Source organism: Meles meles, chromosome 18 (genome assembly GCF_922984935.1).
Source record: "Meles meles chromosome 18, mMelMel3.1 paternal haplotype, whole genome shotgun sequence".
NCBI lineage: Eukaryota > Metazoa > Chordata > Mammalia > Carnivora > Mustelidae > Meles > Meles meles.
The window spans coordinates 52,485,943-52,608,368 of NC_060083.1; the positions used below are offsets into that span (position 1 = coordinate 52,485,943).

The following is a 122,426-nucleotide window of genomic DNA, read 5'->3' on the forward strand; positions in this document are numbered from 1 at the left end:
TTCCAAAGAAAAGAAGGATATTTATTTCTCCCCGTGTTCTCAACCCCACACCCAGAGCCGGAGACTTTGAAGGAACTTAGTCAATATTGCCCAAATGAAGATCAAATTCCCTTTGGAGTCCCCATATGCTCCTCTTTCCCTACAAACCCTTCATACCTCCCTTATGAGTAACTTCTTAGCTACCCCTGGCTACTCAGGATGGCACCCTGAAAAGACAAATGGGTGAATTCTACTATTTCTATTCACATACATTCAATATCATCACTCAAAATTAATATGGACTGTGGAAAACTGTATGTCAATAAGCATGAACAAACTTAACATAGACTCCAGAGATAAATCTCGTAAATATACTGTATGACCCATTTATATGATGTTCAGAAAATTCAAACTACAGGCAAAACTAATCTCGGGTGTTAAATATCCGGGTGGTTGTTTATGGAGGGGAGAAGTAGCTGGCAGAGGGCACAAGGGGGGGGGAACTTCTGGGGTTCTTGAAATGCTTGTTTCTTGATCTGGTTGCTGGCCACATGGGCATGCTTGCTTTGAGAAAATGCATCAAGCTCTATACCGACCGGGTCTCTGTGTGAGCTTCTCTATTTATGTCAAACTTCAATGAGAACGTACCTTAAAAAAATACTGCCTGGTTCAGAAATTACCCTGAGCAGATCAATGTTGATGCAATTCCTGTGCCTTTGTCTTTTAATAACAGTTCAATTCTTTCAAAAACGATTCTTTCATTGTTACATCAATATAATTCATCATGGCAAGTTTTCCTTTCACACTGCACGGACAGCTGTGTCCTCGGGCCCCATGCCGGCCAGCCCTTTGTACGGACTCTTCTGTTTATTGGCAAGGCCCGCTCTGCTCAGCACCTGTGCTCCCTTGGAGTCCCTAAACCCATCCCAGATGCTTTGGCTAATTTCATGTTTAGCAGAAAAAGTTCCCCTGATAGACGACGGGGCATGGTGGAAAGAGCACAAGACTTGGAACCAGACACTGTTAGCACTTTTCTGCCTGTGAGGTCAGTTGCTTAACTTCTTGGAGCCTCAAACGTCTCATCTGTGAAATGTGCTCACCACGGTACCTATCCTGGAGGGCGGGGGTGGGGAATGAACGGGATAATGTAGGTGGCCAGCCCACTTGTCGCGGTGACCGTTTCTCTCTCCGTACAGATGTCGAATCGTTGTGTTGTATACCTGAAACTCATGCAAGGTCGTATATGAGTCTGACGTCAATAAAAAATGAAACAAAATACTAAAGGCTTCCTTAAAAGGGAAAAATGTGCTGAAAGCCCAGCATGTTGAGTTTCCATCCTTAGTAAACGTGAGCTATTGTTGTCATGGAAGGATCTGCAATCTCTTCTCCACCCCCTCCAATTTCAAAACGAATGAATGAATGTTCTATTGAAAATACACACACACACACACACACACATCCCATAGGAAATCACCAAGAAAAAGCAGAAATCACTCAGCAATAACCACTGAATCATAATTTTGAGGTACGCTCCTCAAATCCTTTCCTGTGCCTTAGTGAGCTTCAGGTGGGCAAGAAATCAATCTTTATTTCCTCTAGCTCCACTTGATTTCTGTTATGAGCCCACACTGCTCTGCAGGCGGGAACGCAATCTCGCTAGGTCAGCCCCTCTCCTTTCCCTGGGGTTTTCTCTAAATTGCCATGGCGGGTGGAGGGGGCGAGAAGGACAACTGAGCCGAAGGAGGCAGGGGCAACAGGGTCTGGTCCATGGATCTGGGCATCCGTGTAGATGGTTTGCTGCCTGGAGCCCCTCACTTCCTTCTGCAGGCCCCACAGGTCCTGTGACTCTGCCATGTGGGTCCCCTGGAGTGCGGGGACAAGCCAGGGTGTGTTGCAGAAGGTGAGCTGAGGTCTCATCACCGGACCCTCTCCCCACAGTGTTCCCTCTTAGGGGTCAAAATCCGCTCAGGATTTGGCGTCAGGTCCCCTCGGTTCTTGGAGCCTTTGAAGTATCCTTGACCTCTGGGCAGCTTCCAGCATCCCAGCCAAGGGAGAGACAAGGCCCCAGACTGTTTTCTCAGGAACTCCCTAGCGTCTAAGCTCTCAGCAGTTCTCCTCCCGCCCCAACATATTCCCTCCCTCTTCTCCCTTTTGCCCCAGCCCTACCGCCCACCCCTGTCCACCCCAGAGGGTCTTTCCTGGGGTGGAACGGGACAGGGGGGTGGCAGGGGGGTTTATCCGCCCTGACTTCTGTTGCTGAAACCCCTGTTGACTTTCCTTTTCTGCTGCTTTCTATTCACATCCCTTCCCTGAGGCAGCAAGCACCAAAGAGCTGAACTTCAAGACCAAGGAGAGTGGGTAGGGACGAGGTTCAGCAAAGGATAAAAGGAAATTCAGATACAAAAGTATCCCTTAATGTTTCAAAAATACTGTAGTCACACGCGCGCGCACACTCACACATGCACACGCCAGTATGATGCTGCTTTGTGACCTAGCTTTTCCACTTAACAATGCATTAGGGACCCATCCCTGCGTCCTTATGGCATTTTGATTGGCTGCATACTATGCCACAGTATGGAGGTATAATTATTCCCCTTCCTGCTCCCAGGGTTGGAGAACTACATTATTTCCAAATCCTTAGTACTCTAAGTAATATTACAATGAACATCCCAGGGGCACATCCCTCTGGGCAGGCAAGGGTAAAAACCTCTCCGAGCCCCGTCATCCTGATGTGAAATCACCGGCAACACCTCACAGAATCATTGAAAGACTTGAAGGAGATAAGATACGTAGGGCGCTCAGTGAGCTCGTGTTCAAGGATGATGAAGGCAATGGTGTAAGTAGCACAGGTTCTTAGAAAGCCATATTTTCCTCGGGATTCAAACCAAGACACTAAACTGCTAGATGAATGATGTGTACATCTTCTAAAGCCATCTGACCGTGAACTTGACTTACCCTCCATATACCCTGCCCAGGGCCTCTTTGCCGGGCTGCTACACCTGCCTCCCAGCTGTGGTCCATCTTGACAGCAGAGGGCTCACCGCTGCACCGTTACCTGGGGAGTTGCCCTTCGCCAATGGGAGCCGCATCCCCGGGAAGAACCTAGAATGTTGGGTTGCCCCCATCAGCCAATGGCCGATGGGTACAGGGTACAAAGGCCAGCCCCTCGCCTCAAGGTGGGACAACCTGTGGAGTCATTCAAGCCCCTTAGTGCCCCGAGGGACGAGCTAAGACCGGGCTTCAGCTGAGCTACGTCTTTGTTGGGCTTCTTCCTCTGTCTTGTCTCTTTATTCCTCAAAGGTCCTTCTCCAAGAACCTCCTTCCACAAATGCACCACCTACAAGAGTAGCCCTTATGTCGAATCCATCCTAAGAGACTCTTCCAATAATGCATATGGAGGTGTCCTGCGGGGGAGGGCTTAGGTTCTACACGGAATGTTGCTCTTTAAAACTACCTCCAACAGAGCCAGGTAGGATGAGGATGTGGGCTGGTGGAATGCGGTTCTCAGTCCCAGAAAGCCCCTACTCCAAATGGTTTCATCTCCCCAAATATATGTGCACAGGATGCCTGCCCCACCCTCAGCCAGCCCGTGGGGTCCTGGAGGCAAAGTGGGAGCCAGCAAGCTGTTCAAGGACCTGCAAGCCAGCAAGAGAGGGAGACAGGCTTCCCCGCCCTTTACAAAGATGGACCACAGAAGCCAAGAAACAGCACTGGGGAACCAGGAAGGGGCGAAAAGGATAGATAGGGAGGCTGACGGTGAACACGAAGGTAGCAGAGACAAAGTTCAGAATGGGGCCAAGGTGAAACAGGAAAAGAGTCTGCCCCGGGTCATGTACAACCATTTAACAAGGACACTCATTGATAAGCCAACTACCTGATGCTCGCATACTAGAAAAAATAATAATAAAACACCTGGTACTGCCTTTGGGTTGATAAAGCCAATATCTTTCATCTTTCTCTTTCTTTCTCTCTCTCTCTCTCTTTTTTTCTTGATGACTGAAGTACCCACTCTGTGCGGCCTTCTGCTCAATCCACACTGGTAATAGTGACAAGACTTTGATGTCCTCCTCATTCAACAGAATGTTGTTTAGTTCAAAGTGAAGAACAGAGGCAATTCTTTGCTTTTAAATTATTAGCTCCCTAAGTCTTCTGTAATGATATAGTTTGACTGAAGTGTGCAGTTTATTAACTACATAAAGACGACATTATCAGAGCGGAGAAAGGCCGCTGTGAGTTTTGCCTTTCAGCCTAGCAGCGGGGGTTCTAGGTACTTTGATCTCAATCAATGCTAAATGTCTTTGTGAGATAGAGAGAGGGCTGAGATTATCTTTGGCATGGCTGCTGCATCAATTATTCAAGCCCTTTTCCTTATGAATTAAAGTGTTCTTCAACTTCCACCCCACTTGTGGGTTTGGGTTTTTTTTTTTTTCTTTTTTTCTTTTATTGTTGTTTTTCCAGTCAGGAAAGGGCCTTGGAATAAATCTCCAAGTGTTCACGAACCATACTTGAGCTGACCTTTGAAAACCACATCCACCCCTCCTCCCCCTCTTTCCTCATTGCTCTCCCCACCCTCACTCCCAGCTCTGGTCTTCCCTGAGGTGACCCAAAGGACAATTTAGAGAAAAGGGAGACATTGTTTCTGTTTGGATGCATGCCAGGATGGTCAGCAGAGGCCAGTGATGTAACCCTTGACAGAAGCATTGGTTTGAAATCTGATGAAAAGGAGACATCCACAGATTGTGAGAAGTCCCCCCAAGCTGACGTCAGCTGCTCACTGTCCCCCCAAGGAAGAGTTCGACTATCATATTGCCCTTATGACCAAGACCTAGGTGTTCACAGGCCCACTGTCTGGGATGGTGGTTTTCAGATTGCAGGCTGAGACCCATGAGTGGGTCATCAAGTCACTTCAGTGGATTGTGTCTAGCAGAAGAGAAAGGAAAAGAAAATATCAGAGGCATTCCATAGATTGAACTAAGTATTGTTTCTTGAAACTTCTGTTTCAGAGATGAGCATACCAGATCACAATGTATCATCACCACCTCATTGCGTCCAAAGAGAGCCTAAGACAAGGCTTTGAGATAAGTAGTTTATTTGGGGGTGGGGAGGATGATTCCAGAAAGTACTGCTAGGTAGTGAAGTAAATGAGATAGGAAAGGAGGAAAGCCGGTGAAACATGCATTAATGACTGAGCTACCACTACGAGCCACTGCAGCTCATCCCTCTGGGGACCCTTTAAGGCACCCTGTGGAAATGCATCACAGTTGTCCTCCTGGAGGTATGGAAGCTGGAGCATTGGTCCACAAACATCCATCATCCACCGGTTAGGGTCTCACCTGGGCATTAGCTCCCTAGCACTTCTAAGATGTCCCACACATAGACCAAGTAAGTCCTCATGGCCAGAGAACACCTTTGGGCTGAGAGACAGAGTGACTGTCAGAATGCAGAGGAACTGTCTGTGATGACCTTGGAATAGACCAAGGGAATCTAGATGAAGCATCAACAGTGTCTGCTCTGTAATGGAAAATGTATTTCTTATCACGAATGGCAGTCACCGTGCTCGGTGCTTTCGGGAATAGGGCCCTTACAGTGCTGATGATCTGACTGGAAGATAAATACAAGCAAAAAGTGCTGGCTAGAAAACAGCACGCAACCAGTCAACCACCAAGTCAGAAACGAGAACTTGTCCTAGTGTGATGGTTAGTTTAATCTGTCAACTCATCTGAGCCATGATGCCTAGATATTTGGTAAGTTAATCTCCATGTTTCTGTGAAGATGTTTTTTGGATGAAATTAACATTTAAATTGGTGGACTTTGACAAAACGTACAGAAAGGTGGAAGTGCCTGGAAGATTATACAGAAAGAAACATGAAATGCTGTGAGGCATGGCTAACATTTCAGAATTCCCCCAAGAAAAGATACTGAAGTTACTCTGCATTCTTCTGAAATCCACCCTTACTTGGCTTCTGCCCCTTCCCTGTCCTACTTTCCCCACTGCTTGGCTAGTTTTATTAGAAGCACTTCCATAAATAATCAAGATTAGAGCAGAGATCAATGAGGTAGAAACCAGAGATACAGTAGAACGTATCAATGAAACTAGAAGCTGGTTTTTTGAAAGAATCAATAAGATTGATAAACCATTGGACACACCAATCCAAAAGAAAAGAGAGAAAGCCCAAATTAATAAAATTATGAATGAAAAGGGAGAGATCACAACTAACACCAAGGAAATAGAAACAATCATCAGAAATTATTACCAACAGTTATATGCCAATAAGCTAAGCAACCTAGATGAAATGGATGCATTCCTGGAAAACTATAAACTCCCAAAATTGAACCAGGAAGAAATTGACAACCTGAATAGACCGATATCTAGTAATGAGATTGAAGCAGTGATCAAAAACCTCCCAAAAAACAAGAGCCCAGGACCTGACAGATTCCCTGGGGAATTCTACCAAAATTTCAAAGAAGAAATAACACCAATTCTCCTGAAGCTGTTCCAAAAAATTGAAACAGAAGGAAAACTTCCAGACTCTTTTTATGAAGCCAGCATTACCCTGATCCCCAAACCAGGCAAAGACCCTACCAAAAAGGAGAATTTCAGACCAATATCACTGATGAATATGGATGCAAAGATTCTTAACAAGATCCTAGCAAACAGGATCCAGCAGCACATTAAAAAGATTATCCACCATGACCAGGTGGGATTCGTCCCTGGGTTACAAGGTTGGTTCAACATTCACAAATCAATAAATGTGATAGAACAAATCAATAAGAGAAGAGAGAAGAACCACATGGTCCTCTCAATTGATGCAGAAAAAGCATTTGACAAAATCCAGCATCCGTTCCTGATGAAAACGCTTCAAAGTATAGGGATAGAGGGAACATTCCTGAACTTCATAAAATCTATCTATGAAAAACCCACAGCAAATATCATCCTCAATGGGAAAAAGCTGGCAGCCTTCCCGTTAAGATCAGGAACACGACAAGGATGCCCACTCTCACCACTCTTGTTCAACATAGTATTAGAAGTCCTAGCAATGGCAATCAGACAACAAAGAGAAATAAAAGTTATCCAAATTGGCAAGGAAGAAGTCAAACTCTCTCTCTTCGCAGATGACATGATTCTTTATATGGAAAACCCCAAAGACTCCACCCCCAAACTACTAGAACTTATACAACAATTCAGTAACATGGCAGGATACAAAGTCAATGTACAGAAACCAGTGGCTTTCTTATACACTAACAATGAAAATACAGAAAGGGAAATTAGAGAATCGATTCCATTTACTATAGCACCAAGAACCATAAGATACCTGGGAATAAACCTAACCAAAGAGGTAAAGGACCTGTACTCGAGGAACTACAGAACACTCATGAAAGAAATTGAAAAAGACACAAAAAGATGGAAGACCATTCCATGCTCTTGGATTGGAAGAATAAACATTGTTAAAATGTCTATACTGCCTAGAGCAATCTATACTTTTAACGCCATTCCAATCAAAATTCCACCGGTATTTTTCAAAGAGCTGGAGCAAATAATTCTAAAATTTGTATGGAATCAGAAGAGACCTCGAATTGCTAAGGAAATGTTGAAAAACAAAAACAAAACTGGCGGCATCACGTTACCCGATTTCAAGCTTTACTACAAAGCTGTGATCACCAAGACAGCATGGTACTGGCATAAAAACAGACACATTGACCAGTGGAACAGAGTGGAGAGCCCAGATATGGACCCTCAACTCTATGGTCAAATAATCTTTGACAAAACAGGAAAAAATATACAATGGAAAAAAGACAGTCTCTTCAATAAATGGTGCTGGGAAAACTGGACAGCGATATGTAGAAGAATGAAACTCGACCATTCTCTTACACTGTACACAAAGATAAACTCAAAATGGATAAAAGACCTCAACGTGAGACAGGAATCCATCAGAATCCTAGAGGAGAACATAGGCAGTAACCTCTTCAATATCAGCCACAGCAACTTCTTTCAAGATATGTCTCCAAAGGCAAAGGGAACAAAAGTGAAAATGAACTTCTGGGACTTCATCAAGATCAAAAGCTTCTGCACAGCAAAGGAAACAGTCAACAAAACAAAGAGGCAACCCACAGAATGGGAGAGGATATTTGCAAATGACAGTACAGACAAAAGGTTGATATCCAGGATCTATAAAGAACTTCTCAAACTCAACACACACAAAACAGATAATCATATCAAAAAATGGGCAGAAGATATGAACAGACACTTCTCCAATGAAGACATACAAATGGCTATCAGACACATGAAAAAATGTTCATCATCACTAGCCATCAGGGAGATTCAAATTAAAACTACATTGAGATACCACCTGACACCAGTTAGAATGGCCAAAATTAGCAAGACAGAAAACAACGTGTGTTGGAGAGGATGTGGAGAAAGGAGAACCCTCTTACACTGTTGGTGGGAATGCAAGTTGGTGCAGCCACTTTGGAGAACAGTGTGGAGATTCCTCAAGAAATTAAGAATAGAGCTTCCCTATGACCCTGCAATTGCACTTCTGGGTATTTACCCCAAAGATACAGATGTAGTGAAAAGAAGAGCCATCTGTACCCCGATGTTTATTGCAGCAATGGCCACGGTCGCCAAACTGTGGAAAGAACCAAGATGCCCTTCAACGGACGAATGGATAAGGAAGATGTGGTACATATACACAATGGAGTATTATGCCTCCATCAGAAAGGATGAATACCCAACTTTTGTAGCAACATGGATGGGACTGGAAGAGATTATGCTGAGTGAAATAAGTCAAGCAGAGAGAGTCAAATATCATATGGTCTCACTTATTTGTGGAGCATAACAAAGAACACGGTGGACATGGGGAGATGGAGAGGAGAGGGAGTTGAGGGAAACTGGAAGGGGAGATGAACCATGAGAGACTATGGACTCTGAAAAACAACCAGATGGTTTTGAAGTGGTGGGGGAGGGGGTGGGAGGTTGAGGAACCAGGTGGTGGGTAATAGGGAGGGCACGTACTGCATGGAGCACTGGGTGTGGTGCAAAAACAGTGAACACTGTTACGCTGAAAATAAAGAAATAAAAAAATATATGAGGTACTGGGGGGTGCCTGGGTGGCTCAGTAGGTCAAGCATCTGCCTTCGGCTCAGGTCATGATCCTGGCGTCCCAGGATCAAGCCCTACATTGGGCTCCCTGCTCAGCAGGAGTCTGCTTCTCCCTCTCCCTCTGCTCCTTCCTGGCCCGTGCTCACTCTCTCTCACTCTCTCAAATAAATAAAAATCTTCTTTAAAAAAAAAAAAAAGAAGCACTTCCATAATAAATCACTTGCACGTGGGTCCTCATCTCAGGATCTGCTTTTAGGAAACCCACCTACAACATTGCTGTTGATACTTTACTGCATCTTCTTCCATTCTTTTTCAATACATACAATGTATATCATATGGTTTGGACACATTGTACTTTATGAAAGGTTTGACTCTGATCTTCCCAGAAGGCAGCACTCTCAGAGCCTGATTGGTCTTATGACTCATGGCATCTATGAGCTTTAAAAAAAGTCATGACCAGGGAGAAGAAGAAGTATTTTCTGGCATTAAGCGCAGAGAACATTTTTTCCTGTGGATTGTAGAGAACCACATCCTCAATGGCTTCTTGCAAAGATGATAATAACGAATTCCATAAGCTGATGGCAAGGAGCCCAAGTGGTGTGGTTGAGGGAAATAGCTTTTGATGCTCTGACAAAATCCAAGGATTAAATTCAGTGTGTAATAAGGGATTGCACAAGCAAACGCCTACAGGGGCAACGTGGGTAATGTGTAATGTAAATGAGGTACCGTGTAAGAAAAAAATCATGGGAAAACTGAGAGAGCCGCTACTCAGATCTCATTGGGAGCGACCATGGGAGAACATTGATTCCAGATCTTCAAGAGGAACTGGCGTTTTCAAGAAAGACATGGAAACCAGAATTTACATGTAAAATAGCTCAACTTTAAAATATTGAAGATGAATTTTATTTTTAAAACACTGTGCCAGATATGATTGTAGACCAAATTCAACCCCCTGACTGACAATTTGCTACCACTGTTCTAAAGGGGAAAATATGCCTGCTTTTCAGATAAGTCATCAAAACAACCACCTCACACACAATTTAGTTTTTAACTGCATTTTTCTATTGCTAAAAGCATACTGTATAGTCAGTTTTATATTCTGCTATTTTCTTTATTATAGTATAAGCATTTTCATACATCATTAAATGCCATCCATAACAACAATTTTAATGGCTGCAATGTTGAAGTGCGATGATTCACTTAACCATTTTCCATGTTTGATAACTTAGAGGGCTTGGGGTGCTGTAGTGCATATTGTGTTTCAGATACTTGACTTGCAAACATGTATTTCACACCTTATGGCTACAGTTTGTCTTGTCTTGTCTAGAATTAGTTGACATGACTGGGATCCAGGCTTTGTTTGGGTTCTGGTCCTCATTCCTGGACATGCTCCAAAAGAGCTGGGTTCATCTGGGATATGCTCTTCTCAAACTGGAGGGCAGAAGGTCCAAGAGATCTTGTTGGAAACTTCTTGTGCTTCTTAGGACCTCAGCCAGTAGTTGGCACATTGTCATTTTCTCTCCCACTCCCATTGGTCAAAGCAAATCACATGGTTCGCAGGGAGGGAAGTCATTGCAAGAATGGGGAAGGAAAGAAAATTTTTATACAAATAGTAAATCTACCACACTAGTAAACTAGAAAATCACTGAATTTTGAATTATTGTCTTTAATCCTCTTACTAAATTCTTAACTGATTTAAGTAAGTTTAGGTGATTCTTTTGAGTTTTCTGTAGTTATGATTGTATTATTTACAAATAATATTTTTCTTCTCCTTTTCCAACTCCAGTCTCAACTTTTATTTCATTATTAGCAAAAATAATAGAGATACCTGGGTGGCTCAGTCAGGCTGACTCTTGATTTTAGCTCAGGTCATGATCTCAGGGTCCTGAGATTGAGCCCTGCATTGGGCTCAGCACTCAGCAAGGAGTCTGCTTGAGATTCTCTCTCCCTCTGCCCCTCCCTCAGCTTGTGCTCTCTCTCTTGCTATCTCTTTCTTTCAAAAATAAATTTAAAAATCTTTTTTTTTAAAGGAGAGAATGATTAAGATGGTATAAAACTATTATAAAGAGTAAAATATCATGATGTGAGTGTAGGGACAGCAGAAATACTTAGCAAAATTTATGAGAAAGTATTATATGTGCAACAAATTGAACTTGAGGGAAGTATACAAAAATGAACTTTGTATATTTTGTTACTAGGATAGATTATAATGACATTTATTTATATGTCTGAATATATTGAATATATAATGACATTTATTTATATGTCTTCCTAAGGAGACATTCAGTTTCTCAGGGGAAGGGACAGTTTCCTATATATCTAATGTCCAATCAATGTTTATGGCATTGATATTTGAATGAATGACTTTATACCCTGGCTAATATATGTCCCTGAACACATATATTCCTTCTAGCATATAGTGCTGTGCCTCTGTGTAGACTGCTTCTTTTGAAATCCATGTGACCTTACTTTGCCACATTCCCAACCTCAATTCAGTTCCACTAAACACTGTCTTCTTATCCTTGACCCTCACTTTCCTGTATCCCAATGGTCCCCCAAGTTCTGTTGATTCTACGACCTACACAGCTCTCAACTCTTTGTTTTTCTCCATCCTCATTGCCACTTCCTTAGTTCAGTTCATCCATTTGCCCCCCACATCACTGTTAGAGAGAAATTTCAAACATGCACATTGTACCCTATCCTTACTGATTTGAAATCTTTTGATTCCTTTCCACTGTATTCATAGAAAACTCTCATAATTAGAATGCATTCATGATCTGGCTTACCCCTCTAGCTTTATCCCCAGTCCTTCCACCTCTCACACCAATTTCCAGCATGTGAGAATCCTTGCAGCAACCTGAAAATATCAGAAGAGCTGAGGATCAGAAGGGCTCATTGGGAGCTACATAATTTTTAATTAATAAAATGGGAAAATGCTTAAGAAACACCCTTTCTAAACGCCTTCCAAATCTGGTAAATGTGGGTGGAATGGGGTATAAAACAGTCTTTAGTGGGGTGGTTAAGGAACCACTGAGATACAGATGGAACATAAATGATCATAAATATGTATGAGGGAAGGAAAACTAATATTATCACTTGTATGTCCATCATCACATGTGATGGGTGGAGGAAGTGGGGAGAAATGCACAAGAAAAAGTTTTTCAAGGATAAAGCATGTTTTCCTACATACTATATAGGAGTGATGTCACCAGAAAGTTACAACTATGTCTTGGGAAAAAAGGAGAAGGCATTGAAAGTCACCAAAAATGTGACTTTGTGAGGTCAAATGTGTAGAGCTGGCCTACGGGGAGAACGGACTGAAGGACATGTTTGGACATGTAAGTTAGTAGCAGAGCTGAGGCATCTGCCTGTGGAACTCTGACATGGAGCAGCTACACCACTCCCAACTGTCCTGGGCACCCTTGGTGGACAGTGAGGTTCTTCAGCCACCAGTGGGTTCTCAGTGCCGCCAGGCAACCCTGCCTCTTGCCATTCTCACCCCCACTCCTCTAGGTTCTGCTTTTACATCTTTTGTCTTCTTCCCCTCTACTCTGTCCCTCAACACTCCCATCGATTCCCAGGCCTTCTGTATTTTCATTATGCCCATAAGGGAACCCACAAAATTGACTTCTCCCTCCCTGTCTCCTATCCCGGGAACCCATTCGACATTTTCAAATGTCATGAGTTTATCTTCCTGCCGGATTTCCTGGTCCCTTCCCATGGCCACTCCTCTCTCTAGTGCCCTGGGTTCCATATGTCATATGTTCTCTCCCCAAAGTCACGCTCCAGGTCGGTTCAGCTCCTTGGACTGTTCTCTCCAGCCTCATTGCTGTCACCAGAGTGCAGTCCCCTTCCTGCTGCAGTCCTGGGGAGATCTGAAAAACTTACCTCTCAGCCCATTGGATCCCTGCCCCCAGACTGATTGTTGAAAAATGCATTTCCAGTCAGCCATCTCCAGGCCCAAAAGCTCCCCATGGCTCCCCATTGCCTATCAACTGAAGTGTCTCCTGAACTCAGCCCTGGGACCAACCTAAGTTTAAAACATTCTTTCTCATGCCCCTTTAATAAAATGGAATCCTTACTATTCTCAAGCACATCCCCCCTCCGTCCCCTTGCCACACCATCGTCCTCATGGTCCCCTCCAACAAGAGTGCTTTCCTTTTCCTCTCCTTGTCATGTAAGGTTCAACCTAAACTCACCTATGAAAACCCCGATAGCACCAGTGGTGTGATTCTCCCCACTTTGAATCTCTGTATTCTCTAAGCCATTGACCACATCCTGCTTTGTACTATTTTAATGCATGTTTTAGTGCCCTCATAGCTTGGAAAGTTCTTGAGGGTGGAAGCCATGTGAGCCATCCTTGTATCCCCCAGTGACAACCACACAGTAAGTCCTCCTAATGGGTGTTGAATGAATCCTTAAAATGTCGGTGTTGCTGAGACTTCCCTGAGCCAGGCCACATCTACCTCTTCCTCTGCTCAGCTATGAAAAACACAAGCACATCATCACGTTTGTGCTTTCCTCTCAAGTCAAGGAGGGCATGTGCATCCCCTCAGTACAGACCCATCCAACTGCTCTCTCTTCAGACCAGAGATCTCTTGCCCTGAGGGTTTCAAGCCAACTCCCCAGACCAGAATCTCCGTCTCAGAGCTTAGTCGACTTCTGAGAGCCTCGTTCTCTGTCTTTCTGTCCCCAGCTTTCTGCTTCTGGGACAATCCCCAGGCCCAGGAACAAACCAATGTTTGACCCCAAGGCAGTGTCCCCTCGGAACCAGCTTAAGAGCAAAAAAGAAACTCTGCCTTCCCTGAGATCAAAGCTCTGTGCAGCCGGATCACCCGTGGCCTAACGCCATGCTGCTATGGCAACGTGAATTTTAAGCAGTCATCTGCAGAACCTGCTCTTCTAGTTCCCCAAGCCTGGAGCCAGCCTCTCCAGGACCAGACTCCCCACAATGAGGGTCCAGAATGCACCTGAGGGACCTGAGTCATGGGGGGGGAGGGGCGTGGCGTCAGGACAGTCCCAGCCAGTAGCTGACATCCTGACACCTGTTATGGGGAGGGAAGGGGGTGGTCACATTTATGTCTCCACAAATAGAGTACATTGCTGGGGAAGCCATGGGGGGCACCGGCAGCCTCAAGGACACAAGCCTAACACGGAAGCTCTATATAGACAGCTCCTTGCTTCTCTCCCTTCCAAGAACCCATGCTCCTCTCTGCCTTTTGCATCCACACAAAGATGACTGAAGTACTACCCAATCCTGAAGACGTCACCATCTCTCGGGAAGGTAAATCACATACTGAAACAACAAAAAGTGTATTGCAACTGAGGTCATCACAAAGATTCCCTCACTTCCCATAAAGCTGCATACCAGACACGAATCCATCATGGGGGCACCAAACAGACAGCCAAAGCCCTGGCAAGGCTGGGACATCCCAGAGGACAGGCAGGGGGGCTGTGGTTGTCCCTATTGTCCAGTCCTTGCAGGGAGCCTCTGACATTCTCAGCCTCAAACACTGGCTCTAGAAGAATGTGTTTGACTCCCTGTGGCCTCACGGCCAACCGAGTAAACACCAGCACAGACAGGATCACAGTGCCAATATCAGCTCTCTCAGGAAATGATTGCCCTCATACAGTCATGTTGGTAGAAGTCTAAAGGCATATAGGCTTCTAAAGCAGCAATCTGGCATGGTGGATTGGTCTGTGACATAAGCACGCTTTTTAACTCAGCGATTGCCTCTTATTCACTTTTGTCCCAGGAATGCACCTGGTGTTCATGACAACATTATTGTCATGAAAAATTGGAAGCAACTTAATATTCACTTACAGAATAATCAAGGCATGTTGTGTCATGTATTAGCTTCCCAGAGCTCCTATAACAAAGGGCCCCGAACTGGGTGGCTTAAAAGAACAGGAATGTATTTTCTCCCACTTCAGGGAGCCAGAAGTCCAAGGTGTGGTGGGGACGAGCCCCCTCTGAAGGATCTAGGGATGGCTCCTTCCATGCCCCTCCCAGCTTCTGATGGCCCCAGCAACTCTCAGCAATCCCGGGCTTACAGCCACACCGGTCCCATCTGTGCCTGTCTTCACACGGCAGCATGTGTCCCCATGCGTCATCTCCTCTTATTAGAAGGATTCCAGCCATTGGATTCAGGGTCCACCCTAATCCAGTATGACTAATATTTCAGTAAAGTTACCAGTAGGGATATTTTTGGGGGAAAAAAAAAAGACACTAAAAATCTCAGGCCAGTAACTCCCATGAAGTCATTGACTTTTCATCCTATTTCAACAAAAATACTAGAGATGTAAAAAAAAAAAAGAAAGAAAGTAGTAAAAAGGCCACTGATTCACAATATTAGCCTTAATTTACAAAGTGATATGTATGTGAGCATTTGCTGAATAATCAGGAGATATTTATCTTAATAGATGATCCAACATCTTCAACATTCCACACCCCAGACTGAGTTAGACACTGCCTTGGGCTCTGGACAAAGATGAGGCTGTGGCTATGACTCCTGCCTTTTAGAGTTCCTATTGTTGACATTTATTAGGATGAGAGAAATGAGCCATATAAATAAAATTCAATGACAACCATGACATAGTGACAGAGGCATGCCCTCCAGTAATCTAAAGGCTTGGCCAAAAATCCCAGGAGTGCCATGTTACTACAATGCTTCAAAATCTCCTTGCCTTGAAGCCAAAGGAGAATGAGAAAGCATTGAGGACTGGCGCAGGGAAGGACCAGAGCTGGGGGTCTATAGGAAAGCAGAGAACTCAGCAATCTAGGTTGTTCTGATGTCTAAGTAACACACAAAATGGAAGTTACTGATGTGGGTTGGGTGCTTGGACCCAAATAGATACAAAGCTCGTTGTCCTCTTGGGGTGCATAGCCATGTTTCCCTGCTGGTTGAAATACACTCTGCTCCTTCCTTGCTCCTTGGGTCTCCAGGAACTGGATCCCAGAAGATATTTTGTGTCGGCTTCTTACTGAGGTGGATGTCTCCTTCATTCTGCACCCTCTTATTTCAAATGGATAACGTCTCACCATGTTCTGTTGCATTTAATTGAAGGTGAGTGTTCCGAGATTATTTTTGTATATTCCTGGCCTTTCCTACTACATGTTCCTCACGGGAACTAAAACTTTCCATACACTAGCCCAACACACACACAGAGCCACATTCTGGGGCCAACAAGACTTTCTAGAGGTTCTTTTTTGCTTCAGTACCACCTCATATATAAAAATAGCAAATATTCATCAAGCACCGATCTGAGCTTTTTACACAAATTAGCTCATAATCTTCACACCCTTGTACAAGGCAGGTATTACCCTGATTTAAATTTTATGTGAGAGAACTGAGGTTTGGAGGGCTTTAATAAAATGCTTAGGTCACTCAGCTAGGAGAGAGTGGGACCTGGATCTTTCCTGCAGAAGAGGAGAGCAGTACACCCCAGGCAATGTGCTGCTAGCTGGCATGCTCTTACAACCCTGCCAATGCAGTGTACTCCAACTCTTAACTTCAAAGGATGCTTTCCAACTCAACTATGAATCCTTGAGAACAGGACCGAACTTCAGTCATGAGAGCATACAAAGTATCTAGTAGGCACTCGATAAAACTTGGATGGATGGTTGGATGGATAGATGGTTGGATGGAAGGAAGGATGGAAGGATAGAAGGAAGGATGGATAGAAATGTTAGGAGAAGAAAAAGTTTTTCCCTCTACCAACTTCTGTTCAGGGATTGAAGGGGGTCTGAAAATTAACTGACAAAAGAAAGACTAATCAGACTAACAGAGATTAATCCTCAGATTAACAGAGAAAGGACAAAGTTTATTAATATGCATGAAAGCACACAAAGAAATGGCTCCTGGGGCACCTGGGTGGCTCAGTTGGTTAAGTGGCCAACTCTTAACTTCTGCTTAGGTCATGATCTCAGGATGATGGTGAGGTTGAGCCCTGCGTTGGGCTCTGCACTCAGTGGGGAGTCTGCTTCTCTCCTTCTCTTTCACTCTCTGTCCCTCCCCCCAACCCTGGCTCCTGTGTTCTCTCTCTCTCTCTTAAAATAAATAAATAAATCTTTAAAAAAAAGAGAAAAGGAAATGTCTCCTCAAAGAGCTAAAGTTAAGGATTTATATATCATCCTAATAGGAAGAGAAGTTAGCATTTCAAGGAAAAGCAAATGGTGGGAGATAATGAGAAACAAGTAGGGAAAAACCAGCAAAAAGAATGAAAGGCATAGAAAATTTTGGTGAGGTTTTGTTACGTAATTTCTCATCCAGGTACAAGAGGTCCATCTCTTCTCTAACTGTAAACCTCCCGGAGAGGGGATTTATGGAGGGCGTATTTTTGAGAAGCATTGTTTAAGTCAGGAAGAAAGAAGTTTAGATATTTTTCCTTGGTGTCTGCTGTTTGTTTAGATGTTTTCTAAGTTGAGCTTCGTACCACATCAGCTGTCCAAATGGATCCCATCAGTTGGATGGATGATTGGAGGCATGGGTGGATGGATGGATGGATGGAAGGATGGGTGAATAGATGAATGGATGGAATGTTGAAGGCAGATAGTATAGACTCATTTGCGTATTTATATGGAAAGTGAAGAAGCATTTCATGGCAGAGTCACAACCAGAGTCAACCTCATAAGACATTCACTGACTGTAAATCTCCGTGCCCCTAAATTATTTCCACAGCATGTTTGGGGCCTACCATCCAAAGTTTGGAGATACATTTCCTTGAACCAGAGGTCCCTGTTAAAATGGTGCTGCAAGGAAGAGGGAAATACACACACACATACACACACATATATGAAATATATGAATATAATAATAGGAGAGAGAGAGAGAGAGAGATGGCTGTGTGGCTGTGTTGTGGTAAAAAGAAAGTTCCTGTGTGGACTTCTAGTCCCAGCAAGAGGACAGCTGAGCTAACGTGGACTCCCCTCTGTTATAAAATGTGGAAAACATATTGAATGAAGGTAGAAATGACAAAGGCCCTGAAGGAGAGCAGTAGGGGGCTGCTGGGGACCCAGAGACTTAGATGACTTGACCTAAAACTGCTTCTTCAAACTGGGATACCAGAAGGGCTGCTCAAGCCAGGAAAAGGGGACTCAGAAAAAAGGAGGGACTTCTGTCCAAGGTATAACAAACATATAATAGGAGCTGCCAAAAGAGAACCAGAGAGAATGGAGAGGAAGGAGAAACATTCAAACAGACAATGGGTGAGAATTTTGAGACTGAAAACCAGACCTGAGTCCTCAGACCAAGGAAGAACCACCCGAGCAGGATACCCACGAGCACATCCATTCCTAGACGTGCTGCAGGAGAACTACAAATGCTCAAGACAAAGACCAATGCTCAGAAAGTAGAAAAGGAAATCTATAAAATGACAGCAATTGGATGTCTCATCAGCAGCAAGGCTGGGCAACAGATGATGACATAATTTCTGAAGGGCAGAGGGGAAATTACTCTTAACCACTCATCCTTTTTAAAAAACAACAACAACAAGTTCTACGCCGAGTGTGGGGCTTGAACTCACAACCCGGAGACCAAGAATCACGTGATCCACTGACTGAGCCAGCCAGGTGCCCCTTAACCTATCCTTCTTTATTCAGGCAACCCATCATTTAATGGTAATGAGAAAGATAAGAATAGGGCACATTTTCAAGCAGAAAACTCAGTTTGCTTCTCCAAGCCATCAATGAAAGAATCACTAAAGATGCACCTCAGTACAAAGAAAACAGGACTTGAAAGGAAAAAGTAGGGTGTGAGGGGCAGAAGTGAGCAAAGAGCGGGGTGCACGTAGAGCTGAAGCTAAGTAAGCACTGACTGCAAAACACAATGGTAACAATCACAATGACTCATTTTCAAAAAACCATAATGAAACACACAACATAGAACAAAGGTTGGCAAGCTTTGACCCTTGAGCTAAATCTGGTCAGCAGCCCGTTTTCCTATGGCCCTCGTGGTAGGAGCACTGGTTATATTTTTTTATTGTGGTAAAATGCGCACGACATAAACATTACCACTTTAACCATTCGCAAGTGTACGGTTCGGAGGCGGAAAGTACATCCTCATTGTTACGCACCTGTTACCACCACCCGTCTCCGTGGCTTTCTCAGCTTCCCAAACTGAAGCTCTGTTAAACAATGATTGTTTAATAATGGGAGGTGAGGAAGCAATAACTTCCCATCCCCTCCTCCCCCAGCCGCTGGCGAACCTCCATTCTACTTTCCGTTTTTGTGACTCTGACTACTCTAGGGACCTCTCATATAAGTGGAATCTTATGGTATTTTTTTTCTTGCTGGATCATAGGGTGATTCTGGTTTTAACTTTTTGTGGAACCACCATCCTGTTTTCCACGGTGGCTGTACCATTTTTTAAAAAAAGATTTTAAAAGTTTATTTGGCACAGAGAGCAAGCGAGAGCATGTGCACAAGCAAGGGAGAGGAAGAAGCAGACTCCCCGCTGAGCAGGTATCCTGATGCGGGGCTCGATCCCCTGACCTTGAGATCATGACCTGAGCTGAAGGTAGATGCTTAACCCACTGAGCCACCCAGGCGCCCGGTGGCTGTGCTATTTTATGCTCCCCAGCAGCACACATGGGCTCCAGCTTCTCCACGTCTTGCCAACACTTGTGGTTCGGGGATTATCTGATAGTAGCTACCCTAACTGATATGAAGTAGTAAATCACTGTGGTCTTAATTTGCACTCACCGACAGATTTGTGATATTAAGGCATCTTTTCATATCTTCAGTGTATATTTGCATATCTTCTTCGGAGAAATACTTATGCAAATCCTTCACTCATTTTTTCATTGGGTTGTAGGCATTTCTGTTGTTGAGCTGTAGGAGTTCTTCATATATTCTGGATATTGAGCCCTTGTCAGGTATAGGAAGGTTTTACTTTTTTTTTTAAGTAGGCTCCATACCCAGTGTGGAGCCCAATGCAGGGCCTGAACTCATGACACGGAAATCGAGGCCTGAGCTGAGATCAAAAGTCAGACACGCGACCAACTGAGCCATCCAGGTGTCCCAAGATTTTATTTTATTTATTTATTTTTTTTCTAAAAGAAGACTATGTGACAGAAATTAACTATAACTTGCAAGGTCTAAAATATTTGATGACTGAAATATTCACTGGAAAAAAAGTGCTGACTGATGCCGTGATTTTTTAAAACATCACAAGTAATTAGGGCAAAATGTAGGCATGAGTTAATTCTAGGCGTATTTTTAATTCCAAAGTTTAACTATAATGCACACACACAGAAAATCAAGTGCACCAGGCTTCCGTGGTAACGTTCCTACCAGCTGTAAGCGGGAATCACATCTTCAAATGAGGACAGTGGTGCTGTCCCCCAGTGGTGCTGTAGTGAGGATTGAATTCAAGCAGGAACTCATGGGACGAGTCTTTAATGTCACCTGTGAACCAGGGCCATCCAGATCCCTAACTCCCTTAGAGAGCTTCGGGACGGGAGAGCTGGGTGGCTTCCTCTGGGCTGAGAAGGAGGAACAGGGGTTACCAAAGCTGGCTGGGAGATGGACAAAGAAGGAGGATTTCTTTCTGAAGGTTCCAAGAAGAGATCTACTGTACATGTGCTGGGACCAGCCCGGAGCATGGCCTTGACCCCGTCCGTTGAACCTCACTGCATCCCAAGCCCCCTCGTCTAACACACTGTGTCCACCTCCCCCTGAATGTTTGGGTCAGAGAGACAGAGGCGTTCTCCATAAACATGCAGCTTCTCAAGAATATTCCTAGGGTGCTCTCCATGTGTGCCATGGTCTCCAAGTTCACCGCCAAGTGACTGTGGTGCTGGGTGTGCACAGTGTGGTGTCTGCAGCCGGCGCCAGCCCCCCACCCACGGCATGCCCTGTGTGCCCCACACAGATCCTCCGTGCACCACGGCCACAGTAGACGCACGTGATCCCACCCGTGTGAACACACACACCTCTCTGCACGTGGCAGGACTCCACCCCTCCTTGGACATGGATGGATTCTGATACCCCCACGGCTAATCCCTACTACGCCCCTCCTACCCACAGGGACCTTTGACTACCCTTGTTCGACTGGGTGAGAAGCAAATGAACCTGTTCCTCCCTCGGTCCCCTGTCATATGGCCACACACAGTTCACTCCCATCAGCAGAGAGGTTGAAAAGCTTGTTTTCTGATAACCATGTATTTGCCCTAAATACCTCCATGCTCCAGCCCCTCTGGCTGTCCTAGACCTCCAGCCTCACCTGCTTCACAGAGGGGCTGATGGATCACTGGGGCCGGGAAGTGGACCCTGAATGAGGCCCTGTCAGCTCCCAGTCCTAGGGGACAGAAATTTGCGCAGAGGAAGCCCTCAAAAAGTAGAATTCTAGCACCGATCTGTGAGCGGAGGAGAGAGGCTCTGTGGGACTTTTTTGCAGAATCACAACCCTCACCCAAGTCCAGTAGGAACAGAGCATCAGCCCCTCGTCCCCACCAGAGCACAGCAGCCAGGAGAACCTTGCCTGGTGGGGAGTGGAGGTAGGTTCACAGCCAAGAGCAATGAGCAAGAAGCTTTTCTGGCAAAGTCCCCGCCTCCGCCAGTTCCAGGGGCTCTGGCGCCGGGGACAGGAAAACAAAACTCAGAGGGGAGGCCCGGCCCCTCTCGCTGGCCCCCAGCACCCCCTCCCAATCTGCACCTCTCTCTAAGTCCCCTCCAAGCTTCCAGAGCTGGGCTCTGAATTCCTACGGGGAAATCCTAGCCTCCTCTCTTTGGGGATCTGTGAGCTGTGGACTCCCCCTTCTGGTGAAGCGTGAGGAGACGATGCCCTGAGCAGCGGGCAGGGCCTCTGAGGCAGACCGGAGTGGAGACCCCGTGTCCCCTCCCCCTCCCGGCTCACCTTCTCCACACCCAGGAACCCTGCAGTATTTGGCCGGCACAGTCTCCTTAAAGATATTTCTTCTTTTCTTTCCTGGCAGAGAAGCAAGGGACAGCACTGTTTCCTCTCACGTTCAACGAATTCACAGCTTCAAATAAGCCATCAAGAATCCCCTCCCCAGAAGGCAAAGGCACAACCACCTTAGCACTCCCAAAGACATTGATCTGCTCATAGTTTTTCAAGAGAAAGAAAATGAGCGCCCTCGTGCCACCGTGACACACATTAGGGAATGTTAAAACAGGAGTTATTCGGTCTCCATTTCTGCTGTGGCCACAGAGGCCGAGAAGAAAACAGTAGGTGCCAAGCGCTGGCCAACCAGGTCGAAACACGTGGGCATGACTAGCACAGGGGGTGGTTCAAGGTCATTCTTGCAATCCCTTTCGCTGGGAAGAGGGTACTTGCCTCTCTCTTAAGCTAGGAAAGGAGTTTTAGGAGTCACTCAGAGGACTTACTTGTGTAGTCAGAGTGAGAGGGAGGGAACCAGAAGCTGAGCTCAGGTAAAGCCATACAGCAGAGAGGGGAAAAATAGGGCAGGGCTGCCCAGCAGAGCGAAGGACGCCAGGGTCTGAAGGATCTGGACAGCAGGAAGCTGATGCATAGACATTTGACTCTTGCGCCAGCATCCAGGGGTGTGATCACAACCGAGATATGGACCGTGGGATGAATTCCTCAGGCAGCCAGCTGAAGGAGACTCGCGGTCGCTTCTGACCAAGGAGACTGAGACCAGAAGATCCTAAGAATCCAGGGAAACCCCAGCTAAGGAAGAGCCCGAAGGGGGTCCCAGCAACCATCATGACCGATGATGCTTTTGTGACCAACAACTAAGAACTTTCTGGCTGACCAGCCCACCCCCACGGGCTACATGGTGAGTGGGGAAGGAGGAAAGCGGAGCGACACAGGAAAGAGAGAAGAAGCTGACTGCCTTCCCCAATCAGGCTCAGTTCAAGCTGGAGGAGGGAAGGAGCTTTACCTTTGGATGAAGTTCTGAGTTTGCTCATGACGCGAGTATCTGAATGGCACGCGGACAGAGCTACATTGTCACTGACGATGCTTGGAGGATTTATTAACTGAAAGCGACCAGGAAAGTTATGGGACTCGCCAGAGCTTTCGTGCAAGGGCTGGAAAACCAAACTCAATCAACAGTGTAGGTTTACAGGGAGAGGTGGGTGGGGAGGGGTGGTGGATAAAATTGTTCCTTCTTGCACCCTATAAAGTTCTGAACAGGCAAAAAGTTTTATATGTATCATTGCATTTTGTGACTTCAAATAACCCTATAAAGACGGTCCAGTGAGCAGCCCCCAGCTTGCAGATCAAGGAATCACAGAGCTGTCCCACGCTGGGAAGGGGCGGGCAGGACTCGAGTATCCCGTAGTCCCTGCATCTACGGCGACCCGTGGGTCTGACTTCCCAGACTTGCCTCTGAGCAATAAGAGAGCCCCTTGAGAGAATCAGCTGTGCTCCTCGCCCCTCCCCTGGTGTTTGGTTTTCATCTGGATGAAGGCAGAGCCGCCCAGCCGCGGAAGAGAGCAGGGCTGCATTTTGTAGATATTGAACAAAGATTTGGCCAAACGCAAACGAATCAGCTACTCCTGGTTTCTCTTACCCCACCTCCTAATTTCTCCCTTTTCCACCACCTACTTTCCATTCCCTCCACCAAACCCGTGTAATCGTTTCGGTGGGGGAAGGACTGAGCTCCCCCAATATCCATCCTATCCATCTTCCTCCCTACTGTTGGAACCTGCAGAAGGTTAGCCAGTGACAAGCCGACCTAGCCGGAGACTACATTTCCCAGCATCCTTTCGGCGAGGTGGGGCCGTGCGAACAAGCACAGACCAGCGGGAGGCCAGTGGGAATGGCAGCTGTACTTCTAGGTTGTGAACTCGAGGCCCCTCTACTTTCTCCTTTCCTGCTGTCTCTCTGAGCGTGAACATGGATGTGGGGGCGGGGAACCAGCTTCAATCACTACCCCGGGCTGGTGGTTCTCGAGCTTGTCTGGACATGGGAATCATCTGGGAAAGTGTCTTCAAAAATCCTCATGCCAGGGCTCCACCTCCAGAGACCCTGACTTGATTGGACTGGGTGTGGCCTGAGCATCGAGATCTTTCAAGGTTCCAGCAGATTCTAATATCCAGACTAGGTGGAGAATGATCGTGCCACTGACTAGGGGATGGTTGGAGCCCTTACATCTCCTCTCTTCCCTGGAATCCAACTCACCATTGTCTGCCTCCCCGCTTTGGGCAATGATGTCACAGAGTCAAAAACTCCTTCATGTTCAAATCCCTTCCTTCCTACCTTCTGGGTCTCTCGGTTACTGCACTTGAGTCTGGACCTCACCTAATCCGACCAGCAAATGCTGCAGCCTTCAGTATTTGATGCTGAAGATTCGCGTGGGCTTGGTTTCTCTTTAGGTCCCTGGGGGCTTAGGAGCAGAGCCCCATAGCTGTAGGGTGCGAGTCTGGGCATGCTGGCCGCTGGTAGGTGAAGGGTCTGGATTGTTTTGCCTGTGATCTCGTGTTGGACCAGCTTTGCAAATAGAGACACCAAATGATCGACCTACTCGCCTTCCAAGAAAGATCCAGCCCAGTCTCTGTACTCTCTGGAGGAAGTTTCCTTATGCCTGCATGAGAGACTCTCAAGCCTCCAGGAGTGGATTCCATAGAATGGAAAATGAGATGCTCCCTCCGAACGAAATCATCTGTGTTTCCCTGCATGGTTGGCAAGCCCAGGTGTGGGCCGTTCACCTCGTCACCATTCAGGCTCCGTATCAGGACGGGTGACTCAGTAGCCCCAGGGTGCATGGGCTCGATAAGGTAAGTTGTCCAACATTTAAAGTAAGTGAGGGGCTCTCGTCTACTGATCAAAATCTGATGAAGCCAAGAACTAAGGGGAGGGGCACAAGGAGCGGTTTGGCAACACACTTGAATTTTTTCCCCTGTGACAACTTTCCGTGCAACTTTTAAGAGATGTTTTCTGGTTTTGGTTTTGTTTTGTTTTGTTTTGTTTTGTTTTATTGTGTAGCCATTAACCTCAGCCCACTGTTTAATCCCATCAGAATCCAGCAGGACCCCTTCAGGTAACACGTCAGGGCTTTGGGCAGAAACCAGAGACAAGAAGCGCTTGGCCAGCAGCCCCAGATGTAACCTGTAACCTCCGTTCTAGGAGTCCTCAGCAAGGCCACTTCGTGTACTGGACAAGATCACCTTCTCTAGTGACCGGGTAGGACACTCACCCGTGCTCTGTAGAATCTCAGCTGCACCCTGCCCTCTACCCCTGGATGCCAGTAGCATTCCTTGCACCCAAAAACATCTCGAGACACTCCTCAGGGTCTGCTAGAGGCAAAGCTGTCCCTGTTGGGAACCACCGCTCTAGATGAATTCCAGAAGGCAAGGAGTCTTACCCACAGCTGCATGCCTAGGACCTAGCATGGTGCCTGGCACATAGGAAGGGCTCAATAAATACTTGTTGAGTAAACGACCTGGAGAAAAGGGTGGGGCACCACCTCCAGGGTGCCTACCAGATTGCATGCATCGGACAGGAACATGCTTGCTCAGATCTCCTGCCACAGGGAGCATATGGACCGATGGCCACCAGTGTGTCCTTGCCGGGGCCGGGCTTCCCCCAAGGTGTCAACAGCCAACGACCTTGCATGTGGAAGTCTTAAGGCAGAACCATTCCTGCCAGACAGAGGACACCCCCAATGGTGACTTTGCCTCAGGGACACCCCAGCAACGTGGCCAAAACTTTCTGGGAGCTGCACTGCCATCTGAGACTCTCCCTGCCGGCTTCCCCAGAGGCCAGCCCCACACACGCTCTGAAGACCCTCACCCCCTTCTCCGGCTTCCATGCTTCATGCTCCACAGGTGTTTCCCCCAATACATCCCTTACCCATCTAATCCCATCTTGTTTCTACTTCTTGGTGGATCTGAAACAGCACACCTGGCATTCTAGAAAGATGCCTTTCCCCAGCACCCCCTTTCCTGCATGGTGTCACACTCTGGGGAGTTCCGCTGATAAGAGCGTCACGCACAAACCCATGTAGACAGGGAAGGAGTTCCTGACAGTGACTCAATGTCCCTTTGTCCCTAAAACCAAAGCAAAAATGAGTTTAGCACATAAACTCATAAGTAGTATCTCCTAACTAACTAATAAAACCAGACACACACTAACATTCCAATCCAAAAGACCCTTACAAGTTAACCTTTTATCGGTTTTAAGGCAGCAAGTAAAGTCGTCTGATCCACGTGCCTTTCTTCTGCCCAGGGGAGGGAAAGTCAGGAAGAAGGGTAGGAATTGGCCATCGGGACCCCAACCAGTGCACATGTCCCCATCACTCAACCCATCTTGTCTCTCTGGCCCCCAAATGTGATCGCAATGCACTTCGGTTCGAGGGCAAGCATGCCCATGGTCCCATCTGGCGGGGTCTGCCGGGAGCATCTTCTTGGTTCGGGGCCCCTGGCTCAGCTGGCTTTCCCCTGGGCCAGGCTCTCCCAGGGGCAGATGACCTCCTTCTCTATGGCCTGGTCACCCGAGTCTCCTGTCGCGCCATCCTCCGGGTCCATCAGGCAGGCCCTGCTCCGTGCAGGCACGTCCACTTTGATCTGGAAAAAGCTTCAGGCACAAAAAGAAAGCAAGTGCATAGGGGACAGGAAGGACACCAAATCCTTGCTTCGCTCACATCCCCGGAGAAGGGTGACACGCAGGTGTATTTGCCAAAAGCTTTGGGTGCAGCAAATGGCTCAAGGGGTCTCTTTTACTGGCGGAGGCAAGGGACTCCTATTTTCCTGCTGAATTAAGGCTGAGTCAAAAGATGCTTTAGCTTCTGTTTTGAGGGCCTTGAATTCTTGTGATTTTGGGGAGTTCAGGAGGTCCCCGGAGGGCATGCCTGCACGGAATCCTCAGTCTAGCTAGACTGGTGGTGACACCTGAGCAAAGAGCCCCTTAAAAGCCCCAAGTCCGTGTGGGCGGCATGGCAGTGGCCGCAAAGCTAGAATATTCCCTGAGCGGGGTTAATTGGGAAGAATCGATGGACGGGCTCACCCTCGACCCTCACCCCCCCTCCCGCCTGCCTGGACTGACAGAGGCAGCAGAGAGACAATCACCTCTGTCCCCTGCGGGTCCCCCACGCATGCTTCGAGGCAGGGGCCGGGGACGCAACCCGAGACCTCTGCAGGGAGCTTTCCTTTCCCACGCCAGGCAAGGCCAAACACAGGAGCAGGTTGCTTGGGTGCAGGGATGCCCCTGACTGTCTCCCCCAAACCAAATAAAGGTGGGGGCTGATTCTCAGTTTTGCATGGTCTGCACTTTCCTTTCTGCCACTGGTCCGGGAGCTATCGGGCACCCCTCAGAGAGTTCTGCACCCCGTAAGGTGCCTCAGCACACGTGGGGTTCTTGGAGATCAGGAGATCTCGGAAACGGAGTAGAGAGGGGTCACCTGTCAGAAGAGACTGGGCACAGCGGTTTTCACAGGAATGACTGCGGAAGCAGGGATCCCTGCCCGCCCCTCCGGGAGCCTGCAGGGGGACACAGCGAGGCGAGGGCACCTCGGACAGGGAGGGGACTGGAGTCCCTACCCCCTGTGGTTCCCACAGCCGCCACTGACCCTCCCTGCCCTTTAAAGGTGCGATGGGTTCATTAGGTTAACCAGGTGATGGGGCAGGGTGTGGGCAGCCCAGAAGGGGGAACAAGATGGAAAGGAAAGACACCTGTTCCTTTTCTTTCTCAGGAAGCAGGGAAGACAATGCTGAGTTTCTGGAAACTATCCAGAGGCCAAACAGCCTGCTCTCGTGTCTGCTTGCTTCGCATCCTCGTTACTCAACCCACCAGCCCCCAGTTCCAGACCATGGTCAAGCCACAGTGCCCCCAGCACCCACCACAGACATGCATGCATGCCCGCCGACAGATGTGCACACACGCACGTGCTCACACAGGCAAATGTGGAAACGTACCCACGTGCACAGACACATGTGGAAGCTTACACGCAGGCAAGTGTGCACACGTGCACCCTCACACACACAAATGTGCGTGCACACCCACAGACGTGCACACATGCATACATAGAGACGTGTGTGCACACACGCACGCGCACACACGCAGCACGATCCCTTCTGGTTCTTACTTCGCTACTCTCCTGGATTTCAGCCGTGGCAGCTGCTGGCCCACATCCCCCAGGGGCTGCACCTTCCCGTGGGACACAGCGGGGCACTTGGGAGAGAGCCTGGCAAAGACGGGGGAAGCTAAACAGCCCCGTCTCAGAAACCTGCTGAAGGACAGAGCCACGCGGGCCTTGGGCGGGGCCTTGGGCTGGGGCCGGGGCCAGGGATTCTCCACGGCGCAGGCCTCGCTCATGTCAGTGTCGGAGGGCCCCGGGCAGGCAATGGACCCGCTGGCCTCCCCCTTCTGCTCCGAGCTCTCCAAGGCCACCCTGATGGGTGAGGGGCAGATGGCGCTGCTGGGCCTCCTGATGAAGCGGCTGGGTGAGGGGAAGGGCCTCCTGGGGGAGCGGCAGGCCGGGGAGAAGGGACTGGAAGGAGAGGGGGGCACGCAGGTCCCGGTGTACACGGCCAGGTGAGGGCTGGGAGCAGTGTGCTGGCCCGGCTGCAGGGAAGGAGAGAGAGAGCTCAGAGTGAGTGGTGTTGGCTGATGGACGGGGCCCTCTGCCAACTTAGCCCCTTGGTACCCTGAGCACAGCCACTGTGTCTGCTCACTGGGGAGCTGGGAAGGGGGCCCAAAGCCACCTGAGACATGCCAAGGGGCCTGCCCTTCCCCTAGCGCTGGCCATGGTGCTTAGAACTGGGCAGTCACATCCCGTGCTGGTCTTCCTCCGCACGGGTGCTGGGGTGGGCCCAGGCTAGGATTTCCAATTGCCCCTCAACTCCCGCTCCCCAGTGAACGATGTTCAGTACCCGGCACACGCCGGGCCATCCCGCTTCTACCCTGGGGCCCAGCCTGAGGACTGGAGGCACCTAGACATGGGCAACAGAGCATGGCGGTGAGACCAGAAGGCCCTGATGACTCTGCCAGGCCTGAGACCACCCACCTGGTCCTGAGTCCCGGCCCACGTCCCACTGGCCGTCCTTTGGGGACGTCCTTTGCCCAGCCCCAGCACCAGCCCGTGCCTCCCGCAGCACTGTAGGGTGGCCAGAAAAAAAGGCCGATGTGGAGCCTGGACATGATCAGAGAAGGGGAGACTCTCAAATTCCCTGGGCTCCCGCGGCCCTGGAGTCAAGGGGCAAGGGGACGGGAGTGCCAGACCAGGCAGGTTTCCGGCAAAGACACCCGAGGGAGATTTGAGCTGACGAAGTTAAAAATGGGATTTTTCAGGGAGGCTGTCTGCTGTCCCCTCTCTTTCCTCCACAGATGGGCCTCCAAGGTCCCATCAGCCCGGTTGGCCAGGCCCCCTCCTAAAGGCCGGCTGTGGCCTCACACCACACCGAAGCCCAGCTAGAGGGTGTGCTGGTCCTGATGGGGAAGGGGGACCCTCTGGGACAGTCGGGCAGACACTGCCCCTGACTTCAGTGAACAGCAAACCCTCTTGGAAGCTGGCATGGCCACCCAGACGCCCAGCATAGAGAAGCCTGCCTGCCCGCGGGGCCTGGGCACTGCCTTGGGCACTGGGCCACAAGAGGGCAGCTCTGGGCGCTGAGCTGGAGGCTGCTGGCTTCCTTGCGGTGTGGCCTGATTTCCAGGTCACCTGAGTGAGCTGATCCCAACCTGAAGAGGAAAGGGCAGGCACAGCCAAGGACAGATTTTGGAGGAAAAGAAGGGCCAGGAGGCCACAGAAGGCTTTGCCACGGGGGCCAGGGGGATGGTCTCCATTCTCCCCCACCAGCTCCCGAAACCCCAGCTCCATTCCATCCTGAAACAGCAGCTGGGAGTCGCTGATTCCGTTCCTCTGCTCCGACACCCACAGGCAACAAACCAGAGTCAAGGCCCAGACCTGTGGTCCCTGGGCAGACAGACTCATTATAAACGGCATTGTTCATATGCAGTGAGAACTGGCAAATACGAGGTTCTGGGCTGAGCCCTTTCCATGGATCATTGCACTTTCTTCCGGGGCCACTTGGTGAGGTGCCCAACTCTCATTATGCCCATTTTACAGATAAGAAAACTAATGCTTCGAAAAGCAAGCCCCAAGGACAGGTCACTGGGGATGGTGGGGCGGGCTTGGAAACCAGGCTTGTGGGCTGTGGAGTTCACGGTGTAGTTCACAGCGAGTTGCACGTCCCAAGGGGCGGGGGCCTGCTTATCAGTCCACCTCAGGATCACCCCGGGGGTCTGCTGCAAGTACAGATCCCAGCCCCAGCTAGATCCACCGAAGGAGACTCTCCGTGGGTGCCATCGAGGGAAAGCGTCTTCTACTAGACACCCAAGGTCACACTTTTGTTATCATGCCCAGTGAGTTTGAGGAGCCCTGCCCTGTGCTTCCAACACTGTCCTTCTATGGGACAAGGGTCTCCACTTGGGACACAGTCTGCAGACAAGAACGTCCAAGTCCTGGTTTCAGCTCAGTTGTGATCTCAGGGTCCTAGGATCGAGTCCCGCATTGGGCTCTCTGCACTGCGGGAAGCCTGCTTCTCCCTCTCCCTCTGCCCCTCTCCCTACTCACATGCTCTCTTGCCCGCTCTCTCTCTAAAGTAAGTAAATAAGTAAAATATTTTGTGAAAAAAGGAATAACAACAAAGGGGAAAGCTTGCCCTAATGAAGGGTTCAGGAGACAAGAGTTTGGGGGAAAGAGTATGACCCTATCACTTATCACGCATCTACTATATGCAAGGTAATCTATGTATCTGTCACTCCCCCATTTTAGAGAACAGATATTTGAGGCCCAGAAGGGTTCATCGCCCTCCCGAGCCTCCCACAGCCACCAGGGACCGTGGCAGGTGGACTGCTACGTGGGCCCTACATTCTGGCCCTGTCTGCCAGGGTGGGTGTGAGCTGTAAAGGTCACATGACAGTCCCACTCCCCGGCCAGGCCACGGGCTATGACAGGTGACATCAACAAAGGATCATCTGAGCGAGGCTGACCTCATCACATGAACTTCAGATCTGAGTTGAGGGGCCAGAGACAGACGTCAGAGGGGTGGAAGCATGACAGGAATTCAATGAAGGAGAAGTTCTCCATTATTGGCTTAGAAGGTGGAAGAGGGAAACGCGGAGGGGGGGGTTGGGGCAGCTTCTAGGAGCTGAGTACAGCCGTCAGCTAACGGTCAGCAAAAACAAAAACAAAAACAAAAACCCACCCCAAAACTGGGGCCTTCAATCCTATAATGAGACACTGAAATCTCACCAACAATCTAAATGAACTTGGAACAGGCTCTACCCAAGAGCCCCCCGATAGGAACACCGGAGCCTGGTGTGATCGTGGGTGTGAGACCATGAGCAGAGCACCCAACCCGCCTCACTTGGCCAACTGTGAGCTGATAAACAGCGGTGCCCATGCGACTTTGTTACACAGCAGTGGGCAATTAACAGGGCAACTAAATGAGAATTCAACCCCAGGAGTGTGTAACTCCAGAGCCCCTGCTCTTTCTACTTATCCATATGTCATCCCCTGCGTGTGGGGCTCAGATAGGACCTGAGGTCCTGCAGAGTGGGCTGGAACACCAAAGTGGGGGAAATGGGCTTTTGGCAAGAGAGAGAAAGAGAGGCACCAAACTCTCCCCCTTCAATAAACTTAGGACATCCCACCTCCTGTTCATTACCTTGACTCCCACTTGCTCAGAATCTGTGATGAACTCATATCAGCCCCACTTTACAGATAAGAAAATAAGAAAACTGAGGCTCGTGGAGATGACTACTTGACCAAGATCATACAGCTTATGACAGGATGGGCCATTCCATTTGCCTCCCTCTACCCCAATTCTGTGCCCTCCTCCTCATCCCACACTTTTCTTTTCCAGGCTGAATGACAGGACAGGTGAGGATGTGAGGATGTAGCCATGTCCTGCTTGACTTACCTGGCCCAAGAAGGTCCTTTCTTCTGGGCAGATGGCCATAGCCCCATTGGCCCTGGACCCCTTTTTTAGCCTATCCCCCCAGGACTCTGGCCCCTCCCACAGAGACCTAGCCCCGCCCCTCCAGCCCATGCCACACCCACCGCGGGTGCGAGGTAGGGAAGCAGCGGCATGCAAGGCACGTAGCAAAGAAATGTGACACGCAGAGACACAGTGAAGCTCTGAGAGCTCGCTTTGTTTCATCTTGTGCTGCTGTTTTATTATGCAGGGAGCCAACAGAAGGGGGAGAGGAGCATGAAATGGAGTGGGTACGTTGACACGAGAACACAATCACAGGCTTTTCAATGGAAGGCAAAGCAGGCGGTGCAAAGAGATGAAATTCGTTTTCTGCCTAGAAACCAGCTGAGAATTTGCGGGAGACCTCAGAGCCACCTGGAGGCCCACATCCCATGAGCCACACTCGGGTTCAACATGCAGTGTACATGGCGCCCCCTCCGGTCCCTCCTTGCTCTCCTTTCTCCCACTGCCTCCAAAAGCCAATAAGCAAAGTGGGCTCCGTGGAGAAAATTCCACAAGGGTGAACACATTATTCCTCCTACCTACCACCTCATCTGGCACAGTCCAGCCCAAGACCGCCCCCTTACCGTCGTGGTGAAGATTGGGACCAAAAGACGGACAAGTCACTGCACTGTTGCTAGTCAGTCCTTCATAGACAGAGGACATGACCTCAGTGCCCACTCTCCTCCCTTCAAATATATCCTAATGGCCGCTGGAGAGCAGGGAGGGCCACACTGCCAGACTCTGAGAGAGTAGAGAAGCACGAAGGTTCAGGGAAACAAAGCTGTAAACACACCTTAGGAAATGCCCTAAATAATAAAACTAATGAATCACGGTATGGCATTGCACTGACAGATGCGAGAAAGCCCAAGCTTACCCTGAGACCAGATGCTACTAGGGATGGTGGTGGTGATGGTGCTGATGGTGATGGTGGTGACAGTGATGATGGTGATGGTGATGGTGGTAGTGACGGTGGTGATGGTGACGGTGACGGTGGTGACGGTGGCAGTGATGATGATGGTGGTGATGGTGATGATGGCGGTGATGTAGTGATGGTGGTGATTTTGATGGGGATGGTGGAGACAGTGGTGGTGATGGTGACAATGGTGGCGATGATGGTTATGGTGGTGGTGATGGTGGTAGGGACGATGGTGATGGTGATGATGGCGGTGGTGATGATGCTGGTTATTGTGATGGTGGTAATGATGATGGTGATGGTGATGGCGGTGATGATGGTGGTGATGTTGGTGGTGATGGTGGTGGTGACGGTGGTGATGGTGACGGTGGTGATGATGGCGGTGATGGTGATGGTGATGGTGGAGACAGTGGTGGTGGTGGCGACGATGGTGGCGATGATGGCGGCAGTGGTGGGGGCGATGGTGCTGATGGTGGTGTTCACAGCAGCGGTGATGACCGTGTTGTGAAGAGGAGGACGGTGGGGATGAGGATGACAGTGAAGACTGTAACACTGGTAAGAGCAGCCAGCATTTATTGAGCACTTACCAGATGCCGCCCGTTATCCGATGTATCTACCTATTGTCTCTAGCCCTCGTATTACCCCAAACCTCACCAGAACAGTCCTCGCTCTAAAAAGTAAACTTGAGGATGAAATGCTACAGAGGAAATCCTGGTACTTTACCCCAGAGTCTAGAGTCCAGCATTAGATAGAAACCGCCATGGGTAGAGAAACTCAAGCTATTTAAAATACACCATTAAGGAATTGAGACGGCACCTAAGTCCACAGATGACAGAGACCATCATAATCACTTAAATACATCAGTACTAGTGTCCAAACAAGGGCTGCTTTCAAAGCTATCTAGATTCCAACAGACTTCATGGGGCTATGTTACATCTGTCTCCCAGAAACAAGGCCAGCAGGGACAGCTGCCACCTGCTGGGACCCAGCAGCAGACACCCCAAAACTGGGCCAGAACCTGTGGCTCCTTGTCTAGCAAACAAGAGAACTTCCCAGTGGAGCCCCTTTCGGTCCTCCAGGCCAGACGACCCTCTCCTGCCTCTGCGTGCCCCCGGGGTGTTGTGCACCACCCCATTCAGTTCCCCTTCTATTTCACGTGGCAGCCGTTTGCATCCACACACTCTTGTCAGCCCCTCAAGGGCGGAGAACCTCGCCTACATTTTTGTATTTGCCGTAACACCCTTCACTGGTCCTCACCTAGAGCGTAGTCCTCCCAAGGTCGGAGCTAGAACTGCCCTCCTCCGCCACCCTGACCACAGGGCTGACCCAGGCTACAGCTATACAGGACGGAAGCACCAACAGCTCGAAAAAGATCCGGGGGAGTATCCTCTTTGACCCTAACTCGTCTTGAAAATGTCCAGTTATCTATCTGCCCTCTCCCTTCCCACGAATGAAGACACCAGCGCCTTTCCTTTATCCAAACCATGCTCAGCAGAAGGCCATTTTCCTTTGACTGCTCTGGAGGCTTCTGGCCCCAAGTCCTTCATCCCTACCAGCTACATATTCCCCTAGCAGGTATCGGGGTGTGGAGAGACAAAAGGGAAGGACCCTCTGTAACTCTTTCCGGGAACAAGCTGACCAGCCCTGTCTCAGCAGGGCCTCTCTGCGAAGAGGCAACATGTCCAGGGGACGTGCCTCTCTAGGGGACCCTGCGGCTAGTGCCTTGGAGGGATCTCAGACTGCTTCAGAAGCAGCGTCTTGACTGGAGAAGTGGGGTAAGGAGCTTCATGAAGCTGTGTGAAATGGATGTACCTGAAAGAAAGATGCCTGGAGGGAGGAGGGAGGCTTTCTCGTTCATTCTCCAAAGCAAATGTGGGACACAGAGCAGCCCGTTTTCTCTATGCTCCTGCTACAAGAAGCCCCTCAGGGAGACAGGCAGTCACACAGCAACTGAGTCAGGCGACCTCCCCGCACCCCTGCCGACCCTGTCCCTTGGTGAGCTGGAGTGGGAGGATGAGCTCTAGTTGCCCAGGTCCTGGGAAGGCCCCCGGGAAGGTGTTCAGGGGACTCTGGGGTGACCCTGGCCGTTCTAGTGCCCCACTAGCGCGGAATGGCATCCTCTAGACTCCGACCGACCCCGGGCCTCTTTGCTGGCCTCCCGCAGGTGCAGCGCCCCCCCCCCGCCCCCGGCAGCCACGGATTTATTTCGGAGGTGGCTCTTTTTTGAGTTGGCTCCTACGGTCCAGCTTGCTCATGACCTGGGTGATGTCCACCGTGTTGGCTGCTTCTCGAGCCTTGGCTTCTTCTTCCAGCTGTCTCAGGATCACGGGGCTCGGGCTGGAGCGCAGGTGGCGCCGCATGAAAGGGAGGCCGGAGCTGGAAGGCAGGACGGGGCTGCGGTTGGGGGAAAGCCACCCAGCTGACCCAGCAGGGATGCGGCCACCCCAATGGGAGACAGAGCTGCAGGACCAGAACCTGGGCTTGTTCCCCCATTGTCCCAGTGAGCCCCCAGGTGGGGGGACCTCAGGGGCGTGTTCAACCTTAGCTCTTTCTCCCCCTTAGGAGGAGGAGCCGGTGAGTACCAGCTGCCATCAGGTTTCTGGCTAGGCCCAAGAAGGACTGCCTACGGTGGCGAGAACATACCTTCTAGAATGTTTGGAAATCAATGTGCCAGCTTAACCTCCCGTGGGCTCTTCCTAAACGCAGGGGGCAAGAGGAGTTTGACACTGGAAGCCCAAGGGTTCTGGCCTCAGGGGGAACTGGAGCATTTGTTTTCAAAGGCCAAAGATCTGGGAAGGAGGGAGAGCGCTGGGCTGTCCAAGAGGATGAGGCGGGCCCGCAGAGAAAAAGGGAGAGGCCTGGAGAGGGGGTGCTGGCGGTACTGGGTGCAAACATGGGGTGAGTCAGAACCTTGACCGAAGGCACACATGGGTTCTTGGGATCCAACTCTGCCCACCACAGCCTTGGGCACAGGACAAAGCTCCAGGTGTCTGAGTGAGGCAGGAAATGGGGAGCAGCTGAGCCACCCACATGCCCCCAAAACAGGCCTTTCAGCAGCAACAGTGGATTTAAAACCGAGGAGGTCCCCAAAGCTCCGGAGCACAAAAGCCCAGAGAATTCTTGGATCTGCCCTAGGGAGGAAGGTGAGGACCCCCTTACTAGTAAATCAGGACCGAAACTGGGTCTCCCACCAGCCCCACCAAGGGGAAGCCTGGAGCTCAATTTAACTTCTTCTAGAGAAATTAAGGTTCATACATTGCCTGACACCCTCGAACCTTGGGACAAATGCACCCAGCGCAATCCCCACATTTACGGGCTGAGCGCCCCTCGGGACGAGAACATCCACCCGTGTCTTCTCACTCACAGGGACATTCTCAGACCACAGTTCCCCACCCCAAAGCCACATGGTGCGGCTGGGGCCTCCCGCCATCCCCAGCACCCCAGCACCCGGGGCGCTCCAGAAAAGAGCCCAGCTGATTCGTCAGGTCTGCCCCAACTGATAAAATGTCTGGAGAGAGAAATACGAGACTCTCCTTCCTTTCCCTCCACTTTCTGGCAGAATTTCGAGAGCGATTACCCCCCTCCCCCTTTCTTGTGGCTTAAAGGAGACACTTTCAAGCCCCCAGGGATGCTAAACTCCCCCCCCCTCCCCGGTAAACCTAGAAGAATGGCACCACAGAGACCTCCTTTCTCTCCTTTTTATAACAGGGCCATTATCCTCAAGAATGAAACCAAGTTGGTTTGTTTTTTTTCAAAGCTCCTTTAATAAAGGCTCCGGTCCAACCACCCCTCTTTTGAATTGACCAGCGACACTGGAAAAGAGCCCAGCGTGGGCTGAGCCGGCAAACAGGGGAACGTTTACTAACCACGGGGGGGACAAGCCACGCGCTGGCGCCGGGAAAACCTCCCCCAAAGTCCCATGTCTTTGTTCAAGCTGTCATCTCGTTCCTCTTTGGAATCCTCAGTCCCTACAGAGTTTTCTTTTTTCCTCCAAAAAAGAGTTCCAGCTGGCCCTCAGAACATGTCCTCCTTTGCCCACAGGTTCGGCCAGATGAGACGATCCACATCTCCAATGAGGAAGATGAGCACAAACCAGTTAGCGGGGGGACTTGCCAAAAGGCGGTCGCCGGGGTCAACAAGGTTGCTCACAATGTCAGTGCTCATCTCCCCCAGGAGCCTTGCCCTTTTTTCCTCGCGGGTGGAGTCTGCTTTGCTAAGGTCTTAGGACTTCCCAAGGATACTAGGATGTGGCTAAGCTACTTCCCACAAATCAGTTCCAAGGTGGGGAAGTGTAGCAATTAGCAAACCAACAAGATGCTTCCCTTTGCACTGGGGCAGTGATCACTGGGATAATCTGCCCTTTTTCCAACCGACTCAGGAGCAGGAATTACTATGGAAATCTTGCTAGACTCCCATGAAGCCAACAGGGCCATCCTACCCCTAAGAAATCCTTCCCGGTCCCCAAAATTTTCACCAAGTGAATTATCTCCATTGTGGCCACTTGGCTGAAAAGAAGACCCTCCCCTCCCTGTAAACAAAACGGCAGGCAACCGGCAAATTGCCGGAGTCTCCACTTGCCTTCTCTTGGTGGTTCCCTGGGGTTCAATAGCTTTGGCCAGCATTTCCTTATAGATGGGAGATTTTAAATAGCGGGCGTAAGAATCCTAGGGGGAAAAAGAGAAAAACAGTGATTAAGAGAGGAGAAGTGTCAAATCAACGGACTATTTTTGCTGTTTTCAAGCCCTCCCTGAGCACCAAGATGGCAAAGTTCAGGGAATCTGTGTCCTGGTGGGAAAGGCATTCAGATGAGGATCTAAAGCAGAGTGGTTCTCCAGTGCGGTCCCAGACCGGCAGCGTCAAGTTCACTGGCAAATTGCCAGAAGCGCACATCTTCAGGCCCACACAGTCCCCTGAAATCAGGAATTCCCGGGATGGGGCCGTGGGAGTCTTCACAAGCCTTCTGTGGGTTCTTTCATATTTCGGCGGCTCCGTGGTCTCTAATCCCCCACATGAACATCAGCGTTGGTGGGGGAGGGTTTTCCATGAGGCTCGTATAAGATGACAGGACATCTGTATCCCACCACTCCCCTCCAGTACCTCCTTTCCCCAAAAAATGAGCTGCCATGAGCTTGGAACCCACCTCAAAGCCAACAAACATCCTTTTCTGCCCTGAATTGGGGTATAAAAGCAAGAGAATTAAAAAAACAAAAACAAAAACAAAAAACACCAAGAGTCAGATTTCTCTTGTGTGGCTCTTTCCTGGGACATTGGGCAGGCTCCAAGAAGTGGCTTCATGAATGCTAGTCTCTCCAAGTCAACTCAAAACTCTCGTTCTAACAAATATGGGACAGTGTCCACAGTGACAACCCAGGGACTGAGAGTTGTTTAAGTTTATCAAAAGAGTCCCATTCTAAAGACTGGGCGGTGGCTAAAAGTTATGAAAACCACGACACTCTGGGAGTGGGGATTATGGATCATCGGGTCACACTGAGTTTACTGGCACAGGACACAGCCTCTAATGACACACAGTCCGCTAAGCGTATACAATGATCTCAAGTTACCCACCACGCCATTTCGTTCTGCCTAGTATCTGGCTTCCCTGCATGTCTCTGTGAGAGGTTGTATAAAACCACATTTTTAAGAATCAAAATGTATGTGAAAATAACCCAAAGGAAGACCATTAGTAAGGGCACCTTCCTGTGAATCTCCTCACAGGACAAACAGAGAAACCCCACTGATGGGAAGCAAGTGGAGAAGGCAATGTGGCTTGGTGAAAATTCTAAACTATTACATATCTTAGAAGCAAAGTAAAAGTGTTTCTTTCTAACAAATATACATCAAAGACTAAATATAATAATTAAGGGATGCTAATAAAAATTTACCACTCAGTCATCACATAATGAAAATTTCTAGAGATACTCTATCATAAGAGGAATAACTATAGTACTGTGCAATTAAAGCAACTGTAGAAAGTCTTATTTGTTTTAAGATGTATTTATTTAGGGGAACCTGGGTGGCTCAGTGGGTTAAGCCTCTCCCTTCAGCTCAGGTCATGATCTCAGGGTCCTGGGATCGAGCCCCGCATCGGGCTCTCTGCACAGCAGGGAGCCTGCTTCCCCTTCTCTCTCTGCCTGCCTCTCTGCCTACTTGTGATCTCTCACTCTCTGTTACATAAAGAAATAAAAAAATCTTAAAAAAAAAAAAAAGATGTATTTATTTATTTATTTGACAGGGAGTTAGAGAGAGAGAGAGAGAGGGAAAGCAGCGGGGAGGGCCAGAAGGAGAGGGAGAGAGAGAATCTCGAACAGACTCATCCTGAGCACAGAGCGGGGCTCGATCCCACGACCCTGAGGTCATGACCTGAGCCAAAATCAAGAGTCAGCTGCCCAACCTACTGAGCCACCCAGGGGCCCCTGAACAAAGTCTTATTATGACACCAATTAAGAACCCAACTGGACAACCTCTCTTAGGCCAATGCTGAGCCCCAAATTCTAATTTCTTAAGAAAGGAAGTGACTGACTTCTGTCTCAGCCTTCCCTTTCTTTTTTTTTTTTTTCAACAGTTTCCTAAAACTTCCCACCATGTTCACTTTTATTAATAACCCAGAAGGGCTACCTGAATTCCCACTGGGTTTTACCATCCTCACACCGAATTTGTCTCTTTCCCATACTAAATTGCCCCCAACCCCAACCCATGATACGTGCTTCGGGCTGGGGCCACCAGAACGGCCACTATCCCCTGGTAGAGACTAAGGTCAGCCTTGGGAGGCAGGCGGACACAGTTTGACTCCCGACTCCACCTCCAAGGAGACCCTGGACAAACCAGACTCTGGAGATGCAAGTCCTGCCTCATGGGTGGTCCCCGATACAAAGTCCCATGCTTTGCACCGTGACTGCTGCTCCCGAGTCCTCGGTAAATAAGACCTATTCCAGCAACGTCCTCACCACCCATGGCATGCGTGCCCAGACCACTGTCGCAGACTGACAGCCCATAAGGACACACACAGCATCTGCCAGTGGTCCCCCCTGTCCCCCAGATGCCAAGACTGGAAGCCCAGGGACGTTCCGGACCAATGGATGGGGGCAACAAGGCCATTGACCATCCTGCACCCCAACACCAGCCAAGCAGAAGCCACACGGTATCTTCCCCTGTTCCCATCTCCAAAGACTCTCCCAGGTGCCCGAGAAGGGAGGGGCCGCCCAGCCCCCCATGACCGTCCACGCAGAGCCCACCTACCTTCTTCATGAGCATGTAGATGTGAGTCTGCGCCGCATCTAACACATAGCGGTGAGGGTGTCTCAGCCCCTTGACGGTGATGTCCATGGTTTTGCCATCTATGTTTATCCACCGTCTTGCCCCTGGGGCCAAGAAGAGCCTGGAGCAGGGAGGAAGATGTTAGCTGGCAGCTCGACCGAGCTGGCAAATGAAAAGTTCACGGCTGCCTGGGCAGGAGGGAGGACCGTGACTCGGATCACCCGAAGGAAGCGGGTCACTGGCAATGAAAGCAGGCCAACACCAGCCATTAGAATAAAGAACCCAGTTTCCAACTTAACGCCTTTTGCCTTGTTGACAAGGATTTGGGGCCCACAGGGAACTAGGCCGTTCCAAGCAGGTGTTCCAGACCCTCTGCTCTCCCTTGGTTCAGCCTAAATGTATTCAGATTTATTTTTTTTTTAAGTAATCTCTGCGCCCAACGTGGAGCTGGAACTTGCTGGCCCCAGACCAAGAGCGGTATGTTCCGCTGAGCCAGCCAGGCGCTCTAGAGGTATTTAGAGCTGAACCTCACAGGCTGAGTTAGGAGGCAGCGCACAGTCCCAGCACCCGGAGGCTGGGTGGCCGGGGTGCCCTTGCCGACGGCCCCAGTGAGAACCCAAACTCAGCTGCACGGCTCTCCAACGTTTCCCATTCTGATTTGTTCGGCGTTAGAAATCCGGGAGTGATTTCCCACCCTCCGAAGCTGCACATTAAAATTTTGGAATTCAGATGACGATGACGTCATGGGGAAGCCTGGGGAGAAGCTGATAGAAAGGCGGAGGCTGCAAGGTGTTTTCTAGCGGACTTCTGTGTGTGTGGTGGTGGGCGAGGCCGTCAGGAACCACTGTTGGGAGCGTGGCTGTCCCAGGACCTTCCTGGAAGGACAGTCCCGCCGGCACCCCCACTTCTCCCTGGGGGCGGAGCCAGGGACATTCCTAAGAAAGGGCAAGAGCCTCCAAGTATGAGGAGCGAAACCTCAGCTCTTCCCTTCGGTGTTATCGGCGCCTTCCCAGAAGGTGCTGTGGTCCCTTCTGAGTCGGTCAGAAGGACAGACAGACACCAGAGGTCCAAAGTGGCAAGTGCTCAGAGGGGAAGGGCCCTCTGGCCTGCTGCCCGGAGCTCGATGCCACGGTCTGGGGGCTGCCAAGGGCCCTGCCCAGCCCAGCTCAGCGCTCGGGCTTTGAGAAACACGGTTACGTGTGTGGGTGTGAACTGAAGATGCTGGGCCCTTGGGGCCCAAGTCTGGCGTCCACCAGGACCGGTGCAGAGCAAAGGGCGTCCACTAGGACCAGTGCAGAGCGAAGGGCTGGCAGGGAGGCTCCCACAGCAAGACAAGGCCCACCCGGCTCAGCTCGGGAAGAGGGAGGGCACGCATCTCAACAGCCGGGCACTCAGCAGTGCGGGGGTCTCTGCCCCCCTCTTCTTCCTCCCCACCGGGCCATAAGAAGCAGGCCTGGCCTTGTGAACTGAAACCTCAGGTTCTTGGGTAACATGGAAGGCAATTTTGGGAAGAAGCAGGCCTGGAGCAGAACAGACTCACTGCTACACGGAGCTGTGGGGTCTAGAGCCATTCCATGCAAAATAAGAGAGGACCCACATTTGTACCCCAAGCTGGTGCACTGGGTACAGAGACTTGGGGAAGCTCCCTCCCGTTATGGTCTTCATTTCCCTAGATGGCTGGGGACGGGGGCGGGGGGTTCCCTACGCCACCTGTTCTCTCTCTCTCTCAAACATGCACGCATGCACCCCTCTCGGGACAAAGAAGGGGGGCTACTCAAAAACAAAGCATCACACAATAACTCGGGGCAGCCAGCTTGAACTCTTGAGCACAGTCCCCTTGGAGAGGGCAGTGACCTCACGCTCCTCCCAGACTTTCTTCCAAGGAGCCCCAAGCCTTAGTGGGGAGGTATCTATGGACAGCACGGCGGGTGGATTGGTCCCCCCCCAATTCCCTCTCAACCTCTAGCACAGCGGGGTGGCCCACGGGGATGCTCTCCCAACCATCCGATGAGTCCTCACTTGTAAATCTCCTCTGCTTTCTCCTTGACCTTGGATTGATCTCCGTACTTCAGATCTTCACAGGCTTCCCAGAATCCCAGATTCTCCCCTGCGTGGGGAGGAGGGGTCACGCAGAGGAAAGGCAGGCAGGAAACACGGCAGGAGAGGAGAAGAGTGAAGAAGAGAGCTGGGTCAGCGGAGGCCAAGTCAGTCCCCGCCGCCCAGGGAGCCTCTCCCGTCTGCAAAACTGGCCGGAGCAGGCTGTGAGGCTGGGCAGGACAGCCCTCAAGAGAAGGAGCCAGGTCTTACTTCCAGGGCCCAGGAGAACGTTGTTAACCCACAACCGCCCCACAGGTGGTCTCTGCAGTGAAGCAGACTGGAGTGCACAACTTGTGCAGCCGTACGCGGCGACCGTGCCCACTGGCCTTTCCCAGGCGACGCACAGGTCGGAGCTCACAGCAGCCCCCTTGGACTGCCCCAGCCTTTCCTGCCCTGGAGTTTGGCTGGAGCAAAGCCTGCTTGAACCAGTGAGCCTGGGACCCGCTTGTGAACAAGTCCCGAGAGGCTTTCTTCATAAAGGCTACTGTTCACTGTGCCCACGTTCAGCGACTGCACGGGACGGCTGCCCACTTTGTGGGCATAGACCACCCCACCTGGCAGCCCCCCACAGGGCAGAGTCCAGCCAGAGGTCCTCAGAGAGAGGACCTCAGGGAAGGACTTCACAGAGGGTCACCTGAGCCACAGAGACTCAGCTCCTCAGGGCCCAGGAGGCAACCCAGTCTCCTCCTGAGCCCTCCCTTCCTTTCAACTTCCAACTCCCTACTCAGCTCTCCAGGCACCCACAGGGGGTGTGAGCACTGGGGTACGATCATCCCAGGTGGTCGTTTTTGCCTGAGAAAGTAAAGACAATCATACCAGTAGGAGAGCAAGTGGCTGTGTGTGTGTGAGTGTGTGTGTGTGTGTGTGCAATTATGTACTGTGTGCATGTGTGTTTTGTACATGCGTGTGCCCGCATGTATATTGTGGCACGCTGTGGGGATCCCCCGCCACTTTTCATAGCATTTGCCAGAAAGCTCCCAGGTGTGTCAGAATGGAAAAAGCAGCACAATTCTCAACTAGTGGACGTCTGTCCCACAACTCTAGAGAGGTCCTTCCTCTTCAACATGAGCTTCGGGGTGTTCCTAGGCCTGAGGTCACGGGCATAACAAGACAAGCCAGCGATGCTTTTAAAATGACGTCCAGTCAGTGTCATGTCAAGTGCTGCGTAGACCTCCTTATCCAGGCAAAAGACAAGCTGTTGCTTAAGGTTAAAATGAAACGAGCAGCTATTCACGGCAGCCAAAGGTGGAAGCAAAAATGTCCATCGGTCAATGAACGGATGAACGCGGCACAGACGTACAGGGCCATACGATTCAGCCTTAAACGGGAATAAAATGCGAACGCAGGCGACGATATAGATGAACCTTGAAGGCGTTACGCTAGGAGAAATAAGCCAGTCCAAAGGGACAAAACGACATATGATATATGATACGATTCCCCTTCTGCAAGGTACCAAACATAGAGAAATTCATGGAGACAGAAAGGAGAATGGTGGTCGCTGGGAGCTGGTGGGGGCGGGGGGAGAGGGAATGGGGGAAATTAGTGCTTCACGGCGACAGAGTTTCCTTCAGGGAAGAGAAAAGGTTCTGGAGATGGACGGTGGTGATCGGAGCGCAACAACGTCAGTGTACCGACTGCCACCGAACCACACATTTAAAAAACGGCTAAAATGATACATTTTATGTGATGACTCTTTATTGCCATAAAATAAACGAGCACACAAAAAGGTGTGCGTGAATGTGCAAAGCAGCGTTAGTCATTCTAGCCCTTCTAAACCCAGAAGGCCACCGAAGGATGAATGGATCAACGAAACGTGGTCTACCCATACAATGGGATATTATTTGGTCATAAAAAGGAAGGAAACACTCTTAAGAGGGATGAACCCTGGAACACTATGTTGTGTGAAAGAAGACAAAAAGCCACACATCGCATGATTCCATGTATGTGAAATGTCCAGAATGGGCATATCCATGAAGACAGACAATAAATTATTCGTGGTCACCCAGGTGGGGGAGAGGGAGGTGGGGGGAGGGGCAGACAGAGGAAGAGTGTGGAAGAGGGAATGACTTTTAATGGGTAAGGGGTTTCTTTGTGAGGTGGTAAAAATGTTCTGCAATTATACAGTGATGACGGTTGTGCAGCTTTGTGAATATACGAAAAACCCCGGAACTGCAGCCTTTGAAAGGATTACGGCGTGGGAATTACATGGTACATGTGTTTATGGTATGAGTAGATCTCCGTGTTTTTTTAATGTCATTTAAATGAGAAAACTCATGATTCATCTCCCCTGCTTACCCCTGAGGCCTCGGGAATCTCTCCCAGAGATCACTATAAATGCTATTTTAATAACACAGGGATTTCTTTTCAAAGGATTCTCACTGTTAACCAAGAACGGGGTTGGTTGTGGGGGGCGGAAAATAAGCCCACGGTGCACTTTGTCATGTTGCCACTAGATGGCACCCTATCCCCTTCCTCTGGAGTTGCTTCCGGGGCCCCGGGGCCCCAGCTAAAAGCACTTGCCTTTCCCATCATCTATTCTGGGTTTTATCCTATCATGGCAATTAGGCTTGATTAGAGAGAAGGATTGTCAGGAATCCGTATTATGATGTAATGCGCTGCATCAGGCAGTCGAACAGGCGAATGGCACGTCCCCTGGGATTAGTTCCAGGCGCAGCCCATAGACAAATGGGTCTTGGGAGCAAGCAGCTGAGAATGGAGATTAAATATGATGATACCCAGCAGGCTGGGGAGTCAGTAAGCAAGTGATCAAACCCCATAAAAACACACCTTCCAGCAGAGGGTCTTGATCTTCCCAGGTGGTTCTCAGGTAGTGTATTTAAGAGGTTACGGGTGCCTCCCTACCATGCTGAGACACCCCGAGATGGAGTATAAAACGGGGCCCTGCCTGTCCCCCGAGACCGGCCCCCGTACATGGGCAGCAGAGCGGGGGCTGAGACCGTGGTTCTCAATCACAGCCACGTGGGAGAATCACCTGGGGAGTTCTCAGACCTGTGGGTATCCCAACCCAAACCAATGTAAAAGGAGCATCTGGAGAAGGGATCCGGCAGGTGTGTTTTTAAAACTCCCCCAGGTGAATCGAACGTACAGCCTGGGCAGAGAAGCAGGGAGCTGAAGGAAACCAGGCCGCCAGACAAAAAGGGAAATCTCGCTTTTCCGCTTCCCTTCTGGCCAGGGTCCCCCCACGAGCTGCGCTTAGCGGCAGGGGATGCGGGGACTCTTGGACCGGTGACCCCAGAATCAGCGCGAGGAGGTGGGAACAGCAAGAGGGGACGGAGCCCTCGCGTTTGGGAGGCGCGCTGCGTGGATTTCGTCAGCAGCGTCAATCCCCCCCCCTCGGCTGGGGGGCCCTCTTGGAACGGATGGAAAGGACACGTCCAAGAAGGGTGCACAGCAGCAGAGCTGGGAACACATCGACTGAGAAATCCTCGAAACCCTACGCCAGATGTGACGGGAGTGTTCCTAAAAGTAAAAAAAACGGCATTAAAAAAATCAAAAGACCCACCACTGAATTCTTTCTTGAGAAAGTACTGGAAGCTCTGCCGGCCCTTGGGGTCTCGGATCAGCTCACTGAAGTTGAAAGCCCATCTTTCCACTCGCATCTTGGTTGGGATTTCCACCCTGCAAGGATGATGGTTTGTAAGTGCACCAGAGGCACTTACAGGAGTGAGGCAGGGCCCCCACCAAGCTCACACAACCCAGGGCTCAGCCCGATCCTTCCCCCCTCAACCCCCGCACAAACCACAATCCAAGTAACCAGGCGCTAAGAACATGCAGCCTCACAGGAGCCCCCTGGAGCTCCTGTGGGAAGCTGGTACCCAGAGGAGAGAAGGATGCCCACAGCGCCAGCCTCACACTCCCGCCCGCTCCCTTCTTCAGGGCAAAGGAACACAGATGCCCCCTCTGAGCCCCGTGGAGACTGGCCAGCAGCGGGTCAGTCAGGCTGCCACACCAGACCAGAAGATTCCAGAACGGCCCCGGTGATAGGTGCTGTGGCTACTGCCTCCCCACCCCATGCCCCTTCACCACGGAGCACAGGGGCATCTAGAAGGAGTCGATGATTCTTCCCATACCTGCCCTCAGGCCCCAAGCCCCAGGCAGACCCTTCTGGCACCCATGCACCCTCCCCCAGAGCCCCCGCCTAGATGCAAGTCCCATACCACTTCCATGTTTGGGAAGGTCTCGCTGCTCCCAGCTAGGACATTGGAAACAGCTGGCTGAGGTCTAACATTCCAGAAAATGAGGAAGCCTTGGCTTTTCTCCTGTTCCTTAGGAAACTCTCCAGAGCCTAACACAGCGCCTTGGAAACAAAGGTTTCCAAGTCTACGACACCACCCGTCCCATCGAGGTAGCCGCTAGAACCGTGACCAGCTGCCATTCACGGCATCCCAATCAGCCAAGCAGGTTCGTGCTTCCTCCGACAGCAGCGTGAAAACAGTAACAACACTGTCCTAACATTAAGAGTCACCATTCACAGAGGGCCACCTCCTGGGAGGCCCCGCGCTCTACACACACATCCTCAGGTCAGAACGCTGTGAGCCGCCAGTTGTCATCCCCGTGTTCCCGCTGAGAAGACCGAGTTTCACCCGAGAAGCGGACCCAACAACGAAACAAAGACAAACAGTGGTGTGCCAACTTCAGCACGAGTCAGAATGGCCTGGGAGATTCATAAAAGCACAGGCTGCCGGGAGCTATCCCTTGAGTTTCAGGTTCACAGGGGTCGGTAGGGCCCAGGGATTTGCATTTCTAGCAAGCTCCCCGTGATGCTGCCACTGCTGGTCCAGGGACCACCCTGGGCGCCGCTGTGGCCAACCGGTGTTAGGAATCCCAGCTGTTCGTTAAGGTCCATGGGAACTTTGGAAAACCACTGCTGCGGACCAGAAGGCAGCCCAGGCCAGTTAAGAGGCTCTGGGGGTCAGGACTAGACATTGATAATTTGTTTGGTTTTTGCTTTTAAGGCTCCCAGGTGGTTTTAACACAGCTTTAAGGTCTCAGCCATTCAGAACAAGGCTTCCTGTTTCCAGGGGGGCGCTTGGCTTCACCCTGTAGCACCCTCTGACAGACGGTTCCTACACAAAACATCGCCCCCGTTCTTCTCCCCAGCAAATCTCTGCCTCACCCCTCAATACCATATTCTCCCTTTCATTTAAAACTGGGCAGTTCTCCACATCTCCGTCCCAAGTCCTCCCGGGACAACACTTTTCCCAGTGAGGCGGCTCTGCCTTCTCCTCCACGGAGAGCCAAATTCTGCACAAGGAGATTTGGGTCACTCCTCTGCCCTGACACGCTGGGAGGCTGGCGTAGGCTCCAGAACACCACCCTCAAAACTAGAGCCCCCAGAGCGGGAGGGAAGCCTCTCTAGAAGGTGGTTCTCAAGTCTCCGGCTCCGTAGGGGACACTAGTAGAGAGGTGACCCCAAACTCTAGATGAGAGCCCTCCTTAACCACCAGCGGCCCATAGCAGGCCAAGAGGAATGGGTAGAAGGGTTCCCCAAGCTATGGGGAAACTAGGCCTCTTGACTTGGCCGGATCTTTGCTACCTGCATGTTCCTCATGCCTTCATGGCAACGACCTTGGTGGTGACCTATACTGTGGTACACACCTGATGCTCTCGATCTTTCCCATCACCCCACCTGTCTTCTCCGCTTCTACCGGCCCCTTCCCTCCTCCCCTCCTCCTCTATCTTTCCCTCAGATGTGACTGTACTTCTCTTCTTCCTTCATTGGCTTACGCTCTACCCTTCTGCATTTCTGCCTTTGTCAGGAGCCATAACGGTTTAGAATTCACAAACAGAGCAAAGGCGCGAGTGGTACAGTCAACAAGGCAGGTGTGGAGCCCTGCCCTCCAGGCACTTATTTTTTCTCTAGTTAGAGATTAAAAATGCAAAGCCATAGGGGTGCCTGGGTGGGTCAGTTGGTGAAGCGTCTGCCTTCGGTTAAGGTCATTACCCCAGGGTCCTGGGATGGAGCCCTGCATCAGGCTCCCTGCTCAGTGGGAAGCCTGCTTCTCCCTCTCCCACTCCCCCTGCTTGTGTTCCCTCTCTCGCTGTCTCTCTCTCTCTCAAATAAATAAATAAATAATCTTTAAAAAAAAAAAAAGTAAAGCCATAAACATGATTGTTTTTCTTTTCAGAACCAATATATTGTTATTATAAAGTTTCCACCTAGTCCATATTTTCCACTATCAGGTACACACCCAAGAGAAATGGACACATATGTCCACATAGAAACCTGGACACAAATGTTCACAGCAGCATTATTCATGACAGCTAAAAGACAGACAACCCAAATGTCCATTAACTGATGAATGGATTTAAAAAAAAAAGCCTATCTCCTTACAGTGACTATCACTCAGCCATAAATAAGGAGGGAGTACTAAACCAGTACCCCACACAGATGAGCCCCGAGAGCATTATGCTCAGTGGAAAAAAGCTAATCACAAAAGACCACACAGTATATGAATCCATTTATACGAAATGGCCAAGGTCAGCAAAGGCACAGAGACAGGAAGTAGTTTTGGGGTTGCCTAGGACTGGTGGGGTTTGGAGTGGGGGAGGGGTTCTTATTTAGGTGAAATGTTTTAAAATTAACTGTGGCAATGGTTGCACGACCCCAGGAATATAGTAGAAACCACGGAATCGCACACTTCAACTGGGTGAGTTGTACGGCACGTGAATTATAACTCAAAAAGCCATTTTTTTAAAAACACCAATATATCTGATACATACAATTTGGCATTTAAGTCCCAGAACTGGGTGTCATCTGTTATCCAAGGATTGCTGGGGAGGCAGCCTGACATGATGGCGTCATTGGACAGAAACTGCTCACTGTATTTGACGATCCTGAAAAGCAAATGGAAAATGATTTCCTAGAAGTTCAACACCCAGGAGACGAAATCAATACTCAGGTTGATTGACCGGTCTGTCCTCTTTTCTCTTGATCGATTTTGTTACATATTTATTATTGCCTTCTTAGAAAAAGGCTCGAATAGCCCTCGGGATTGGCAGGTGTTTGACGGGACCTGTCCCTGTTCTACTTGTGACATGAAAGATCGTCTTCCCAGCCAATCCCTTTGCAATTTCTCTACTGCACCTATTCCATTAAAATAAGCCCTCCTTTAAAAAAAAAAAAAAAAAAGAAAGAAAGAAAGAAAAAAAAAAGCCCTCCTTATATATTGGATCAGGAGTCCATTAAAATAAGCCCTCTTTTTATATGGGATCAGGAGTCTTCCAAATTCAAAGCCAACTCCATTTGCATGGCGCCATCTTGGAAGCACGAGGTCTTCTGAGATTCTGTTGTCACATTCCACCCTTTGTCAGGAGATCGCCCAAATCTGGGAACTTAGATTCGTCCTTCAGAGCCTGTGGTCTCACTGAGGTGTATTCACACATTCACAAATGTGAGCAAGAGCTAAAGCCTTCTTCATGAGGTAGACCTTCCCAGACAGCACATTTCCTGGTGTGTGGGCAGTCTGGAAAACCTGCTGTGCCTTCACTTCTTCGGTGGGCCCTGCATCCATGGTGTACCTGTGAGACACCTGCTACGACGTCTGCCCACAGCCAGGAGATTTTGATAGAACAGAACCCGTGCCCCAGAGATGTCCCAGAGCATTAGGTTTTTAGTTCTGTGCAAAACTCAAGCCCCTTGGCTTCATTTCTCCCAAGACCCTCTCCTTTCTCAGCAAGACATTTACAGGGGAGCAACTGAAGGGAAGAAAAAAAGAAAACTGGTCCACCGGTCCAACCACAAGTGATGTCGAATTCTGGTAATGAAGCACTAAAACAGATAAAAATTGGAAACCAGGTATAAGGAGTATCCGATAGCCTTTGAGTCTCCTTCAACGCGCTTTCTGGTTGGTTTCATTAAATTGGGTTTCTGGAACATCATGGCAGGTGGTTTTTACTTTATCATATAGCAATGATTATCGTTATGACCTAAAGCTGAGTGTCCACTGGGTATGTGGTTACAGTCTCCTTTGTGACCAACGGAGCCCAGCAGGTGCAGACAGAAGTGGTTGAAAAATGTGGGGGAGGTCAGGGCACGTTTTCTCGGGTGGTATGTTTGCAGACAAGGGATTTGGAAAAATGTAAAAAAGGTATCTGAAGATTTTTATAGGAGCCTAACCCTTAGCCCTACCAGAAGAAAGGCACTGGGCAAAATACAACATCTTCCATCTTGATCAGCACCATGACTCGAGTCTCAGTCACGATAAATGATTAGTCAGGCTGTGCTCCTCCAGAAACAAGCCAAGTCCATTTTCGCGTGTGCAGGAAAAGCTTAGAGTTAGCAAGGTGGTCCTAAAATGAATTCCACCCTTTAAAAAGATAACTGCTTACATGGGGGGGGCTCTAAATCCTTTTGGGTCTCCCCAGTAATATCATATGGGGGACTAGCACAAGGTACCTTCAATGTTCAAGAAGTCAAATGTGAATTTCCAATTTATCGTAACTGGATTTTAAATCAAAGATTAACATTGGACATTCAATAGTACACTGAACCAGTAAACGCAGCCTACGGATCTCTAATTCATTAGAGTGGGGACTGATAGGAACACAGACAGGTTTGGATCCCCCACAGGGCCCGGTCAATGAACTTCCAATTCTTCCCACCATCTCCATCCACACAGCAGTGCTTTCCAAGAGAAACGAGGCTTATATAAAACCTCACCCATCCCTGATTTGCCCAACCCAAGATGACACCTGGACACACGCCGACTGAGGAGCAAGGAATTGAACCCTTGGAAGACTGGTTCCGTCCCTCAGAGTTCCTGAGGAACTTGTGCCAGCCCATGACTGCTCAAGTTTGCCTGAAAACAGAAAGTTCTCCTCTTGTCTACCTCTTGTTCCAACCTCAGCAAGAACAACAAATTAGGGACATACCCTCCAAGGGACACTGAAGACTTCACGGTGGACCTCATTAAGGCCTGTTGGTAATACATGATCTGGAAGAGACACAGCGGTTAGAGGACGCCCCACTTCCCCGCCCCCCAGTGTTGCTAACACTGGCCCTTACATGTGGCCTCCAGAACCGGAAGCCACCTCCCTGCCATCCCGTCCCCTCAAGCCAACCCCCGTGGTATGAAGAGGGCACAGGTCCACAGTAGAGAGGTGGCCCCAAACTCCAAATGAGGGGCCTCAATAGCCCATCACGCGTCAGTCCAGGAAAAGGCACCAACCGGAAATACAAAAGGTCCTAAGGAGCATCACACCGAGACAGGGAGTGGGACGGATGCTTGGCTTTCCGCTCAGGGTCCTCTGGCTCACAGAGCAGGGCTAACCTCAAGAGCTGCCTTGGGCCCTGGACACAAGATTTGCCGCAATAGGTAGTGTGCCTATTCAGAGAGATTCTGAACGGCCCTGTCACTGTAGGAGCGGGGCCTACAGTGGGGAGTGGGATGGGGAGGCAGCCGCTGTGACAGCCAGCCCACGTCCCTCAGATCTGGGCCTTCTGGTGGTGTTTCATATCCTGAGCCTCGGCACCGATCCATTTAGATCTTACAAAAGATGCTTTGTTGTTCTGTGTGGTCCATTAATTTAGAAATAATTGAACATGGCTTTTCATTTCATTACTGAGGGCAGAGCACAAAGCCAAAATACATGTAATTTGTTGGAGGACTGAAAATCAAACTTCCCTGGGACCGAGAAACTAATTACCTCTTTCCTGACAGCAGTGATTGTTTGTTTCTGTAAAAACAAAGAAGCAAAAACCATTAAACAGATGCCATTAAGTCACTGCAGTTCAAATACCCATTTGAGAAATGAAAATCTTTGTCCATGAAAAAAACAGTTTTTCACCTTTTCTTACTTAAAAGACAGGATTTCCCACGACCCCCACCACTGGAGAATAAATTCACTAAGGCTCGGATGAGGGGAGGCGTATGATTTACTACTGTAACTGTACGCTGTTCCCCCAAAAGCCAAGTTGAATTCAAGACTATGTCTTGGATTGGTCCCGATCTACAAGAGTGCCTACAGAGCCATCCTGAACGGAACGAGACACACAGATGGGGAGACAAGTAGGCAGCTAGAATGTTTGTTTCTTTCCTCCCAGGAGAGAGCTCTGCATGAGTGGTGAGATCCACTCCTTGGGTATTCATAACAACTTGACCAATGCAAATTGGGGCGAGGGGTAGAAAAAGCCACAATGCCAAGCATAAAGCACACTATTTAAAAAACTGAGACCAGCGTCCACCAGAAGCTAAGTCCCAGAGGAGAGCTGTATCCATGTATATCCATGTGATATCCACATATCAGGAAGGTCCTATCCTCTTGTTGAAGCAGCCGGAGCAGGTTCATGCCTGGGGTGAGCGACAGGGCACCCTCTCTCTGGGTTTTTTGCAATATAGCAGAGAAAAGCTGACTCTCCAAGGAGACTTCGTTTATAGGTTCTTAGAAGCTCCTGGAAACCATTCATACCTGTCTCCTGCTAAAATTCTCTATAACCTGACGTGCTTCCTTACCATCACTTTTCTGAGCTGTGTAGCTCCCAGAATTTGGGCACAGTTGGTGATTGTAGTTTCGGTTTTTCTTGGTTTGGCTGCTTGGTGCTGACTCTCATACTTTAAATCGATCATCTTCGCTCCTGGCCGTCAGCATCCAAGCAGCTTAATACAACCAGATCTCCACTGGGAAGGGAATCAGGAGCCCAGGGAGGACACTATTTCTCTTAGCCTGTTAGCAAAATAAGTACTGGCCCATGAGCCCATTGACAGGGAATGGAGGAGAGTTTGATCTCTCCTTTCCATACGTATCTCTCTTTTCTAACCCATGTGGGGGTTCACTTTGCTTCACTGGATTGCTTTTATGTAATTGCTTTTCATAGGAAATCCTTTTTCCTGGGTGGGGGGAGTAGGGAAAGCTATCTCGGAAAATTAATGGTAAGTCTCTGGTCTTGGGCTCACATGCACCCTGACTTCTTCCTTCAGAGTACTTACCCACAGCTGTAATTAAATATTTGTCTGTGTCATTCTGTTTCATACACGTATCACCCGCTGAGCAGGGTGACCATGCCTGCCCCTAGCATAATTTTGGGTGCACAGTAGATGCTCAAAAAACCTCAGGTAAATGATGACTGCCATGTGCTTGGAAGCCTAGAAAAATGGAGAGGTAGTCTAATCACAGAATACTTTTCCAACTCAACAGTTGAAGACATTCCCCGGATGGTCCATATTTGGGCAATGACACAGATTTTCTGTCTCCATTGTCTCTTAACATAAGGCACTATTTGAGAAGACTCACATTTCAGGAAGAAAAGGACCCTGGGACCAGAGTGACTTTGCATTCAAATCTCATGCAATCAGGCTCTCTTGCTAGAGAGTGCTCGAGTGGATTAAGAATCCTACCTACTGGTCTACACCTTCTGTTCAAGCGGATGCTGGACCTCTGTCTAAAATAGGAACCACTTAGCAATGAGTGCAAAGCAATTTATACCTCTCTGATCCCTTGCAAAGTTTAGGGGAGGGCAGTTTTCTTAGTCTGATTTCCAGCTGGTGATACCGAGCCACTGAGATGTTACAGGCAACTTTCTCCCTACCTCCTTGTCAGTAACTGGTTGAGCCAGGATTCAAACCTCGATTTTCTGTTTGCAAAGCTGAGGAGTGACCCGCAAGCCTCAGAAAAGAGCCTACTCTCTTCACCAGTTCCTTCTCTGCCTTAAAGCCACGGGTGCTGCCCTCAGTCCAGCCATGTCGTTTAAAATTAAAGCAAAAGGAGAGCCAAAGACCCAATCACAGGATGCAACAGAAAGACAGGAAATACTCCTTCATCAACACTGATGACAGAAAAACAAACTCCCAGCTCTAAGAGAAATGAGATCTGGGGGTCGGACACACAGCACAGTGACTTTGATGAACAAAACTGTTGATAGACTCGGAAGCGGTTAAAGAGAGTAGATCTGAAATGTCATCAGCACACACAAGAATCTTCCTTCTGCGAAGGTGTGGAGGCGTGGACTAACCTTATTGCGGTGATCATTTTACAAAATACGCATAGCTCTCATGATCGCACTGTGCACCTTAAATTTATATTTATATAAATGTAAATTATATGTTGACCTCTCAAGAAGGCTAAGGAAGAGAAAATACTAACAATGGTGATGATCACAATCATATTAGACCTGGGTTCAGCAGCCAGAGGGCACAAACACCCTCCTGCCAAGTGCCCAGGAGCCCAGATCAAACCTCCTGCAGGCTCGGGGCTCCTGAGTGGACCAACAGAGACAAAATGAGCCAGATTCTCAGTCCGCCTGACCTTCCCTGGGCCCCGAGGCAAGCTGTCCCTGCAAGTCAACCACAATCACGTGCACTCAGTCATCTCCCCTTTACCTGGCATGGCCTGGCTTTCAGCCTAATATGGGTCTTGGGCCATGATCTCAGTCTCCGGTGTGTTTAAATGTCGAATATTTTAATTCACTTTATTTGATTGCATTACCCCACAAGGGCTTCTGCTTTGGTGGTGCGGTTTGCTGACTGTTTTCGGGTTCCTGGGATTACCAGCCACCCTCTGGGAGTGGGACAGCAGTGGCTTCGGTGGAATCCAAGGCTTCCCCACCTCTACCTTGGATTTCCCACATAGATTTTACTGCTTTCTAGCTGTAAAAATAGCTTTCCTTGGGATCAGCTTCCTCTAGACTGACATACAGGGCATCTCTGTCCTGTTAGGGGTGTGTGGACATAGGGATGCTACAGGAGAGGGTCCCAGACTTTTCTAAAAGACAGAGAAGGAATGGGATTGGGGAGGGGAGGGACAGCTTAAGAAAGAGAACAGACTTCCAGATGGGGCCCAGGTCAAATTCCTGCTTCTGTCACTTACTGGCTCCTTGACTTTAAATGAGTTATTTAGCTGTCAAAGCCTCTTTCCTCATTTGTAAAAGGGGATCAGAAAAGGGGGAGGGCATTAAATGAGATAATACGCAGAGGGGACGGGCACAGAGCAGAGGCTCCACAGACAGCAGCCACGGAGTAGGGTTCATGCACTGCTGCCAAGAGTAGGTACAGTGCGGTGTAGACCCCCAACTCCAAGACAAAACCCAGGACACCCCTGCAATTTGGGAGACATTCGTACACTAAAGAAGCTATTCGTCGTTTATCTGATAATCAAATTCAACTGAGCATCCAGTATTTGTATTTGATAAATCTGGTAAACCTGCCCATGTTATTATTACTTAGCCAAAGGCCATAAAAAAGACATAAAGTGGAGTTATTAAGAATGCACACACACACGTGTGCGCCCATTTCTAAGCAATTCAAAGACAACCGCTTCATGACAATGTAAGAAATAAACATTTTTTTCCTCCTTGTAATTCACGCACAAGCTCCCTCCCTTCTTGGCAGGTGGCCCTCCTGGAGGGAAGTCATGGCTTTATTCCTCATCCGAGGGACACACTTTGCTGCCATAAGATATTCTGCCTAAGGACTGGTCAAATGCTATGCATTCTTGGAATTCTAACTTATTTGTTTCCCCTTGTGGAGTTACCCAAATAGGGACACCTCTAGAGCCTGTTTACACAGCTGTGTGGGGGGTTTGTTGGCCTCCCAACCCAGGGGGGCGGGCTGCAGACAATCACGACAGGTGGAAGGGGTCAGTGGGACCATGCCCTGGGAGACCCTGAGGCCACCGCAGACGGGGGTGTGGAAGCGAGGAGGAGGGACAAGCAAGGACCCTGGGACCAGGCAGCCAGGCAGGAATATATGGGGAAACAGAGGCGAGGGGTTGGGCTAGTCACAGAGTGAGACTCAAGATGGAGACAACCATGAGGAATGGGGGAAAGTAGGCATTGAGAGCAGAGAGGGGGTCAAAAGTCAGAAACCAGGAGGTCTGGGGACTGATGGGGTTAATGCAAAGCAGATAAGAGATGGGAGGCAGCTCCCTGCCCAAAGGCTCAAGAATTTGAGGTTGCAATCACCTGAGGTTGTCTGTCCTGCTGTGAGCTTCCTGATCCAGGTGGAGGCAGGACAGACTGCATAATTTGCAGGGCCTGGTGCAAAACGCACCTGCAGGACCCCTCGTCCAAAGAAAGCATTAAGAATTTTAAGGCGGTGCCAGGCGAAATGAACCCAAGCGCAGAGCCCTACTGAGTGTGGAACTGTGGCCCAGTGCCCAGGTCATCCCCCCATGATAGTGACCCTGGGTGCACACTGGAAAGGTGTGGTTGGGGTGGGGGAGGGTGGGGAGGGATAGTGAGATCAGAAAAGAGCAAGAGCCACAGACCTGGGAAGTCATGGAGCCAGTAAGTGACAGAACCAGGAATTTGACCTGGGCCCCATCCAGAAGTCCGTTCTCTTTCCTAAGCCATCCCTCTTCTCCCCAATCCCATTCCCCCTCTGTCCTTTAGACAAGTCCAGGACCCTCTCCTGCACCATCCCAGAAATGACCTCACAGCATGGCGACTGTTGGGATAATGACAGCTACTGTCCACGGAGTGCCTCTACATGTTGGACACCATTGCAGACACTTTGCATAAATGACCTCATTTAGTCCTCTGAGGAAGGAGCTACTGTTATTCCCATTTTGTGGATAAGGAAACTTAAGGCTTTGAATAACTCAAGAGCTTGTCCAACATCACACGTCCAGGGAGTGGCTGAGCTGGGACTCACGGTGAGGCCAAACTTTCTTCAGCACACCACACTGGGTGGGCCTCATCACAAAATGACTACGGTCACCCTATCTGGGTCAAGAGAGGAAGGGCCAGCCCTGGGCATACCACCTCCCATGGCCAGGCTAGTGCCCAGCCGCCATTTTGTCTCCTCAGGGAAGTAAAAGGAAGATGGAAGATGGGGGGCTGTGTGTGCCCCAAGGCAAGGGAATTGAGAGAGAACACACTCTCTGGGTGTGGCCCGGGACCAGCTCCTCCCAGGCTGGGCGGCCACACCAACCAGCAGCCACCAGCCTGCAGAGGTGGGTCGCCTGGAGCCCCAGGACACCACCAACCGAACAGCCTCTTTCTTAGGCTTGCTGGTGTTCGTTTCTTTTGGGTTATTTGCCTCCATTTAAGGAAAACAGGCAGCTTTTCAAGAATTTGCTAATTCTCAGAAATGGCCTCTCTTCAAACCAGGAATGAGACCCCTTCTCTGGAATGAGACAAATCCAGAACCCCTGCATGCCCAAGGCCTCACAGAGACACCTCACATTCTCTCGACCCTCTCCCCCTCAGAGCAGATAAGCCGGGGAGAACGGAGGACACTTAATCCGTCGGTGGGAAACGCTGCCAACACATCAAACATGGCACCAGCCTCCGTCCCCCCAGTGGCTGGGCCCAACACACACTGGGGCTGGCGGGGCAGGACAGGCCCCACTCGCATGAGAATTACAGTTCTTTATTCTTCGGAATATTCCAGAGCAGCCCGAGTGCAGACAGGAGAAAGAGAGCTGGTGAGAGAGAGAGAGAGAGAAAGGAAGGGTAAACAAAGGGTACACTCCCCCGGGTCAAACACAGCTGCAGGAGGGACAGCCCCCAGCCTCACACACTGTCTGGGGCTCTGACTCGGGGCCACAGTATCGCCGGCATCTAGCAAGGAGTAGGTAGAAAGTGCCAGAAGGTAAGCTCTTCTCTCAGCCTGACTGCCCGTGAGCCTAACGATGCTTCTAGTGAGAAGGGGTCTGGCCAGGCTTCTTGGAAGCTACCCCCCCCCAAATAGCATGGAGGAGAGAGCACCTCAGCTCCTTGGCTGTCCTGCCAGAGCTGGAGGGTAAGGCCCCCTGCACCACAGACACACGTGTACACACACACACACACACACACACACACACACACACACACACACACACGGTAAGCCAAATCCTGGTGGGCTGGGGTCAGAGTAGAGTGATGTGCTTTCCACCTGTACCCTCCCCTCCTCCACACCACAGAGGTTTCCAGAACTGCCAATTATCCGTTAAAAAAAAAAAAAAAAAAAAGCAGATCTTCATCCCCGGTTCAGTATTTTCCTTGATGCTTTTGTTTCCATAGCAACCAAGCCTACAAGCCTCAGCAATTATCCTTCATCTGATGAGGTAAACGTGGAAAAGGCCATGAAGGCTGACAGTCCCATACATGTATTGAAGGCAGGGTCACTTTGAGTTGTGGGCAAGGGACGCCCTCTGGGGACTCGATGTCCCCTCGCCACATGAACTCCATCTCTAAACCCACGCCTCTGTCTCATGTACTGGACCCGTGAGTTCCAGGTCCCAGCACACTGCCTTCTTCCTCCTTTCTGGCATCTTCCACTCAAGCTGTTAGGCACTGCCAAGGCTTAGAGGTGACACACGAGGCTGAAATGTCCCTGACCCCTTGCTGCCCATGGACAACTTTAGACGGAAAGCCATAGAAACATGTAAGACTAGTTCAAGTGGGTTTTAGGCTCCATGGTTCTCATTTGGGGCCCTCATATTCCCCAGGGCACACTGGACAACGTCTGGGACATCTGTGATTGTCAGGACTGGGAGGCTGGTGGGGAAAGGCTTGGAGTTACTGGTGTCCAGTGGGCAGAGCCCAGAGGTGCTGCCAAACATCCTGTAGGACATGCAGGAAATCCCCCCAAGGAATTATCTGGCCCCAAATAACAGTGCCATGGTTGAGAAGGCTTACCCTTGATGCCCCCGTTTCCATAGCTCATGCACTGCATTTCTTTAAATAAAAAACTGTCTTGGGAAAATGGCCACCCATCATAAATCGTGGCCCATTTGGGGAAAAGGTCCCTCTAAAACTAAAAGCATAAGAGAATCTTTGCAAAGGCCCTGCCTTACTGAGATGCAAAAGAAAGTGTGACATCCTGGGTCATGTGGATTAAGGTTTAACTAAACCCAAAGTTGATTCAAAGATTTTGAGCCTGGGGCCTATAGTCTCCAGGAGGTCAGGGAACTGGCTGAAATTGTGGGCAAAACATCCGTCTGGGCATCTTTGGGGGGAATGGGTACATAATTTTCATCAAGTTTCCTAAGGGAGATCTGCCTCAGAAGAAGTCTGAAGTTCAACCACCGACATCCCATTTGCTCTGACCTGCACTCCACATTCTCTCGTCTCTCATCACGCAAGACCCTGGTCACAGCCGGCCCCCTTCCTGGCACCGGCACCACAAGATATCTTTTTGGCAGTCCCAAAGGGCTCCATCATTGCCCCAACAGAGACAAATAGACAGTAGTCGTGTGGACACCTTCCCAGCCTACGAACTTGACCCAGGCCCTACCCAACGTATGTAGCCGAGACCTACCTTGTTTACCTGAACTTCATTCGGATTGGTCACTCGGTCCAGGCCATAGTCCAGCACGTTGTTCATTCCCGGCTGAATGGAACAAAAAGAGTGTAAGAACCACCACTGGAAGAATCTTCAGTTTCTGATTAACTCTGGGCCTTGGCCAAACTGCCAATTATGAGACTGAGCTGAGAAGGGCTTGTGGCTTAGCCCATGGGGAACCACAGCTGTTGTAAGACCCTCTGGGTGAGCTGGGAAGCTTCATGGGGCCGTTCCACCACCACGGCATCCCCAGAACCCAACACAGTAGGATGAATGTGTGGGTGGGTAAGTGTGTAGGGTGGTGGGAGAACGGATGGATAGATAGATGGATAGATAGATGGATAGACAGACAGATAGGTGGATGGAAGGATGGATGGGTGGATGGATAGACAGATGGATGGATGGATGGATGGATGGATGGATGGATGGATGGATATCCAGATGGATGGATGGATGGATGGATGGATGGATGGATGGATGGATGAATGGATGGATGGATGGATAGACGGATGGATGGATAGACAGATGGATGGATGGATAGATGGATGGATGGATGGATGGATGGGAGGAAGGGAGGGAGGGAGGGAAGGGATAGATAGATGGATGGCTGGACAGATGGGTGAATGGAAGGAATTGATGGACAGGTGGATGGTTAGAAGGAAGGATAGAAGGATGGATGAATGAAATGAATGGGTGGGTGGATGGGTAGATGGATGGACGTATAGAAGGAAGGAAGGATGGATGGATAAATCTTAAACTCAAGAGTCAATGGGATTAGTACATGGGACTCTGATTCCTCTGGCAGTGCTCCTTCCCCAGCCCCCAACTTATAAGGCAGTGCTTTGGAGAATCCGGGCTTTGGTCAGCACCTTTGGGTTTCAGTCCTCGATCTGCCACTTCCTAGCGGTAAGGAAGATTTTGGAAACTACTTCTCTCAACCCTTGTTATCTCTCCTGAGAAATGGAGATGATCCTTCCTACATGTCAAGTTCTAGCCGAGGATTTAACAAGATGATGTGCAAAGCTCTCAACAGAGGGTGGCAATTACTGAGCAAGGGCTTGTATTCATTTTAAGATGGTGTTTATAAAGGCCTGGCCCAAAGAGGGGCCCTCGGTCATTACCAGTCCCTTCTCCATCAGGAAATCAACTCTGCAGCCAATCTTGCTTGGTCTCTCCCAACTCCTTGGCCAGAAAGTTGGGTCTTCTATGTCTTTTTTTGTTAGTTTTTTTGCAGGCCACCACCAAGTTCCCAACACATGGGACCAACCAGGCCCACTACACTGAGGCCGAAGGCCCCTGAGCTTTCCCCCCCTCAGATTCAAGCTCACCCACATGTTCGGTCCAGAGGGATGGTTGCCAAGGAAAATACAGGATGCCCAGTTAGGCTGGATGTTCAGACAAATGACGGATAATTTTGATACATGATTTACATTAAATATATTCCATATGCTTTTGATATACATATACCATAAACATCAAAATAATGTGACATGAATCATTTGCTGTTTATCTGAAATTCAAACTTAGCTGGGCATCCTCTATTTTACTTGCTAAATCGGCCAACTTAGCTCAGCAGCCTACCGGGGGGGGGGCACATATTGGGCACAGAGCAGAGGCAAGGAAGAGAAAAAAGAACGTAGTGGAAAATCGGTGGGGAGAAAGACAGGGGAAGGGAGTGACTGTCCTCACCCCCGCTGTCACAGACGTGGACCTTCCCGTGGCTGACATCGTGCTCAGCCTGGGAGCCTGTGGGGAATGCGACACTTATAGGCATTTCCAGCTGGCATCTCAAGGCACCTCTAGCTTTGTGGGCAAGGCACTTGGCAATTTATCACACAAATGATAAATCACAGTTGTGACAGGTGCTACAAGGGACAATACAGATGTCCAAGCCAGTCTTCCACGGATGGAACCTAGCAAAGGAGGCAGGGACTGGGGGAGGGGAGCTCGGTCATCAGAATCTGCGCCTTTCCCTAAAGTGAGTTCTAGGAACTGTCCTTTCCATCTGGTACAAAGAAATCCCCCCAGGGTAACTGAAGAGACAGACAACACACACACACACACACACACACACACAGCCCGTGCTCCTGGCCCTCACAACCTCAGCAGCTTCAGAGCAGTTGTCTGCCCAAGTCTTGAGTTAGTTCTCCAAATCTTTCCTGTGAACTTGACCCACGTTCTGCTATCACTGGTTGCCCCGGCACTCACAGATGCACCTGCATAACAGTAATGAGCACTGGCCACCTTGCTGCCCCATCTCCTGTCTCCCCCGAGCAGCATCTCCAAGATGTCAGTCACTCCCCACTGAGCCACGGTCCCCTCCCAGTGCCCTGACTTCAGAACTGCCCAGGCAGCTGCCTTTGCCCCTCCGCTGGTTTGGAAGACTCCCAGGCTCCCTCCAACCATTCATCCATCCATTTATCCATCCATCCATCCATCCATCCATCCATCCATCCATCCATCCATCCGGTAGCATCAAGTCTTTGCTCCCCGTGACCACTGCTGATGTAGTTTCTGGCAGGTGAGGGTGATCAACGCTCAGGTGACCCAGAGCTGCCCGCCAGTGCACAGGAAACCAGGGCAATCCCTGCGGAGGGCCGCTAGTGGATAAGGAGACACGCAGACCCATCCAGTCCCAGCGCCACACGCAGACGGCCCACAAAGACAGCCAACCCTCCCTCTATGAGCGCCAGGGTGTGCCGCCCCAGGAACACCCCTCGGGCATAAGCCGAAGCGGCAATTTGCTAAATGCATCATAACTTAGGTTAGGAAAGAACCTCTGTGCCGCCCCCATGACTGCTCCATGAGGAAGCGAGGTCCCCAGAATCAGCATTCGCCAGCAGCACCCGGCCGGGGAGCTGAAGGACATTGTTGGTGGCACTCCTCCCTACCCCTCCTGTCCCTTCTCCTGTTCTGTTCTCCTTCATCACGACTCTTCTCCCTAACGTACCAGCTCAGACGATTCTGGAGCACGGGACAGAACACAAATAATAAAAGACCAAATATCTGTATCAACAAAACAAAGCAGGGGAAAGAGGTAGATCTGGGGCAGCCGTGGGGAGATTCTGGGTTTTGGCTGGAACAGCGCTTCCCTGGGGAGCGGTACCCAGACCCTGAGCTGACGCAGGACCCCTGCCTCTTTCCAGCTGTCCTGCCTTTCCACACACATTTGCCTGCGCACTCGCTTCTGTCTCTGTCTCTCCGCCAGACCGTCAGCTCCTCGAGGGCACAGGCCACTGTCTGTCCTGGCTCATCATTCAAATACCCCCACCTGGTACAGGGTGGACACCCACCAACTAAATGTCAACTTCTTTCTTCCTTCGAATCAGACAGAGTATGTGGGTTTTCCACCTGTTTTTACGACATCACGTTATAGGTTGGACCATTTTCCTAGGTCACTGAATGGCCTTGGAAAATACAAATTTTTAATAGCTTCCTAATGCTCCCTCATGTGGATATCGTCTCATGTTTAAAGATTTAAGTGTATCTATTTATTTATTTAAATCCATTTTGCTGTTTCTCTGTTGTTGGACATTTAGCCCGACCTCGACCGGAAACGGAAGGCAGAACCTTCTTCTCTGGTTGAGTGTCAGTGTTGGTGGTTGACAGGAAGGCCATTTAGATGATATTCAGACAAGAGACCCTGTGGTTTAGAGCACACAGCGCCACTGTCCCTGGACCACGGTCTACATATACCATAGTCCCTATGTCAGTGGACCCTATCCTCGGGTCCACTGTGACTTCTGTGACTTCAGGTCCACTTCACTTCTATGACTCAGAAGTCACAGTGCCACAAAGATACACCAAAGGCCCCCAGACGACTACTCTAAGGGAACCAGTCTCTCTCTGTTGATTTACACAATTAACTGTTTGCCTCCCGTCCAGATCTGCACTCTGTTTCACTTGGGTAAAAAACGAGAGAGGAACATCGTTTTCCTTCACTATTCTCCTCTTCCAGACCCTGTCCCCAGTCCCCGGATGCTGAGTCCCAGGCAGCATCTGGGCTCCGGATGGGGGTTGGGTCACATCCCTCAGCCACCATCACCCACATCTGGGCCTGGCCTCTGCCCACGATCGTATCCCTGATATAGCATCTGACCCCACACTCCCGTGGGTGTCCCCTCCTAGAGCAGCAGCCCATCAGACAGAAGTAGATTCACACCCCAGGGCTGTGCAACCTCCTGGCCTTCTCTGAGCCTCGATCGCCCCATCTGAATGCTGGGGGTGGCGAGACTCCCCACTCGCCAGCATCATCATCAGGTGAACAGGATCGCCCACACCGAGAGCTCACCACGGGCACGCAGCGGTGCTTGATGATTTTTAGCTGTTATTTTATGCCCAGCACCAAACTCAGCTGGCACAGAGTCAGGGCCTGTGAAGGTTTCACAGATCAAGGAACAGACAAGGGAACAGGGGAACCGCGGCGGGACGGCAAGCCGCGTCCTGCGCTACGACAGTCGGTTACAGACAGTCCAGACTGGGTGCTGCACGCTCCATGGAGCCAAAAGTTAGTCTGCCTGGCTGGCTCTCTTCCCACCAAACTGACAGTCTGTTTGGGTCTCCTGGAGATGGTCTGACAGCCCCTAAGCTCCCGGGCTTGGCGGGTCTGTCAGGGAGACTGCTCAATTTCTAGGCTGAGGCAGACTTCCAGCAGGATGTCCTTCCAACAGAACACCCCGCCCAGAGGCTGCGGGTGATTGAGGGCAGTCAGGGACAACAGGACCCACAGGCAGCCCAGCCCCACCTTGGACCGCCCATGCAGTCTGGACCCAGGAAACAGCACTTCCAGAGACTGGACATGAAAAACAGTTTTGTGTCCGTGGGGTTTTACGACGGTTCCAGGGACATCAGAACCTCATTGAGAACTCGGCTCCCCGGCACTCTCAAAGAGGGACTGGCTACCTTTGAACCCCGGTGTCTTGTTAAGGCAGCAGGGACTCATGCGATGGTCTAATGACCAAGGAGGGGACAGAAAGGACTTCGATGCCCTAAGACATCCCGTGCCATTGTGGGGAGAGGCAGAAGAGCTCAGGGGCCAGGAGAGAGTGCTCTGCAGTCTGGCCCTTGCTAGCTGTGCAACTCCAGCAACATCCCGGAGCCTCAACTTTCCTATCTGCAGAATGGGATGAATAACAGCACCTTCTACCCGGGGCTGTGAAGATGAAATGAGAGAACAGACGTAGAGTAAAGCCCAGCACAGTGCCCAGCACACAGTGATGTGTGGTGTGAGGTCTGCCGTGATGATGATGATGATGATGATGATGATGATGATGATGATGACGATGATGACGATGGAGGCAGAGGAAATAGCAGCGGTGGTGTAGGGCGGGGAGTGGAGGCAGGGCAGGTGATGGCGGAAGCAGAAATCGGAGAGTCACATGGTCAAATTTTAGGGAGTTCTGCATCATACTGTGAAGAATCTCTCAGCCATCTGCCTGGTACAGGGGCCGAGAGCTTGTTCCCAGAGAAGTGGGGGAAACTCAGATCATCTGTTTTGCACTTTGTCCCCTATGGGTCTCCTGGTTTCAGGGACAGAGGGGAGGAGAGAGACCCAGGGCAGGTCCTGGGCACCACCAGTCTATGCCACTTTACCAGGGACGCAGTCACATTGGCATTTCCCCACCATGGGTTCTCTGCAAGTAACATGAAGCCATTCTCCACCCTGCAAGGAGCAGGGTCCCCTCCCCATCATGAGTGCCACGGGCACCAGGGTGTCTTGCCCAATGAGTGGCCTCCGCACTCATTGTGCCCTTATCCCCGCCCAGGCTCCCCCTTCAGGAACAGATGACAGAAGGCAGGCTGAACAATGGCAGTGTCCTTGTCCTACAAATATCTCACTCCTGAGCTACATGAGGCGGTAGGGAGAGCAGGGGAACATGTGCTTGGCTGTTTCTCTAGAACACTCTCATCCCAGCTGTGTACTCCTTCACCCAGCTCCAGGGACCCGTGTCAGGCATCAGCTAACTGATTTGTCTAGAGGAGGAATCTTGGAACAAAGCAAACCCAAACAAGCTTCTTGAGGATCAACCCCAGGACCTTAATCTCAGCAATGAGGCATGGAAACAAACGCCTCCACAGATGGAACACCGTACACTTTATCTGTTTTGAATTTAGAAAGAAAGCAAGCAAAAATGGCCAAAATCTGATGAGTTCCAAGGTCCAAGATCCAGAAGCTTGGGCACAGTGACGAGCCCGGTTCACTTTCTGGTTCTGCGAATATGGTCAGCTGAGCAGTAGGGAAACTAAAGGACGAAGAGGAAGAACATCGCTTTGACCTCTTCATGTTCCAGAATCCCTCTGACATCTCCCACCTCCAGTGACCCATCGGCAGCACCCAGATCTGCCCCAGGAGGAAACTGAGGCTGCAGGGTTAACCCCAGTGGGTGACCATTCCCGGTAAGGGGCCATAACGAGCCACATCACTTGTGCCCAGCCTGTGTCTCTGGGCCCCTAACGTCCCTGAGTCAGACACGCAATGTGCTCTAAGGCATGAGGCACGGCACACACTCACTCCTTCTCGCCTCCTCCCACCGCAGCTGCTGGGGACGGAGCTGGAAAAGGAAAAGGAGAGGGCGCAAGAGACACAAGGCCTGGCTTGGGCTGTGCGGACTTCCAGTTCTCTACCGCATTTTATGGGGAGCCTGAGTTCTAGTTTTTTCTTCTTGTATTCTTTTTCCAAGGTGTCACGGCCAAAAAAAAAAAAAAAAAAAAAAAAATCCAGCCCTCCCAAAAGACAAGCTCATTCGGCTTCCTCCCAGAGGTCACCTCGCTTAGACCCAACACCACCACAGGAACCATGAGCTCACTCCATGCAGGCAGATTCTGTCCTCCTCCACCAAGAGGTGCTCGGACGCTAACCCAACACCGAGAGACGCACTCATGCTGATTCCCTTGTGGCCCCAGCGGAAATGGGCCGGCAAAAGGGGTGGTGAGTACAGGGTGGGGTTGGGGGAGGCGTGAGCTGGGGGAGGCAGCTGGGCCAGGAAGGCCGATACTCACGGGGCATCGGTGCACCAGCCAATACGCCTTCTCCTGGCAATCCAACGCATACCTGTCTGCCTTAGTCCTTTCCTTTCCGGTCCTGAAAAGCCAAAGGCCAGTCAGACTTCGCGTTTTTGCTCAGTGATGTACCCCATTCCTGATGCTGCAGACCACTCTCCCCGCCTGTCCAAGTAATCTGTGTTTGTCAGAATCATAATCACAGCAAACGCGAGGTATCACACGAGCACTGACTCATTTAATCCCCCCAGGGACCTCGTCCCCCTGACTTAGAGGCTCCAGGGATGGAAGTAGAGACAGCCTGAATGTGCCCCGCGGACGGTCACACTGTGAGCAAGGAGCAGAGCGGGACTCGAACCCGCCTCCAGCCCCCGGGTCCAGCTCCGCCTGAGCGCCGTGCGGCCATCCCAGCATGACTGGCCCCAGCATCGGACCTCCGCCACCTGCACCCCTGCAGCGGGTGTGGGTGACATTCTGGGCTGACCTCTGACGCCCCTGGCTTCACGTTTCCCTGTGGTGACAAACAGCGTCGTCAACGTCTGGCCATGCCTGCGCTCCGTGCCAGGGAAAATTCTGGGCCTGGGGGAGGGGGGCGGAGGGGTCCGTGTGTCTCCCTCCCTGTCCCTTCCGCTCCGTCTCAGGGTTTTTCCAGACCTCGCTGATGATCATAAAAGGCTGTTTATTTTCCCGCTTATCTCTGTCTCCCCCTTTCCCCACGACAGAGAGGAAACGATGCCGCGCTCCCCTCCCACGGAAGCCAGGCCGCATTAACAATCATGCCGTGGATCTCGTTCAGCACCATTTCCACGGCGACCTGCACCCACATGCGGATGCTTGTTTGCCCGGGCAACGTGGGATGACGCGTGTGTCCTCCCCGAGACAGGGACGGCAGATTTATGTGCCCGCTCACGGGTTGTGAATAACATCATCGTATCTAGAGAGCCAGATGAAGGGAGGGTGCCATTCCGGCGGGCTATTGTGCCAGCCTCCTCTGGAAATTAAATATGAACACTGTCATTTCCACTTCCCCTTGCCAGCCTAACTGCATTTTCCACCAGGTTAACGACCCCGCGGCCTCAGGATGGGGGGACACAGATGGCCTGAGGCACCGTGCCGTCTCTACCATGGCAGAGGGACTTGTACATCGAGCCAGTGGCTAACTAACAACAATGGTCCTTTCTGGCATTGCTTCTGTGATGGGTATAACAGGACACACTCTCCCTCTCCCATGAGGACACAAGAAGGCGGCCATCTGAAAGCCAGAAAGAGTCCTCACCAGAAACTAAGCCCTGCCATAACCTTGAGCTGGGACTTCGGAACCTCCCAAACCGTGAGAAAATAAAGGTCTGTTGTTTATGGCGCTCGGTTTGTGATGTCCCAGGGCAGAGAGGTGGGGGCTGATGGAAGAGGGCAGGTGGGGTGGAAGGAGTTTTGCCAGGGGCGGCCCACAGGGCTGGATGACTGGACACTGGGCATGGAGACTTGGGGGCAGGAGGAAAATGGGGTCCCTTGCACGGGTGTGGGTAACACTAGAGGAAGAGGTTTGGGGTATGAGGGAGAGAAACATTCAAATACGAACAAGTGAAGTTGGAGGGGTGGCATCAATATGCGATGTTAAGTAGCTAGATACGGAGTCTGGGGTTCAGAAAAGAGGTGTGTGTGGAGAGGCTGAGGATGACAAAACGGTTGCCTCGTAAGCCAACCCAATTTAGTGGTGAGACCCTCTGTTTGTAGAAACAGAAACAGTAGGAGATTAGATAGAGTGATAGAGGCACAATTTATTTATTTTAAGGAATAACACACATTTTAGGTGGCTGGCAAGTCCAAATTCTGCAGGACATGCCAGCAGGCTGGAGGCCCAGGGAAGGGTTGATGTTGCAGTCTGAGTCCAAAGGCAACCTGGAAGCATAACTCCTGCCTCAGAAAACCTGTCTTTATTCTTAAGGCCTTCGACTGATTAGACAAGGCCCACCCACACAATGGATGTAATCTACTTTACTCAAAGACTACTGATTTAAATGTTAATCTCATCTAAAAAATACCTTTACAGGGTACCTGGCTAGATCAGTCTGTGGGGCATGAGACTTGATCTCGGGGTTGTGAGTTTGAGCCCCACACTGGGCATAGAAATTCCTTAAAAATCAAAAATTTTTTAAAAAAGCACTTTACAATGTCCTCTTGGACTGGTAGTGGGCCACTTACCTAGGCACTGTGGCCTAGACAAGTTGACACACAAAATAAGCCACTGCAGACACAAATTCTGAATTCAGAGGCAGCCTTTGAGTCAAGCAATGGAATCAGTGGGGAAAAGCCAGTATCTCAGAAGGTAAGAACCTTTTATAAATTTCTCATCCCAAGGTATCTGGAAGGGATGGAGGGGAGGATGTCCTATGACATGGGCAGCATGGAGCTTTATCTAGGCTGGGGCCAAGGCCCAAGTGGTGGGGCATGTGAAAGCCACTGAAAATAGCCCTGAAGTGCACAGGCAGCTAGCGTGTCCTGAAAAGTCTGTGTCAGGATCTGCGGTCCTGGGGATCACTGGACTATCCTTCCTGCTAAGAGCAGAGAGCTGGAGGAGGACGAGGGGGTTCCATTTCAGTGTGGAACGCAGTAGAAACTCAAAACTTGAGACCGTAAGCAGAGCTCGTCAAATGAAGCCTTATGAACAAATACAAGTGATGGGAAGTTAGAGCATTCCCCCTCAGCTGCTCTGTCTCTGACATAGCCAGGCAGAAACATGTCAATGGTGAAAGGCCCAAGCCAGATCTCTGAGCAATGCTCCCCTACCTGAATCTCAAGCCTCAGAGAAGATATTTCCCCTTGGAGGCAAGAAAACCATCTGCAATTAGAATTTTTGTGTTTCCCAAACTGGCACTCCTGAATAACAGTGCTCACCTCTTATGATGGCTAATTTTATGGGTCAATTTGACTGGGTTGTGAGATGCCTAGATATTTGACCAAATATTATTCTGGGTGTATCCCTGAGGGTGTTTTCAGATGAAAGTATTTTAAGTTGAAGCCCTGAGTGGAACAAAAGGGATGATGCTTCCCTAAATGACAAGGAATTCCTCCTGCCTGACGGCCTTGGGCTGGGACATCCGTCTTCCTGCCTTCAGACTCAACTAAAACATTGACTCCTGGGTCCCCAGCCTGCCAAATGCAGGTCTTGTGACTTCTCAGCCTCTGAAACTGTGTGAGCCAATGCCTTATCATAAATCTCTCGATATACAAACATACATATATATATCCTATTCTCTAGAGAGCCCTAACAATCCCTACTACTCCAATCCTAAGGCCACTTGATGAGAGCCTGCTGTCCAACGCAACTATGCACCAGCAAAGCCAGACCCTCCAGAAATTGGACCTGTCAGAGTGAGTGGCTGGGCCCGCCAGACTTATCCATTTTGGTACTATCTGGTATCGGTCTCCAGGTATTCTGACTCCCCTATGTCACAGGCACACAGTAGGATCGTACATCCCTACCCAAATACCTTTGAAGTTGGGCACAACCATATGAGGAGCTGCTCTGGCTAATGCATCGTGAACAGAAGTGACATGCACCACTTGTGACCCACACAGGCTTTGCTTCCCTCTGTTCCAGCAACAGGCAAAGCCTGGATGGTGCTTTTCCTTCAGCATGGCTTCTGGAGTGGGCATAAGGCACTTCAGAGCCCCCGCGAACCCAAGTGGACATGTAACACAATCAAGAAATGAACCTGTGGTTTCGTGGCCCCGGGACCTCGGGGCTGTTTGTTACGACAGCCTGACCTCGTTCTGACTGATTCATTCTCTCCAACATGTACACGTGGCTCTCAGAGACAAGGCAGAGCCTTCCAGGGCCTTCCGGCTCTAGTTCTGAAGTGGACTGCAGGCAAATGAGAGCGGCAGTGGGTGGTTCTACCACACGAACCCACTTAAGCTTTTTATGGCTCCTCAGGGCCCTTAGCACAAAACCCGCTCACGATCTGCTCCGGCTGACATCTCGGGTCTCACTCCTTCAGTCCCAGTCTCCCTGTTCTCTGCTTCAGCTACACTGTTCAACTGCATCAAGCAGGTGTTCTTCTGACTCCAGACTCTGGTTCTGTCTGCTTAGAAGATCCTCCTCACACCTCACCCTTCCTCTCCATCCACCACCACCATTCTTCGTCTGGAAAACGTCTATGCAGCTTCCAGGTCCAATGTTGTTCCTCCAGCTCCTTCTGGAAACTCCTGTGTGAGGCCCTCACCTCCGTGTAGCATCACAGCCTGTTTGCCCATCCACCTGACCCCAGACTGTGCCTTTATATTCCCCAGACCCAGCCCACTGCTGGACACATAAGTGCCCAGGAAAGGTTTGTTTAATAAAAAGAAACAAAAGAAGAAGGGAGGAAAGAAGGACAACCAGTGGACAAACGTTTTCTTCTGCTTACCTGTACTGCTCTTTGGCCTGCATAATGACAAAGTCCCATTTGTAGTTAATTTTTTTGTTCAAGAAATTGTAATTTTCCTAGAAATGGAAAACAAAAAGAACACTAAGCCCTGTGACATACTGGTGTGCAGAAGGCAGAAAGCTCTAAGTCAATGAGGGCATGTCTCCGGCTCTACAGCTACCTAGCCCCAACCAAATGATCTCCCATCCCAGCTTTGCAAAGACATTCATTCAAAGGGTAGCACCAAATTCTCAAAAAACCTTTACAACAAAAGCCACACCCGGGGCGCCTGGGTGGCTCAGTGGGTTAAAACCTCTGCCTTCGTCCCAGGTCATGATCTCAGGGTCCTGGGATCGAGTCCCATATCGGGCTCTCTGCTTGGCGGGGAGCCTGCTTCCTCCTCTCTCTCTGCCTGCCTCTCTGCCTACTTGTGATTTCTCTCTGTCAAATAAATAAATTTAAAAAAAAATTTTTAAAAAAAGCCACACCCTGGCTTTGATTTTTTTTTTAAATAACTATATCCCAAATATGATTAGGAAGAGGAGAGAGTGGGAGAAAATGCAGAAACTCAATATTCAATGACAGAACATCACAAAGATGCACAAGGCAAGTCCTAACATTGGTTTGATGCTCGCTCTTCCAAAAATATGTTTGTAAAGAATAAAAACACAGAAAGGTTGTTGCTGTCTGCCCAGAAATCTAGCCTTTTGAGGGTGAGGGTGTGTTCTTTGAGAAATCTGACTCATCTGGCCTAAAACAAAATGACACTATTGTTTTCCCATCACAAACTCAAGTTCAAATCTGTTCATCACATAATATCCATTATCAGGCATATTAATTGTCTCATTGTTTTAGAACAACAAAAGAAAGGTAGTAGCTATTGTGTGTCCAGTAGCCACGGAGGCAAGAGCTTAAATTACAGCAGGAGAAATTAAAGTTTGACAGGGAGAGGAATATACTTCAGGAATTGCTTCTAAATGGATGGATGGATGAATGGTGGATGCATGATGGATGGATGGAAGGATGGTTGGTGGATGGATGGAAGAACGGTGTATGAGGGTAGATGGATGAATGGTGGGTGTGTGGATAGATGGTGGATGGGTGGATGGATGGTAGATGGACAGATAGTAGGTGAAAGAATGGTAGATGGATGGATGGATGGATGGATGAATGGATAGACAGTGGGGGATGGATAGATGATGGATGAAGGGGGGATGGATGGATGGTAGATGGATAGTTGGATAGATAGTGGATAGATGGGTGGATGATGGATAAAGGGTGGGTGGGTGGATGGATGGACAGTGGATTATGGTTGGGTAGATAGTGGATGGATGGATGGATGGATGGATGCATGCATGCATGCATGGATGGATGGATGGATGGAGGATAAAGAATGGATGGTGGATGGATGGATAGATGGCTAGATAATGGATGGAGGGATGGATGATGAGGGTACATATGATGTAGCAAAGGGAGAAGCAGAAATAAAACAGCTCAAGACTTTATTCCAATTATAATAACTTGTACTTGAAAGCATTTCTGTACCTTTTCATATTCTTCTAAAATCCCTTTCTTCTTTATATTTCGCTTGGCTAGATAGATGGCTGGGGAAAAAAGCAAAGATATTTTCCATCATCATCATATTTTAAAACTGCCTCTGCAGAATTTCCATGCATGAGGCTGCTGTGCTTGGCTTGGTAGGAGGAGGTCTCAGCAGACCCCTGCTCCCTTCTCTGGGAACACTCCCAATACAGATGTGAACTGACATAAAGTTCGTGATGACAGCAAGACAAATGTCACCAAAGTGTGGCAAGTAAATAAGCAGCGTGTTAAGCATACCAAAAGCATGGGTGAGGGTTGGGGTTTTACCGTAGTCTGTATCTTCAGCCGGCCACTGCTGGGTGGGCCAGAAATACGGCGTCTACAAAAGAAACCAGGAAACCATGCTTAAATACTGGGCTGTGACTGTCCTCCTGCGCCCCCAGACCTGTGGCTCGAGATGTAACTACTTTAGACCCCCCCACCATTTCTAAAGTACTGAAAGTTCTGATCTGTGAGGATATGAAGCCACACAATTACCTTCTCAGATAAGACTAATCCCATATGAACACGAAGGTCAAGGCCAAGACCTACCTGAAATCGGTAGAGGCTGTTGTCAGGCTTGAGAACGAGATTCCTGGGATCTTGCAGGGGGTAAATGTAGCCATACTTGACAATAAAGTTGCCCAAGTTCTGTGCCTCTGAGAAGAAACAGTAAGACATGGAAGTCAAGAGCGGACACCGAAGGCAGAAGCAGCTCATTGCCCGACTCCCACAAAGCACCCCACACTCCAGGAGAGGTGCCCCCATGCTAACAGCACTTCATCCAAGAAGTGAGGGCAGTGGTTCCTGAACTTGGCTATGGGCAAATATCAGCTGGGGAGCATGGTAAGAGGAAGATTCCCCAGCCTGACCCCTGAGAATGACAACTCCCAGGTCCAGGGAGAGACAATGAACCCAAATGTTAATGGGTGCCACAGGTGGTTCCCTGCAGATGTTAGAGAAGCTTGCTTGGGCCTCTGGGTCTGGTGAAGTCCCCAGGAGCAGGGAGACAATGTCTCTGACCAACAAAAAGTTCCTCACTCAAAGAGGAAAGGAAAGAGAAGGACATGTTTATTGTCAACTTCTACCCCATGCTCAGTCCTGCTTGCGTCCTGGGTCCAGATCCCACTCCTCCGCACCTTACTTTAATTCCCAACAACCTCCACTGTGCTTGGAAACAGTTCTGCTTCTGGATTTGCATCAGTTAAAGGAGAACCTTCCTGGCTCTTTCTCAAAGGCCCCAAGGTAGCAGGTGTCTTTCCATCGTCATTGAGAAAGAATTCCATCCCTCCAGTCCGCAGGCCAAGGACCCAACCCACATCCCATCCCCTATCTCAGCCTCCAAAGCCTAAGGAGACTTTCTCCCCAACCTTCCTTCTTCATCCTTCATGTCTCATTCCCTCCATCATCGATAAGTATCATGTTTTATGTCTTGTTGTACCAACAGCCTTTTTTCTAGTGGGAAGTCTGTTCCTTGGATTTTTTTTCTGTTCCGATCCGTCCCTCAAAATTGCTGCAAACATCCTCACATATATGATTATAATGCATACTGCCATGCTCAAAAATCCCCCATAGCTTCCTATTACTTGTCTTCCAGATAAAACTTGGAATTTTCAGGGCTGCCTGGATGGCTCAGTTGGCTAAGCATCTGAATCTTTATTTCAGCTCAGGTTGAGATCTTGGGGTCCTGGGATTGAGCCTGAGTCAGGTTCAGCACTGAATCTGCTTGGGATTCTCCCTCTCCATCGGGCCTCTCCCTGCACATGCTCTCTCTCTCTCTCTCTCCCTCTCAAATAAATAAATCTTTTTTTAAAAGCCTGGAATCTGTAGACATGCCTACTATACCCCTACCCCTCCACGGCTCTCCACACCCAGCTGAAGCCATTTCTCCCAAGTTCCCCTCATTCCCACTCCCTGTCTCATTCATTCCATTTCTACACCACTGCTCAGGGCTCCCCTCCACAATTCACAATCACCCCTTCTTTCAAAACCAGCTGTATGTGGGTATCACCCCCTCCAAGAATTCTGTCTTGGCTGATGCTTCCCCAATTACCCATTATTCACGTGCTCTCAATATTTTGTACGAAACAATTATCCCCCCCCCCCCGCCCCATTATCATGCCTTCACTTGTGATTTGGGCTGTTTTACACATAAATGCCTTGTCTTCTGATGTCAGTTTCTCAGAGACAAATGTTCAGCCTCCCTTTAGTCTCTACCCTCCAGGGCTTCTTTGGGCACACACAGCGGTCCTTGTTGCCAGGGTGCTGGACAAACACTCACCCAGATTGGAGATCCAAAGCCGCTGGGCTATCCATTGTAGAACGTCACTTCCTACAAACCAGAAGTATTTGGCCACTGTCAGAGTTTCCAAGCAAATCATCGACTTCCACTCCCTCCTCCACGCTGTTGCCTGACTGGTCTCCGCTGGGCTCAGCTGGGATCTCATCCCTCTTCTGCTCCAAACTTTCAGGGGCTCCCCTCCCCCACCCTTCCCACAATGTTCACTCCAAACCCCGCAGCCCATGATTCAGGGTCATCCAGGATCTGACGCCAGCCAGATTTCCTGTTGAATGTCTTCCATACACCTGCATCATTTACCTCTCCGGTAGTACTTACTTTCTTACTTTACAACAATTTGTGCATGGATTAACAGTCATCAGATAGGAAGCAAATGGCGCACGTCTTAACACTGGGAAAAAAACGGACCCAAGGCATGCTGTCTGTGGGGACCCAGATGGAGCCCAGCCACAAGAGATGGGAGGAAAAGTGGGAACGAGCTAAGGGTGAGGCGATGGTTTGCCTAGGCTCCCAGGTTCCCAGGCAGACCCCCAAAGAGTCAAAAAATTCTAATTTAGACCTGGTCTCTCAGGTCATTGTAAAGGTACTCTGGTCAAAGCAGGAGGATGGGATGTATTTGGTAACACTCTGTGGGCTGATTTATAACTTCAGACAAGGAGATGTGGACTCCGCTTGTAGTCTTGGGTTCTACAAGTCTTACGGGCTGGCCTGGGGACAATGCGCAGTGAAGACTGGTGTGGGGAAAAAAAGCAGAAGGGGCAGACAGAGATGAGATCAGGAGAGGTCAGGAGAGAACAAGCACCCTCCCCCGCCCCCCCAAGGATTCAGATTGTTTTGTTTTTAATTTTTTATTTTTTTATTAACATATAATATATTGTTAGCCCCAGGGGTACAGGTCTGTGAATCGCTAGATTTATACACTTCACAGCACTCACCATAGTACATACCTTCCCCAATGTCCATCAAGGATTCAGATTTATCTAAGGACCAAAGCAAGCCAAGTTCCACCAACAATCCAGAACTGTCGCTGGACCCAAGGAAACTGTCTGCTTCTGCCTCACCCTGGACCCTGCAGCCCCATAAGAACAGGCTTCTTGGAGGAGGAAGACAACAGCAGCTCCGAGAAAAGACAAGATGCCCTTGGAACAACCCACTCCAATTCAGACGCCATCTTGCAAACACCAATGACCACATTTTCCAGCAATTTCAGCCTGCTTTACAAAGGCCAAGCTTGGCCCTGATTGCATGGGAACTGGCCCACAGAACATACAAAGAAGGATCTGGGTCTGAGATACCACTGCCTGTGTCCCTGTGGCCAGACTGTTCCAAATACTTCCTTCCTCAGCGGAAGTGAAGAGGCATTTCTTCCGGGCCCCTCTGGGGAAAGCCCTTACGACCCACTCATACACTCTCTGGGCTTAATTACCTGCCCAGGGCATGGCTAAATATGGACAGCCCACAATTTTTACCTCCCCCCCCCAATGTCCTGGGGCACAAGTGTCCAGATATGACCGCTGTCTATGCCCACATGCCCACCGTTACTGCTTCCAGCGGGTTCTCGTCTGTCGCTCAGTTTTATTCAACCCTGCTTGGCTGTTCTAAAGCAAAATTATTCATCTAAAATCCTACATCAACTCCTAGCTGGGACTGGGGCTCTTAGACTTTCTCCCCGGGGTCTCCTTGAATGCTGCTCAGAGGTATGCAGACCGAGAGACAGAGAGACCCAGGCAGGCAGCAGATGGATCCGTGCTCTCCACCAAGGAGCTGAGGGTTTTCTCATCCACTTGACTGCTTCCTAAAATAGACCAAATAAGATTACAGGGCCACCAGCTTCTCATCACGTGGTCTTCTGTGTAATGATGCTGCAGGATCCCACGTCAGCCACCTTCATCCCCAGAAGTCCTGGGTCACCTGCCATCCGAGGAGCTGGGTGATGATTACCCCGTTTGCTTGTATCAGTGCTGACGCAGGACCCAAGGCTTCAACCTGAGCCCTGCTGCGAAGGCAGCTGAAATTCACCCACAGGAGGAACAAGAGAAAACATGGCGGCTGGGCAGCCTCGCCCGAACCCAGGAGCCAAGCGCGCCCTGTGTGCAAGGAGAGAAAGTAGCTTATGCACACAGACAGTGGGTCAGGGGATGGACCCTGGGGTCAGATCTAAGCTCAGCCATATGCTAGTTTAGTGACAGGGATACCAGTGGCTGAAACTCTGTCTGCAAAAAGCAGATGGTCCCATCAACCCTGAACTTGATCGTGAGCTTTAAGTGACACAGTGTGGGAAGTCCCCAGCTATCACCACAAGTCAAGCTTCCGTGCTTGCTGACCACACGCTCAGTACCATCCCACTGAATTCCCACAATCATTCTCTTCCCCAGGGATTGCTATTCCTGCTTTGAAAATGAGATGATTAAGACGAGGGCTACACAGCTTGAAAGCGGCACCCAAAGGAGTCAATCCCAGGTAACTGACTCCACAGTCAGTACTTCCTCGCTCGGTGCTAGACCAGCACAGACTCACGCATTCAAGAAACTTCTATTAAACCGCCACCCTAACAGCTAGGCTGAGCATGGGAGTCACCCAGGTGAGCAGGACAACATATCTCCCCGAGGGCTTTCCAATCCCATGGAGAATTCAGGCTGGAAATTCAGGCGGGGACAGGGACGGTGTCGAGAAGAATCGCCACAGGTACATCTTAAATGTCGGGGGAACGCAGAGCCACCCTGAGAAGTCTGCCCGTCAATCCCCACTCTTTGGGCACCTGTACGACTCTGGTTCCTAGCCTTTCCCCAGGGCAGCTGGTCAGAGTTTCCTTTCCTTCTATGAGCTATTCTGTCCCGTTCCGATCAACCGCTGTTTTGCTCCCAACAGCCAGGCTGGTTTTCTGTCGCTTATACTCAAGGGAAAAAAGATAGGGACACATCTTCTTCCAAGCAGACAGAAAGGGAAACAGGGGAACACTGTCAGCCAGCTTGCCTCTGCCAAGACCAGAGCACCTTGAGTGAAAGACAGTCAGGCTATGGTGAGGGAGAGAGAGAGGGTTCACAAAGTGGGGCAGGGTGGCAAGTCCCCAGCTAGTGCTTTGAGAAGCTGTTTCTGCAGACAATAGGTCTCAGTAGGAAACATACTCTCTACTGAAAAACCAAAGTCATCAAACATATGCAACACATTTGTCCAAAATCATTCTTATTCTGTGGTTCAGTCAGAAGGGTCTGCGGATAGCCTCAAATGACGCTCCTTTATCCCACATCCAGAGGAAAGAGACACTGCTCCGTCCCCGTGGCGTGGTTAAGAAGGATGTCAAAAAGAATCAGGAAAGGGTAGAGCAAAGACCACATTTTTTTCTGCCAAAGAGGTTTTTTTTTTTTTTAATACTACCTGATTTCATGAAAACAGGGCAAACAGAAAGTGACAGTAAAAGCTTTTTAAATGACCTCCTGGGACGGACGGCTTCACAAAGTGATCTATGGATTCCTTTTCTCCTTTCCTTTCTGATCCCTTCCTCAGAAGGAGCCTGTGGTCCAGGAATCAGCAAATTCCCTCTGTAAAAGGCTGTAAATATTCTCAGTGTTGTGGGCCATAATTCAGTCTCCTCAGAAGGAGCCTGTGGTCCAGGAATCAGCAAATTCCCTCTGTAAAAGGCTGTAAATATTCTCAGTGTTGTGGGCCATAATTCAGTCTCTATACAAGGAGTTAACTCTGTCACTGTAGCATAAAAGCAGCCAAAGACCATATGTAAAGAGGGACAAGGGGGTTACTCAGTCATTTAAGCATCTGTCTTCAGCTCAGGTTATGACCCCCAGGGTCCTGGGATCCAGCTATGCATCGGGCTCCCTGCTCAACAGCGAGCCTGCTTGGGCTGTATAGATCGTCAGTCCCTGCATGTGGACAGTTCCAGGCCAAGACTAAGTCACGAGATGCATTACCTGTCATGGCGTGAGGGACACTGGTGACCAGAACCTTCTGGTTCTGCATCCTGACCCCCGTCTCCGGGTTCTGCATGTCCTTCACCAGGGCTTCGATCTGCAAAACAGAACCGAAAACATTAGCTAATCAGAGCTGCCCCCAAAGCCAGGCAAGGCCCCTCTCTGCACCGCAGACGGAGCAAGAGATGCTGAGAGGAATGCAGGGAGCTTACCATCGGGAGCTTGTGACCCGGACGGACCCTGAGAGATCGCAGCACAACCAGGTTCGGCGTGCGGCTCACAGACACAAACCCCCTGGCTGCGTGCGGGAGCTCGGAGAAGTGTGCTCTGACTTGGAGATTCTGGACAAGCTCAGAGGAAAAGAGGAGACGCGGGAAACAAGGATTTTGCCGGACAGAAGGTGAGAAGACATAGGAGCAAGTGCCCAGGGCGAGAGAGGGACGGACAACGAAGCAAGAAAAGCAGCTGAGAGCCAGATCACAACCGGCCTCGGATGCCATTCCCGGAGCATGCATCTGGCTCCCGCAGTGACCGCTGGGCAGTGGCGTGATTTAGCCCCGGCTTGGGTAAAGTGGCCCGAGGTATGAGGAAGTTTGCCAAGGAGACGAAAAGAGGGGAGGCCCATTTGAAGATACTGCAACGGTCCCAGCAAGCGATGGTGGGTCTCCCCTCTTGCCACTTCTACCCCTTCTCAGGAGAGCAGCCAGAAAGACTCTTTCAATCATTTTAGAAGATGTCACTCCTCTGCTCAAAACCCTGCAGCGGCCCTTCCACTCAGAGACAATGGCCAAGTTCCCCAACTGGTCGACGTGGTTGGGACCCCTTCCTCCCTGACTCTCTTCCTACCTCCACCCACCTGGCTCCCGCCGATCCAGCCGCCCTGGCCACCTTGCTGCTCCCTGACCATGCCCAGCTTCTGGCTCCTGGGCCTTTGCTCTGACAATTCCCTGGTCCTGGACGGCCCTTCCCTATGTAACTAACTCGCTCACCACCTTCTTCTGCTAACACGCTCAGGAGGCCCGCCCTGACCATCCTACTTAACACTACGACCTTGAACTCCACCCTTGGCATTCCTGATCCCCTACTTGCCTTTTCAAGAGCACTCGCCCTCTAACATAGGAAATTATCTGGCTCTCGATTACATGGCTTACTATGTGTCTCCTTTTTCCTAGACAGTAAGCTCTTCAAGGGCAGGTCGTCTGTCTATCACGGTCCAATGCTGTTATCACGCCTGCTGGCATGGTGCTGGACACAGCCACGGCCACAGAGCTGGTACTTAATAAGCAGCTGGTGCATGAGTTAATATGTAAATGAAGGCAATGGCAGGGGTGAGAGGAAGGCACCGCTTTAGAGCCCTAGTTAACTCGAGTGTTAGAGCCCTAGTTAACTCGAGTGAACTGTACTTGTAAATGATTGACTTGTTCAGGGAGGGTGGCAAAGTTTCTAACTCCCATGATCAGAGCTGCCGGTTCCCAGAATAGAAAAGGTAGATGTACCAAAGAAGGATTCTGCTTTGGAAAGCTGACCGAGCTCGCCAGGGCGTCTGGCAGGTGATGGGAAATGAACATCCCAAGTGCGAAAGACATAAGGGTCAGAGACACGACTTAGTCAGGAGCCTCGGAGAGAGAGTAGAAGCAAAGAGAGTCAGAGTCTCTCTCAAGGGAGAGAGACTGCGGGACGACAGCCATAAGGACGGCTCTCCTGCTCTTTATTTTTTGAATTTTATTAATAAAAAATGTTTCCCACTTGAAAAAAAATCAAAGGGAAGTAAAATCAACTGAAGGGTATTTTCAAACGAACTGGATGGGTGGGCACAGTTGAAAAAAAAAAAAAGACAACCCAAGTGTGTCTCTTGTCAACATTTATCACGGGCACTTGCAAAGCCTCGCGTATCCGAGGTTTCCAGCTTCCTATTCCCCCAGGAGACCCCTCACTCCTGAAGAAACCACGCATCTCCCTGCCTGCCGTATGCTTGCCGTGGTCAGTGAGTCATTCAACAACCAGGCAGTCACTCTGGAAAACCAAAGATAAGGCGATGTGGTCCCTGAGCCCAAGGAGCTCACTGGTGCCAGGATATTATGGGACAACATGGGAGGTACAGTGACGAAGGTGAGTTCAGGGTATCGTGAGAACACAGCAGCGCCAGGAGAGGGTCAGGAGTGGTGACTCCTGGAACGAATCTTAAAAAAAATGAATGGGGGGGGGGCGCCTGGGTGCCTCAGTGGGTTAAAGCCTCTGCCTTTGGCTCAGGTCATGATCCCAGGGTCCTGGACCAAGCCCCGCATCTGGCTCTCTGCTCAGCAGGAGCCTGCTTCCCTCTCTCTCTCTCTGCCTGCTGCTCTACTTGTGGTCTCTGTCTGTCAAATAAATAAATTTAAAAATCTTTTTAAAAAAAATGAATAGGAATCGGACACCAGAAAGGGGGGGAAATGATGGGCCAGAGCATTCCAGGCTCCGGGGAGAGCAGGAACAGAAACAGAACACGAATGGCCAAGTAGGAAGGAAAACCCTTCCTGTCCTTCTCTGTCTGGAAACACTCTCCTGCCTACAGCTTGCTATATCCAGTGGAGGGCTGCACCTCCAACCCAACCCGTCCGCATTCCAGCCACTACCCAAACCAAAACAGGTCAGTGATTCACCTGCTTCCCCTCAATTTCACTAACTTGGTTATCTCACCATTATTCTCCGGCTTTTAAATAAAATAACACCCCCTTGCTCCATGCAACACTTTACAATTACCAGTCCTTTTGGATGTTGCTCCGTGGCTGTGGTACAAAGAAAAGAAACCCACAGAGAAAAGAAATCTCACAGCTCCATGGGGCTTCCTTTCTCTGCCCACGGTGGGATTTCACTGAACCTCTCCAAACGTCCTTTCCCTACTGTAAAATGGGGACAGTGATAGTTTGTGCCCAGGTAATTGACATACTTTTGTAATTTCTTAGAATCTCATTAAGTATTTGTGTAAAAAGGCTTTACAGGGACAGATATGTTATATACTCATAAAGATATAGACCATCAGGGCACCTGGGTGGCTCAGTTGGTTAAGCGTCTGCCTTCAGCTCAGGTCGTGCTCCTGGGGTCCAGGGATCGAGCCCAGTGTTGGGCTCCCTCTCTCCCTCTCCCTCTCCAATAAAATCTTTTATAATAAAAATATACTTTCTTTATCAGGAGAGATTCGTGTTAGTGGTCATGATTAGAATCATTCATATTAGTAGCTTTTGTATAATTAATGCATCTTTGGAACTTTGCATGCGGGGCTGTGTTTAGAGGCCTGTGTGAATAAAAATCCTGCTCTCCTCGCTGTTCAAATATTAAACACGTACTTACTGAGCATCCTTAAGTGCATTGCATTTTGTATGGGGGGGTGTGGTACAACAAGGGAGAAGACATACTCCAAGTCCACAGAGGACTGGGAAGATGTTTGTATGAAAATAAAAAGTTAACTAAGATAAATGCTAGAGATCTGGATGCAGAAAAAGCCCAGTTCAAATTCCTGCCCAATGTAGAAGCTAGATAAATTCCTAAATGTCACTAAGACTCATTTCTCTGTAAAACAGATGACAATAGTACCTATATCATCAGAGGGATGTCACGGAGATTATCCGAGATTAAGCGTGTAGAGCACTTAGTACAGTGCTACGTACAGACTACTCAGTAGACCACGAGGGCGGGCTGAATTAGGCACCAAATAAAGGGGAAGGTGCTAACCCCAAAAGACCCAAGAGACGACAAGGATGGCTGAGAAGATCTCCAAAAAATGTGCCTAGAGGGTGGATGGGATCTTCCCAGACGGTGAGGATGGAGTTGTACTCCAAGGGAGCGATGGTCTGAGACGGTCTGGGCTTCTCTACACAGGAAAGTGAAGAGATTGAACTTGGAACCCTTGTGCATTGTTGGTGGGAAAGCCAGACGGTGCAGCTGCTACGGAAAATGGTACGAAGATTCCTCCAAAATTAAAAACGGAATGACCGGCAATACCACTCCTGGGTGTATATTGAAAAGACTTGGAATCGGGATCTCAAAGCGACATTAGCTCCTCTACGTTCTTGGCAGCCAAGACAGGCGAACAGCCGAATAGTCCGTCAACAAATGAAGAAGGAAAATGGGGCAGAGACAGACAATGGAACATTGGTCCATCTTTAAAAAGAAGGAAACTGCAACAATATGGTTGCCACAATAAGGACGAACCCGGAGAACATTCCGCTACAGAGAACATTTTGCCAAGTGGGACAAGCCAGTCACAGACGGACTGCATGATCCCACTTATGTGGGGTCCCTAACTTCACAGAATCCAAGAGTGGGAAGGTGGTGCCAGGGGCTAGGGGAAGGGAAACGGGGCGTGGCCAACCAACAAGCATCAGGTTTCAGCTAAGCGAGGTCAAGCTGCTCTAGAGACTGGCTCTGCCCTATGGTTTGTGCACTCCAAAATGTAAGGGGGTAGATACTCACAGTAGGTGTTCTTAACTCAATAAAATACAATTTTAAAAAGAGTATTAGATGAAGACTGACCCAGCTTCCCTGGAGGAGAGGGGTCACGCAGGGGAGCAAGGCTGAGGGCCTGTTGCTCCTGCCCAGACACTTTCTTGGCTCACAAATTGTTCGGGAACAGACACCATCCCTTTCGGCTCCATTCAGAGCTGCCATTCTTGGCCTTCTGCAAGGTCAGGGCCTGGCAACATCTTGGCCACGGTGTCAGCCTAGAGCCTGCAGCAGTGAGGGAGGGAGCAAAGGGGCAAGCCCAGCACTTCTCCTGGACACAGAGGACCGAGGGGGTCGCAGGTGGTGAGGGTCACTCCTTCTGCAAACGTACAGGCTACTCCAAGAAGTGTCTGATTTTCTGAGGTGCGGGCTTAGGTCTCCCCTCTCCCCCATTCGCTGCCAGATGAAATCCCCTATTTGTTCAAGAAATTTTTGGATGAAACAGCCACGTTTCCTAGAAACAAGGGGCCCCGATATTGGAGAAGAAAAAAAAAATTGCCTTAAGAGTGAGAAATCGGAGTTCCTCTGAGAGAAAGTCAGCGGATTGGATCCCTTCTCTGCATGTTAAGGGGGGAAAAAAAATCTAGTTTTAAAGAGTTTGAAAATAATCTTCAGGGGAGGAATAATGAGAGTTATTTTAAAAACACAATGAGGGGAGTCACATTTCTCTCCAGCACGCGTGTCACCGTTCACAGAAAAGAAGGGCCGGTGGGAGGAGGGAGCATCACATGAACCTTGGGAACATTTCGAGGGCGTTCAGCCCGGTGCGGTTCCGATCAATTTTCCTTAGAACTTTCCTCACATAAATTCCTCTAAGGGGCCTCCCCAGTCACACAAGGAGACACTGAGAGACTCTGTTACGGGCTGAACTGTGTCCCCCCACCCTCCCCCACCAAATTTGTATGCTGAAGACTTAACCCCCAGTACCTCAGAATGTGAGTGTATTTGGGGAGAGGGTCTCAAAGTGGCCATTTAAATAAAATGAGGTCACGAGGTGGGCCCCGATCCAATATGACTGTGTCCTCATGAAAAGAGGAGATTAGGACACAGGCAAGGCCATGTGAGGACACAGGGAGAAGGCAGCCGTCGGGAGACAAGGAGAGACGCCTCTGAGGAAACCAGCCCTACCGACCCCTAGTCTTGGATTTCTAGCCTCCAGAGCTGTGAGGAAATCACTGCCTGTTGTTTAAGCCACAGAGCCTGTGGTACCTTGTCATGGCGTCCCCCCCCCCAAAAAAAGAGGAGACTGCGTCCTATCATCCACCCCAAGAGAAAAACCCCTCGCCCATCGCAAAGTGGAGAGAATCCCAACCATTTCCAAGTTCTCCAGAGAGCCAGCGAGAAGCCCTGGCCTTTCCACTCCAAAAGGCTGCCAACTCTCACACCTCCCCCTGGTGTCCTGTGGGCGTCCCCGGGAGCTGAGGCCGAGGCCAGCCTTCCCTACCATCAAATGTCAAGGCCCACTCCCAACCAGATTCAGCCAAATCTCGTTCCAGGCACAAACACACGCCACACAGCCAGGCCGCACTGGGCCGCCTGGGACCCCGTGTTGGGGGACGGCGGCGAGGAAGGGGGGTGCGGGCTCCGCATTTCTGCTCCCAGAAGCCAACGTGCTGCGGTGTGACTGTGGGTGAGCCAGGGAACCCCGACATCCCAGAGGAGCAGACACGATGGCTTTGACGCCCCAACATCCCACCGTCCACACCCACGCCGCTCCTCACATTAAGGAGCTGTCAGTCACCATGCAAGATCTCTGGGGCTGGAATTTTCCTTCAAGTCAGAGAAGGCTCCCAAGGGGATGAGACTAATCAGCCCTTCTCTGTACAAAGAGGGGCAGAGTGACCCAGAACCACCAGGCTGTTTTGCTAACAGACAGGAAGGTGTCCCTGCTAATCCATCCGGCCACACAGAGGCCAGGTGACGCCCCCGCCACCTCACCCTGCCATCTCACACACCCTCGTGAGCTGCATACCCTCCTTGGTACTCAGGGGTCTTTCCCCAAGTCCTGCCCTTCCCACCTTGGTCAAAGGCCCGGGAAGCATTCTAGATGGGCCCAGACGACAGCAGCCAACTTCCACTGACTCTGCTTTTGCTTCTGAAGTGTGTCTTACCTGCCCACTAAATCCTGCCTCATGGGACCTTCCTCCCTCCCCTCTGGACCATCAGGCTCTGCCTTCCTGCCACGTGCCTTTCCACTGGCACAACTCCAGCCCCCGTGTACCATCCTCCAGCCCAGGGTCCCCCCCCGCAGCACTACTGACATCTGGGTCCAGACCATTCTTCATTGGGGGACCAGCTGCCCTGTGTATTGAGGTACAGCTAGCAGGACCCCTGCCTTTCCCCACTGGATACCAGCTGCACCCTTGTCTCCAGATGGGACAACCCCAAATGTCTCCAGATGTTGCCAAACATCCCCAGGATCCTTCAGTTCGGCTGTACAGTCAAATCCCCTGGAAGCTTTTTTTTTTTTTTTTTTTTTTTTTTAATCACCAATGCTTGGACTCTACGGCACTTAATAAGTTAATTACCTGGTAAGTAAATCAGAAACTCAAAGGACAGGGACTCGCTGTCAATCTGTTGTAAGGGCAGCCAGCGCAGAGAAGCACTCGGACCCTCGAACCAGAATCATCCCTCTAGCACAGAAACCGACTCATTTTAAAACATCCGACGGCTTCTCACTGAGCGCAGAAAGACTCCAACGCCACGGCATGACATCCATAAGCCCCCAGGTCTGGGCCCTTCTGATCTAGCAGCCTTAGCACCCACCAGCCTCCTGCTCTCCCAGACTTGGATAACTCTCCCACACCAGCGTGGGGTTCAACACGTCTGTTGCGTATCTGCCCCAACGGTCACTCTTCTTCCCATCCTCCTGGCAAAGAAAATGAATTTCTTGTACTGCAACTCAGTTGCAAGCCCCCCTTGTGACACCTGTCCTGATTCCCTCACCCCAGGGAGATAAGGGCACAGTTATGTATCATGGTGAATGCAAGGACACAAGCAAAAGATACCCTGCTCTGCCCACACCTCCTACTAGTCCTGTTTCTCCACTCCCTTCCCAAGCAAAAGCAGACACCAGAAGCCACACCAGAGAGCACGGCATCCAACAGAAGTCTTCTCCATGTGGGACCATGAGAGTCAATGCCACGGTGCTTCTCAAGGACAGCAGCGACTGGTACTGGCGGGGATGGTGATCTGGTAATCACAGAGGGGACAGGCCAGCCCTGGAACAGGAGGCCACACGTACAGCAGCCACAGGGAGCGGCCCACCGCATGTCACACACACACTGAGCACATGCTGTTCCCTCTGCCTGGAACATCCTTCTTTCTCTCTGCCGAGAACACCCACTTATCCTTCGCTCTCAGCTGCACGGGCCCCAGGCATCTAAGTCAAGCCTTCCCACAGCCTTCTCTCCACCCAAGTCCATAGCATAGTATTGCCTTTGGTGACAGATGACGGTCAGTCCTGATTTTCCGGGTTCCACCCCTTAGTGGCTATATGACTGGGGGAGGTCCTCTTTCTGACCTTCAGTTTCCTTCTCTGTAAATGGTGATGATCATGTCGGTCTTTGTGGACCGCCTGGGTAGTAATGCGTGCATGCCCCCATTACGGGGACACAGCACACTTTATAAACATTCACTGAATATTTCGTCGAATATTCCTTGAGTGAGTGGCAAATGGCACTGCACCCATGTTCACGTTCCTTTGGTCTGGATCCTTCTCCAGAAGCCCAGACATCTAGCTCAGCGGGCTCAGTGTGCAGGAACCCCCGGCAGGGCTCTTGAGACCGGCCCTGGGGAGCTCTGGGACCTGACTGGGGACCTCAGAATACACAGACAGGCAGGTCCCTCCCCACAAGGCAAAGGGAAAGAGCAGTCCAGGGGGTGCGGGCAGAGTCTGTGGGCAGCGAAGGAAGTGGCTCGGCTCCAGGGGCTGGGGAGAACCGGCCTTCACAGCGGAGGAGAGGGAAGTTGGCAGGTGAAAAGGAGAGAACGAGCTTTCCCAGGAGAGGAGCCTGAGGTATGAAAGGGCGCAGAGTTCCTAGAAAGGTAGGGAGGACATCGAGGCGAAAGCCCCATTGAGGACTGTGGCTGCTTTATTTTGTTTCCCTGGAGGGCAGGTTGGTGGGAGGGAAAGAGAGTCAGGTCAAAGCAGGATCCGGAATGCCGGGGCTGAGCGGGTTGTACTTGATCCTGTGAACATGGGAAGCCAGCGGAGGGTTTTAGAGGAGGGTTTTAGGCTAAGGAGATCAGCGTTAGCTTAAGAAAGAAAAACCAATGTGTTTTTGAAGCATACCGTGGAGGTAGGCAGGCTGGGGGGTTGCGGAGGGAGCTGGAAACCAAGACACCAGTCAGAAGACCCGGCCAAGAGAGGAAAATCTACCAGATAACAGTCATGATGGAAAAGAGTGTCGAGATTCAGAAAACAGAATGTCTCCAGACCGTTGCTCTCTGAGCCTCCAAGCCAGAGCTGCCCTGTCTGGGAGACAAAGGCAGTCCCGGGGGATCCTGGAAGATGATTTATGGCTTTCGGATATCAGCCTTAAGGGGTTTCTTCTGCTTTTAGGAAGATGTGTGCAATACAGGCTCTAAGGATTCTTTTTCTGGATGACCCTCACACCTCAGCCACCTAGAACATTCACCAGCTTCTCGAAGGAGATGGTCCACGTTGGACTAACTGTCTCCATCGTGCCTGGGACTGTCCAGGGGTTAGCACTGAAAGTCCTGGGCAAATCAGGACACTTGATCCCCAACTACACCAGTCTGCTGAGCTCTAAGGGCTCAAGGCAGGGCTCTTAATTGTCACAAAGCATTCAGCTAATTCTACTCAACAAGATAAGCCGAAAAGGGGACACTGCACTGTGAGAAATGGCTGCAGATGGGGTGAAGGCTGGGCAAGTGACCTGGGACCTAATCCTTTGTCCATCTCCTCTGACGCTGGTTACCTCAAAAGTCCAGAACAAAAACATGAGCCAGTCAGAACCCAACACATCACCCGACAAGGTACATACTGCATCCCAAGTGTCCACGGGCTGGATACCCTGTGCCTGGCCACTTGGTCTGAGAAAGCCTTTGCAATGGAAGGGAAAGGCTCTGACTTCTGCTGCCAACACAGACAGACCCGAGATACACAAATACTCACACCTGAATGAGGAATCTAGGGGCTCTGGGAGCGGGGTGTCCCTTTATCCTACAAATCGCACCATTTTTGTGGTCTATGGGTACACATCACACACACTCCGACTTAAAAAATCCTGCAACTGGGGATTAGAAAAATAGCAAAAATGTCAATGCAACATCTGGGAACCTTATGATAACATCAGGATTCTGTCTGTAATCTGCACAGCCTTGGCTGAACTGCCTTGTGGCACCCTCCTCTCCAGAGTAACAGGTTGTTTTCCAGCTTGCAGTGGACCATCGCCCCTGGCTTCAGATTCTCCGCTACAAACAGGTTATGTGGAAACCTAATCATTACAGTCTTTAACACACACACACACACACACACACACACACACACACACACTCAGACGGCAAATAAGTCATTTAATAACACCAAGCAGCACCGACGGACCACAGGGATGCCCTCCAGTCCGGCCACATGCCCCGCGCCTCGCCAGCATCTCCGCGGACACTTCCCAGAGTTGGGACCCCGCGCACCTCCCAGGGCCCAGGGCACCGGACCCCGCTCACCTTCTGCAGAAATGCCATCCTCGGCCTGTACTGTTGGCCTTGGTGTCGGATCGTCATCCTGGACCCTGGATGAAGGCACCACCACAAGCCGAGCGGAGCGCAGGAGAGGAAGCCCCCGGCCAAGGCGCCCGCGTGCCCGGCACACGCCCTGGCGTCCCGTGGGAGGAGGGCGGCCCGGAGCGCGGGGCGGGGGCGGCTGCTGCCGGCAGCGCCCCTTTACTCTGCCTTGGCCCCCGCCCCGGGAAAGCCGCTGGAATCCGCGCCAGCCAATCAGCGCGCCGCGCCGAGGGCTCATTAGCATGCCCTGCGCTGGCGCCCACCTGCCGCCAGGGGGCGGTGTCTGGTCTCGGCGGGACCCCGCGGAGCCTCAGGTGAGATCCGCGTGGGTCTGGCCGGGAGAGTGGGAGGATCTGACGCAAAGAGCAGCCTTTTCACCTGGGCCAGAAGTGAGTTATATGCAGAAGTGAGACAAAGAGGCCTCGCTAATGAGCGCGGTGGGAAAAATGGTCTTTCCCATCCCAGCTCTGCCACTAGCTAGCTGGACAACCTTGGCCAAGTTTCTTCGATTCTAAGCCTCAGTTTCCTTACCTGAAAGGTAAAAATGAAACATGGGATGGTCCGAGCCAACGGCCGAGCTGCTATATCATGTAATCGGGAAATGTGCGACACAGTGCTTGGTCCTCAACAAATGTCCAGCAGTGTTTACGGAAGCAAATTGTAAGTGGCTTGGTGAGGTGTTGGTTAATGAAAGAGGGGAAGGGGTAAGGAAGGAAGGAAGGAAGGAATAAGGAAGGAAGGAACACAACACTGACTCAAGTTTGCAAACAATGTCAAGGGCTTCATGGCTGGTCCCCTCTGAGAGGGGTCCACAACTCCCTTTTGCTTTAGAAAATCCAGGACCCAACAGGTGTCCATTCATGCAGAAGACCAGGGATCCTACTAAGCAAACCAGGCCACCGGGAACTATGTTCCTAGGGTGAACTACAATCCAATATCCGTATCCAAATATGACTTTTTTTTTTTTTAATGGAGTGTCTGTGGGGCCTGGACTTACACAACACACACTGGGATATGCCAGAGCAGATGAACTATGAGTTTCCTTCCAGCTTCAACCCTCCTTGATTCTATAAGCCCTAAACAGAAAGGAGAAAAGTGGCTTTCCCACAATCAAGGAGGAGAAAACTTAAAATTTTCAGGAGCAAAACCAGGAAAAACACATGAGCTCCTGCTCAGTAGCCAGGTGGAACCCCATAATGCGTGCCAGTGTCTTCTTCTCTTCTATCCGACCCTGCCCACCGAGCAACCTTACTTTGGTGGGACTCGCCCTCCCTTAGCTCACTGGACCAGGGATGCTGAGAATGAGCACCGCCAGCCTCTCCCTGCTCAGGCTGTGGCCATGATATGAATCTGAAAAGCTTAGATGAGCTTGCTAGATTATTACCTTCACAAATGTCCGCTGGAGCCAGACAGAGGTAAAGACACAGCCAGAGAAAGCTGAGGCCAAGTGCAAGGTGACATTACAAGGAAAACAGAAATGAAAGTGGAGCAGAGAAAGCCCATTGGAAAAAGAAGCAAAGAAACTAAATAGGCTGAGAGCAGAGGAGGGGCCATGAGGCTGACTGAGAAGTCCCCAGAGCTCACCCGGCTCCCTGCCTTTCCAAGGGCACGAGCCATCTCCACAAATCCTCCCAAGGATCTTGAGTCTTTGTTTCTCGAAACCGAAGGGGCTTAGCACATAATGTGGTGTCAAGACTTTAGTGACAGCGTCCTGCAAAATAGAATTGATGTAATTCACCTACTCATTTAAACAACAGACTACCTCAAGCTACGCATTGTGCTAGTGCAGAATATGACCCAGTCCCTGCCTCAAGGAGCTCACAGGTTCATGGAGGAGAAGAACACTTGAACAAAACTATGTTATAAAACTGAATGTATATATCATGGAGATCCCATCAATAGAACACAGAACTTTGTAGAAGAGTACCTTATCCATGAGTGGAAGAGAAAATCAGGGAGACGTCCTGGAAGAAGAGTCCTAAAGAAAAAAGGGATCGCCACAGGTACATCAGACAATAGCAAAAGAAAGACGCAGAGGCAAGGATTAGCATTGTTTGAGGGAGGTGGCGAGGAATGCATTGGACACAAGGTCTTGGGAGATTGATTAGAGGGACACGGGCAGGAATCAGACAATAGTTGGCTTTGGGTCAAGGATTAAATGGAGAGGGGTGTAAGGGAACTTTCTGGAGTGACAGAAATGTTCTATGTCTTAATAGGTATGGTGGTAACCCAGGTAAATAAGTTTGTCGAAACTCGTCCAACTGTACTCTTAGAATTGGAGCATGACGCAGTCTATAAACCATACCTCCACAAAAGGACTGACTCCCAAAAGCAAGGATTATCTTCCAACACGGTAGAGGGACATGGTGCAAAACTGAAATCCTCCCATGACTCAGATGGGTGAGCATTCCATCATCGTCGTCTCTCTTGTCATCAAAGGCTTCCTCCTCGGTGTCATTCAGACCCTAAACGGGTCATGTTGCCCTGGCTGGTATTCAGTGTCATTGACATGGGCCTGAACCTTGTCCCCTGCAGGATAAACTTCATCCAGGCACAATGACGTGGTCAACCATATGGCAGTGTCCTTTAAAACCCAGGTCTAAGGTCACCTCCCGGTAAAATGTCCCTGACCAGCTCAACAGTTCAGTTCAGCTCACTGCGCTCAGTGCTGAGGAAGTCAGGCTTTAGAAAGCCACGCTCGCAGGTCCCAGACTGGGAGGGGAGACAGAATCTTCAACAGCTCACTCCCACATGCTGGATGTGTCAGACCACTTCCAGGCAGAGACTTCACGCAGGGTCTTCCTTGAGGGGACACGGGGTTAAGGGAAACCCTAAAAGAGGTCAAGGCACCCAGAGATCAACTAATAATGGAAGCCACTGCTATTATCCAGATATAAAGGGCTTGGCGGGGGGGGGGCGGCAGTGGGCAGAGCCTTGGTGGAGGGGCTGCCTTGCAGGGCTGTCATCTTGGAAGGACACAGCCGTGGCTACACAGGATGCCAGGGGAATAAACACTCTGACCTGCTCTCCTCCTGGGGCCTCCCATTGCTTAGTTGTGACCAGGAGCCGGGGGGGCGGGGGGGGGGTGGGCAGTGGAATCTGGGTGAGGCACCTGTTAGGGTCAGGCTCCTGGAGCACACAGGCAAGGGCAAAGGATTCAAGAGGTGGGAGGGACACAGGGTAGGTACAACCACGAAGAAGCAGCATGACGTGTTAAATGTCTTTGATAACGCAGAAGCTCCGAGGATCGTTCTCAGAGTTCATCTTGTGTCCCCAAGCACTTTGAACAGTAACAGCACCTGCCCTACCCGCAGAGATGTCTCCCTGACTCAGACAGAAATCACGTCGAACTCATTTGACTTCCCGGGCCACTGCCCTTTTCTACCCCTTGTTTGCATTTCATATAATTTTGTCTTGTTTGAATTCGTTACGAGTGTATATTACATATGCAATCCTACCGAATCATTTAGAGGGAAAAAAAAAAAAACCCAACACACCTTCCATGCGTGAATGTTTCTTCCTAACACCTGCTAGAGAGGCAACAGCTCATGAAAACGTATTTTGGAGGGAAACCAGAGGAGGGTCTCCTTCTCCCATAGTGAGCATACCAGGCCAGCCGGACAGAATCTCTCTGTGAGCCCACGGGTCAGCTCTGGTTGAGTAATAACGTGTGGGTGAGACCCACACTCCCTTTCTCACCGAACTTTCACCTTCTCTACGAAGAAGCTATTTTAGACCTCAGGAAGCTGGCCACACCTGGTGACCCTGGCTGTTCCGTCTGGGGGGTGTGAAAGACAAAGAGGACTTAGAACCTTTCTGGAAGGTTCCCTGCCTCCTCCTCATGCAAGGATTGCTCAAAAATTATCTTGGCCCATTAGGGGGTCATCAAAAATACAGTACATCACAAAGCACAGGTTTTTTTTTGTTTGTTTTTTTTTGTTTTTTTGACAGACAGAGATCATAAGTAGGCAGAGAGGCAGGCAGAGAGAGGAAGGGAAGCAGGCTCACTGCCGAGCAAAGAGCCCCATGCAAGGCTCGATCCCAGGACCCTGGGATCATGACCTGAGCCGAAGGCAGAGGCTTTAACCTAATGAGCCACCCAGGCGCCCCACAAAGCACAGTCTTATGAAAACTCCCTCCTCTGTCTTTTTTTTAATCCTAAATTACATTGTCTGGCTGTATTCAGAGAGCATACCTTTCACAAGAAAGCACCAGACATGAACAGGTAAATGGAACAAAACCATGCCTTGCTCTGTCCCCACTCTCCTCCCAACTCTGTGGGATACCCTGCTGTCTAGCTCCCACTGGAATTTTCTCGAATGAATGACGTCTGGTACTTTCTGGTGAAGGGTGTTATTATTTTATATTTATATTTATAGAAAATTTGGAACTGTGGGGTTTTTTTAAATGACATTAAGAGAAAAGGCATTTTTCACAACTTCACGTGGGCTTTGGTTTTCAAGATAGCGTTGGGGCTGAGGGGAGGTATGAAGGCCTCAAGGCACAAGATGTGTGTTCTGGGCCCTGCTCTATTTCTCACAGGATGTGTGACTTTTTTTAGATCGCTTTATTGAAGTGTAATTGACATACACCAAAAAGCACCGTATTTGAAGTGTACAATTTTATAAGTTTTGATATACCACATCCGTGATCAAGGGAGGGAACATATTCATAACCCCCAGAAGTGTCCTTTGTGATCCCCCCCCCACCATCCCTAGGCAACCTCGCGTCCTTTTTCTGTCACTATGAATTTGTTGGATCAAGCTGCCTAATCTCTAATCAAGTCACCTAATCTCTCCAATTCGCTAGTTTCTTATTAGTAATAAGGAAGTATCAGATTTGATGAATCCAGAAGTCCTCTCCTATCTTAAAATCATATGATTTTTAGTATTTGAAGTAGAATGAAAAGCTCCATCGGCCCCAGGGCTGGCAGAATGGGAACTAGTGCTCCCTGCGACACCCCTCTGAACTTGAACCAGCCACCCCAAAAAATGGGATTCTGTGGAACAGACATTCCAAAGTGCTGAGTCCCCAAATGATTTCACTCATATGTGGAATTTAAGAGACAAAATAGATGACCTTAGGGGAAGGAAAGGAAAAATAAAAGAAGGTAAAAACAGAGAGGGAGGCACACCATAAGAGAATTTTAAAAAAAAAAAGATTTTATTTATTTGACACAGAGAAAGATCACAAGTAGGCAGAGAGGCAAGCAGGGGGGGAGCGGGGGGAGCAGGCTCCCTGCTGAGGGGTTCCATCCCAGGCCCCTGAGATCAGGACCTGAGCTGAAGGCAGAGGATTAACCCATTGAGCCACCCAGGCGCCCCCATAAGAGACTTAACTCTAGGAAGTAAACTGAGGATTGCTGGAGGGGAGAGGGGAGGGAGGATGGGGCGACCAGGTGATGGACATTAAGGAGAGCATGTGATGGAATGAGCACGGAGTGTTCTATGCAACCAATGAATCACTAATTCTACTCCTGAAATGAATAATACACTAGATGTTCACAAAATTGAACTTAAATTAAAAATAATAAATTTTTAAAAGTGCTAAGTGCTCCCGTCTACATATCCCAACCATTCCTGCCACAAGTGAGCAAGAGGAGTGGGGGTGAGAGGTGAGAAAGACCCACTTTAGGAGAAGAGACCCCAGAAAATCACTCGGTTCACCCCAGGAGTCTGGGTCTCACTGAAGTCCCCTTCTGTTGTCAGACCTGCCGTGCCCATCCTGCGAGGATGCTGAAACCAAGTGCACGCAGCCTGAGGTCCTCTGCTGACACTCGGACTCTCCTCCTGCCTGTGTGGGTGGCTCAGGCACAGCTGTCCGGGTCCCCAGCCCCTCTCCCTGCTGCCAGCAGCCATCACTACCTTTCGTGAAGAGACCAGAGGGCAGCAGAGAGCAGATGTCTTTCTCAAGGCTTTCGGAAACCGGATTTTTCAAAGTCTCTGCCCCTTCTGCTTTTCCCTTGGTTTCCCCAGGAAAGGCAACGTCTGAAAGGCTATAGCAAGACAGCGCATAAAGGAAATGCAAATAAAATAAAAACATTAGCCCCTGCTAGACTATCTTCTAACATCTATAAGCCCTTTTTTTATTTATTTTTTTTTCAAAGATTTTTTATTTATTTGACAGAGAGAGATCACAAGTAGATAGAGAGGCAGGCAGAGAGAGAGAGAGGGAAGCAGGCCCCTGCTGAGCAGAGAGCCCGATGCGGGACTCGATCCCAGGACCCCGAGATCATGACCTGAGCCGAAGGCAGCGGCTTAACCCACTGAGCCACCCAGGCGCCCCTATAAGCCCTTTTTTTAAAAAGATTTTATTTTATGTTATGTTATTAGACAGAGATCACAAGTAGGCAGAGAGGCAGGCAGAGAGAGAGAGGGAAGCAGGCTCTCCACTGAGCAGAGAGTCCAACGTGGGGCTCGATCCCAGGACCCTGAGAGCATGACCCGAGCCGAAGGTAGAGGCTTTAACCCACTGAGCCACCCAGGCTCCCCTATAAGTCATTTTCTTCAGAGGTCGCATTTGAAGACCTACTTCACCCCTGCTCCTCCCTCTTTGCTCCCATGTCTGGATCTAACAATGCTTTCTCTCTCTTCTTTCCTTCTTCTCCTTTTCTCTCATTAGAGAAAGAGAGATGTCCAGATACATCACCTGAACCTTGGAAAAGCCAGTTCTGCTTTCCCGTTCTCTGTTTATCTTTGGTAGTCAGTCCCTCTGGGTTCAAACCTCAGGCCGCTTTACAGATACCAGGTTTGGTGTTTTGTAAAAAGTGCAAACCATCCTGGAGCACCTGGGTGGCTCAGTGGGTTAAGCATCTGCCTTTAGCTCAGGTCATGATCCCAGGGTCCTGGGATCGAGTCCTGAGTCAGCGCCTGGCTCAGTGGGGAGCCTGCTTCTCCCTCTCCCTCTTCTCACGTTCTCTCTCTCTGTCTCAAATGAATAAATAAAATCTTTATAAAAAATTAAAGAGTACAAACCCTTAGGACAGGAAGGAATCCCAGGGAGTGACTTCTAGTGAGTATGGAGCTTCTTGGGTGATGAAAATGGTCTGAAATGAGACACTGGGTAATGCTGGAATGACCTTGTGAATATACTAAACAGGTTGAACTATACACTCTAGAAGGGGCACACTTATGGTCTGTGAATTACACCTCAATTCTTAAAAGTGCAAACCCAGAGAATTAATTTTCCCAAGCTATTGCTATTATTAGGATGTCCCTCCCTTTCCAAAAGAGGTAGTTCCTCCCATTCTCCTCCCTAATAAAGTTCATTCGTTCATTCGTTCCAAAATCAATGTGATTTTTCGGGCACGGTTTCCCTGCTCATCAACACAAGCGGCCTTTTCTAACCAGACCTGAAATGTTCCTTTTCTCCAGCTCGAGGAGGAATTTTTTTTTTTCATCATTATGTCTTTTTACCATTATGTATTTTCTCTTGAGGGGAGTTCTGATGATAATCCCCTGATGCCTGTATTTGACAAATGAGACGCTCTCTGCTGCCCTCCGTCAGAATCCAGATCAAGTTGTCCCCCCACCGCCCAAGGGAATGCTTCTCTGCCCCCCCCCACCCCGCCCTGCTCCTTCTTCATGGAGTTTGTGCCTCGCGGTTTCCACTCACGAGTTTGGGTTTGCAGCTACTTGCTACATATCTGACATCCCCTCCACATCAATGAGTTTCACCGGGGATAAGGGCAGCCAGTGGCTTGATAGTAGCAGTTTCTGGGTTTGGGTTTGGGTTTGGTTTTTTGGCAGGTCCATCTGATTTGCGGCATTGCCCATTGCTGTGGAATAAATACTCCTACTAATGTGATATCAGTGACCACAGAGATACTGGATGGGACTTCTCTGTTAGTTCATGGTGCAGCACCAAATATTGCAAAGGATTAGCAAAACCTGAACTGGGACATAGTTACATAAAAAGCAATTAGTGCAGCCACTATAGGAACGTAGAGATGGACGGAAGTTAAGATGGGCACAGTGATGTTTCAGTAAGGCTTGACTTTAAACTGAACAATGTTTTCTCTTCCTCAACCTTCCTTAAAGCCCCTTGCTCCCCTTCACTTGTTTTTTGGTAGAATCCTTTATTCCAGGAACATCCTGCCAACCTCAATGTATACTTAGTAACGAGACTCCCATGACCGGTGCCCCCACTGGTGATGAGACCACCTTGAAGATGTGACCAACCCGGCTGGCAGCATGGACCAGATTCCAATCCAAACTGCCCAGATCCTGTATATTCCAATAATACCCCCCCCCACGGAGTCTTTTAACCCTGGTGGGTCTGCAGTTTGGAAGGCATTAGCCTGCTCCATTCTCTTTTGCCTGGCAAAAGCAATAAAACTGTCGTTCCCCTTTATCCCCAAAACTCTGTCTTTATGTTATATTTCAGCTCCAGAACACAGAGGTCAGTTTTCGACAATATTAGGACTCAGTGGGAAAACTTCCTAGCAAGTAGAACTGTCCTATGAACTAAATAGGTTATCTCTTGGCCCAGGAAACCGGGTGTCGTTGGAGTGTTCATGGTCTAAGATGCTGAAGATGAGATCTACACCACACTCAGCAGTTAAACTATATAACCAAGTCCGTCTCTTCCAACTCTAAGAATTTTTGAGTCTCAGATGGGCATGACTCCAAGGCCATATGGCAGAGAAATGGATGGTGTTAGGACTCACCCAGTGTACAGTCAGAGATTTAGGGAATCACCTGTGAGAAAGTTTTCCTGGCTGGCCTGATCTACCTCCTCTGTCCCCCTAATGAAGCCTTCCTCCCTTAGGCTCCCTGTCCACTTTGCATTATCTGTGTGAATTTTGCATATGGGTATTGGGTTTGCAGGGCGGTATCTGATATCCTGAGGGCAGATTTGACCTCTCCAAAGGCAATAGCCATTTCTCCTACCAATCTCCAAGGGAAGAGACGAGTTCTAAATCAGGGAAAGGAAACAATAATTCACCAAGTCCGCCTTAGGAACCACTCTGTTGCTGGAACTCAACTGCCCATTACATGACAACAAGTCCCTGACCAAGAGAAAATGGAATCTGTAATCTGCAGGAATCAGACCCTGTTTTGTAAGAAAATTTTTCTGACATCATGTGATTTTTCTCTACTTCCCTTTTATCATCTAACATTTATTACATTTTCATTAGCTGTTCCCCTTTTGCCGCTCTGTGTTGGAGAATACTCAGTTTTGTCCAACTAAGCCTTTACTGAGCACCGTTTCTGGGGTGGGTACTCCTTAAGCACTGAGTAAGATAAGGTCCTGCCTTCAGGATATTTCCAGTGGGAAAGAAAGCTATAAAATATAATTCTGGCACCATGCAGTGGATGATATTGCAATACACGGGAGGCAGAAGGAAAAGTTAAAAAAAAAAAGGAAGGGTGGTAAGAGCTTGCTTGAGGGCAGACAGTGCTAACAGCGGTAACTAACAAACATCACCTGCACCTGCTTCATTCATCAGTCTCCACCACAACCTTATGAAGCAGACCGCTAGCCTTCATGAGAAAATGAAATAACAAGCTGAAATCCATGATCCTCCAAAGCTGCAGAACCAGAGCCGGGAACCTGGCAGTCAGGTTCTGACTTTGCACCTTACCATCTACCTGGCCATGCTGGGATATCCTGATTGGCCAAACCTGGGTTATGTGCCCACCCCGGAAGTAGACTGAGGTTCAGGTGGTTTCACACAGAAAAATCATGGTGTTAGAATCAGAAAACAACAACAACAACAATAACAAAAAAAGTCTGGTTCTTCGGCAACCAAAATCAACAGCTGTCCACTGCAGAATCATTTCAGGACAACAGCTTGGATTATCTGCTTGGGATGAATTTTCCACAGATAGGATCTCAATGATCAGAACCTAAAACACATTCAATGGCTCTTGATAGCGAATGGCTCAATCCGTTAGGCTTCTGCCTTCCCCGGGGGTCCTGATCAGGGGTCCTAGGATCAAGCCCTGCCTTGGGCTCCGGGCTCAGCGGGGAGTCTGTTTCTTCCTTTCCCCCTGCTTCCATAGTCATGCTCATGCTCTCTCTCTCTCTCTCTCTCTCTCAGTTAAATAAATAAAATCATTTAAAAAATGAATAAACCCAGACAATTCTAATTTTACTAGATTCTGTATTTTACTTGCATAGTCTTCCCTTTCTCCTTTTAGAGCAGAAAATCCAAATAAGAGGGTTATATATAAGTTGGTTAACAAGAACCTCTTAATCAAGAGATGGGCCAGTTCGGGCCCTGGAAGTGAGGGGAAAGACAAGTGTGCCCACTCATCCCTGCAGTGTTAGCAGAGGAAAGGACTGGGTCTGCCAGAAGAAAGGAGCAGCAGGTCCAGCCCCTGCCTGGGGTTCAAGTTCAAAAGGTACTTCCTATGTAAAACCTTTTTTTTTTTTTTAATTTATTTAGTTAGGGTCCCTTCACCCCGTACTGTTTTAAAGTTAGACCTCATGCCAGTAAAAAATCTATGTGCACCTCTGCTAATAAAAAAAACTGTTAGAGGGGCGCCTAGCTGGCTCAGTCAGTAGAACATGCCACTCTTGATCTCTGGGTTGTGAGTTCAAGCCCCACCCTGGGCATGGAGCTTACCTTTAAAACTATAACTACCTAGCTAAATAAATAAAACTAAAAATATAACTAACTAAGATAGAGATAGATTAGATAGATAGATAGATAGATGATTAATAGGTAGATAGCAAGCACTGTTTTGTTGGTTTTTTTTTTTTTTTTTTTTAAGCTAGAAAACTGTTGAGACATTCCAGGGTGCCCCATTGTGAAAAATCTCCATTTTTCTAAATCATGAAGATGGCAATTCCCATCTGTCTTCCAGTAACGCTGCCAGATGCACACATGAAAAAGGCCAGTAGGGTGTCCCGAAGACACAGATCGCTGCTCTACCCGGCGGGCCGGCGCCCCCTTTCTTCCCCGCCATACAGCTGCCGGCGCCCAGACCATAGAGGTCAGGATACCTCCAAAGTCCTAGAGAGGAAACGCGACTCTCGGAAGGCGGACTTCCGCTGAGGGCCTCTTCCGGCTCCGCCCCAGCCCTGCTGTGGGACGGGTTGGAGGCGGGGTCTGAGGGTTTCCTCCTAAGTTCCTGCCTCAGGCTCCGCATTGTGGAAAGCGGGAGGGTTGGGCGCAGGTCCCAGGAGCCGGGTCCGGGGTCCCCGGAGGACGTCAGCTCCGAGGGATCAAGACGCCGCAGGGTGGGAGGGCGGGGAGAAGGGCTTCCCGGAGAGGCCACCCTGAAGCCCTGGCGTCGGACCCTTTGTCCCCGAAGTGATGCCTCGCGTTCGGCCTCTCGGATACCCAGAACCGTGGACTTGTTTACGCTTTCCCTGACTTCTCGAGGCCGTCTGGCTTGTAGAAAATAATGGCGACACCCTAACTGGAAAAAACAAAACAAAACCAAAAAATCGCCGTTTAAGGTCCGTTCCCGCGTACCAGAGAGAACGACCTCCTTGTCCATTTAAGACCGTTCAGTAACTAAAACAGAAAGAAGTGCCTTAGTATTTCATTGTGGCCAGGAAAGGGGAGTCGGGTGGAATCATGGTGAACTGTGGCCCAGGAAGAACGGGGGTCGGGGGGAGGCAGAGGAGCCCCAGAGGGCAGTTTGGAAGGAGGTGGGGATACCCTCGCTGTGGGAGAGGAGGGTGCAGGCTTGGAATAAAGAAAGATCTCTTCACCCAGGGGAAATGGGACACTCGCTGTTGCAGCTTGCGGGATGCAGGCCTGGTTCTTTCTCTTCTTCCAACAGGTCGACTGTCTAAACACTGGAACTCGGTTGTCCTCGATTTTATTTTATTTTTTATTGTATTTATTTATTTGACAGAAAGAGATCACAAGTAGGCAGAGAGACGGGGAAGCAGACTCCCCGCTGAGCAGAGAGCTGGATGTGGGGCCCCGGACCCTGAGATCATGACCTGAGCTGAAGGCAGAGGCTTTAACCCACTGAGCCACCCAGGCGTCCCCGTCCTCGATTTTAAAGTGAAGATTAAGGGGCGCCTGGGTGGCTCAGTGGGTTAAGCCGCTGCCTTCAGCTCAGGTCATGATCTCAGGGTCCTGGGATCGAGTCCCACATCGGGCTCTCTGCTCAGTGGAGAGCCTGCTTCCCTTCCTCTCTCTCTGCCTGCCTCTCTTGTGATTTCTCTCTGTCAAATAAATAAATCTTTAAAGTGAAGATTAAAAAGTAATAATTATAAAAAACTCAGTGAAGATGATGTCTGCCATCTCTCCTGGTGTGCGTGATTGTACAGTGGCCTGGGTTCTTTGGTGAAACGTATTTTACTAGATCGTGGAATACGTCACATAATGGGTTCACCATAATGGACAAAGTTTGGGATTTGAACTGTGGTCTCTTGGCACGGTTAATAAGAAAACAGAATTGTTCTGAGAAGCCCTGCAGTAATGGAACTTGTCTAACTTTGTTTAGCGTGGTGTTTCTCAAGCATCTGACCACAGAAACTTTTGAGTAACACCCTATTAATATCTCTCCAGTGCGGTTTTTCCCAGAACAAATTTTGGGAAATACTGACAGAGAAACCATTCACCTGGGCGCTGACCAGCTCAGAAGGCACTCTCACTTCTCAAAAGCCATTTCAGAAGGACTTTTTTGAAAATCATCTGAATTCCAGTAAAGACAGTTGCCTGAGAAAATGGTCTGTAAATAACAAAGTACTACAACCCATGTAACATTTAGAACAGGAAGTAAACCCTCCTTGCCTCTCCTCCTACATGTCATGGACAGTAGATAGTATCTCAATATTATTGAGCAAATACTATCAATATATAATGAAAAACAATGGAAATAATAATCTGGGGAGAAAAAAACATGAATTGCTCCCAGCGGAAATTCTACACTTAAGTCTTCTTGATGACAAACCAAGGAAATCTATTCATGGACTCCTAGAAGGACCTACTTTAAATAGAATGTCCTAGAAGGACCTACTTTAAATAGAATGTAGCTAAAAACCATGTAACTGAGTTGTACCTATGACATTCAGTGACATTCACTGCAAACTTGCCCTAACATAGAATGAAATGCAATACAAGTATTGTCTTGAACTTTGCTCAGGATTGCTTAGTTACTGAAGTAACAACAGAAGCTCTTAATGAGGTAGTTTCACGTTTGGCACAAACCTCTGACAGGGAGAGCTTTGAAGTAACTTCTTAGTATGTTACTAAATGTGCGGTTTGGAGCAAAACTGGCCTAAAGATGAGGGTGAGAATAGGTTGGACTGTCCTTGTTCCATTGTGTAGTGCCAGAAACCTAGTTTTATTACTTTGCACAGAGGCAAGAAAGCTCCAGAGGCTATACACTAATACTAAACAAACTCAAAGGGATTGATGTATAAACCTAGAGTGTGAGTTAATTCCTTTCTAGTGAAAAGTACAATCTTCAGTCATCTGGATAATTTTATTTGTGAACAGTGTGTTCCTTCTTGAAGGAACGTCTACATGGGAGACCCGATTGTTACAGTACCGTTTGTTGTATTGAAGACAAATCAACAAGGAGAATGATATCCAAGTTTAATAGCATCTGGTATCTTCACTCTACAGATACACCTGTCAGCTTGGCTGGATATTTATGTTCATGACTAAACGGCACTTTCTCCTGTGGTGCTAGAGGCAAGATAAAAACTTGCTTTTTGAACATCCCTTTCAGAAATCCTCTCCCCATATTCCTTCTCAAGCTAGAGTACAATGCAATTCACTTGGTATAAGCTTTTCTGTTTACAGCCTCTATCCAGCTGTGCCTCCCTGAAGTGGCTCCCAGCTCACCAAGTTTGGATTTGGGGTCTGTGTAGATAGTCTCTTTGTCCTTTCCATTGATGATTGGTTTCATTTTATATATTTGATCTCTTTCTGAAATCGAAGTATCTGTTGGCCCTGTTGTTGGTTCAAGACCTTGGGAGCTTCCTGGGTGAAATCTGGAACTGTTCGCCATACACAGGGCACAAGGAGAGACCAAAGAAAAAGGCCAACCCCAGATTAGTAGGTAGTGGGTCTAATATACAAGGCTTATCTTGAGTGACTATAAGACGAGTAAATCTCATCCACCCCCCCAGAATCTTAAAAGTTTATTTAGGAGCCTTAATGGGGTTCAGTCCTGTGTACTGTCCAGATGAACCCAACACACATTGCTCTCTCAAAGCTACATCCTTGAAAATGACTCTCACCATGGGAACAGCAGGCAGAATGTACACTCCAAGGATGGGAAGGGTGAGGAGCCTCCAATTGCCCAGGTCCAGCCTAAAGGTCAACTGGTGACTGACGTCCACTTGATGACTTCCCCCAACACCCATTTAACCCAACCAAGAACCAAAACCCATATTCATGTATTTAAGAACCTCCATTCCTCTATGATACTGTACTTGATGTTAAGACTAACTGTACATAATTTTCTAATCAAATAGGACCCTTCAGTTCCATTGGGTACATAGTCAAATTTGTCCCTTATTGAGCTATTAGAGCTATAGTTATCTAGATAGCTCTTAGGTATTTTCTCCACTTCTAATTATAAATTCCAGTAGTAACTGGCTTTGTGTATATTTTATATATGCTCCCAACAGCAGCTGTCATTTATCTACATTGGTCATAATTTAGTATACTTGCAGAGGGGCCCAAAGGAGGAATTTCCAGGAATTTGAAGAGCTAGCTCTTGGGGTTTGAGCTCAACAGCACCTACCCGTGACAAATTAATAATTAAAGGGCTGAAGAACTTAAGGTCCCCATGCTCCACCTATGCAAGAGGGTGGTGGAAAAAGAAAACTACTGGGGGCAGAAATGCAGCCGGGAAAACAGCACCAGGCCAGACAAGAGATCTTACATCAGCACTTTGGAAAATTCTCATACCGAGTGATGTCAAAAATCCATGAGATTTTGAGCAGCTCCAAGAGCTGTGTCATGAACTGAGTCCAGACATTCACACGGAAGAGCAGGTACCAGAGCTGCTCACACCACAGTAGTTCCTGTTATTCTGCAAAAGGATGCCAGACTGCAGTGGGAACGGCCCCTGCCAAGTGCAGAAGGAACTGCCATTGTTCTAGAGGCTCTTGGAGAGATTCAGGATAACGGGTAAGATGCAGGAGGTTTGAGCATGTGGAGAGTTGGGGAAGGGGGGCACAGAGGGCTGGGACCACCAAGCCAGATGCGTAGTCCCAACAGTGGTAGACGGGATCCTAAGATCCTGCCAGGCTGGACCGAAAATCTTGGTCTCTCCAATCCGACTCCCTCAGAGCTTGCCCTACAGCTTACTGTCCTTGGAAATGAGTGAAGATTTGGCCTGTTGCAAATCCGGCACACTGCTCCTAAACCCTTGGCATCTCAGCAGTGTTGAGTGTCTTTTGGATGCTAAAGAGATGGTTGGTGGCTGGAGGCCCTCAGAGCTGGTCCCCAGAAAGACCAAGGCTTGACTAGAAGGTTGGACGTTTCAGACCCATCTCCTGACTTCTAGAATGAGGAGAGGGACTGAAGTCCATCACTAATGTATAGTAATTTAATCAATCATGCCTATATAATGAAACCTCCAAAAAAAACAAAACAAAACCAAAAATGATGGGCTCAGGGAGTTTCAAGTCTGGTGGACACATCTAGGTTCTGGGGAGGTGGCTCACCCTGAGAGAGCTTGGAAGTTCCAAACACCCCACCACCCTCCAAACACCACCACCCCACCACCCACCGCCAACCTCCATTTGCTTGTTCCTAAACTGTATCCATTATTATCAACTGCTAATAGTAAGTAAAATGATTTGTGAGTTCTAGGAGTTGGTCTAATGAGTTATCCAATCAGGTGCTTGGCGATGCTATGGATTGATAGCCAGTCATCGGAAGTACTGGTGACCTGGGACTTGGACTGGCATCTCACATGGGGACAGTCTTATAGGACTGAGATCATAAACCTGTGGAGTCTGATGCCAAACCCAGGTAGTGTCAGAACTGAACTGAACTGTTAGACACCCAGTTGGTGTTGAAAAACTGATTGGTGTCAGGAAAGAAAACAAAAAACAAAAAGCCCCGTTCTTGAAAACAGAAGCAAAATCTTCAATAAAATATTAGTAAATAAAATCAAGCATCCAGGGGTGCCTGCATGGCTCAGTCGGTTGAGCATCTGACTTCAACTCAGGTCGTGATCTCAGGGTCCTGGGGTGGAGCCGCATGTCTGCTCCCTGCTCAGTGGGGAGCCTGCTTCTCCCTCTGCCCCTCCCCCCACCTCGTGCATGCGTGCAAGTGTGCGCGTGCTCTCTCGCTCTCGCTCTCTCAAATAAAATCTTTAGAAATAGATAGATAAAATCTTTTTTAAAAATCAAGCATCCAACTAGGGTTGCAGGGATGATTCAATATTCTAAAAATCAAGGTAATTCATCACAGTAGAAAAAATTTCATTAAACTTCAGAGACGCCTTGTTTTGTTGTGCTGCATTTTATTCACATCACAGATCCTGTGTTTTTCACAAATTGAAGGTTGGTGGCAACCCTGAGTCAAGCAAATCTTTTGGCTCTGTTTTCCTAGCAGCATTTGGTCACTTCATGTCTCTGGGTCACATTCTGTAATTCCCACAAAATTTTAGACTTTCTTTTTAAGATTTTGTTTATTTATTTATTTGAAAGAGAGCACAGAGGGAGAAGGAGAGGGAGAAGCCAGACTCCCCCCACTGAGCAGGGAGCCTGACGCGGGGTTCAACCCCAGGACCCTGGGATCACGACCCAAGCTGAAGGCAGCCGCTTAATCGACTGAACCACCCAGTCCCCCCTCAAACTTTTACATTATTATTCTATTTGTTACAGTGATCTGTGATCAGTGATTACCACTCACTGGAAACTCAGATGAGAGTTAGCATGTTTTAGCCATAAAGTCTTTTTAAAATAAAGTATTTTTTTTAAGATTTTATTTATTTATTTAACAGATAGAGATCACAAGTAGGCAGAGAGAGAGGTGGAAGCGGACTCCCCGCTGAGCAGAGAGCCCGATGCGGGGCTCAATCCCAGGACCCTGAGATCATGACCTGAGCCGAAGGCAGAGGCTTAACCCACTGAGCCACCCAGGCGCCCCAAAATAAAGTATTTTTAATTAAGAGACGTACACTGTGTCTGCAGACATAACGCTCTTGCTCATTTACTAGACCACAGTATAGGGTGAACATAACTTTTACAGACACCAGGAAACCAAAAAATTCACTTGACTCATTTTATTGCCATGTTTGCTTTATTGCAGTGGTCAGGAACCAACCTCAAAATATCTCCAAGGTAGGCATGTCTCTGGATATACACATAGAATGATGACTTTGGGGAAAGTGATTTCCAAAAAGTGACACTGAATTCATCTTGTCTTCCTCCCTCCCCTGAGTTTCGTCCCTCCAGTTTGGATTAATGTGTAGGGGGCTGTAGTCTCTGCTGGCCCTTGCCTGTGCCATCGACTATACCACTTGTCATGTTACAAGGACCCTTGATTCTGTAATCACGGCCCCCCGTGGCTTTACACGTTGCTCCCCATCTCTGGCTCTGCGTCTTTTACAGATTCTTCAGTCTGCAAGACAAAACAGATGGAGGCTGACAAGCAGGTACTACTGAGTGCCTTATCGCTGTAGTAAGTACTCTGGTACATACCAGACGGACGGAGAGGAACCGAGGTCCTCACCAAAGGTCCCAGTGCGGATAAACGGCAGGGCTGAAATGTGAGATGTGAACCCAGTCAGTCCCGTTCCAATATTCATCCTCTTAATCATTCCATGTCCCTAACTCTACAGGCATGTAAACCAGCCAGGATGCTAAGCACTGTCACACAGACATAAGGTACCCATACCATCAAAGCACAAAGGAAAGTGATTAGTTCTGAATGGGTGTGGGTTGATTCTGGAAAGCTTTTTTTTTTTTTTTAAAGATTTTATTTATTTATTTGACAGAGATAGACATAGCAAGAGAGGAAAACAAGCAGGGGGGATGTGGGAGAGGGAGAAGCAGGCTTCCCACCGAGCAGGGAGCCCGACTCAGGTCTTGATCCCAGGACCCTGGGACCATGACCCAAGCCGAAGGCAGACGCTCAACTGACTGAGCCACCCAGGTGCCCTGGAAGACTTTTAAAGAAAGAGGTAGCAGGGCTCCTGGGTGGCTCAGCTGGCTAAGTGTCTGCCTTCGGCTCAGGTCATGATCCTGGGGTTTTGGGATCAAGTCTCAGGTTGGGCTCCCTGCTCAGCTCACCGTGGAGTCTGCGTCTCCCTCTGCCCCTCCTCCCACCTCTCCCGTGACTTGGGCTTGCTCTCTCTCTCTCAAATAATAAAATCTAAAAAAAAAAAAAAAAAAAGTAGTATTTAAATCGGGACTTAGAAGGTGAAGATTTGGGCAGAAGATAAGGCTGTGTTAGGACAGACTGGATCGCACTGTGGAATCAAAAACTTAACACAACAAAGGTCAATTTCTCTTATGCAAATGTGAATTCCAGTGGGCCATGGTCCGGGGCATTCTGTCAGGGTTCTGACTCTGAGATCCAGGCCACTGCCAACGCTGGTCCTGCCTTCCAGCACCTGCTTTCCTAATCTTGATGCAGGGAAAGAGACAACACTGTGAGGTGTACACACCTACATTTCACTGCCTTCAGCCCAGGATCCATACACATCCCGTCTGCTTATGGTCCCCTGATTCTTTTTTTTTTTTTTTTTAAGATTTTATTTATTTATTTGACGGAGAGAGAGATCACAAGCAGGCAGAGAGGCAGGCAGAGAGAGAGGAGGAAGCAGGCTCCCTGTGGAGCAGAGAGCCCGATGCGGGGCTCGATCCCAGGACCCTGAGATCATGACCCGAGCCGAAGGCAGCGGCTCAATCCACTGAGCCACCCAGGCGCCCCTGGTCCCCTGATTCTAACAGGAGAGCACAGGGTGAGAACGCCTTGCCTTGCCACAGGGAAAGGGGGCATCCCAGACCGGGGGAGCAAACGTGTGCAAAGGCCTGAGACATAGAAAGGCATGGTGTGCATGGGGGAGATGCAGAGGGGTATAGGACCCAGAAGACTGTGAATGTCATTTCATACGTGTATCGGTCCCTGCCCTAGAGCAAATGACCACCAACGGGGATGGACAGGGTGTCTTAAACAACAGAAACTCATTTTCTCCTGGGTGTGGAGGCTGGGAAGTCTGAGATCAGGGTGTCAGCAAAGTGGGTTTCTTCTAGGCCTCTCTCCTTGGCTGGCAGGTGGCCATCCCTCTGCCTAGTGTCCCGTGTGTCTCTCTGTGTGTCTTAATCTCCTCTTATAGGAACACCAGTCACACTGGATAAGACTCTACCCCAATGGCCTCATTTGAACTTAATCACCTCTTTGAAGGTTCTGTCTGTCAGGAACTCAATGTTTGTGACCTTCCCCCTCCCCATTTGGACGGCGAAGCTCTCAACCCCCAGTTAGACTGTATTTAGAGACGGGGCCTTCCCGGAAGTCATTAAGGTTAAATGAGGTCAGAAAGATGGGGCCATGCTCAGATAGGATTAGTGCTTGTAAGAAGAGACCTGAGGGCCCCCTCTCCCCGTCTCTTTCTCTGGAGTCTCCTCCAGACCCAGCCAAGGGGTCGCTGCCTACAAGCCAAGGGGAGAGTTGTCAGAATAAAACCCACCTTGGGGCGCCTGGGTGGCTCAGTGGATTAAGCCGCTGCCTTCGGCTCAGGTCATGATCTCAGGGTCCTGGGATCGAGCCCCGCATCGGGTTCTCGCTCCGCGGGGAGCCTGCTTCCTCCTCTCTCTCTGCCTGCCTCTCTGCCTACTTGTGATCTCTCTCTGTCAAATAAATAAATAAATAAATAAATAAATAAATAAAATCTTTAAAAAAAAAAGAATAAAACCCACCTTGCCAGCACCTTGCTCTCCGGCCTCCAGGACAGGGAGACAGGACATTTCTGCTGTGGAAGCTCCCCCAGTCGGTGGGATTTTATTTTGGCATCCAGAGCAGACTAAGACGTCCAAATACAGTTACATTCTGAGGTCCTGGTGGTGAGAACTTGAACACGGGACTCTGGGGTGGGGGATGGGGGACTCGATTCAGCTCGAAGCCCCAGGCCACTGGGAGCTCTCAGGAAGGAGCATCATCGTTTGCCTCAGTTGGTAGACGGTAACGAGAAAGGGGGCGTGCAGTGGTGGGGGCCCCAAGAACTGTTGCTAGCTGCAGTCTGGGCCGGAGCAGCAAGGACAAGACGGAGTGCAGGCCGGAAGCACCTGCCCAAGGTGTGGACCCCAAGGTGTGGACCCTTGTCCTTGGACACCGGGGACAACTCGGTGAGGGAAAGACACAGGATTCCAGGCTTTCCAGCCTCCCTGCCAGGCAAATGAAAGCATCTGGGTCCAAGCTAGGAAACCCAAAAGCAGCAGCCTGTTTGGGAAAAGCAAGACTTTGGTGGGTGCTGGTCTGCCGGAACAGACGCCCAGAAGCGTCCAGGAGATGACTGGACCTCCAGCCTCAGTCTCCAGCTCCAGGGAGGGAAGGGAGAGGGCATCCCAGGGTGCACGCACAGCCCAAGCAGAGGGAGGGACGCAGGAAGTATCCAGGTTGGTGCAGATAACCACAGTGAGACCAAAGGACTTTCCTCACCGTCCCCATAGCCGCCGGGTCTGGCCTGCCGCATCTTCACCTGGAGGACCCTGCCAACCATGGCTCCCTCTTGATTGAACTGTTTCAATCCTGCAGGAGGTCGTTGTTGTTGTTGTAACATGTGTACTCATTTGAGAGAGCAAGAGAGCCTGAGCAACAGCAGAAGGAGAAGTAGACTCCCCCCCCACCCCGCCCCCGAGCAGGGAGCCCAACACAGGGCTGCATCCCAGGACCCCAGGATCATGACCTGAGCCGAAGGCACACGCTTCCCCAACTGAGCCACCCAGGCGCCCCCCTGCCGCAGGGACTTTCCTACTATTCATCCCAACTCTGTGCCACACTGTACGAGCCCTGAGTTCACAAAGCCCTCTCAGTGTGTGAATGTACCCGCGGTCCCAGTGGGACCACTGGTCTTCCCTGCATCAGAGAAGCGTTCAGGGTCAGCTGTGTGACTCTGCGCCCATCACTGAACCTCTCTGAATCTCTACATTTTTATCCACTGAGGGAAAATGTAATTCCTGTCCCATCTACTTAAAAGGGTAGCTGCGAAGAGCAAGTGAAAACATTGACTATGAAACAGATACTCTCTAAGGCAACACAGAAACAGTGACAGCTGGGGTGGGGGGAGGTTGCCAGGGACAGAAGTTATTGTCACAGTCTGCCCTTCAGGGACCAGTCAGTAAAGCTACAGAAGAAAAACATAGCTGGACAACCTAATCCAGAGAGAGAAATGTAATTGAATTCTTCTTATGGATCCAATTCCACAATTGCTAAAAAGATATGACATAATCTTTGTCTTCCGGGAGCTGGGGTAGCAGGACAGCCAGAGGTCGACACAAAGCACAGAAGAAAGTGTGCCCCATGTGGACCTCAAAGGGAGTCAAGATGATCAGGATGGTCAGCGAATGCTTCCTGGAGGAAATGGACTTGGAAGGAAGCCCGTGATGTGGCCAGGTAGAGAGGAAGGAGGTACACACCAACCCGGCAATGTTGGAAAGAAGAGTTGGGCAGGGGAGCCCTGAACTGGAGAAGTTCTTCCCGCCACCCCCTACTCAGAAGTCAACGTGGGGGGCAGGGGCTGGGATTCCTCTTTCTTTCTACTGCTAAACCAGTATTTGCTGCTGAACCACCATCCTTAGAAAGGGGCTGGAATCAGGTGCATTGTCCACTGAAACCATTCCAGACACAGTGCCCACCATGCAGCCAACCCGTGGGGGCCCAGGTGGCACCCAGGGCTCCTCATGCAAAGCTGACTGCACACATCATCTGCAGGGACACTTTCTGGGCTCACAGTTGGCTCTGGAACCGTGACAGCATCTTGACCACTGGGCCAGTCAGAGCCCGCAGCAGCAAGGAGCAGAGGGGCTGGGAGGAGGCTGCATGTCCTGGACATCGGGGGCTGGGGGAGCCACCGGCTGTGGGGGCCCCTCCTTGTGGCAGCAGCCAGAGGTGCCTTCTTCCCCAACACACACACACACACACACACACACACACACACACACACACACACCCTGTCAAGCTAGAGTTGGTTTCTAATGACACGGCTGAATACTTCCCCCTTTACTCATAACTTTTCAGGTTATAAATAACTTTTACCAAAAATCCTGCATTTCACTGGATGGAATGGCCATCTTCTTGGTAGGGGGTCAGGGTGGAGGGTGGGGGTGGGGGATCCTAAGAAGCAGATGGAGGAGCTTTTACTCACGGGGCCGCTTAGAAATGGAAACTTCTCTTATAAAAAATATCCAGCAGGTTCCTTTCTTTCCCTTTGTGTTTAAAAAAAAAATCTGTCTATGAAAAATCTGAAACTAACCTCCAAAGATCAGTAAGAACTATTTTGAAACACCCAGGAAAAAGGAGGCAGATTCCTTGCCAGCAAGGAGGTCCCACTGTGTACGAAGGGAGGTTTCGCAGGGGAGGGGGAAGTGTGTGTGTCCCACGTACATCTTTCAGGAGTTGCTATGGTCTGAATATTTGTGTGACCCCAATAGTCATAAGTGGAAACTGTTAAAATCCAAAACAAATGAAGAACAGCCTTGAAAATTCCCTAAGCAGGAAAAAAACCCAAAAAAACAAAAAACAAAAAAACAAAAAGCCAGTGTCATTGCACAAAAATTGACTCAGCTTATTTTGCAAGGCTAACTTGGCCTGGGTCATTTCTTGCTTATACCTCTGAAAATTATAAGCAAATGGAACTGTTGCCCCGGTTGATGTCAGGTAAGCACTGCCGACTTCCTTATCATTTAGGAAAATTCTAATATTAAAACCAATCCCTATAAAGAATAAACTGTCACTGCCTTCACGCTTTCTAAGTTGTTTTTGAACAATATGTCCCTGAGCCTCATTCCATGCTTTGGTCTGAGTTCAGCTCCTGTTTTGCAAACTGTCTTTGGGGGAGGGACGGGGGGAGCACCATCAACTTTTACTAATTACCACCACAGTGATTCATTAGTTTATTTCTGTAAAGTCTTCATCAATGAGATTAGCACCCTGAGAATCAAAGAGACCCCAGCAAGCTCTCTGGCCCATTCCACCATGTGAGGACACAGCACAAAGTATAGGGCTGGGAAGAGGGTTCTCACCAGACCCGACCACGCTGGCGTCTCAGACTTCCAACCTCCTGAACTGGGAGAAATAAATTTCTGTTGTTTATAAGCTACCCAGGCTCTGGTATTCTGTTCGAGCGGCGTGAGCTGTCTAAGACAAGAATCTTTCCATTTGGGTCCAGAATAATTTTCCTCTGACCTTTTCCAATGTAAATTCACTTAAGTAGTTCCCTAAAAAAAGGGTCATCATAAACCTAACATGTAAAACATAGGACTGACTCCCAAAGTCTCAGAGAGGTGATCTTGGCCATCTATCTCCTTGTCCACCAATAAAAGAAAGTGCACACGCACGCGTACACACACACACACACACACACACACTGCTGTCCAGACCACAGCCTCCTGGCTCCCTAGAATCCTGACTTCTCCACAACTAACTCCTAAGGCCACAAACAAATGCTCCAAGAAAGCTGTCGTCCTTGGCTTCTCTGACCCCACAACGAGCCTAGCGTTGCCCTTCGCAGAGTCCCGCTGGCTGAGGCAGGACATCAGGCACTGCTGGGAATCCAGACAGTCACTACAAGCCCGCTGGAAGCAAGAGGGTCCATACCCCATGCACCCACGCTCACGGTTTCCCCTCACGTGAAGTGGCTGTCACTCTCCATAAGGTGTCAGAGAGCAGAATGTTCCTATAAACCAGAGAAGGCTTCCTGGTGACCAACCTAATCGTACCCTTTGTTGTGCAAAGAGTTAACAGGGTCCCAACCGCCCTACTCTCTTCTCCAGCAGGGCTCCTGTCCTGTCCAGTCCCCTGCCGCCAAGCACTGTCTGTAGGCCCGAGTTCCACATGCCTTGCTAGCTGTGTCCAGCCTCAAAAAGTCCTCACTTCTGTTACATTCTCAACAACCACTGAGAACCTTTCCCAAGTATTCCAGAACCTCCCTCTGGAAAGAGAAGTGCCGGTTGGCCAACACCATCTGACTCCAGTCAACAACAGACACACAACAGATCCCCAGCTAAGCGCGTGTCCTCCTGCTTCTGTGTCCTGCCCTCCTCTGACAGCCCGTCTGCCTCAAGAACACCCTCGCACCCTTCGAAAGCCTGCTAAACCACCACAGAACCTTCCGGAATCCTTTCACGCTACTGCACCCAGGATACAGGGCATGTGCCTGCATAGGCACTTCCTCTACCTCCAAGGGTCTGTCGTGGCACCTGTGATGAGCCACGGGATTGGCGTACGTGGCTGTCTCCCCCTACTAGACTAGAAGCCACTTGTAGGCAGGGATCAGGTCTCGAATGTCTCTGCCATGCCAGTATCTAACGATGTCTGAAACGCAGGAGATCCTCCGTATGTGTGTGTGTGTGTGCGCGCGCTACGTGGAGGCATATACATATATATATGCTTAACAAGCAATTCTAGGTGGTTTTTTTATTCACTTATTTGACAGAGAGAGAGAGAGAGAGGAAGCACACAAGCAAGGGGAGAGGCAGGCAGAAAGAAAGGGAGAAGCAGGCCCCCTGCTGAGCAGGGAGCCCAAAGTGGGGCTCGATCCCGGGACCCCGGGATCATGACCCAAGCCAACTGAGCCACCCGGATGCCCCTCCCCAAGCACTTCTAAATCCATCCAAGCCTTCTTAAGATCCCTACTCCTTGCAGTCCTTGCCCAGGCCCAAAGCCTCCCTAAGTTGAACAGAAAAACACTTTAGAGGTCTGGAGGAACATTTTGTCCACCTCACGCCTAGCTGGCCAGAGCTGCCAGGACACAGGAGATAGGCTGGCATCAGAACAGAGCCCTGTGGGCGTCAGGGGCCACACCAGGCTGCCTAACCACGCTCTTCTGCCCACTGTGTGTCATTGACTCACTGCCCCCAGGCAAAGTTCCTGGACTGTAGACTTGCTACCTCTTTCTTTCTGCCACATCTTTCTTTCTTTTTTTTTTTTTTTTTTTTTGAGAGAGAGAGAGAGAGAGAGGTGGAGAGGGGCAGAGGGAGGAGAATCTTAAGCAGGCTCCGCACCCAGCACAGAGCCCGACGCAGGACTCGATCTCATGACCCTGAGATCATGACCTGGGCTGAAACCAAGAGTTAGCAGCTTAACTAACTAAGCCACCCAGCAACCCTCTTTCTGCCACATCTTAAACAAGCCCAGCAGCCCTCCCTGGTAGGGTGCCAGTCACCACGTCCTGCAACAGAAATACAAAGTGGGCAGCAGCGGGGGCTGGTGGACCTGTCTACCCGAGAGGAGCATTGGGCCTGAGATGGGGACATGGCAGCCCAGGGAGAGAGAAGCAACCTCTGACCAGGAACCTTTCTCCCAGTCCTTGATAAGCCTGTCACTTTCTAGGCAGCTAGAGTTGTGGTGAACACAGGAGGACTTGGGTGAACTCTGTAAGCTCCGGGAAAAGAAGACATCCCATCTTTCCTCTCCTTCACATTAGGCTGGTCTTTTGACCTTGATTTTGAGCTTGAATCTGACCACATCACTCATCTGCTCCAAATTCCTCAGTGGCTTCTTCTGGGGGAAATCAGGCCACCTCTGAAAGGCACAGGAGATGGGTATGATTCGTTGTGGCCTCCCTGCCCAGCCTCACACTCCCCTGATATAATAAATTCAGCAATAGCAAGCAACCTGCCTCCAACACCAGACTCGCTCCAGCCCCCGCTCTGGCACAGGCCCCCCCACCCCTGCGGCTCCCCTTCTACCCTTCTTGGGCAGAAGTCCCTTCAGTCTCAGCCTCAAGGCTCTCTCGACTTGGGGTGCCTCACACAGGATTGGAAACTCCGACCCACTGCAGGCAGCACAACTTCAAGTTTTTGCTGTCCTAGTGAGACCAGTTTCACCAAATTGCACCAGTTCTTCCAGTCCTGGTCCTCAACGACCTGTTCCCTTACCTGTAAAATTGGGGAAAATAATGGGACCTCATAGTGTTGGGGAGAGGGCTGATGTAGGGAAGCAGCAATGGGTAGCTGGGGAAGGGAGCCAGGGGAAGGAAGGAGGGCAACACATTGAGCATTCACGTGCAGGCCAGCCTGTGGATCACCGGAGCTGGCGGGAACCGCTGGGAGAAAGGGCGTAGAACACCCTCGGAACAGTCCGGCCTGAGCTCATGGGAAGCTCTTCACCCTCCGACTTTCCGCCCAAGCGCTGCTGATTCTTCAAGACCAGCCAGCCGCTTGCAAACCTGAACAGATAATGTTATTACAACACACGCCAGTCACTGAAGACCACAGGGATGGCCTCCACTCCCCGCCACACGCCCCGCGCCTCGCCAGCATCTCCGTGGACACTTCCCAGAGTTGGGACCCCGCGCACCTCCCAGGGCCCAGGGCACCGGACCCCGCTCACCTTCTGCAGAAATGCCATCCTCGGCCTGTACTGTTGGCCTTGGTGTCGGATCGTCATCCTGGACCCTGGATGAAGGCACCACCACAAGCCGAGCGGAACGCAGGAGAGGAAGCCCCCGGCCAAGGCGCCCGCATGCCCAGCACACGCCCTGGCGTCCCGGGGGAGGAGGGCGGCCCGGAGCGCGGGGCGGGGGCGGCTGCTGCCAGTGGCGCCCCCTTACTCTGCCTTGGCCCCCGCCCCGGGAAAGCCGCTGGAATCCGCACCAGCCAATCAGCGCGCCGCGCCGCGGGCTTATTAGCATGCCCTGCGCTGGCGCCCACCTGCCGCCAGGGGGCGGTGTCTGGTCCCGGCGGGACCCAGCGGTGCCTCGGGTGGTGACACCTGTGTGTTCCGGGCGCCTGGAGCAAGTGGGAGCCTCTGCCGCAGACAGAGAGAGCCTTGGAACGCATCCCTGAAACCTGGGGAAGTGAAGAACAGTATACCGTGGAGTCTGGATCCCTGGCTAGACTGCCACCTAGTCATTGCGTGGCCCTTAGCAAATTGCTTCATCTTTCTGAGCATCAGTTCCTTATCTAATCGGAGAAAAGCGACTGAGCGGTGAGAAGTGACACCTGTCTGTCAAGGGCTTTGAGGTCAGACGGAAGAGCCGAGTTAATTGGCAATGAAGTGTGATGCTCACCTGCCGGTCGGCTGGCTGCGAACCCTGGATTTCCCCCAGCTTTAGCATCTCAAGCAAGTTACGGAAATTTGGAGGGGGGGAGGGCTTCATTTTTTCCATCTGATCAGTGAGGCTAGGGCATCCTCCTCTTTGTGTTTCTTTTGTGGGGGGAGGAGCATTGGGTTTTAAGATTACTGCGCTGATGCATGTAAAAGCACTTAGAATAGTGACTGACAGGTGGTGAATATCAGGTAAACCATAGTTTCTCTCATGTCTCTTGGGACACTTTCTTCAAAATGACCGTGCCTAGTGGCTCCCTTGTATACATAGCCAGCGATATAGGTCATCTCAGTATAGTATGAGAACTCTTGTTGTAGAGAATGGAGGTAAGGGTATATACAGACTCTGGAGTCAGATCACTCGGGCTCTAGTCTCTACTCTGGCTGTGTGTCTCTGGGTAAAACACTTAACCCCTCTGTGTTTCAGTTTCTGTAAAATGGGGATGGTGTAAGACTGCCTGCCTCATAAAGATATTAAAGGGAGATGAAGGAGTAAACAAATAAATAGACATCACTTGGGAGGGGGGTCGGGAGAGGGTGGTGGGGTTATGGACATTGGGGAGGGTATGTGCTATGGTGAGTGCTGTGAAGTGTGTAAACCTGACCATTCACAGACCTGTACCGCTGGGGCTAAAAATTTTATATATATGTTTGTAAAAAAATATAAAAATTTTAAAAAAAGACATCGCTTGTTACTATTTTTTAATATTTTATTTATTTATTTGATAGAGAGAGATATCACAAGTAGGCAGAGAGGCAGGCAGAGAGAGAGGGAAGAAGCAGGCTCCCTGCTGAGCAGAGAGCCCAATGCAGGGCTCGATCCCAGGACCCCGAGATCACGACCTGAGCTGAAGGCAGAGGCTTTAACCCACTGAGTCACCCAGGCGCCCCCACTTGTTACTATTATTAATATTAACAACATTAAAGAGAGTGTAATAGTAAACACAAAACTTGAAATTAGGCTCACCTTGGCAGTTATTTCCTTCCCCTTGTCAGTTTCTTCATCTGTAGAGGGAGGGGCTAGAACTAACCAACCTCTGACAGGATGAGACCTCCCAGGTCCAAGACTCAGGATTCTCAGGGGTCAAGGACATGTCTGTGTTTCATTTCTAGAGCGGGGAAGCTGGAGAGTGGCCCATGAAGCTGCTGTCACAGAGGACAGGCAGGCATTTGCCATAAGAGCCACAATCAGAGACCATCTCTGCAGATAATCTCATTCCCATCCTGGTGGAAGAACCAAGTTCCTCCCACGCTATCCAGATATCTTAGCTCTGACTTAAAGTGCTGGAAAACGGTTTCAGAAACCAAATTCTGAAGTCCGGTTGACTCACAGGGAAGTGACTTGACAAAAAGCCATGAGCTATAGCTCCCAGCCCCAGTGTGGCCACTGCATTGGTACATGACAGATGGCCGGGAAAGCACTCATTTCATCCAGGTTTTCAAATTTATTGGAATGGGTTTTAGCGAAATAATTACAGAATCCTTTTAAATGTTTCTCCACTCTATTTTGTTGACTTGGGCTCCTTTTTTTTTCTTGATTAGGTTAGATCACGATTTATCTATGATTTATCTACTATAGTGAGATTGTGTGTGTGTGTGTGTGTTCACTTGAGAACTGGGTTTTATTTAAAAGTTAGAACTTTAAGATCATCCAGTTTATGGATATTTATGATGTTTACGTTAGTTAGCAGATCAGAACAGCAAACTAGAAGAATCTTTACATCTGTAGAATGACCCCCTGTGTTACCTGGCGTCTCTTCTCCTGAGATAGTTCCACTTGTGGTCTCAAAGTGACCATGTTTGGGTGATAAATTACATGATCACCCTAATTGTGTGTTAATTTACTCCTCTAACACTAATCCTCATTTCCTAGTTGTGGGAGACGTCATGGGGCATCAGAGAGAGAGAATAGGACCAGGTCCCAAGAACTGGATTCTGAGCACAAATCTATTCCTGACCCATCAGGCGACTGCAGGTAAGACCCATCACCTCTCAAAGCCTCAGTTCCTGGTCAAAGTCCTCATTGCTTCCCCAAGCCTGCTCTACAAAACGCTTCTCAGACGGTAATGCCCACACTGGTCCCCTGGGCATCTTGTTGAAATGCAGAATCTTATTCAGCGGGTCGGTGTGAGGCTGAGACCCAGCATTTCTAACAGGTTTCCTTCCAGTTGATGTCCTCCAAAAAGACTTGTTCCACAGACTCTAAATCAATATGACATTTCTTTTTAAAAGTGCAAGGAAGGGATTATAGTGAAACACGTTCAGAAATCCATATGCCGGGGCGCCTGGGTGGCTCAGTGGATTAAGCCTCTGCCTTCAGCTCAGGTCATGATCTCAGGGTCCTGGGATCCAGCCCTGCATCGGGCTCTCTGCTCAGCAGGAAGCCTGCTTCCCCCTCTCTCTCTGTCTGCCTCTCTGCCTCCTTGTGATCTGTCAAATAAATAAATAAAATCTTAAAAAAAAAAAGAAATCCATATGCCTAGTATATTTTAAAGGATTACTGGGGTACCTGGGTGGCAAAGTCAGTCAGGCAACAGACTCTTGGTTTTGGTTCCGGTGGTGATCTCAGGGTCTTGAGATCAAACCCCGTGTCAGGCTCCTAGCTCACCCCCCCTCAAATAAGTAAATAAATCTTTTTTTTTTTTTAAGATTTTATTCTTATCTGAAAGAGAATGAGTGAGAGAAGGTCAGACGGAGAAGCAGACTCCCCAAGGAGCTGGGAGCCTGATGTGGGACTCGATCCTGGAAGTCTGGGATCATGACCTGAGCCAAAGGCAGTCACTCAACCAACTGAACCACCCAGGCGCCCAAGTAAATAAATCTTAAAAAGAACAAAAAGTAAGAGGATTATTCAATGCAGGGCTTTTAACATACTTCCAAAGAGAATGACGTTAGCCACTCAGAAGCGGTTTTTTTTTTTCATAAAGACAGATTGTGAAATGATGTAACAGAGCCAGGAGGGCGACCAGTGTTCCCAGGCTTATACTCAGTCACTGTCCCAGATGAATAGAGGAAGGATCATCTGCCATACTTGCATCTCATTGCAGGGAAAATGGTTTCACCCACGGCTCCTTCCACATCCCCCCTGCCTCTCCCATTCACGCCTACCCAACTGGTATTTTGGACCATGTTACTTGACCCGTCATGGTTAAGTGATCTGAGACAGTACCCTACCCAGGCCACCAAGCTGCAGGCTGGCCAGCAAACTAGACCATGGCCGCATATAAAAGGATGACCTTGGGAACCAGATTAGCGCTCTTGGACACAGCCACATGAGCCAGCGAGCAGACTAGTAGACGTGGCCAGATCTGAAGAGACGCCCCCGGGAGGAATCAGGCCCACGAAGAGGTAAAGCTATACTTGAGCTGAAGTTACGAAGGAGACAAACTCAAAGCAGGCAGTGGGAGCCTGGGGTAGCTCTGAGAGCAGAAACAGCCCAGAGCAATGCAGAGAAAAAAACCCAGAGCTCCTAGAACTTGGAAGTGGAGGCCTTGGGTGGCTATTGTTGGGTCACAAAGAGCAAATGATATCATCCTTAGTTCTGGGCAGAGGTGACAGCTACGGATTAGGAGAGCGATGGAGACACGGTACGGTTGTGCTTCAGCCAGACATTTGTGGACCGGAGCGGGGGGACAAAGTGAACTTTGCTTCTTCTCCTCCAGGAAGCCCTGAGCAAATACACAGTCAAGTTGTAACAATAGAAGGACTTTATTGCCATCCTATCTTCCTTCTGGCCAACCTCGCCCTATACCCACCCTGGTCTGGACTCCGTATTTACTTTGTTTTCCTTGTCCCGATTTTAAATTTGTAATTAACCATTTTATATTATGCATCTTCTGTACGCCACACTGACTTAATTGTGAAAAGAGACGGGGTATAAATAAAGAGATCAAATAACTTAAGTGGATTCATGTCTGAATGACTGTGTCCCCTAGTCCCCCTTAATTATCAGTGTAGGCATGGAGGTCGAAAGTCTAGTTGCATGTAATAGGGTTTACCCAAAATGCATCCTATTAAAAATCAGAGTGACTGGGGGCACTTGGGTGGCTCAGTGGGTTAAAGCCTCTGCCTTCAGCTCAGGTCATGATCTCAGGGTCCTGGGATCGAGCCCCGAATTGGGCTCTCTGCTCAGCAGGGAGCCTGCTTCCTCCTCTCTCTGCCTACTTGTGATCTCTGTCTGTCAAATAAATAAATAAAATCTTTTTTAAAAAAAAAAGTCATCATAAGAACTAGCCATGTGAATTTCTTTTTGAAAAAATTATGATTTGACCCAAAAACTGTTGTCAATATATTGTCCATTCTGTTCACCTACTATGTACCCTAGGAGAGATTTTTTTCCAAGTGTAGTACCAACAAAAATTTAGTCTTCCCTAAAAAACAAACAAACAAACAAACACCCACAATGTTTCCTTTTCCCTGATCAGGAGAGATGTGTATCCTGTTTCCTTTCACATCCTGCCCAGCAGAACCCTCCCAGTCCGGCATTAGCCTCTCCGGGAGCAACAGGAATTAACGTTTCATTTTTTTCTCCACTCTGTTTTCCCATTTGAGTTCATGTACTATTGGTTTTATTGTTTGAGCTTTTTTTTCTTTTGGTAAGCCACAACAACTTTTTTGAAGTCACTTGGGGTATAAATAAATTATCTATGAAACGGTGAGTGGGAGGCAGCTTGGTGAACAGCACCAGGCGGGGGAGAAAGGAAAAAATGAGCTCTCTGAACATTCGTCAAGATAAGTAGCTCTATCGAAATCAAACCCACATTGTCTCCTTTTAGTGCATGATACCTGCTAGAGGGAGAACAGTGCGGTAAAATGTATTTGACTTTGATAAACATCTTGCCGTCCTTATAAGACCATTGATCAGAGTCCTTCTGTCCATCTGAATGGATCAGCCTAGCTTGAAAGTAGAAGGATGTCTCATCTGCAAGCCTGGATTTCCTCTCTCCTCCCAGCATCACCCAGGTGAGATGGGTGAGGAAGGGAGGCAGGGAGGAAGGAGGGATGTGGATGGAACTTAAGGGACTTCAGAATAACCTGACCTAAGTGAGACCTCCTAGTCATTCCCAGTCTGCCATCCTATAATTAGGAAAGTCTCCCTTCCATCCTTTCCATCTCAAGGAGTAGAGTTCCCACAGTGGGTCCAGGGAGAAAATTTCCTGGAAACACTTGCTCGAAATTGTCAAAGGCAAATATGACAATACTGTCTCGTTTCATCTTCTGAACCTCCTCCCCATTAAACGCCACAGTGTGCCTCCCTTAAACCAGAGTCAGGTTTAGCAGGGTTCTGCTAAATAACATCGATGTCTTCTTACCCCACTATCAATAAGCACACTCACTACCGAAAATTTAGAAGGAGAAAAAAGCAAATTTTTAAAAATGTAATACTATCTCATATGGGAAAAGAAGTGAGCATGTCTTGAGATGAAAAGGGACATACCAGGAGGCAGGAGACGTGGATTCTGGTCCCAAGGCTGTAAGAGTTAGCTGGGTTGGCCCTGGGGCAAATGACTTAAATTGATTTTTTTCATTCATAAAAGGAAAAGTTTGGGCCAGGCACACCCACCGTCCTAGCACTCCCAGGTCTCAGAACAAATCAGGCAGATGCTATGGCCTGGCTGTCTGGGTTTAGGCTCCCAGGCTTATCCTATATGAGTTGTTTGAACCAAGGCAAATTTCATAGCCTATCTGTGTTTCATTGCCACCAAATAAATGAAGACCACGGTAACAGCTCTCGGGTCCTGATGGTTCGGTGAACTCTGGCTTCTGTTGTTATCTTCAGCATGATCCAGTCTGCCTGTCCAGCCATAGCTAATGTCACACAAACCCTCTCTTCTGAGGGACACATGCCCTATGTTGACTTTACCTTGACCACTCCCCCCACCCATGTTATTTGGAAATCTCAGCTTTGTGATGTCCCAAAGGAAGTGACTAACCCCCATGCATCTCAAACCCGGGCCTCCTTGACTGCTCCCTATCTCAGCAAATAAGACAAATGACCACCCACTTTCTCATCCCCCCAAGCTGGGAGTCCACCGGATAGCTCTTGGTCCCTTACCCCCGAGATCTGATCAATCAAGTTATGTTGACTGTCTCCTTAGTGTTTCTTTTCACATCACTTTCTACCATCTCCCCTGCCACCAGCTAAATCCAAGTTACCAGCATCTCTTGCTTGGGCCACGACAATGGGTCCTAATCGGGTCCCATGCATTCCTGCTCCCACACCTACTTCCAGCTTCCAATTCTTTCTGCTCGTGGTGACCAGAGCGATTATTTTTAATATTGGACATTTCACCTTTCTGCTTTGAGGGCATCAATTGGGCGCCATAGCTCTTAGGAAGCAGTCCATTTGTAATGACT

The 122,426-nt window shown here is 49.6% G+C and overlaps 1 protein-coding gene and 1 long non-coding RNA gene across 5 annotated transcripts; both read right to left on the bottom strand.

Annotated features, from left to right (window-relative positions):
- Window positions 1-26,161: 26,161 nt before the first annotated feature.
- On the bottom strand, window positions 26,162-89,191 carry RGS9 (regulator of G protein signaling 9). 2 transcript variants are annotated; one of them, XM_045986484.1, is made up of 19 exons: window positions 88,856-89,191; window positions 78,689-78,785; window positions 74,748-74,798; window positions 73,019-73,125; window positions 72,755-72,806; window positions 72,431-72,489; window positions 70,886-70,962; window positions 66,477-66,558; window positions 59,463-59,525; window positions 51,922-51,951; window positions 51,148-51,209; window positions 48,997-49,110; window positions 45,776-45,891; window positions 42,175-42,262; window positions 40,138-40,276; window positions 37,480-37,565; window positions 35,160-35,277; window positions 28,091-28,569; window positions 26,162-26,583 (listed from the first exon to the last, which is right to left on the bottom strand). In XM_045986484.1, exons 1-19 carry the CDS (start codon window positions 88,910-88,912, stop codon window positions 26,433-26,435), a joined length of 2,028 nt encoding a protein of 675 aa, XP_045842440.1. In that variant the 5' UTR covers window positions 88,913-89,191; the 3' UTR covers window positions 26,162-26,432. The 2 variants fall into 2 exon arrangements, with proteins under 2 accessions (XP_045842440.1, XP_045842439.1); XM_045986483.1 differs by having other exon boundaries at window positions 59,454-59,525.
- A 16,877-nt stretch (window positions 89,192-106,068) lies between these two features.
- On the bottom strand, window positions 106,069-116,061 carry LOC123930264. 3 transcript variants are annotated; one of them, XR_006816027.1, is made up of 5 exons: window positions 115,353-116,061; window positions 114,773-115,188; window positions 109,461-114,542; window positions 106,502-106,562; window positions 106,069-106,421 (listed from the first exon to the last, which is right to left on the bottom strand). It is a non-coding gene; the product is annotated as an uncharacterized LOC123930264 (long non-coding RNA). The 3 variants fall into 3 exon arrangements; XR_006816025.1 differs by having other exon boundaries at window positions 114,710-115,188; XR_006816026.1 differs by lacking the exons at window positions 106,069-106,421; window positions 106,502-106,562 and adding an exon at window positions 107,752-108,492 and having other exon boundaries at window positions 108,722-114,542; window positions 114,710-115,188.
- Between the last annotated feature and the right edge of the window lie 6,365 nt (window positions 116,062-122,426).

Bases quoted from the DNA above. Each gene is read 5' to 3' on its own strand.
- RGS9 (XM_045986483.1), bottom strand. From the start codon at position 88,912: ATGACGATCCGACACCAAGGCCAACAGTACAGGCCGAGGATGGCATTT. The intron at 51,210-51,921 runs GTAATTAGTTTC...TGTCTCTTCCAG, and splicing joins TCACTGCTGTCAGGAAAGAG to ATCATGTATTACCAACAGGC. The intron at 37,566-40,137 runs GTAGGTGGGCTC...TTTTCCCCCTAG, and splicing joins TCTACATGCTCATGAAGAAG to GATTCTTACGCCCGCTATTT.